Source organism: Chelonia mydas, chromosome 3 (assembly GCF_015237465.2).
Source record: "Chelonia mydas isolate rCheMyd1 chromosome 3, rCheMyd1.pri.v2, whole genome shotgun sequence".
NCBI lineage: Eukaryota > Metazoa > Chordata > Testudines > Cheloniidae > Chelonia > Chelonia mydas.
Window position 1 is genome coordinate 84,804,922 of NC_057851.1, and position 144,179 is coordinate 84,949,100.

Here is a 144,179-nt window from a genome sequence, read left to right on the forward strand (position 1 = left end):
ACCCCCAGAGTGGTGCTTTGTCTGCCTTCAGTTGGTTGCCAACATGAAAAAAAGAGCTTAAAATATTGGCTCTGTTTTGTAGTAGGCATAACAAAGCAGAGTACAATACAATCCATAGTGATAGAGAATCTTTTTGTCTACCAAGTAAGTCCCGGGGGACATTTTATAGAATCAAACATTGACAAAACCATCATCACATAAGAAAAAAAAAAGCCTTCAACGTAGATTTAAAATCAGAGAGCAATGCAGCATATGAATTATCCATGTAGAGATGGTTTGGTGACTATGACATGGAATTACTAGAAGCTTGCCCATAGCTTACTCACATTTTTTTTTTTTTGGCAGTGCAATCATGGACTGTTAAGCCTAGACTATTATTGATTCATATTTCCAAACTGGGGAATTACATTTTTATTGTTGCCCACTGTTGGCCAGCTCAGCTATCTAGTTCTGCCAGCACATCAATGTACAGTGAATAACATTTAAAAATATATAGCATTCCCTAGAGTTAAACTAAAAAATATGTCAAGTACTGCAGTAAATTTAAGTCCAGGTGGTAAATATCCAGTTTTTAATGGTGCCATCTGCACTTGTCTTCTCATCTGCACATACTATTAAGCCAATGTAATTAAGCAGGAGTGAAAATTAAGTAAAAAAACCCTTTATTATTATATTATTATTAGAAATGCTTTCCAGTAAAATACTGAAATTGTCATAGGAGGTTGTAACTGAATGCAGCCCTGTATTTACACCCTACATTCGATTGTAGTAATCTTAGTACAAAATATGCTTTGTGAAATATAATTTGAAAACTAATAACTCATTGGTCAATAATATGGTGAAATGTGTATAGCAACACTAGACATAAAGTTATGAACATGAGCAGAAATCATGACTGAGGCGTGTTTACCAGATAAGTCTGGGAAGTGGGTAAACCTGTTTGTCAAAGACAAAGGACAAGCTGACGTCTTTGCCCATCAGCTTTGATGACACCTGGCTAATCACTTGTCAAGTGGCCATTCTTTGGCAAGGAAGGGGGGCAGGAACAAACAGATCTGCATCTTAGCAAACAGCATGGAACCTCTTTCACCACAAGACATTTTGTTTCTGTCCTCATAGCAGGAATGAACTTTATCTCGGGGTAGTCCTCAGGAAAATGCATTTCAAAGGATGACTGAACTAAAAAAGTGAGGGGAAAATACATCCCAAGTTATCTCTCCCTATCCACCCCTCTCTCTCGTTCAATTCAGAAAACAAAAGAAAGAGCCTATGGACTTTGGGAGCAGACCCTGGCATGAGAATTTGGTCAGTAATGCTACTCGGAACACGTGACAAGGGATTTCACCTTGAACCAAATCTAGTTTGTTAAGTTTTAGTACAAGGAAATATTTTATCTTTATTTCTCTTGTAATGATTTCTGACTTTAACACCTTATATTGGTACTAACTTAAAACCTCTCTCTCTGAGGTTGAATATGCTTGTTTTATTCTCTAATCAAAACTAATCCAGAGTTGCGTTTAAACTGAATTGTGTGGGCTGTAGGCTGTGCTAATAGCATAGGGCCAGTAGAGCAAGTGCAGCCTAGGGTTTGTCAGTCAAGGTGTCCACTGGGTTACCTTTGCCAATCTGCACATATGTAGAAGGGACTCCTGGCCGGAGGAGCCCAGGTCTTCAGGTCCTGTTGTGAGTGTGACTCACGGAAAGGTTACTTGTCCTACTCTGCCTAGCACCAGTTTCTTACCTTACCCAGTAGCAGTTTCTGATTTGATAACCTGTTTCTCTGTATTGCTTGGTCAATTGATAATAGGAATATATTGTACACTGTTACCAGTTCTATGGCAAGCAGGCAGGCAATCTAGCTCAGGATGTGTGTGGGTGTTTGTCTTGCTGTAACTCTGCCTGACCAACGGAGCTCCCGGGCTTATGGTTTTACTTTCATTTCTTTAATAAAGTTTATTATTTAAAATACTCACTGAGGACTCTAGAATTTGGATATCAGACCAGGCCGGAAGCAGGAGGAACTCGCAAAGAGACACTATTGCCTTGACAGGGAAAGGCTTAGCAGTGTGTCCCAATATGAGTAACTCCATTTAAAGTAGCAAACTGTTGCATATTGATCCCCTTAGAGGGGCAATGGACCTAAAATCTCGGAACTGTCCAGGAGAGTGGTAGATAAGTGTGGAACACATGTTTTTGCAGAAAATTTGGGACAGGGAGTGTGTTGGGGTCACCCTGTAAGTGGTAACCCAGGCTGGTGGAAATTAGAATGTGATCAGAGTGTGCTGGCAGGCTGCAGCTGAACTATAAAAGTGGTGTGACTGCCGTGCTGTTTGTGAAGGGCCCAGGTTGGCACCTACAGTAGCAAAGCATTGTGAGACACTCCAAGTTGAAAGGCAGGTGGGGACACAGCCACTCACAGGTCTGGACTGCATCCCAGAACGTCACAGAGGGCATCAGTAGGCATCCCTAGCCCTAACTAGACTAGAGTTTTTGGCTGCATTGTAACTCAATATGATTGCCAGTTAACTCGAACTAACACACTTGTAAATGTAAATGTAGACAGTCTACAGATGTTTGTTTCAGCCAGGACCAGTAACAAACGTGTGTGTGTCTTGAAAGAAATGTTAGTGGAGTGTGTACATTTGCATTTACAATTGTCTTAATTAATTCAAGTCAAGGCAAACACTCGAATTATGATATGACCAAACATAGTCACAATTTATATTAAGGTTCTGTTTATACAGGATTAATAAATGGCTGATTTTTTAAAAAAACTAAATGGTTAATCAGTTATAATAAATTGTTATACAGTTCAACAGGTTACTTATAACTGTGGCTTATAACCATCAATAACACCTTTTACTGATGTGCTTATAGCCATCTGTAACACATATTACTCATCTTTGTAACATGCTTATAACAGCTCTTACCCATTTATGAACCCTTTAGAAACCATTTATAAATGTAAAGTTAGTATAAAGTGTGACTCCAAAAAACTAGACTAGATATGGCCCATTGGTGCAGATTCAAATATCCTATCGCTCTTTTCAAGCACTAACAATTATGAACCCAGATTTTAATATCTGTGCAAAAAAGCACTGGGGTTTGTCCATGTAAATTCTACCTGGTCTAAATTAGTTTTGGTGTTTACTAATTCTACTATGTGGTCATTAAAGTATTATAGTATCTATAGCATTCCAGTTTTTACAGATTTTTCACTGATAAATTACCAGGATTTTTTAATTAAAGGAGTTTGATAAACGAGGATTGACACTCGTTTATCAATCCACTCAAAATCTTTTTCAGGTACTTATTTTTGTTAAACATTAATGCTTTATGTGATTGTTGTGTCCGGCAGCTCTGAGACTGAAGCAGTTCCACAGTGTAAAACAAAGAACACACACATGGTGGAAATCAGAAAATGAAATAACATTAATGTCGCACTATGATTGGTCACAAGGAGATGCTGGCTGCCTATTTCTTTGAGTCCACTTAGTGCGGCACTGAATTTAAACAATCAATGCTCCACAGATAAAGATAAGGGAAAAAGGTAAAGAGAAATCTATGCCTGAATGCCAACAAGAAAATCAGTGCTTAGAAATTTTCAAGAAAAATAAAGACGGGAATGAAGAGGATGCATTGTGCTGCAAGTACTGCAGCATTGAGGTCAGGGCTCACGCTGACAGAATCAAAGAGCATGTTGAAAGCAAGCAACACAAGAAGCTTAAAGAGCAAAGTGAGCTGTGGGATAAACAGTCAGGAGCTTGCACCAGGGCTTTAATGAAAGAGAGGACACAACACGATTGTGCCAATGAATTTGTGGGTGCTCTTTGTTTTGCCAGACAACCGCTGTTCATTGCAGAGGGGTGTATTGGTGACTTTCTGCGACAATACTATCCAGCAGTAAAAACCCTTCCTAATGCAGACAACCTCACTCGTAAGCGTCTGGAAGAAAATGACAATGCTGCAGTATCTAAACTGATGGAATGAATTGAAGGAAATGTGGTGTCTAGTCTGACAAGTCTCCTGATGCTTTGGACCATCCAATTCTTGGCCTTTTGTTTTCATTTTTTTAATTTCAAAGTGAATAAACCCACATTGTTTTGTGCTGATGAGACATTCATCCCCTCTGCTGACACCCATTTTGTCAACACAGCAATGACTGACATGTTTGAGATCTACCAACTAATTTGGGAAAATGTGGCCACAACTAACACAGATTCTGTTTCCTACATAGCTAAGTGTGCACAGGAGATTAAACTCAGTCAGAAACCAGAGCTGCTATGTATTACCTGTCCTGCTCATCTGACTAACATTGTGTTGTCAGCAGAACAAATGGAAGATGTGAAATCTTGCATCATTGGATTTGGGGCCATTTTCAAGCATGCAAACAAGTTGAAGGCTTTGTTTTACACAGTGCACGATGAGTGCAGAGCTGACTGCTGATTATCTTCCCCTGTTGTGCCACATCGGTGGATGAGCTAGTACTTCACATGTGCTAATGTGTCTTTTAGATCAACTGGAGCTTGTTGGTTCTAAACCAGAAACTCTGAAGAGAATGACAAATAACCAAAATGACCACCAGATTCTGCAGACCAAAGTAATGTTCATTGTTGGAAACTTGGAATCATTGTATGACACACAGAAAACACTGGAGTTTTCTCTGACTACTGCCAACACATTTCCTAATACAGATGTTTCCTGACAGCCAAAATCTCAACTGAATTGAGCACAAAAGCTGCAGGAGAAACATCTGGCAAGAAAACCCAGATGTTTTTGGAAATTCTTCAAACCCCAGAAATTGAGAGAACCAAAAAAGCATTCAAAACCTTCAACACAATGCTCAGTGAGAAATGGAAGATGACCATGGTCTGTAATCTGAACCCTGAAGTGTTTGGTGCCAAAGATTCTTTTTGGAATATCATCCAGGTGTTGCACCCATTCCTCAAGGTGAATTTTTGCAACAGACTACAATCATTATGCCAGAGTGTTTCAAGCATTTGCCACTAATGATGACATTTCAAATCTGAAAGGGGAATTTACTACTTATATGAATATGACTAACGCTGACAATGTGAAACTGGATATGCTTGCTTTTTGGAACAGTCATCAAGACACACTTCCCAACTTTAGCAAAGTGGCACAATGACCTTCGAGTGTATCCCCTGGATCTACTGATGAAGAGCACTTATTTTCCAAGTTGGACTACCTCCAAGACAGCAAGAGGCTCAACATGACTGAGGATACATTGAAAAAATTATTCGAGTATATACAAACCAGTACTTCTGGAAAAAACTACTAGCTCTAAGAGAGACAAAAAAACATAAAAAAACTTTGTACATAAAAAAAAGTTTCAGTTATCCTGTAGTAAAATGTGTATATTATGAAAGTTTTATTGTTTTTCTTTTTTCCCAATTTTTCTATTTTTTTAACCAGCTTTCATCCTGTTTTTAATGTTTATTTTCCAAACACTGAAAAATTCCCAGAATTCTTTTTTTTTTTTTTTTTTTTTTAACAAATTAAAACGGAAAATGCAGAACACTATCTATCAACTAGCTATGAAGGTATTAGTGTCTAAAATGTATGTGCAGTGGTGCTTACATACACGCAAATGGAAGCCAGGTTGAAAATTTGGCCCTTAGTTTAGCAGGATTAACAATAAGACAGGTTCTGTATGCACATTAACAACACTGACAGTTTCATCAATTGTAAACAATAATGAAAGGAATAAAACTTCGTGCTTTTGGACACTTAAACTGTTCACCTGGAAAGGTGAGGAAGGAGTTTTTCTCCCTGTAACAAAGAATCATAAAAATGTAGGGCTGGAAAGGACAAGCAGCCCCCTGCACTGAGGCAGCACCGAGTAAACCTAGACCATTCCTGACAGGTGTTTGCCCAACCTGTTCAAATATCTCCAATGATGGGGCTTCCACAACCTACCTTGGAAGCCTATTCCAGAGCTTAAATATCTTTATAGTAAGAAAGATTTTCCTAATATCTAACCTAAATCTCCTTTGCCGCAGATTAACAGCATTACTTCTCGTCTTACCTTCAGTGGACATGGAGAACAATTGATTCCCATCTCTTTATAACAGGCCATAACATATTTGAAGACTGTTACCCATTGCCACCTCAGTCCCCTTTTCTCAAGACTAAACATTCCTCATAGGTCAGATTTTCTAAACCTTTTATCATTTTATTGCTCTCTTCTGGATGCTCTAGTTTGTCCATTTCTTTCCTAAAGCCACAATATTCCAGCTGAGGCCTCACCAGTGCCAAATAGAGTGGGACAATTACTTCCCATATCTTATATACAACACTCATGTTAATACATCCCAGAATGATATTAGCCTTTCTCACCACTGCATCAAACTGTTGACTTGTATTCAATTCGTAATCCACTGCATCCGATGAAGTGAGCTGTAGCTCACGAAAGCTTATGCTCAAATAAATTTGTTAGTCTCTAAGGTGCCACAAGTACTCCTTTTCTTTTTGTAACCCCCAGATCCTTTTCAGTAGTACTACCATCTAGCCAATTATTCCCCATTTTGTAGTTGTGCTTTTGATTTTTCCTTCCTAAGTGAAGCACTTTGTCCTTGTCTTTACTGAATTTCATCTCGTTGCTTTCAGGCCAATTCTCCAATTTTTCTAGGTCATTTTGAATTCTTATCCTGACCTCCAGAGTGCTAGCAACTGCTCCCAGCTTGGTGTCATCTACAAATTTTATAAGTATGCTCTCCACTCTATTCCCTAGACCAGCATTTCCCAAACTTTTCTGGCCACGGAACACCTGGTATATATTTACAGAACACTTATAATATTATTTTGTAGTAGTTTGGTTTTCAAATAAAAAATTGCGTTATTTATGTGCAAATATATTTTATTTTATAAAACAAAGCAAAAATAGAAATGTAAAATAACTCAAATTAACAATTTCTAACTGGAAAGCGTGTATAAAATAGTACAAAAATCAAGTGCAAGACCCTATTTTTTTTAATTACGATTTTTTCACGGAACACCTATTCACATCGTGTGGAACACCAGTGTTCCGTGGAACACAGTTTGGGAAACGCTGCCCTAGACATTCATGAAAATATTTACTAGTACTGGACCCACAGCTGATCCCTGCAGGACGCCACTAGACACATCCTCCAATTTGACAATGAACCATTAATAACTACTCTGAGTGTCTTTCAACCAGTTGTGTGCCCACCTTACAGCAATATCATTTAGACCACATTTCCCTAGTTTGCTTATGAGAATGTCCTGTGGGACTGCGTCAAGCATCTTACTAAAATCAAGATATATCACATCTACTGCTTGCCCCCTATCCATGAAGCCAGTAACCCTGTCAACGGAGGAAATTAGGTTGGTTTGTTCTTGACAAATCCATGTCGACTATTCCTTGTAATCCTATTATCCTCTGTGCTTACAAACTGATTGTTTAATACTTTGTTCCAGTATCTTTCTAGGCATCAAAGTTAGGCTGACAGACCTATAACTGCCCAGGTGCTCTTTGTTTCCCCTTTTAAAAACTAGGTACTGTGTTTGCCCTTCACTAATCCTCTGGACTTCCCCATCCTCCAAGAGTTCCCAAAGATAATTGCTAACTGTTCTGAGATTTCTTCAGTTAGTTCCTTAAATACCCTAGGATGAATTTCATCAGGCCCCACCAATCTGAATACATCTAAATATTTCTGTAACCTGTTCTTTCCCTATTTTGGTTTGCATTCCTTCCCCCTTGTTGTTAATATTAATTGTGTTGAGTATCTGATTACCATTAACCTTGTTAGTGAAAACTGAAGCAAATAGGCATTAAACACCTTAGGCTTTTTGACGTCATCAGTTATTAGCTCTCCTTCCCTACTAAGTAGAAGTCCTACACTTTCCTTCATCTTTTTCTTGCTCTTTATGTACTTAAAAGGCAATAAAGAGAGGTTCTTTATGTCCCTTTCTAGGTGTAACTCATTTTATGCCTTAACTGTTCTGATTTTGTCCCTATTTGCTTGTGCTATTCTTTTGTACTCCTCAACAATTTCTCCATGTTTAAACTTTTTGGAGGATACCTTTAAGATTTTCAGGTCATTGAAGCACTCCTCATGGAGCTATATTGGCCTCTTCTTATTTTTCCTATCTTTCCTTTGTATTGGGTAGTTTGCAGTTGTGCCTTTCATATTGTCTCTTTGGGAAACTGTCAGCTCTCCTGAACTACATTTTACCTTAAATTTTCTTTCCTTGGGACCTTACTTATCAGTTCTCTAGACTGTTAGTCTGCTTTTTTGAAATCCATTTTCCTTATTCTGCTTATAATCATGAAATGTATCATGTCATAATCACTTTCACCCAAATTGCCTGCCACTTTCATTACCAATTCCTGCCTCCCTTTTTTTCTGCCTGTCCTTCTTGAACAGGCTATACCCCTCTATGCCAATATTTCAGTCATGAGATTTATCACACCAAGTCTCTATGATGCCAATTAAGTAATAATGTAGCTTATGTACAAATACTTCCAGTTCTTCCTGTTTATAGTCCCCATACTCCTTGTCTTTATGTAGAGGCATTTAAGATGCTGTGCAGATTCCCACACAGATTTTCCTCTTGTTGCTTCTATGACCCTATTGCAATTTCCAGGTCTCCCCTCCCTCCTGCCCCTTCCTCTCCCCAAGCTCTAGCCCTCTATTAAGATCATCTTTTTTAATGCTTACCTCTGAGCTTTGGTCACCTGCCCCCTTTGAAACTAGTTTAAAACCCTCTTCACTAAGTTGGTGAGTCGGTGCATGAAGATGCCTTCCCCCTTCTTGGTCAGATGGAGCCCATCTCTTCCAAGCAGACCTTGTTCCTGGAACAGCATGCCATTGTCAGGGAAGCCAAAGCCCTCCCCTAAACACCATCTGTGCAGCCATGGATTAATTTCCAGGATGCATGTGTTCCTGGCTGGGCCCTTACGCTCAACTGGAAGGATGGATGAGAACACAACCTGCCCCCCACAAGCCTTTCACCCTCACTCCCAGAGCATTGTAGTCACTGGTGATCTGCTCAGGCAGTATCGTCAGTGCTCAAGTGGATGAACATCATGGAGTAGTCATCAAAGGGACTGATGAGCCTTGGCAACTTTTCTTTAACATCTCAGATGCAGGCTCCAGGAAGGCAGCATACCACCCGGAACATCATGTCAGGTCAGTAGATGGATGCCTTCATCCCCCTCAGAAGGGAGTCCTCGACCGCCACCACCCTTTGCCGCCTCCTCTTGGGTGCGGTGACTGGGAGCCTCCTAGCTTTAGGGGCAGGTGGCTCCTCGTTCTCACTTCCTGCAGCCAGTACACAGCCTGCTTGTTCTTCATCGCATGAACGGGTCACCTGGGTGGGGTGTACCACTGTCTACTGCCCGAAGTGGTTAGCAACCAATCTTCTCCCTGAAAAGCAGCCAGTTCTCCTCCCTCCTCTGGAACTGGCGCAGTCATCTGTAATCTAGCGTCCTCCTCCCAGATGTTGCCGTGTGTGTCCTGTTGATGACATCCGCATGCTACACAGATGAGCTGCCTCCACTTGCAGCTCTTACCTGGTTTCTAAGATATTCCACTAGCAGACACCTTTCATACTGGGTGGTTCCCCCTGTTTGGCTGTCATCGGTGGGGACATGCAGGCCGCATTTCCAGCAAGTCAAGACCAGTGCCTGAGTGGAAGCCTCCAGGGTCAGGGTGCCTGTCTGATGTGTGGCACTAAAGATGCAGGGAGCTAGCAGTGGGGTTGGCAATGGGCTGGTTTTCCTCCCGTTATGGGTTCCTCCTTGTAGAGTACCTGCAAGTTAAGTAAAGTTAAACATAAAAAACAACCCCCTGACCACAACCCGACCTCCATTGCACAATTAAGATGTTTTTGGTTTTGGTCTTCTACTAAAAAATCAGGTATTAGCTATCGCCAGAAGCAGAATACTGAACTTGATGGGCATTATTTCCCATGTACCATTTTAAATAATTGTTTTTCCTACTAGTGAAGTCGGACTTTTCTTCCTAAATGTGTGCTGTTCTCTCTTGGGCTTAAGTTAGGGTGACATATGGCAGCTAACGGGGAACTATTTAATTTGTCTGGTCATACAAAACAAATGTAAAGCAATGTAAATGCAAAGTATTAGCAAGAACACTGGATTCAATTGCTGTGTCATCAGCAGGATCTCTCTCTATATAAAAAAAGAATACATGCTAGAATTTCACCACTAAATAGAGCTGTAGCAGAAAACTGAACTTCAGAGGGTGTTCAGTTGTAGGATCTGCTGTTTACATCATAGAAATATTTTATATTTTACATGCATAATTTACTCTGTCCACACTAATGCCACAAAAAATCGTGTAGTGCTTTTTGCAAAACATTAATCATCCTCAGCTCCTATTAGAACTGAGGACAATCCTCACAATCAGACTCTCAAATCTTTACTAACAAAGTAGGGTTTAAAATGTGCCTTCTGAGTTGTAGCAGAGAAGCTAAGAGAGAAATCACCATAAGAGTTAGTGAAAGTATAACATCAGACAGATTAGTTGTACGGTTTTGTTGTTGTGTTTTTTTTTTTTAAGAAATTACGCTTTTGGGGTGATAACTGGTATTTTGTGTGAGAAAAAACAGTAATTATTTCTCAGACAGATAGAACTAAAAGCCAAATTGAGCAAATCATAAATTAGTCAATCTCTGAAAACTAAAGGGGTGCAGAAGTTTCCTTCTTCACTTAGGCATAAACATTAAGAATGAGGTTAAACCTTTGGGCAATGACTATATAGATGAGACAAGAGAAGCTAGCAAAGCACTAAAATGTATAGTTGCGCAAGCTACAGAAATCTGAGCAAGAGGCAACAGCTTTTAAAAGAAAATTCTTCAAGTTCAAAATGCTTGCAGAACTAGAGTAAAATTTCAAACAAATTCAGAAGCATTACAGAAGACAAACACAGGACACCATTTATTCCTTATATTTAATCTTTGAACAACTTTTCAGACATTAATCCGCACTAGATGAGTATGACTAACAGATGGGGACACTGAGGCAGAAAGATGAAGCAATTTGCTCTAGGCCACAAAAGAAGTCAGTCAGAGCCATGATTAGAATTCAGAATGTCTGGCTTTCACTCATGTGCGAGGATCACCAGACCATGCCTCTGAAGAGATGGGCCCAAGCCAAAAAGTTTGATTTTTTTTCTGTGACTGTGTTTGTGAAACCCATGCTGTCTACGAGTGGACCTTTTACAGGCTAGAAGGCAGAAGTTTGTACATCTGCTATAGAGCTGGTCGAAAGTCAAAATTTCCATTCTGCAGGAAATTCCAAAAAAATTAGTTCTTTTTTGGAACAACAATATAATTTCTGAAATTTCCCTAGGAAGGGAAATTTGAAAAAAAATGTTTCAAAATATTTCATTTCAAAAATGAAATTGAACCTGAGATCCACGCTCATCTGTGGTTCCCTGAGCTTCTAGGCTCCCTGCCAGATCGATGGAAGCCTTAGCAGTCCCCAGAGTTTCCACTCTCCTGGCTTCACAGGAAGCTTGGAAGTCCTGAGCCTAGTGTTGTGTTTGCTTCTTTGACTGCTACTGCCATTTCCTAACTGTGCTGTCTACAATGATAAAACGTTTCTCTCCAAGTGGGGACAGTTAATTTAGAACCCAGCAATATATGCAAATCATTCAAATTCTTCCATCTACTGTGTATTCTAATTGTATCTGTTCATATATTGCAACCATTTCACAAATTCAGCACATTTTTACTTCTGGGGTTTATGTGACCAGTATGTCTACAGTAGGAAGACTGAGTATAGTATCTGCATATATACAAGAATATACTGTTTAGATAGCAAACTCGCTCATGGCATGTTGAGGGTTGAGTGATCCTAATAGTATCTTTCAGTGCCAAATAGCTGCATTTTCATATGAGGGAGCTCTAATTGCTCATTTACTCAACATGGTTCTCCAGCAGATACAAGACAGATACATATTATACAGGTGAGCAAAAACTGATGTCCAGCACAAGACAGCCTATGCTCTCAGAAGAGCTATTTATACATTTATAGCTCCGGTGAACTGCTTCTCGTATCGGATTTCTATTTTTAATAAACTGCAGATGGAAGTATCTCCTTTACTCTCATCCCAAGGAAAAAATGAATAGCATTTGCTGACAATTAGCGAGTTGATCAACCTATTGCTGTCATTACTTCCATCAATTTCTGTTATACTCATGGGTATAAAAGACTGGACACACGAGGAACAAATATTCTTTATGCGTTGCAGGGTGCAAAGTTTATCATCTCACTCTTGGAGCAGCTTTGTGTCAGACTATTGTCAGCACAAGTCACTTCCTCTTGGCCAGCATAGCTCCTATCACTGGTGATATACAAAGTTGGATTTGACACACTTTGCAAAAGTAGAAGTAATGCTGGCCTAGGAGGTAGAATCTTAGATTTTTAATCACCGTCCCTGACTTTTTTGGCAATATTACCGAAGTTCACTATTTCTTCCACTGATTGATGTTCTACTTTTGTAGTTAAATGTCAGATTGAAATTTTACAGTAATTTTGGTTCCATTTTAATGGCTTTGCTGCCTGTATATTTTAGCAAATACAATTACATTGAACTTCCTCAGTTTTACTAAGTTTACCTGACGATAAACCTCAGGGGCCAGATCCTCAGCTGGTGTAACTTGTCTTAGCTCCATTTAAGTCAATGACTTGGGCTGTGACAAGTTCCATTAACTGAGGTTCTGGCCCCAGGTCTCTTTCAAATACAGTACTAGCAAGGGAAGAAATACTGGCAAAGAAAGGACTCTATAACAGTATTTGTTCCTCTGTCTCTAGGTTTCATACTGCCACTAATCTCCGTAGTATCTGAGAGCCCTTCATCTACAAGTCCTTAGTGTCTCTGGTGCTTCTACATTTCTGAGGTAGGTTTGGTTTTATTTATGCAGTGCAGTCATTTCAGGCAAACTGCTAACAGTTTGAGATCTACTTTTTGGCATGATAATCACAAAAATGATCTAAAGAATAACTTGTGTTCAGGATAGAGTAGGATCATCCTAAGCGGGAGGGACAGCCTTTCATCCCCACTAAGAATGCCCCAAAAACAGAAGACATTTTGAATAGAAATACAAAGCTCAGCATATTACTGTACTGGAGTCAAGAGAAAATATTGCACTAGCATAGACATTAAGCCCACTGCAAGTACACTGACAACAGAGGGGAAGCATCTGGAAGTCACCTAGCACAGTGGCTCAGCATGTGTGTTCTCCTTTCACACCAACTTGAAAGGCATCAGTGAAGCAATTTATGTACTTTATGCTTGCGTCACAGCTATGGAAGGAGAAACCTGTTGGGGAGCAGAGTAAAGAAACTGGAGAGACAGACCAGAAGAGAACACACCACTAAACCATCTGGGTGTTCCCGTTAAGTTAATTATAAACCTCCATCAGCAGTACTTACCACCATTAATTATGATGAGGGTTCATTTGGTGGATGAACTGCTGATTAAGTATCCAACCACACACCCATAAGCAGTAGTTTTATAAACGGAAGCAATGAAAGATAATCCCAGGTACTACACACATCAAAATAATTCCATGCTCAGCTATGCATAGGGCCCTACCAAATTCATGGCTGTGAACAGTGTGCCACAGACTGTAAAATTTGGTCTTCCGTATGAAATCTGCTGGGGATGGACAAGGCTGCCCATTCAGGACTTCTACCATGCGCCAAGCTCCAGCTGCTCATTCTGGCAGGGCTGGGGAGGGATGCGACATCCTCTTCTGCAGGGGCCATTCTGCACCCGTCCCACTTCCTGCCCCTTATGGGCTTAGTTTGAGGGGGAGCAGAGGGTGGCATAGCCCCCCCAAACTGCAAGCTTTGGTCAGGCACAGAGTGGCGCCGCCGAGAGGAGCTGTGCTTCATGGTAGGGGAGCTGAAAATGGTGATCAGCTCTGTGCATGTCCAAGGCTTGCAGTTTGGGGGGGAGGGGCAATAATGCCCCCCAAACTACACCTATGTTAAAAAGTGGGGAGGGGGACATGGCCACTGCCCCCAGATCCAGCAGCAGTAGCTCCCCCACTTCAACAAAGGTTCCGGCGTGCTTGCTCCCAGCCCTGCTCCTCCCCAGCTCTCATCCGAGTGCTCAGGGATTAAAGGGGCCTTGGGCGGGCTGGCTGGCTGTGTGTGTATGGGGGGAGGGGGGAGAATGGGGAAGGGGAGAAGAAACCACAGCACCCCCCTCACCCTGAGCTGTCACCCACCTGTATGGCCAGCCCTGCTTCCCCAAAAGTGATGACACCCCCCATACCATCTGACCTTTGACATCTGCGCTACCCACTGCTCTCCAGCTGCCCAGCTCTGAAAGCAGTGCCTCCCTCAGCAGCAGCGCAGAAGTAAGGGTGGCAATACCGTGACCCCTTACAATAGCCTTGACTCCTTTTTGGGTCAGGTCCCCCATGGTTATAATAGCCTGAAATTTCAGATGTAAGTATCTGAAATTGATGATTTTTAAAATCCTGACTCTGAAATTGACCGTGAATTTGGTAGGGTCCTAACTATGGATCAAGAATGGCCAGTACAGGTACAGTCCTCTCCACTACTCTCAGCTCCTAAACTAAGGAAAGAAACATGTTGTAGCTATAACAGAGGTGGACAAATTACAGCCTGCAGGACCGTCCTGCCCCTTAAAAAGCACTGTTTGGTAATTTAACTGTGGCAGTTACACTGTGTACAATCTCTGAGGAGAAAAGTTAAGCAGGCCATCTTAGGCAGCGTGCCTTTCCTAGGGAGATCATAATATAGATAGGGAGCTATGCAACCTGGAAACCTCCCCTGCAGGACAGAGAGATGCGGGTATCCACCCAAGAGAGGTGACAGCTGAGGAGCTGGGACCCTAGAATGGGTGCCCTTGATGGACTACAAAGGCGACAACCGGTGCACAGAACTTGGACAATAGGGTCCCTTTGAAAGCAAAGATGAGACCAAACCCATTATATTTATCCCAAGTTCGAAGTAAAACAGATTATAGGAACAAAGTATCAAGTTATCATTTAGAGATTAATTTGTCCACTTAATACAAGCATCTTGGTAACATTGTTATGGTATTTTTTTTAATCACAATAGGTCCAGAAGTTAGTAGAAAATAATTGACAAATATCTACAAATTCACCATCTTGTAGCTAAATGCAAGAAAGCATTTAAAAATACCAGTAAAAAAGACAAACCAGTTTCTGAGTTCTCTCATCTAAAGGCTCATCCTATTTGCAAAAAAAAGTTACTCACTTTCTCGTAACTGTTGTTCTTTGAGATGCGTTGTTCTTGTCCATTCCAAGCAGGTGTGCGCACGTCATGTGCACGCCAGCCGGAAGATTCTTCCCCCTAGCAGCATCCGCAGGGTCGGCCTGGGCACCCCCTGGAGTGGCACCTTCATGGCACCCAATATCGGGTCCTGCCGACCCTCCACCCCCTCAGTTCTTTCTTGCCGACCATTCCAACAGAGGGGTAGGAGGGTGGGTATTAGAATGGACATGAACAACACATCTCGAAGAATAGTTATGAGAAAGTGAGTAACCATTTTTTCTTTGAGTGATTGTTCATGTCCATTGAAAGCAGGTGATTCACAAGCTAGAGCTCAGGAGGTGGGGTCGGAGTTATCCACAGAAGAGAGCACGGCTCTCCCAAAAGCCGCATCATCTCTGGACTGATGTGTAATCGCATAGTGTGACGTAAATGTATGTATTGAGGACCACGTGGCTGCCCTGCAGATTTCCTGAATAGGGACTTGTGTCAGGAACGCCGCAGAGGAGGCCTGGGCCTTGGTAGAGTAAGCGGTTAGAGCAGGCTCCTTTGCCAGGGTATAGCACTCCCTAATACAGGATGTTATCCATGACAATATGCGTTGAGATGATACTGGAAGGCCCTTCATTCTGTCTGCCAAGGCTACGAAGAGTTGGACGGACTTCCGGAATGACTTAATTCTCTCTATGTAGAAGGCTAAGGCCCTACGCACGTCCAGTGAGTGCAGCCTGCACTCCCTATTGGAGGAGTGTGGCTTGGGATAAAACACTGGGAGGAAGATATCCTGGGTCATGTGAAAATGGGAGACCTTTGGGAGAAAAGCTGGATGAGGCCTAAGCTGAACCTTACCCTATGAAAAACTGTGTAAGGAGGCTCAGACGTGAGGGCCCTGAGCTCCGAGACCCGTCGGGCCGAGGTAATTGCCACGAGGAACGCAACCTTGAATGAGAGATATAGCAGGGAGCAGGTGGCCAGAGGTTCAAATGGCGGGTCTGTAAGCCGGGAGAGGACTAATTTGAGGTCCCAGGCAGGGACAGGTTGACGCGTGTGTGGGAAGAGCCTGTCCAAACCCTTGAGAAAACGACTGACCATACGGTTTGCGAAGACCGAGAGACCATCTGAACCCCAGGTGGAAGGGTCCTTATTGATGACTTGTCCCGGTCATCAATAAGGACCCTTACTGATGACCGGGACAAGTTCTGGTGCTTTAGGTGAAGGAGGTAGTCCAGTATAAATGGTATGGGGGTGAGGAGTGGCGGCTGATTACGTTGCTCCGCCCAGATGGAGAACCTTTTCCACTTAGCCAGGTAAGTAGCCCTGGTGGAGGGCTTTCTACTACCCAGGAGGACTTGTTTGACCTGGTCCGAACAAGAGAGCTCTGTGGCACTTAGCCATGGAGCATCCAGGCCGTAAGGTGGAGCAACTCCAGATTCAGGTGCCGGAGTCGGCCTTGGTCTCGTGTGATCAGGTCGGGAACCAGTGGGAAGGTGAGAGGAGCCGCTATGGACATTTTCAGGAGCAAGGTGAACCAGTGTTGACGTGGCCACGTCGGCGCTATTAGTATGACTCTAGCCCAGTCCCTGCGGATCTTGAGAAGCACCCTGTGGACTAGGGGGATGGGTGGGAAAGCATACAGCAGGCAGCCCCCCACGAGAGAAGGAAGGCATCCCCGATGGACCCCACACCATGGTTCCAGAGAGAACAGAATGTCTGACATTTCTTGAAAAAAGAAAAAGGAGTACTTGTGGCACCTTAGAGACTAACAAATTTATTTGAGCATAAGCTTTCGTGAGCTACAGCTCACTTCATCGGATGCATTCAGTGGAAAAACTGAATGCATCCGATGAAGTGAGCTGTAGCTCACGAAAGCTTATGCTCAAATAAATTTGTTAGTCTCTAAGGTGCCACAAGTACTCCTTTTCTTTTTGCGATTACAGACTAACACGGCTGCTACTCTGAAACCTGACATTTCTTGTTGTCCGGAGTGGGAAACAGGTCTATCTGGGGAGAGCCCCAAAACTGGAAGATTGAGCTCACCATGTCTGGCCGGTGGGACCACTTGTGGCCACTGAAGGTCCAGCTGAGGCTGTCCGCCAGTGTGTTTCGCACCCCTGGGAGGTATGAGGCCTGCAGGTGGATCGAGTGCTCTATGCAGAAATCCCACAGCGCAAGGGCTTCTCGACACAGAGAAGAGGAGCATGCACCTCCCTGTTCGTTGATATAAAACATTGCTGAGGTGTTGTCCATGAGGACTGAAACACATCTGCCCCTTAATGTGCGTTTTGAAAGTGTAGCAGGCCAGACGCACTGCCCTCAGCTCTTTGACACTGATGTGAAGAGCGAGGTCCACCGGAGACCAGAGGCCTTGGGTCTTGAGGTCCCCTAGGTGAGCCCCCCAACCCAGATCCGAGGCGTCTGACACCAAGGTGAGCAAAGGCTGACAAAAGGTACGCCTATGCAAACCATTTGAGGGTTTAGCCACCATAGGAGGGAGTCCAGTACCAGGCGGGGCAGGGTTACGACCCTGTCCAACGCATCTCGGGCTGGTCGGTACACTGACGCCAGCCAAGACTGGAGTGGGTGCAGCCTGAGCCTGGCATGCTGCACCACGTAAGTGCATGAGGCCATACGTCCCAGCAGCTTTAGACAGTTTCTTGCCGATGTCGTGGGGAACTGTCTGAGGCCTTGTATGATGTCCTGACATGAGCGAAACCTGGCCTCCGAGAGGTACGCTCTGGCTTGAGTAGAGTCCAGGACTGCGCCTATGAACTCTATCCTCTGCACTGGGGACAGAGTGGATTTCTCCTCGTTTAGGAGGAGACCTAAGTCAAGGAAGGTCCTCCTTATAAACTCGACCTGAGCTGCCACCTGGGCCCTCGAGCAACCCTTGATCAGCCAGTTGTCGAGGTATGGGAAAACCTGTATTTGGCGCTTGCACAGGAACGCCACAATGACTGCCATATATTTTGTGAATACTCACGGGGCAGTCGACAGTGTGAACTGGAGGACAGTGAACTGGTAGTGGCCTGTGTTCACCACGAATCTGAGGTAGCATCTGTGGGACTATTGCGATATGAAAATATGCGTCCTTCAAGTCGAGGGTGGCGTACCAGTCTCCTGGATCCAGTGAGGGGATAATGGAGGTTAGCGAAACCATGCAAAACTTGAGTTTCTTTATGTCCTTGAGTTGTTGCAGGTCCAGTATGGGTCTGAGGCCCCCCATGGACTTCGGTATTAGGAAGTACCGGGAGTAAAAACCCTTGCACATTAGCTCCTGAGGAACCTCCTCCACTGCCCCTACTGAGAGGAGGTACTGCACCTCTTGACACAGAAGTTGATTGTGAGAGGGGTCCCTGAAGAGGGACGTGGAAGGGGGCTGGGGGGGCGGGAGGGTACAGAATTGGATGGAATATCTCCTTTCTACCGTGCGGAGCACCCAGCGGTCCAAAGTAATTTGAGACCAGGCACGGTAGAAAGGGGATAGATGGGGGGAGAAAGTAAGACTGGAAGGATCCAAAGGTCGAATTGGCAAGCGGTCCTTGACCGTACCCTCAAAAGGGTGGTCTAGAGCCCTGTGGGGTCCTAGGCTGGCCCGAGTTTTGCCCAGAGGGAGGACGTTGCCTCCTCAGAGTGCTCCTGTTCCGCATACGCGGAGCGTCCTGGCGGTTCTGGGGTTGATAAGGACGAGGAGCAGGTTGAGGCTTAAACTGTCTGCGCTGAGTAGCAGGCGTCTGAAGCCCCAGCGAATGAAGAGTAGCCCTCGAGTCCTTCAAGCTGTGAAGTCTCTTAGTTGTCTTCTTGGAGAAGAGAGCAACACCTTTGAAGGGAAGATCTTGAATGGTCTGTTGGACCTCGTGGGGAAGACCAGAGACCTTTAGCCAGGAGCCTCTCCTCATAAGCACCCCTGTGGCCAAAGTGCGAGAGGCTGCATCCGCCGTGTCCAGGGCCGCTTGTAAAAACGCTCGGGAGACCAACTTCTTCTCCTCCACGAGTGCAGAGAACTCCCCCCAAGCTTCCTGGGGCAGAAGCTCTGTAAATTTTGCCATGGATGAGAAGGTGTTACGTCCGTAGCAGCTTACTGTGGCCTGTTGGCTATATGAAGCTGTAGACCTGCTGTGGATTAGACCTTCCGGCCAAACAGGTCCAGTTTCTCGGCATCCCTCTTTTTAGGGGTGGAGCCTTGAAATCCCTGAGGTTCTCTCTGATTGGCCGCGTCGACCACCAAGGAACCCAGAGGAGGGTGGGTATAAAGGTGTTCATTCCCTTTAGAGGGAACAAAGTAGCGGCGCTCAGATTTCTTGGCTGTAGGTGCCACAAGTTCTTAGACCTTTGAGTTATTGACTTGATAAATGGCAACGCAACCCTGGATGGGCCGGAAGGAGCCAGGATGTCTATGACCGGGTTTAAGTCTTCTTCTACCTCCTCTGCCTGAATCCCCAGGCTTTGGGTGGCCTGCCTCAAAAGCTGTTGAAGAACCTGGTTGTCCTACAAGGTTGGGGCCGTCGAAGTCCCCACGACCGCTTCGTCAGGTGAAGATGAGGAAAAAAGAGAACCAGAGGTGGACCCAGTTCACTGTCTTCAGCCCCCCCCCGGGGTCCCTTGGCATGCGGTACTCGGTTTGTGGAACGGCGCCAATGAAGAACTCTGCATCGCAGCTGGTGCCGGGGCAGGTAAAATCGGTGGGACCGAGACTGTCGAGGTTGGTAGGGACGGAGCTGAGGCTTCCACCGGTGCCGTCAGTTGGGGAGCCGGTGCCGCGGCTGGCTGAGGCATTGGTTCCGAAACCATGTGAGTAGGCGGGGCCACTCCAGTCGAGGGCGGCGCCGTCATCGGCAGTGCCAGCACTGACTGTGGCACAAACGACGTCGAGGACACAGACATTGTTCTGGAGCGCGGACGATGGACTTGACCCTGACTCTGATGGTACGCCCAGGGTGTCCAGAAGGGCCATTGAGCAGGTGGTTGTCACTGTTGTTCCCATGGTGCCGGGTACGGTTGGTGACTGCGCCGGGACCGGGATCTTCTGTTGTGCGATCTGCTCGATCGAGCTGAGTTTACCTCCAACTCTGAGGTCTCCGAATAAGACGACCATGGAGGAGCAATCCCCTGTGTCGCCAACAAATGTCGACTCGACTCCGGGGAGCGGCGTGCTTCCTGTGTCTGTGCGGGCGGTGCCGGAGATGGAGACCGACGAGCCATTATGGTTGGCTTGCCCCTGGAGTGAAACAGGGGCCATGCGGTCGCCAGAGACTTGTCTCTCCTTTGGGGGGAGGACGGCACCGGGAGGCGCATCAGGTCCGTTGCCGCCTCGAACGCCTCCGGCATCGATGGTGGTTGTATGTCCACCAGATGGTCCGGGGACTGAGGAGGGTTCGGTCTCGACTGGATCCCAGCCGAGACAGGAGTCGACGAGACCCTGGGTGGAAGCGAGGTGGACGTGGTCTGTCCCGAGCCACTCGCAGACGACATCGGCCCCTTAGGCTTCGGGGGGGGGGTGATCGATCCCTTGCAGGCCTCTTCTTTACCGGCACCGGAAATGGAGAACTGATGCCGACGCCCTATGTCCCGAATAGTGGCGGTGCCAGTGGGCTTTAGAGTCCTTAGTCTGGCCAGTTTCGCGCGCCATTGGTGCCGGAGCGCTGCGCACCGAAGAGGACCTGCTCGGTGCCAGGTCGTTGGGTCCTGGGTCGGATTGCGGTCTCAGAGCCGCCTCCATGAGCAGGAGTTTCAGTTTCTGCTCTCTGTCCTTAAGGGTTCTTGGGCGGAAACCCTTGCAAATGCGGCACTTGTCCTTCTGGTGAGTCTCGCCAAGACACAGCAGGCAGGACGAGTGAGGATCACTCTTGGGCATAAACTTGCCACAGGACTCACAGAGTTTAAACCCAGGAGACCCGGGCATACCCCCAGAGGGGAAACTAACTATCTACCAAACACTACTAACTATGTGATAAGTACAACTATAGAGAAAAACTATTTACACTAAGAACAAAGACACTGCTAAGGCACTTGCTGCAAGAGCGAGCAAAGTTCCAGACAGCCGTCACAGGCGGTAAGAAGGAACTGAGGGGGTAGGGGGTTGGTGGGGCCAGATATTGGGCGCCATGAAGTCACCACCCCAGGGGGCGCCTAGGCCGACCCTAAGGATGCTGCTAGGGGGAAAAAATTTTCCGACTGGCGTGCACGCACCGCACACACACCTGCTTGGAATGAACAATCACTTGAAGAAGAACTGTACTTACACATTGTATAGTTGAAAAAAAAAATCAGAACCTTTTTTCTGCAGTCTGCAGCAATGTAAGTTTAATCTCCATGTCATTAGGTTAAATTTTGGCCCACCATGTCCAAATGCTCAAAGTGGAATTACTAAACACAGTAGCAAGCTGAAGAGTTTGTTAGGAAAATATGGATTAATGAGTCCTTTTATTATAGTACTCCAGTCTTGGAGACAGACTGCTTCAACCCTTTTCTCCTCAAACCTTCAAAAATTCTCAGCTTTCTCCTTAGTGACAAGGAAAGGATGTAAATTACTTGGTCATGTTATCTTTACTATAAACCTTCTAAAGATGCCATGAATGCATAATAATTCTTATTAGTGGAAATCCTTGAACTATGAAGCAACAGGAAAGAGACTACACTTAACTGCACTTTTTTTGGGTACAGGAGAGGGAAGAAATGGGAAAAAGGAAAGGGAAAGAAAAGAACACTAATAATGAATATTTCCTTGCAAGAAAGGATAACGCTACTCTTAGTGAATAAAGTGTCCATACAGTTTCCCCATATTTCTCTCTAGTGTGAAGCAAGCTGGCTGGTATGGAGATTATTAATCTAGAATGAGGAACCTATATAACAGGATCACAAATTCAGGTGCCAGGGTTGACTGACTAATTGTTCAAAAGGAAAAAAAGGGAAACGAACAAACAAACAAAAAAGGGATATGGTTCTTTGCAGCTTGAAGTTCTAAGGGTCAGAAGGGATTCTGCAGTACACCCAATCCAGGACTTAATTGCTGGTTATCAAATTAATCCATAACAAGACAAACAGCAGAGTATACTGCTGCTAGAGTATAAGGCATTTGTCCTGTTATACAATCCAACCAGGAGGTTCAGAGTTTTAACCTTCTGCTTCCAAATGTTATGCTCATACATCCAGGCACAATATCCCTGTACCTACTTTTCCACTATTTACTGTAAGTATAATAGGTACATCAGTCACTGTTTCACAGTCCATGTACTATGAGTCATTACAACGTGCACAGATCAGTGTACGTACATACAGACTGTCCTCTTAAATCCCCCAGGAACTGACTGTTTATCTTTACTGTATATGGAAATGCTTTCTATATAATGCAATGATGGACAAAAGAGAAACAAGTACAATTTTTTTTAATAAAGATATAATTACAAAAAGGTAAAATCAGCTCAGGAAAGGCAAATTACTTTAATAGATCAGTTTAGACATTTAACATAATAACTCACATCCATTTTAAATACTATTACATAAAGCATGGTGAAGAAAGGAATTTCTGCTTCATAATTAGAAAACTCACAATACAACTTGCCAAAAACCAAAACAAAGCCAAATGAAAATAAATACAGTCCATGCCAAATAGTACAAAATGAAATCAGCAGTCTCTCTCAACATGAAAAAACTCTTCTTCTTTTAGTATTTTCCCACTCTAGTATTGTGTTCTGTAATTGGTGTGAGGCTATCTTTAATTCAAGGATTGCTGAGCAGTTCTGATTTCGCTCTGTTCAAAGGCAAAAGATATAGAACTATTAAACAGGGCATAATTTCATTTTGAGAGTGTCTTTTAGACTAGCTGTTGATAAAGATGCAATTAGAGCTCCCCATCACACATTTTAAAGTATTTTAGTAACTCCTGACACTAATTTATAACCTCACATTGATATATAGCCATCTGTACAGAAGATATGTTAACTGTGGAAAAGCACTGAAAGTTAATGAATGTTCTCTAGAGCACAAATATTTTACAGTTTAATACTGAGGGATTTACCCTTTGGTGTCTGTCTTTTCACCGCTACTGTCCTTGGATTTATCTTCCTCCTTAACATCTAAAAACAATTGAGAAAGAAAAACAGTGTCACACTTGAAAGGACTCCAGAAACACGATCTAAAATAATTTTCTTAAGACTGAGGGAAAAAACCTTCAGGAACCTAGGCTGCTTATTTGCAAATTACATCTTATTAAATAAACAACATATCATAGCTTAGGCCATCAGCTACACAGAACCTTTTTTCATTCACACTTCATTAGAGCTATACAAATTACTGGCTTCAGGATTTGAAACCACAGTGGCAAAGATTTGCATTTAGAACAACACTCCTGGACTGTAAGTACTGTTTTGGTACCTATACAAGCATACATTTTAGATTTTATTAGATTTTTTCTTCAGTATGACTGGAAAGAAAAAATGGTTGCCTACCTTTCCTAACTGTTGTTCTTCGAGATGTGTCGCTCGTGTCCATTCCATTCTAGGCGGTACACATGCCCACGTGCATGGCTGGAGATTTTTGCCTTAGCGGTATTCATAGGGCCAGCTGTGGCGCCCTCTGGAGTGTCCCTTTCAGGCTGCAGCATATCAGGCACGGCCGGCCCTATGCCCTCTCAGTTCCTTCTTGCCGACAACTTCAGAGAGGCAGGAGGGTGGGTAATGGAATGGACACGAGCAACACATCTTGAAGAACAACAGTTATGAAAGGTAGGTAACAGTTTTTCTTCGAGTACTTGCTCATGTCAATTTCATTCTAGGTGACTCACCAGCAGAATCAAGGGAGGTGGGCGTGGAGTTCACAGTCTTGGAGCTTGCAGCACTGCTCTGACAAAGCCAGCATCGTCTTGAGCCTGCTGGATCAGCACGTAGTGAGATGCGAACGTGTGGACGGACGACCAGGTGGAAGCCTGATAGATCTCTTGGATCGGCACCTGCGCCAGGAAGGCGGCTGATGACATCTGTGCCCTAGTCGAATGACCCGTCACGATCACCGGCAAGGGCACCTTTGCAAGCTCATAGCAGTAGTGAATGCAGCCTGTGATCCAAGACGAAATTCTCTGGGCTGACACTGGGCAACCTTTCATCCTGTCTGCGACAGCAACAAACAACTGCGTTGACTTATGGAATGGCTTTGTTCTATCAATGTAGAAGGCCAGAGCCTGTCTGACATCCATGGTATGCAGCCTGCATTCAGGACCGTATAGGGCGGCTACGACGTGAGTGCCCTGATCTCAGACACCCTACGAGCCGAAGTTACAGCGACCAAGAAGGAAACCTTCCAGGAGAGCAGCAGGAGGGAGCAGGAAGCCAAGAATTCGAAGTGGGGACCCATGAGCCTTGACAGCACAAGATTCAGCACAAGATCCCCAAAGGGGAACCGGATCCTGGACATGCAGGTAAAGGCATTCCAGGCCTTTCAGGAACCATGCCATCATGGGATCGGCGAAGACCAACCGGCCTTGAAACAGAGGGTGGAATGCCGAAACGGCCGCCAGGTGTACCTTGACTGAAGATAGCAACAGGTCTTGGAGCTTAAGGTGCAGTAAATAGTCCAGGATGTCCTGCAGTGGGGCCTCTTCTGCACGAATGTGTCGGTCCAAGGACCAACACGTGAACCGCTTCCACTTTGCCAAAAAGGTAGTCCTGGTGGAAGGTTTCCTGCTGGACACTAGTGGAGCACTCCTGTTCGTCCATACTCAGCCATGCAGCAGCCAAGCTGTCAAGTGCAACGACGCCAGCTTCGGGTGCAGCAGGTTGCCATGGTTCTGGGACAGCAGATCCGTCCTAAGAGGCAGCTGCAATGGGGTAGCTGCCGAAAGACTCAGGAGCATTCCGAATCAGCGTTGATGAGGCCACACTTGGGCTATGAGGATAACCGATGCTCTGTCTTGCTTCACCTTTAGAAGTATCTTGTGGATCAATGGTACCGGCGGGAAGGCGTACGTCAGCGCTCCTGACCACAGAATCAGGAAGGCATCTGACAGGGAGCCCTTGTCCCTGCCCTGAAGAGAACAGAACACGTGGCACTTTCTGTTCTGCCTAGACGCAAACAGGTCCACCTGGGGAGTCCCCCATCTGTGGGAGATTAGGCTGACCACCTCCGGATGAAGCGACCATCTGTGGTGAGACGAGGAGGCCCTGCTGAGGTGATCTGCCAGGACGATCCTGGTTCCAGGCAGGTGGGCGGCTACCAGATGAATGGCATACCACACACAAAAGTCCCAGAGGCTGACTGCCTCCTGACAAAGGGCCGAAGATCTGACGCCACCCTGTCTGTTGATGTAATACATCGTGGCTGTATTGTCAGTCAAAACCTACACCACCTTTCAGGTGGGGAAAGAAGCCTGGCCACGCCAGACGAACCGCTCTGAGCTTCTGGACGTTGATAAGGAGGGCTAGATCGTTTGGTAGCTAGCGGCCCTGGGTGTTGAGCTTGCCCAAGTGGGCTCCCCAGGCCAGGTCTGACGCGTCCGAGACCAGGGTGGGAGACGGGGTCACAAAGGGAACCCCCTCCAGCACCGACTCCGGGTCCAGCCACCAGTCCAAGGACGAGAGGACGTGGCTTGGTACCATGACCACTCAGTTCAGGGCATGCCTGCTGGGGCTATAGACTGAGGTCAGCCGCGCCTGCAGAGGCCGCAGATGAAGTCGGGCATGACTGACCAGGTATATGCATGTAGCCATGTGGCCCATCAGTCGCAGGCATGTGTGAGCCGTGGTGAGTGGATGGCTCTTTATGTGGGCGATCAAGTCCGACATGGCCTAAAAACACACTTCTGGAAGGAAGGCCCTGGTCTGCGTGGAGTCGAGAACTGCTCCAATAAACTCTATGCACTGAACTGGCGTTAACGTGCACTTCTGTTTATTAACAGGCCCAGATAGTTGCAGATGGACTGCATCAGATCGAGGCTCCATTGCACCTGCTCTGGAGACCTGCCCCTGATGAGCCAATCGTTGAAATACAAGAAGATCTGGACCCCTCGACGTCTCAGGTAAGCTGCTATGGTGCCACACATTTCGTGAATGTCCTGGGGGCTGAGGACAGGCCAAAGGGTATCGCCGTGAACTGGAAGTGGTGCCTGGCTACTATGAAACACAGGAAACGCCTGTGCTCTGTGAACACGGAGACATGAAAGTAAGTGTCCTTTAAGTTGAGAGTGGCGTACCAGTCCCCTGGATCCAGGGAAGGAATGATGGAGGCCAGGGAGACCATGTGGAACTTCAACTTCTTGAGAGACTTGTTGAGGCGATTCAGGTCCAGGATGGGTCTGAGGCCCCTTTTGGCCTTCGGGATTAGGAAGTAATGGAAGTAGAATCTTCTTCCTTCCATGTCCCGAGCAACTTCCTCTACAGCCCCCAAGCCCAGGAGCTTCTCAACCTCCTGAATGAGGAGTTGCTTGTGAGAAGCGTCCCCAAAGAGGGACAGGAAAGTGGGGGGACGGGAAGGAGGGGCGACCAAGAATCGTAAGGTCTAGCCCCGAGCTACTACATCCAGTGGTCCGAGGTAAACTGCGACCAGGCCAAGCTGTAGGGAGAGAGGTGGTTGAGGAAAAGGTGGGTAGGATCTGGTTGACTGACTAGGGTGTCGCTCTCGGGCGCACCCTCAAAAATATCGCTTCTGGCCCCCTGGGTGTTTGGTGGGGCCAGGCTGGGCTGGTGAGCAGGAGAAAGAAGGGTGACGACAACTAAAACTTACAGCCCTTCTCCTTGTAGATCCCTGGTGGGTCTTCCAGAGTCTTGGAGCTGGTGGTGGCCGGAAGGGCTTCCTGGCTGATTGCGGCATGTGCATGTCCAACGAGCGAAGGGTAGCCCTAGTGTCTTTCAACATGTGCAGTCTGGGGCCTGTTTGACTGGAGAACGGACTAACTCCATCAAAAGGGAGGTCCTGGGTCGAGGCCTGCATCTCCTGGGAGATTCCCGCCATTTGGAGCCAGGAGCTTCGTCACACGACCACCGCCAATGCGACCACCCTTGCCGCCGAGTCCCATGTGTTAAGAAAAGTTAGCACATGTGACTCCATTTTGGTTTGGGGCCCACCATTGTCTAAATGCCAGCACATCATACACCAGGAGGAGTAATCCTTAGATACCGAATCCGTGTGAAAATCCTCCTCCTTGTCTCCAGCCTGCCTTGATTTGCAGTATCTGGTTTTTGTCAGCCTCTGACTCCCTGTCTCTTGGCCTTGATGTGAGGCCTCCCATCCTGATAATAAAAGTTACTGATGCATGGCTTTAGGACCATGCTGTATAATTAACATACTGGTATAGCACGAGGAATGCACCAAGCAGGGATAGGTGGTAGATAAGACAAGGGTTTGTTTATTGGCTAAGGTTTCCGATGCACGAGGGCAACATGCTTTGCTAAAAAGTATATAACCTTTGTATAATCTGTATTCAGGGTCCCCTCCTGGCTAGCAGGGGGGCACCACGCTCGAGCGTAATAAACTTAGTGCCTTTTGGGAACTCTGCAGTTGTGGACTTTGTTTCTGTGCCTCAGCCTAGATTCGAACTGTGCGTGTCCTATCAGGTATAATTCGCAGCACTTGTGTGCGTGTCCTAACAAGGTGTAATTCGTAGCACTTGTGTGCGTGTCCTAACAAGGTGTAATTCGTAGCACTTGTGTGCGTGTCCTATCAGGTGTAATTCGTAGCACATGTGTGCGTGTCCTACCAGGTGTAATTCGTAGCACATGTGTGCGTGTCCTACCGGGTGTAATTCGTAGCACATGTGTGCGTGTCCTACCAGGTGTAATTCGTAACAGTTTTGGCGACCACGAAGGGACTCTAGGCTCGCCCCAACAAGCGAGACTACACTCCTCCTCTCGGACAGCTCCAGCCGGCACAGGGTGAGTTCACCTTTGAGTACTCCGAGGAGGGGGGGGTGTGAGCCGTCGCTTAGGCGATAAGGTGGCACATTTTGTGTTCTTTTGGTAGCCCACTATGGGTTCTGGGCAGAGTATAAGTAAGGGGACCCCTTTGGCTGAAATTCTCGAGAATTGGGGAAATATTTCTGGCACCCATGGGTTAGGAAGGAAAAAAGCTGTTATTTTGTGTAAGGTTGAGTGGCCAGCACTAACAACTCAGACATCTGTTGAATGGCCACCGGATGGGTCTTTTGCTGGGGATACATTAACGGCGCTTAGAAGGAGGCTGGAGGACAAAGCTCCAGCCCAGATGGATTATTGGTATGTATGGGACAACTGGGCTTATGCGCGTGCGAAAGGACGTCCTCTTTCCTCCTCCTATTCCTATCTATCTCAGGGGTCTTCAGCCCCACTCTGTGCTATGCCTGTTTCTTCTCCTCCCCGGCCTGCTTCTGCCCCTCCCCCGGCTTACCCCCAGCTTTCTGATTTATGCCTATCATCTCCCTGCTCGCCACCCCCCTGCCCGTGCGGGCCCACCATTGACCCACCGGTTACTTTGCAAGCTCCCCTCATTCAGCAACCCCTTGTTACTCATGGCACGGACGGGAGCGAACGGTTTGCTTTCCCCTATGTTCACCGCCCTTTTGGCCCAGGCGATTTAGTAACATGGCAACAGCAGATGCCTCGCCTGCGTGACGATCCAGAGAAGGTTCTGCAAACCATTCGGTCTGTATTTACCGCATTTAACCCTACATGGGGAGATGTCCAGGTAATCCTGGACACACTTTTTACCCCTGATGAGAAATATTCCATTCTGGATGCTAATAGGCGCTGGGCAGGGGAGGACAGTACCCGGGCTTCTTGGCCCCTGACTGATCCCAATTGGAATCCTAATATAACCCCTCAGATGGGCCTTTTAAAGGCGGGTAGAGACGGCCTTTTAGAAGCTGTACGTAAAGCTGGTAGTAAAACGGCTAACTGGTCTAAAATTCGTGAATGTCAGCAAGAGCTCACTGAGCACCCCTCCGCCTTTTTGGCCCGGTTGTCCAAACAAGTTCGTGTATACGGGGGCGGCATAAACCCTGAGGCGGAGGAAAACCGTCCTATGATGGTCTCCTTTTATGTTGATCAGGCAGCATCAGATATAAAAAAATACTTTTCTAAGCATGTGCCCGATTGGCCAGGAAAACCCCTCCAGGAGGTTGTCCGCCTGGCCACCTTTGTGTTTAATGGCAGGGATGAGGAAAAAGCACGGGAAAAACGTAAACAGAAGAAGGAGGAGGTAAGTATGTTAGCTGCTGCCTTGCAGGCTCCTTCGGGAAACCAGCATTGGCAAGGGCGCGGAGAGATGAGGGGAAGGGGGCATGGACGGGGGACAGGAGGAGGGGGAGGTTGGAATAAAATGAGGGAAGGGAATTGTAATTATTGTAAACAATCAGGGCACTGGAGGAGGGAGTGTCCCCTAATTCCCCGAGGGGCTCCTTGGAAGAGCCAGGTAGAGGCTAATCCTTCTTTTCCCCCTAGCTCCCCCCAGAACCTTGTTAACCCCCAGTGACTAGAGGCGGAGGTTTTGGGGGTTTTGGGAGAGCTGGAATGGGACTTGGGATTACAGTCACAAATTTATTTAAAAGTTGGGGGACACCTTGTGCCTTTTCTAGTAGATACTGGGGCCACCCTCTCCACTTTAACTTTTGTTCCGGGCTCTCTGTCCGATACCAGGGTTTGGGTGCAGGGTATAGAAGGCAATCCCTGCCCGGCTCCGTTATCCTACCCTGTCCCTATCGAGCTTGGTTCTTTAAAGCTATCACATAGGTTTGTTGTAATGCCGGAGGGCCCCGCGAACCTCCTCGGGCGGGATGTGCTGGGCAAATTGGGGGCACACATATATTGTGCCCCCGAGGGGCTCCGCATGTCCGTCCCGGATTCGTCGGTTGCTTCTCTTATGGCATCGGTTACCCCTATTCCTGGTGTGCCCTCTGAATTGTCCAGTGTTCCCCACACTTTGTGGAGCACAAATCCTACTGATGTGGGTCTTCTTAAATCAGCAGTTCCAGTGAGTCTGGAAACAGGGGGCGGACTGCCTCCCTCCGTAAAACAATACCCCTTGCCGAAGGAGGCGGAGGAAGGCATCTCACTCCTTATTGACAGCTATTTGACTCAGGGAGTTTTAGTCCCCTGCAGTTCACCCTGTAATACTCCCATTCTTCCAGTAAGGAAGCCTAAACCGGGACCAGACGGGCGTCCAGTCTATCGATTTGTTCAGGATCTACGGGCTATAAATGGTTATGTTATAGCCCCCCACCCAGTTGTCCCTGATCCGAGCACTATTTTAACGCTAATTCCTCAGTCAGCCACTTGCTTTACTGTCATAGATTTGTGTGCAGCATTTTTCAGTATCCCTTTGCACCCTGATTCTCAATATTTATTTGCATTTACCTGGAAGGGTCAGCAGCTAACATGGACGCGTCTTCCCCAGGGGTTCTCAGGATCCCCTACTATTTTTTCCCAGATTCTCACCGAGGATTTAAAAGACATTGTTTTGCCTAGTTCGTCTGTCCTGGTTCAGTATGTGGATGATTTGCTAATTGCTGCCTCAGATTATAACGCATGTTTAATTGACTCTGTTGTTTTGTTAACTGCATTAGCTAATAAGGGTCATCGTGCATCTCCATCCAAGTTGCAGCTGTGCCTAGATCAGGTAATTTATTTGGGCTTTGTAATTAGGCCTGGGGAGCGTTTACTATCCCCTGATAGGGTGCGGGCAATCCAGGATTACCCGCGTCCGACTACAAAAAGGCAGTTACGGGCTTTCCTAGGGGCTGCGGGGTTCTGCCGACCCTGGGTTGTGGCTTTTGGGGAATTGGTAAAACCATTAGTTCAAGCTACTACAACACTGAACCTCGATCCTGTCTCCTGGACCCCGGAAATGGAAAATGCTTTTAAATCCATCAAGAAGGCTCTGATCTCTGCGCCCGCCTTGGGATTCCCGGATTACGGTAAACCATTTTCTCTTTTTACTCACGAACGGCAGGGAGTGGCTAGCGGCGTCCTTTTGCAATACCTGGGGGGTCGCCCACGCCCCGTAGCCTATTATTCAGTACAACTGGACCCTGTAATTAAGGGCTCTGTCTCCTGTGTACGGTCTGTTGCTGCTGCTGCTGTCATGGTTGAACGGTCACGACCTATTGTTTTGGGGCACCCTCTGACTGTTTGGGTCCCTCATGAGGTTGAAATTCTTTTAAAACAGCATTCTACACAGGCATTGTCTCCACAGCGGGCTCACAAATATGAACTAATCCTGTTGGCTGCTGACAACGTTACTTTACGCCGCTGTAACGTCCTCAATCCAGCCACAATGCTACCCCTCCCGGAGGACGGTACCCCTCACCATGTATGCATGGATGTCGTCGCGCAAGATGGTAAGCCCCGCCCGGATTTAGTGGACTCCCCTTTAGTTAAGCCCGATTTACTTCTTTTCACAGATGGGTCCTCGTACTATTTAGATGGCCACCGGGTCTCGGGCTATTCGGTTACCTCTCAGGCAGACGTTATCGAGGCTGCCCCCCTACCACCTTCCTTCAGCGCCCAGGGTGCAGAGTTACACGCGCTTACCAGGGCCTGCTTATTGTCTTCAGGAAAAACTGTTACCATTTATACGGACTCTAAGTATGCTTTTGGGGTTTGTCATGCTACAGGCCAGCTCTGGAAGCAACGAGGATTTTTAACCTCCTCAGGCACGAAAATCGCTAATGGCCCTCTCATTTCTGCCCTTTTGGAAGCTATTCAGGCCCCTCGCCAGGTGGCGGTGGTTCATTGTTATGCGCACAGGCAGTCTAACAGTGTTGTGTCTCAGGGCAATGCATTAGCTGATTCAGCTGCAAAGGCTGCAGCTCTACAGCCCCTTCTGGTTTCGGCTTCCCTCCCCCTGGATGTGTCCTTCCCACCTGCTGACTGGACACTGCTGTATGCTGACATATCCTTGGAGGAGCTGCACGACTGGAAACGCTGGGAGGGATCTAAGGGCTCTGATAAGGTTTGGCGAATCGGAAACAAACCTATTCTCCCCCGTCGTTATCTACTCGCAGCTGCTCATTATTTTCATTCCCTGGGTCACGCTGGTATTCAGGGCACAGTGGCTGCTATACTAAAGTTCTGGGCAGCACCGCATGTTTATCCTGCGGTAAAGCGAGTTCTTGGCTCCTGCCCTACTTGCCTGGCCTTCTCTGCTAAGACTCGGCTCGATGCCAACTCAAAAGGGGGGAGACCCTGGGCAAACTTCCCGTTTCAGCGCTTGCAGATGGACTACGCAGAAATGCCTAAATGCGCAGGGTTTCACCACCTTCTTGTTATAGTGGACCAACTTTCCGGATGGCCTGAAGCAATACCAACCAGAAAGGCAGATGCAAGATCTGTGGTCAAGTTCTTAATGAAAGACATTGTACCCAGGTTTGGTGTCCCTGAAGTCATTGATTCAGATCGGGGCTCACACTTTACTGCAAAGATTTTGGAGGAACTGTACCGGTGCTTGGGGATCACTCGACAGTTACACACCCCGTACCACCCCCAGTCTGCAGGCCAGGTGGAACGCATGAACCGAACAATAAAGACTATGGTAGCAAAGTTTTGTAAGGAAACCGGACTTAAGTGGCCAGAGGCCTTGCCTATAGTTTTATGGCATATAAGACGGACGCCACGCATGCCCCTAGGCCTGTCCCCATTTGAGGTGCTGTTTGGGAGGCCAGCTTTAGTCCCGGGAACTTATGTTCCTGTACATGCTAGCCTCTTGGATGGAGATGAAACTTTGGCCAGATATGTTGCTAGACTGCAAAAGGAGCTGACTGACAACCAGTCTGAAGCTCAGTTGTTTCAAACCGCACCCTTAGGGTTACAGGTTCATTCCTTTAAGCCAGGGGATTGGGTAATGGTAAAAAAGATCCCCCGCACCGACCCCCTGGAACCCCGGTGGGAGGGGCCGTACCAGGTTCTGTTATGTACTTATTCTGCTTTAAAAGTTGCAGGTAAAGGTTCCTGGATTCACCATAGCTACGTCAAGTTGGCAGCAGAACCCCCACCTGACCCTGGCGAGCCAGCAGACGAGCCACTTCACGAATGAACACTACAACCAACCCATGGACTGAGCTTTCCAGCTACTGGGACCTTCACAGCCCACCAGGACTTTTTGTGTTCCTGTCTATTGGACTTACATTAGGGGTAGTGTTTTTTGTATGGTACAGGGGAGGATGTCGACATTGGTATGGTTTGCCTGGGGGGCCCTCTCCCTATTCCCAAGTCCAGTACAAGGATGGGAGGGCAATAGCTTCTTAAATTTAACCCGTGCTATCAAACAGGGTGTAAATCGAACGCAGTGTTGGATTTGTATTCATACCCCCACATATTTAGGTCAGGGAGTCCCGTTGGTAGGGGTACCAATCCCCCTTAATCGAACACTTCAAACTAAGCTATGGGCAAACACTACATTTAATTGGAATGTTACAATCCAAATATGGTCTATTGATATGGTGGCCCAGGGTAATTATGCTTTATGTGTGTCACGACGTAAGGGCATAGAAAATACAGTTTTTGTAGGGAATTTTGTGGGGTGCAAGGACACCACCCAAATTAGCTCTGGGGCAGGAGGCCCCTCTACCTACTCCAGAGCCCCGTGGCCAGTCCCCGAGGGGTCTGGCTGGTATTGGTTATGCAATCATACAGCCTATAAGGTTCTCCCAGCAGGATGGTGTGGTACATGTACCTTAGGGGCTGTAGTACCCGCCGTGACAGTACACCAGAACCTGACCCGGGGAGAGATCCGCAATCTAGTATGGAGGGACCGACGAAGTACTCCTTTAAACCCCCTTTCTCAACGGCCCAAAGGCTTTCACTCCTTTGTGCGTTGGTTTCTGCCATGGTTGGGAGTAAGCGAACTGGAAAAAGCTATAGTTAATATTTCAGCTGCTTTGGAATTAATGGCAAATGCTACTGCAGATGCTCTGTCGGCCCTTCAAATTGAAGTCACTCAGCTATCCCAAACTACATTGCAAAACCGCCTAGCCCTGGATTATCTCCTTGCAAATCAGGGGGGGGTTTGTGCTCTGGTCAACTCAAGCTGTTGTGTATTTGTAAATCAGCACCATAGGGTGGAAACTGACATCCACATCCTCAAGCAACAGGCAGCCCTATTCCACCGCATCAGCCTCGACACTACCAGCGCCGGATTCCAGGAGGTCTGGGACTGGCTCACCGCATGGCTCCCGGATGTGGGGACTTGGGGACGGCGTATTTTGTATTTACTTTTTTTGACTGTTATTGTTTTTGTGTTATTTTTTGTATGCCTGCAATGCTGCAGTATGTGCTGTCGGCAGTTGCTAACCCTGCAGCGCGGTTACTCAGCCCCGATATAGCTTACTGACGTACAAAAGAAAGGGAGGACTGTTAAGAAAAGTTAGCACATGTGACTCCATTTTGGTTTGGGGCCCACCATTGTCTAAATGCCAGCACATCATACACCAGGAGGAGTAATCCTTAGATACCGAATCCGTGTGAAAATCCTCCTCCTTGTCTCCAGCCTGCCTTGATTTGCAGTATCTGGTTTTTGTCAGCCTCTGACTCCCTGTCTCTTGGCCTTGATGTGAGGCCTCCCATCCTGATAATAAAAGTTACTGATGCATGGCTTTAGGACCATGCTGTATAATTAACATACTGGTATAGCACGAGGAATGCACCAAGCAGGGATAGGTGGTAGATAAGACAAGGGTTTGTTTATTGGCTAAGGTTTCCGATGCACGAGGGCAACATGCTTTGCTAAAAAGTATATAACCTTTGTATAATCTGTATTCAGGGTCCCCTCCTGGCTAGCAGGGGGGCACCACGCTCGAGCGTAATAAACTTAGTGCCTTTTGGGAACTCTGCAGTTGTGGACTTTGTTTCTGTGCCTCAGCCTAGATTCGAACTGTGCGTGTCCTATCAGGTATAATTCGCAGCACTTGTGTGCGTGTCCTAACAAGGTGTAATTCGTAGCACTTGTGTGCGTGTCCTAACAAGGTGTAATTCGTAGCACTTGTGTGCGTGTCCTATCAGGTGTAATTCGTAGCACATGTGTGCGTGTCCTACCAGGTGTAATTCGTAGCACATGTGTGCGTGTCCTACCGGGTGTAATTCGTAGCACATGTGTGCGTGTCCTACCAGGTGTAATTCGTAACACATGCCATCTGCAGGGAACATCTGGCCACCACAGTACCTTCCTCCACTAGGATGCCAAACTCTTGGGGGAACCTGCTTGTCCTTCTCTTTGGCCGCAGACACAACCAGCGAGCCTGGGGGTGGGTGGGTGGGTGAATATAAAAGGTATTCAAAATCTTTGGCCGGCACAAGGTACTTTTTCTCTGCCCTTTTCGAGGTGGGAGGGATGGAGGAGTGGGTCTGTCACAGGGTCTTGGCTATTTTGAGGACTGCATCGTGTATGAGCAAGGTGACCGGGGTTGGCGTAGAGGCTGAGAGGACGCTGAAGAGGGTGTCCTCCTGCTCTGCCATCTCCTGCACCTTGAGCCCCAAGCTCTCAGCCATGCACCAGAGAAGAGAAGGTTATTCACCTTGTACAGTAACTGAGGTTTTTCGAGATGTGTGTCCATGTGGGTGCTCCATTGTAGGTGTTTGTGCGCCCCTGCGCTCGTAGTCGGAGACTTTTGGTAGCAGTGCCTGGTTGGGTCACACATGCATGGTCCCTGCCTCGCGCTGCTGCTGGCAGTTAACCGACGCTATGATACCAACCCCCACTCAGTTCCTTCTCTACTGTAGAGACTAATAAGGAAACTGACGTAGAGGGGAGGAGGGAGGGTAATGGAGCACCCACAGGGACACATCTCGAAGAACCTCAATTACTGCACAAGGTGAGTAACCGTCTCTTCTTCTTCGAGTGCTGTCCCTCTGGGTGCTCCACTTTAGGTGACTTCAGAGCAGTGCCCTCCGATGGAAGGAGGGGCTTCGGCGTTGAAGTCGTAACCTTCGATAGTACAGAGCATGCGAAGGAGGTATCAGATGTTGCCTGTTGTTCTAAGACATAGTGCTGTCTAAACGTATGGGCTGAGGTGCTGGATCATATTAAAGAAGTTCTGTATTAAAATCACAAATGAGTTTGATTCCCCATAGTTTAAATTCCAGGGTATTACTAATTAAGAGGTCTCTTGGTTTTTGGTATTGTTTCTCTCCCTCTCTGTGTGAAACCTGCAAGCTACTAATTGTGTTAGTACATTCTAAGACAGAGTCTGTTCTCAAAGCAATTCTTTGTAACAACAACTACTCACAGAGAGAGAGACTCAAAGCAATACTTTGTAACAACAGAAACAGCACCCAGAGACTCCCCGCCCTTTTGTTGTATTCATCTTGCTTTGTTAACAATTGTGATTAAAATAGAGACAGAGGATGTATGTGGATGGATGCTTGGTGTGGATAATAACTGAATGATCAGGGAGGTGCCAGCCTAAGAATGCAGTTCCATCGGCTGAAGAAGGCGTCAAGTGGAAATAACCAGAGGACCCCCCGAGGGCAGCCTGGAATCCACCCAACAGCCCAAGAATGGGAGAACCAAAGAACAAGATAACATCTAGCAGCACGGAGCCATCAGGAATGTGCCATCTGCTAATTGATTCAGCAACAGCACGATGAAGCAATTCCCATAGATTGGCATAGGAAGAAATTCCTATAAAAATGGACTCTAGAAAGTGAGAACTTTGGGGGGGTCTGATTCTGCAAACCAACTTCCAGGAGCATCAGATGAGCATCTGACAAGGCCCTGCTCCCTCCTCATGTCCAGGCCACCTGGCCAGTGGCTTGGCATGAGCAACTCTAAGGCTGGTAACTATGATAACAGCCTTGCAGAACCCCTCTCTCTCTCTCTCTCTCTCTCTCTCTCTGTGTGTGTGTGTGTGTGTGTGTGTGTGTAAATATGAGATTGAATGGAATGTTATAACTATAACTGCTTACTATAATTCTTTCTGTATTCACAATAAATGTGGTATTTTGCCTTTTTCCCTTTAATAAGATCCTGCTGGTTTTTAATTTATTTGTACAACAGAGGCCCATGTAGCAACTCTACAAATGTTCGTGATAGGTACATTGTGCAGGGAAGCCGTGGGAGTCTGATAAGGCTCTAGTGGGATGTGAGTGAATCCCCATGAGGGACTGGCTGGCGCACCGATGACAGAGTTTTGTGCGATTATGGATCTACTTGAGAAGTCTTTGTTTAGAGATGGTGCTCCTTTTGGAGCATTCAGTGATGGATAGAAACAGTACGGGTGATTTATGGGATGGTTTAGTCCTGTCTATGTTAACAATGAAACTAAGTAACTGCAAAGTAGCGAGGCGCTGCTGATTGCTCCTACTCATAGCCAAGGGCAGTAGAGAAAGAACTGAGAGGAGGTTGGTCGCACAGCATCAGTTAACTGCCTGCAGCAGTGCGAGGCAGGGACCACACATGTGCGACCCAACTGGGAACTGCTACCAAAAGTCTCCAACTATGAGCACAAATACACAAACGCGCACCCACAGGGACAGCACTCGAAGAAGAAAGGCTGATGCTCCTGAAAGTCATCCAGCAGGCTAGCTCTGGAAGGTCCTGCGACCGCATTGTCCAGGGATGACAAGGAAGACTGGACTGCTGGTGGAAATGCTGGGGTCTTGACCATCGTCGGAGAAGGAGGCTTAGGATTGGGCACAGGTTCCTCCGTCCCGATCTCGGAATGTGCGTCCAGTACCGGGCCCGATGCTGCTGCTGACTGATGCTCCGATGTGGCCACCAAGAAGTGCTGTGAAGGGGGCATCATCACAACCGGAATGCCCCACGTTCTCGAATACGGCCACTGTGTTGGCCACTGGCCATGCTGCGACTGCGGTGCCGCAGATGAGGGAGCAGGCTTGTGCCCAATGACGCCAATGGGACCTGGGTGATGGGCTGAACTGGCCCTCTGTACCGGACGTACCACCTTCCACAGACCAGGGAGGTGCCATCGACAGCTGTATTTGCTTACAGGTCGTGGCTACCAGTGATCGTTGACCATGCATAACTGACTGGTAACCATACCAGGAAGAGCGATACCGGTGCCAGAGAGACCGGCAAGAGAGTGAGCAGTGCCCAGGAATAATAGGGGGAGTGACAACCCTGTGCGGGTGAGTAGCACCGAGGGGATCTGGATGCCAGCCTGGGCGACAGACGATGTGACTGGGACTTGCCCTTGGATTCTCGACACGACGACAAAGATCAGTGTTTTCTGTCTGGCAACCGGCAGTGTTCCCCTGTCCATTGACAGGTCTTAATGGCGGGCTTGCCCTTCTGGGGAGTCTTAGCTAGGTCCTGCGGCACCAAGGTCATCATTGGAGCAGGTGGAGACCTATGCTCTCTCTGCGCCTGGGGAGCCTGGGATGACGACAATGCAGGCATGGGTGTGGATCCCATACACTCCTTGGAGTGGGTGGTGGACCTTTAAGGGGGCTGGGAGCCCCAACCAGGCAGGCACATTCGCATTGCTCCAGAGTAGCCTGGCGGGCAGGCCCGGGTCCTTTGATAGATGATTCCTGGGCCTTCTTGCTTGGTGCCAGGGAGTGCTTCTTTGCCTTCTTCTTCGGAACCAGCAAACGGTGCTGGAAGGAGCCAGGTGCTGGTGGTGCGCTGCGCACAGAGACCGTGGCCCTCGGTGTGACCTGCCTAGAAGGCTCGGAAGCTGGGCAGAGGGAAGACTCCATCTGGAGAGCCCTGAGGCAGACATCCCTCTCTTTTTGGTTTGCAGATCCGGCACCGCTCCTTAACATGTGACTCCCCCAAGCACTTAAGGGTCACTCACAGATATAGGCCTGTTGCAATCCGAGCAGGACTTAACCCCGTGAGACTGGGGCAAAGTCCCCGCTGGGACCCTAAACACTTAACGACTACTTAACACTACTATATGCAAACTATGTACAAAGGCCCTAAGTCCAAGGAAGAGAAACTGCTAGCTCTTGCTAAGCAATAAAGGTACTCTGACGACCACAGGCAGTAAGATGGAACTGAGGGGGCATAGGGGCAGAGCATGATTTAGAGGGCGCCGCAGCCGGCCCTACGGGTACCGCTAAGGCAAAAATCTCTGACAGCCGTGCCCACACCTAGAATGGAATCGACATGAGGAAACACTCGAAGGAGAATGAACGTTTCAACAGCACATTAACTCTTTGTGCTAGGGGTTGTAGGGTATCTTACTGTTAACAAAATTCACTTTTAAGAAAGGTGCAATCCTATAATGCAGTGTTTCCAAAACTTGGGACGCTGCTTGTTCAGGGAAAGCTCCTGGCCGCGGTCCGCCACTGCAGGCCAATGGGGGCTGCGGGATGCGGCGCGGGCGCGGGCTGAGAGATGTACCGGCCGCCGCTTCCCACGGCCCCCATTGGCCTGGAGCAGCGAACCGCAGCCAGTGGGAGCTGCAATCGGCCGAACCTGCAGACGCAACAGGTAAACAAACCAGCCCGGCCCGCCAGGGGCTTTCCCTGAACAAGCCGTGTCCCAAGTTTGGGAAACACTGCTATAATGGGTTGGAAGGGAGAACACAATAATAAACAGCATTATGCTCTTACCAGTTTTTTTGTCCTCAGTCTCTTTCTTGTCTTCTTCTATTCTGGCTTTCTTTGCTCCTTTCTTATGATCTGCAACGTTTCGTCGTCCACCCTCCCCTTCATCCTCAGAATCAGAGAATTCTTCATCACAGGCTATCCGCTTATCAGACGCTCGAACTAGTATTTAAAATTAAAAAGAAAGATTAAAGGAACTCAGAGCAAGCAGAAGGAGAAAGTTTTACTACAACAGATCTTTCAAAAAGGAATTCCTGTGAAACTGGTTTTCAGCAACTGGTTAGGAGACCAGCAGCAATTTGTCCTCTAATCAAAGGAAAAGAGAACTATGGCCAAAATATTTGAGGATACCCTGGGGTTACCTCTTAAAACATAATTATAAAGAAATGTTACAAAAACAAGTGCAAATCCATTTATTTGGTATTGCTTAGTAAATACTGAACAAATTCAGAAGCAAGATGATTAACTGCAGCAGGGAAAAGTGTTCTGATTACAACAGTTAGGCAACAAATGAAGATGACAAGAAGCAGCTATGAAACTACCACTACTGATATCATGGAAGGTTAAATGAAGCAGTTGTCTCTTAGGTATGGCTTAGAAATAATAAATATCAATCCTTACAATCATATGATCCATACAACTTAAACCTTATAATAAAAAACAAGTTAAACCTGCTGTGATTAATTCAGAAAGTGCTCTGACCACCCATCTCATATCTACCAAGTATCCAAGAATTCTTTTTAGATTTTTGAAAAATTCTCTCTCATTTCATTACAGGAGTTATATTGATTCACTTAATAATACGGGTGTCAGAGTAGCAGCCGTGTTAGTCTGTATGCGCAAAAAGAAAAGGAGTACTTGTGGCACCTTAGAGACAGTCTCTAAGGTGCCACAAGTACTCCTTTTCTTTTTACTTAATACTGTTTCTGAAGGTACATGACATTCAAAATTTTAAGAGGCTGTAACCCATGTTCCCTTTGGGTTTGCTGTTGTTCTGGGCCAGATTTCCCAGCCTGGCCAAACTGCTCTTGTGGCAAATTTAGAATGAAAGGGAGCTTCCTCGATGCTCCAGATTGTTGATCCAGCTAGAAGCCAGGTTAGACTAGACTCTGGCATATATCAGAACAGTCTATTGAGCTCAACTTGTAACCAGGTACCTACAGGCCCAAAGGGTCATCTGGGGAGTGCCAAACAATATAAACACGCTGTCCTGGCCATGTCCTCCCCATTCAGCTACTGGAAGGAAGTCTCTATGATCAGGATCTTTCAACTGGAGTGGCAGAAAACAGATAACCAGAGGTGAGGATCTGGCCCATTATGTTTAAAGTGGCCTTACTCCGGGGGCATATTCTAACAGGACACCCAAAGGTAACATTTCCTACTAGAAATGCGTTTGTCTGGATCTTCTCCATCCTCATCTCCACTGTCTTCATGAACAGCATCCTCGGGAATGGCTTGCATCTGTACTCCAGGTGCATGAGGCAACATACGCAAGTTCTCAAATAAGCGCTGTCTGCAAGTGAAGTAGCCGATCGAAAAGTTGTTAAATATAGGGAGAGATGTAGCCTTTCCTGCAGTTTCTGGATATTTAATCATAAATGTAACAATTTTAAAGTTGACATTTTTCTATAGTTCTTCTGTTTAAACCACTTCTATTGTGGAAAGAGTGAGATTTCTCTTTTAAGAGGGGAGCAAGGCTCCACTTATTACAGGCTGGCAAGAAAAGTGGTAAATTCATACCATGCTGTTTACTAATGGCAACAAAGGATGTTATTTTACACAAAAGTTTAATGCTTAAAACTACAGTCATGACCAGACAGATTTCAGATGTTAACATTCTGCTACATCACAACTAAACATTATAACCACCTGCTCCGTGGAGTGGTCATAAGAAACATGTTCTCATTCCCACACTTGTTAGTTGGTCCCAACAATGTACACAAAAAGTTTAGCTCAACTATATTTCAAGAAGGAAATCAACACTTACTGATTTCTTATACAGAATGGAAGTGACACTTTCATTCTTACAGCTATTTAAATTGTTTTGCCACAATTGTTGATTTAAGAACAAAACATTAATGATACTCATAAGTCCTTACACATAACATGAATTATTTGAATGACACAAAAAGATACTTCTGCAGGTTTGTTACTCAGAATAAAATGCTGGATGTTTCCTATGAATATAAACATAAGCCTTTAGCAGTGACCTACGGTGCTTTACAACTACTTTTAACATCCCAAATGATTTGCAGAACGTGGCGAGACTTAAAATTACAAATACATTTTAGGATAATATTTGAAAATATTTCTCTTCCTATTCTGTGACTAATTCAGTTTTCTGGGTTTCCTCTGCTAGAATGGACATTACAAATTCATAAAGCAGTTCTACTTTACTCTGCTTAGAGGTGTTTGACGTCACAGAAAGAGAACCCTGAAAATCAGGTCATGGCGGATAAGCTTTTCCTACATTTTTAAACCTTTCATAGCAAATCTTCCCTCTATGTTCAAGCATGAAAGGCCTCATGTTAATGGAAAGAAGACAGCTCTGCACCAGAAGAAGAGGGCAATAGCATCTGAAGGCAGTTCACAGGAGTGTCTGCAACCTGTGTTTTGTGCTGGCACAAGTCTTGTCAAAAACAATCAAGACTAATGGTGCTTACTTTTAAAAATATCACTATCTTATTGGTAAAGACTACTCACACTACTTTATGACTTTAAACTGAATCTATGCTTCAAAAAGAAGGCAAATCAAATCTATTTCCCCCTAAGTCATTAAAACCACCATCACTGCGATCCTAAAGCAATACACTATATAAATAAAAGTTGATAAAGATGAGGTTTGATTAGGTAGGAAATTTATGAAGTATTTCCACCAACAAAAGACTATGATTTTCAGACTTTCCATTCTCAAAGTAGGGAACATCTACTTACTTGATCTTTTCCATATACTCTGGCGTGTTCTGGTTTGTCATATTTGATGGACTAATATGCAGTTTGAAGTCTGGTCCGAAATACTCAAAGTAGTCATTGTATGGCAACTCTTAAAAAAAAAAAAAGAAAAAAGAAAAAAAAAAAAAAAAGATTTCAGCCACCTAAAAAGCTCGTTTTTTAGGCAGCTTTTTATACAACTCATAGGCTGCATAACAGGACTTTAAATAACATACTGGCAAACTTCAGATATTGGATGAATATACAACTACAACTTATAACGCTTTTAAGTATAGTAGAAAACCACTATATGGTGTTTTCCCTTCAAGTTGCTCAACAAAGATGAAGGATGAACTAAAGCTTGCCGGTAGAGAATCCCTGAGATTCAATCTGGATCCCAGGCATAAGAAACATTGAAATCTGGGAAATGAGACTCAGCAGAGAATGATTTCAATCCCAGTGAATGCAATATAGGAAATCTCAATGGACAAAATGAGATTTGATTTCTTTAGCCATAAAATAGGAAACAAATACTGGAACATTGCAACATGAGGTAATATTTTACAGACAAAATGCCTAAGATTCCCATTGCTGGGAGGAAAAAGGTGATTAACTGAGGACAACTTGCCATTTGCCATCTTCACTATAGTTGAAGTCAAACCTGAAAGGCTTATATCAGAGAGTGCTCTCAACCAAGCACATACCAGAGATTTTTCTGCTCATAAGATCACAACTTGATTAACCTGGGTATCAACCCACAGCATCAGTAACAGGGAATGGTTTACTATGAAAACTAAAATGTCTCCTGATAGGTAATTTAATTCATATTCTTGAGAATATATTGCCCAATGCACCTCTGTAGAAGCAGGTGAAGTCTTGAATACCAAGGAAGTATGATGCATTCTATTTGCTATATACAAGGGTCACATTTTCTTATATAAACTATGGTAAGTACATAAGAGACCTCTTTAGGGATGAAGCAGTGTGCTATCTCCCAATGCCCTTGATTGCTTCATGAGAATCAAATCCTAGAAACAGACTCTTGGAAGAAAGCTTTGGGTAAAGAACCCCTCAGATGGATTCCAGATATCAGGCTGGCAGCAGGAGCTACTGAAATAAGTGGAAAAGCAGATTTAGCCACAAGGCTCAGAAGGGGGGCAGAGGAGGGAAGATATCTGCTCTTTGGGGGGCTGGGTCCAGTGTAAACATGTCTACAGCAGAGGTCAACTGCTTTACACAACTGTTGCAGGTTAACTTCATTGTTACAGAAGTTGGGGGCTTCTGGTAGAGATCGTCTCAGTCACCCAGCACAGGTTCAGGTTTGGGATACAGAAGATAATCAGACAGTGCACACCCCATACAATGCGGTAGGAGTCATTAATGTGGGGGAGTGGGGGCATGCAAAATACAACCTCCTCCCAACCTCCCGACAGGGAATGCGAATTCATCGTCTAGGAACAGCATCCAGAGGTATCCAGGTGGCCTCAGGACATTGAGGATTCCACAGTAGTTAGCCCAGAGTATGATTATGCAGGAGTGTTGGACCTCATGAAAGTTAATCTCTGCATTACTAAAGAAAAGATACTGAGGGATGACTATACTGACACATCATCACTGCTGAACAGAGAAGCTCTGACAGAAAGTAAGCTGGAACAGGACAAGAATGGCAATGAGAAATCTGAATGACCAAGGGACAGCTAGTACCTGGGAAAATTGGGAAGTCGCTTTTTTAATCTATGCAGATGTTATTTTGGAGACATATCTGGAAAAAGCCCAGTGTTGTTCAAATATATGGACTTAATCTGAAAGGCATTTAATACATTTGGAGGTATAGCTTGTTTTAACTGGGATGAGGATCTTGGACTGAGGGCTGCAATGCAGACAGGAATCTGGTTGGACATACCACATCATACACTGTGGTTAGAGGGGATGACACCACAGAGGACAGGTGTTCAAACTGACAGTGGCCTATTTAGTCCTCTGAAAGCCCAACAGAGACCCCAGCCTCCATTTGCTAGGCACTTAATGAAAACAGTTGTTTTTGGAACATCTGCAAATGTAGATGTGCTTGCAAGATGTGCTTCAGAGCCCCCAAGGCCTGCAACAGGTACAAGTTACAAGGAAATCCCCAGTATGGCAAAAGACTGGGGGTAAATCCGGCTCGCCTTACATACCTCCGGGTCCAGGAACAGAGGGCAGAGGTGGTGGACCAGGAAAAAAGAGCAGAGCAGCTGGCAGTGGGGTGATGGAAAAAGCTTTGTTTCCAGTTAAGCTTAAAGCATTAAGGGTACTCTCCTTGGGGACTACCCTAACAGGACAGACGGAAGAGTATTTTCTGTTTAACATTCCATATATATGGGCTAAGAAGTCATGTAACGTCCAAAAATTTGAAGTCAACAAATAAGTTGGGTCACATTGTAAAGAAAAAGACCACAAAGGAAATAAGTTTAAGAGTTGCAGGGCCATTCATTCATTTATCTGAGAAACCCTTAAGGTCTTCCCCTGGGCTTGGTTCCCAAGAAGGTACCCAGAGAATATCACTTGTTTCATCACCTGTCACATCCATCGGGCAATTCAGTTAATGAAGTGACAGATTAAGTTTAGTACACTATTTCCCTATGATGAGGCTGTGCACATGGTTAGGACTTGTGGCCCAGGTGTTGCTGTCAGCAAACTGACATGAAGTCGTCTTTTCTATTGCTACTAGTTCCAAAGGGAAAGATGCACCTTTTGTGTTTTGTTCTGAAAGTAAGTTTTATTTTGGGAAGTAGCTCCCCATGGGATGTTCCATGCTTGGCATTTGAAAAATTTCAGCACAATGTTGGAATCGGTGATTGGACGGGAGCCTGATTTACAGCATGTAATACACTACTTAGATAACTTTTTGTTTGCAGGCAGGTCAAATTCTGAGGAGTGTGCTAGCCTGCTGGCCACATTCTAGACCCTGGCTGATAAACCAGGGGCACCTCTGGAGCTGAAAAAAGAGGGACCCCTCTACTAAGTTGACCCACCTTAGGCCTGAGTTAGATGTGTGGACTATGGTATATGCAGACTCGCCTAAGATAAGTGGGGGAACTTCTGGGATTGATTGTCAAGGCAAGAGTAGCTAGGAAGGTTACACTGTGGGAGCTGCAATCTATTAATGGGCATCTTAACTTTGCATGCTGAGCAGTGGCCCCAGGGCAGGCATTTTGCATCTGTTAGCGGCCACCATAATAATACCAAAAGCCAACTGTTTAATAAGAGTTAATAAAATGACTGAGTATTTAGGAGTGTGGGAACAGCTTGAGTAATTTTAACAGAGTATCTCTTTGGAGGGAGGAACAGATAATAGGGGCAGATTTAAAGGTTCACTCAGATGGATTGGGAGGAAAAGATTTCAGGATATTTTACCAAGGCAGGTGCTGTGCCCATAAACAGCCCCCCAATTGGACACAAACTGGAATAGTAAAGGATATAACATTCCTTGAATTCTTTCCTATTTCAGTGGCAGTGCTCTTTGGGGAATGGATTTTACAAACTGTTTCTCCAAAAGTGGAGTGGCAACATGGCAGAGGTACATATCAATCACCAGTCCCCTACATTGCCCAGGGTTATGAGGCTAAAGGTTTATACTAGTGTTTAAACTTTAACATGCTGAAAAACATGTACCTGAGATTGAAAATGGTGTTGCAGATTCACTGTCCTCACTTTCAGACCTGCCACTGGGAGCCCACAAGGAACCCACACAGATGCTCATAGCACTCTGGTATTGTGGTGTATGATAGCTCTTGGGGCTGTACGAAGATCGGTAGTACCACAAACATTTAGGGCTTCATGACAGGTATTTTAGCAGTTTTGTGCAATTTCAGAGGGGGGAGGGCCTGTCTATGATATGGCACATTCCAGAGGACCAGATACTTCAGGTACATGGGGTCATTGGCAACCTGTAATCTGGCATCATCTACCATTTCCAGTCACCCCTCAGGCCTTACATTTGCCAGTAGGATTAGGGAATACCCAAATCTTTGTGATTGAGTCTTATTTCAAGACGTCACTGTTCAGACACTTAAGGGGCAAGTTCTCAACAAAATATGCAAAAGTGGACAGGAGGTGGCCTTGTTCAAGGCTGCATTCCTAGTGGTGGGTTGTAGTTTTCTGAGCTTTTAGAGTCAGAAAATTAGTGCCTGAGTCAGTGAGAGATACTCCAGGAAGGGCTCTGAATGGAAGGATTTACAGTGGGAGGTATGAAAGGTCATCCAAACCTTGAGGATCTCAAAAACAGATCTAGGCAGGAAAGGAGAGGTCATGATGCTACAGGAGAGTAGTGAGGCAAGGATTTGCTTAGTAGAAGCACTGAAGGAATTATATAGCAATGAGACCAGCTGGAGACAGGCTCCTCTTTATTCATGGGCCCATCATAACATACCAATTTGTTATAGTTTTAAGAAAGGGGCTTATGAAGTTGAATTCCCACCCATTCTGGATGGGGGCTGTGACAGCTGTGGCTCAGTTAGGGTTAGAGTGATTCAGGCAACTGGACAATGGCATTCATATGTGTACAGGACATATGTGAGACCCAAAGCAGAGAATTGGAGCTAGTTTTCCTGTGTTTCAATTTCAGAATCATGCAAACAGACCAAGTGAGATCTGCAGGCACAGTATTGTACACTAGGAGCATAGTCAGGGCTTCTGAGTCATCTGGAGGATCACAGCTGGGTCTAGGTAGCGAGTCAATCCTGAGCTGGCATGGAAAGGAGGGGCATGCTCGGGACCAGCCAATGGCCCTTGCACACTCTTTGGCAGCCCAGGAGCAGGAACCAGATGTAATTTTTGTTCACCTCTGTGAAAACGATTCAGGGTGGTATAAGGCGGTTGACTTGATAAACAGAATAAAGAGGGGCTTCGGGCAGACAAAGGATTTTTCCCCCAGGGGTGATGATTATTTGGTCTGACGTATTGGGTGCAGGGCATAATAGGGAGCAGTGAAGCCTCCAAGGGTGAATAAGACCAGGAGGAGTGTAAACAGGAAGGTGGCTAAATTCATACATAAACACGCCCCCTTGGTTATTCCACATCTGGACATATCTTACTGGTCACCCATGTTATTCAGGGAGGATGGGGTACACCTATCCAATTGGGAGGCAGATTTATTTTTGTCCAATATTAAGGAAGGAATCAGTGAATATCTAGGAACCTGCCAGAGGTTGGGGGAGGTAGCCAAGCATAACTTGCACATGTCCAGTGCAGGAACTTGTTATGGAAGGGGTACAATCTTTGTATAAAAGGGAGTGGAAAAGGATGTAAAGGAAAGCATCCCTTAAGGGAGCTAAGGTCAGGGCTGGAGTTCCTACATGTTACAGCAAGGACCAAATCCCCCCTCCTGCTCTGGCCCCTTTAATCCTCTGACAAGGGAGGGCAGCTGGGACCAGGCTGAGGCTTATGCAGAAATGATTAAGAAAATTATTATGACCTGCACTGTACAGCTTATTTTTCGGTACTCCCAGATATTTTAAGTGAATAAAGTTGCAGCCTAATTAAACCACATCCCTTGCCTTCTGTTTTTCTTCCAGCATGGCCAGACAATGAATCTACAACCCCACAGCCTAAGAATCACTGTTGTCTGGGCAACGAGAGTCAGCAGAGAATGAAACACAGAACACTTAAGAATGAAAAGCATTGAAATCAATTGTTTCTGTTTGCGTAGAAAGGGGACAGAGGGGCATGAGGGGCATGTTTGGGAAGCTTGAGGGGAGAAAGCAAGTCTTTTTAAGGATAAGATTGAAGGAGATCGTGGATAGGATGCATTTTAGACTTGTTAGCCTCTTAGAATCTGTGAAAGGGACCTCAGAGCTGAGTGTACATGGATCATTCCTTTAACTCTTCTGATAGTGTGGGTAAGGTTGCATATATCTTCTGTAGTGGTACTACCTTTTTTTTTACTGAAAGGAAAAAGATTCACTATTACAGCGTTTAGAAAAGCATTATTCTGCATAGAAAAATCTGAGGTGAAAAGAACCTGAGGACTACAAATACCAACAAAAAAAGCTAAGAGCAATGTGAAGGAAGAATGCATTGCCTATACTGGCTGAATGGGATCACTTCACACGCCAAGACAATACAACAAAAAAATCTCAAAAGGTAGAAAACAGTAATCACTCTGTTCCTTCAATTGCTTTTGAGTTACAGAGGATGACGCAGAGGAAGAGTAGGATGTAAAGTGTGTTTCCTGGAGGCTTCAGAAGATACAGGACAGAATCTTCTTTCAGGAATAACTAAGTCAAGAGTAATTCTACTGAAGTCAGTGAACAGAGATGAGAGAATCTAGCATAAAATGTCTAGTAAGAAAAATGCTGGAATTAGCAAAACTTTCCAAAAACAGAGGAAAAAGGCAAACGACCAAGCCAACAAATAATTTTGAAATTTTACTATTAGCCATTCCAAATGTGGTCTGAAAGATACACTGGCCCAAGTAAAGACGGTTGAAACTTCTGGGGTGTCTATCTCAGGGTTTTATACAGCTGCCCATCACCATAGTATCGGAGTGCCTTCCATGAAAAATCAATACCAACAGTAAAGTCCCTAATATGGGTACAATGGAAGAGTTGCAATCAAGACATTTATGGTTTAAGGTCAAAGGTAGCTTCATTTAACAAAAGTGAAAAACAGCATATTTGTTTACACCAGTGGCTCTCAACCTTTCCAGATTACTGTACCCCTTTTAGGAGTCTGATTTGTCTTGGGTACCCCCAAATTTCACTTAAAAACCATTTGCTTACAAAATCAGACATAAAAATACAAGTGTCACAGCATGCTATTATTGAAAAATTGCTTACTTTCTCATTTCATAAACTGGGAACGCATCACTTGGAAGTAACAGAGGAGGAGAAGGACCTCGGAGTATTGGTTGATCACAGGATGACTATGAGCCGCCAATGATATGGCCATGAAAAAAGCTAATGTGGTCTTGGGATGCATCAGGTGAGGTATTTCCAGTAGAGATAAGGAGGTGTTAGTACCGTTACACAAGGCACTGGTGAGACCTCATCTGGAATATTATGTGCAGTTCTGGTTTCCCATGTTTAAGAAAGATGAATTCAAACCAGAACAGGTAGAGAGAAGGGCTTAGGAAGATCTAAGAAATGGAAAACCTGTCTTATGAAAGTAGACTCAAGGAGCTTGGCTTGTTTAGCCTAACCAAAAGAAGGCTGAGGGAAGATATGATTGCTCTCTATAAATATATCAGAGGGATAAATACAACAGAGGGAGAAGAATTATTTAAGCTCAGTACCAATGTGGACACACGAAGAAATGGATATAAACTGGCCATCAGGAAGTTTAGACTTGAAATTAGACAAAGGTTTTTAACCATCAGAGGAGTGAAGTTCTGGAACAGCCTTCCAAGGGAACCAGTGGGGGCAAAAGACATATCTGGCTTCAAGACTAAGCTTGATAAGTTTATGGAAGGGATGATACGATGGGATAGCCCAATTTTGGCAATTAATTGCTGTTCAACTATTAGCAGTAGATATGCCCAATGGCCTGTGACCGGATTTCAGATCGGGTGGGATCTGAGTTACTACAGAGTGTAACTCTGATGTCTGGCTGGTGAGTCTTGCCCACACGCCCAGGGTTTAGCTGATCGCCATATTTGGGGTCGTGAAGGAATTTTTCTCCAGGGCACGCTGGCAGAGGTCCTGGGGGGTTTTTGCCTTCCTCTGCAGCATGGGGCACGGGTCACTTGCTGGAGGATTCTCTGCACCTCAGAGTCTTTAAGCCATGATTGGAGGACTTCAATAATTCAGACAGAGGTTAGAGGTTTGTTACAGGAGTGGGTGGGTGAGATTCTGTGGCCTGCGTTGTGCAGGAGGTCAGACTAGACGATCACAATAGTCCTTCTGACCTTAAAATCTATGAGTCTATTATTTTTACCATATCATTATTAATCAATTGAATATAAATATAGTACTTACATTTCAGTGTACAGTATATAGAGCAGTATAAACAACTCATAGTCTGTATGAAATTTTAGTTTGTACTGACTTCACTTGTGATTTTCATGTAGCCTGTTGTAAAACTAGGCAGATATCTAGATGAGTTGACATACTCCCTGGAAGATCTCTGCATACCCCCAGGGGTATGCATACCCTCTGTTGACAAAGTATCAGACTCAAGGTCTAAGAGATTAAAACAAAGTTGCACATACCAGAACTACATTAAGTTCCTAAGGGATGCTGGATTTTAGGTGATGAAAAATTTATTTGCTACCCATCCACAATGAACTGGACTAATAAGTTTAAGAGTAAGTTTGGTTCCGATAATATGTGATAGAAAGCAACTTCACAATTCTTATGAGAGTTTAGACAGAAGAATATATTTCAGAATTAATATTTACCATTAGGAATTTCACAGTCTAAGGCAACAGCAGTCTCATATGTCCAACATCGAGCAACATTACGAATAGTATATCCTCCTCCTCCTAGCATCAGCAGTGGCAAGTTAAAAGTTTTTACAACCTCCACACATTTAGCATGACCTACCAAAAAGATTAAAGAGCAAATTAAAAAAAAATAAATAACTATTAATTTCTAGTCAAAAAATCAGATGAACCTAATTAAAATGAAAGGGTGCTAGAATTAAAACTTCAGTACAGCACTTTTAGCTCTCAGCTGAATTAATCTCATTTGAACAAAAACAGTGTCAGAATTGGTAAATGAGAAATGGACAGAACCTGTGGCACAATATTTCCATCTTAACATTTTCTCCTACTTCACATTAATACCTTCACAATTCTCTCTTTTCCAAAAAGTTGTCTTTTTTATAAAACTCATATAGGCATGCAAGGACAAATCTAGGGCCAGATTCTTGGATCAGCACAGAGCAGCAGCCAGAAAGGAGCAGGCTGCACCTATGTGATCCTCCCTGGTTCCATATTGACCCCAGCACACTTCAGAGCAGCCATTGAATGGCTCTGGAGTATACTAGCCGATTAGATTCCCAACGAGCCATATGGCAGTGAGAGAACATCAGTTATAGGGACAAAATCTCCATCTAGGGAGAAACAGCTACTTTCTAGATCTTTAGTGCTGCTAGAATGTCACAGAATGGAGCACATCACAGTTCAGGATCTGTCCTTCACTCAGTGATTACTTTGAGGATAGTCTTCTGGTTAGGATATTGGACTGGGAATTGGGAGATGTGGGCTCAATTTCCAGCTCTCCTAAAAACTTCATGTGTGAACTTAGATAAGTCAGTTGGGGTGGGATTTTCAAAAGCATCTAAGACAATGGTTCTCAATCAGGGGTCTGCTGCAGAGCTTTTTTTTTTTTTTTTTTTGGGGGGGGGGGGGGGGAGGGAGGGAGGTGCCCAGTGCCCTCCATAGGGCTAAAGCCCTGAGCCCTGGCGCCCTCATAGGGCTGAAGCTAGGAGCTGAATCTTGGAGCCCAAAGATCCAGTGCCACCATGGAGCTCGAACCTCGGTGCTCCCCACGGGGCTAAAGCCAGGAGCTGCAGGGCTGAAGCCCCAGTGCTCCCGTGGGGCAGAAGCCCCAAACCCAATGGGCGGAGTTGGGAGGGCAATGCCCCTCCCTGCAAACTACAGTACCTTACCCAGAGAGAGCCAGTTCCAGGGGCAGCTCCATCCCCCACCCACCTTCTCTCCACCAAACCCCTGGCCAGGTCAGAGGTTGGAAACTGGAGCTGGGCAGTGCAGGGCATCTGCTGCTCTGGCGGGTGCCTGGAGTGGGCAGCCATGGCTGTCCCCTGTCTCCTGGGGTTGTAGCTGCTCCTCAGCTCCCTTTGACTGCTCGTGCAGCCAATAATAGCCACCCAGGCAGGGGGACTCAGCTCCAAGGCTGACAGAGTCCTCATGGAGCAGCGACTACAAGTGTGGGGACCCTGCCAGCACACAGCCCCTAGCAACCCCCCTGCCTGCACACACTCCCAACTACCCCTCTCCCTGCACCCTGAGCTACCTCCTGCCAGCACCCTCAGCTACCCCCTGAACACAGCCCCTAGCTACCTTCTGCCAGCACCCTGAGCAGTTTTCAAACTCTTTGAGCTGCGCTCCCCCAGTTTGAGTTATAACTTTTGGTTGCTCTCCCCCCACTCCAAAAAGCCCCAATAGGCGGGGTGGCCTGCTGAGGTGAGTCAGGGGTTGGAGGTGCTATTCCCTACCCGGGATCTGCCCCACCCCACCAAAAGAAGTCAAACTATGCCTATGCCCGAGGCCCCCCCCCCCCCCCCCCGACCCACCCCCGAGTTCCCCCATGCTCCGCTGGGCCTTGGAGTTTTTATAGCATGTTGGGGGGCCTCAGAAAGAAAAGGCTGAGAACCCCAAATCTAAGAGACTTACATCTTTCAAGGGAGCTTGTGTTCCTAAGTATGTATCTAGCTAAACCTTTAAGAATTGTCACCTTAAAGAAAATTGAGATGATTCAAATAAGTTTGAAGTATGTAACAGTAGTCACTAACATAATGAAACAGTTGTCAATATAACTTTTCTTCTCTCGTTAGAAAAGCATACCGACAGAATTCAGTAAGTATCAAAAGGACATTACTTCTCCTCCCCATTTTGCTAATACTAACATATAATTTTAGTTGTAGAGATTGAGGAAGCTTTTTTCTTAATTATTAAAATCAAGGGAGTTCTGGGAAATTTAATAATGTGGACAAATGTTCAAGTAAGGCACAGCACATCTTAGTTTACTAGCAAAATTCAGCGCTGCAACTAATATTCTCAATTCAAGAAGATAGCTAATTTGGCATACCTGATAAAGTATTCACAGTTAAATACAGCTAGTCACATCACAAAGTGACCCCACAGTTGTAGACTATGTACATTACAGAAATTTAAATTCAGCATAAGATTGCAGAAATCATCCATTTGGTGTATTACCCCACAATCTAAAACTGAGCTGCACAGCTATGGAAAAAAGAGGGAAGCCCAACGAGTTCCAAACCAAAAGGAACTAAAGAGACAATAGCAAAACAAAAAGGGAGGAAGAAATGAGACTAGGAAGAATAAGATAATGCACAAAATCTAAAGAAGAAATGGTTATGAAAAGGTGGAAATGCAAGTTGCTTAATTTTAGTAAATGGATGTGGGTGGGAGAGAAAAACAATCGTGTCTCTCTCTTTGGCTACCAGTCTCATTTATGACGACAGGCAGTGAATTGGACTGGTGGCCAGAAGAGAACTAATATCCACCAACTTAACTTGCCAACTTCACTATCTAATAATATGTTTGAGGGAGAGAGGTTGATCTGGAGAATGAAAACTCCCTTCTCCTAAATAAAAGTTAATCAAACCCATGTATTCTACCTAACAGGCATTATTGTGAATCTGTGAGCATTTTCTCTATTGTTTACCTTTGACAGTAAGATTAAAACACCCCAACCTGTCACCAGATAATGAATCTGCTCCACACTGCAATACCACGGCACTGGGCTGGTACATCTCCATCACTTTGGATATGATCTATAAACAAACAATATAAAATAGCAAATCTTAAATTCAACCTGACAACAACCAGTCAGCTTTTCAAATAGGGTTTACACAATACTCACTGGCTTGAATATCTGCCCATATGATTCATCATCTATACCATCTCTCATTGGAAAATTAACTGCATAGTATTTGCCTTTCCCAGCTCCAATGTCCTACAAAGGAAGTTAACAAATATACTATTACTAAAGAAGACAATGTTTACCAAATCACAGTAAATTACGTGTCTTAAAATATGTGCTATTATTCAGAACAAAAAAATCAGCTTGCTTAATTCCCTATTCTTCTAGAAAATCATTCTGAAGCATAAAATGTATATGCCAAAATTAAAATGGAGAAAGTGTACCATCCCCAATATATTGATTTTTTCAAAATGTAATGATTAAGAGAGCAAAAGTACCTTTATATGTTCCTCCATAAAAATGGAAGCTTTTAAAACAGAAGAGAAACTGTACTTGCACATTGGAAGGGAGTAACCAGCCACATGATCAATAATCCCCCACCCCTCTGGTTGGCTGATGCATGGAGTAACAATGAGACCTTTAAAAATAAGGCATACATTCACAGAGATATAAAATGTGCCATAACAGTCTATTAAGTGACTGATATGAGAAACAAGAAATAGATGTTTCCTTTCCCCTAAACAAATGCTTCCAATTATTTAAGGAGGTAAAAAGCTTCCAGAATAAAAGGGAGTTTACAAATAGGTCTGAAAATCATAATAAGCCAGAGGATATTTGTAACTGGCTTAACATTGGTCAATTACTGGAGAGCAGAATACTGCAATCAGTTGTTATTTTAAGTATGTTGACCCAGGTCCAAATTTTACTGGGTTAATTGGAAAACACTGTTGCTGCACATAGGGCAAATTTTACAGTGAGCCAATTTGAGTATTTTCCAGTTTTTTGGAATTGAGCAGTTTTATTGGTAGTACAATAGCAATCTGTCACCTGTGGAAACTGCCTATTTTTTAGAAAGAGCCACAAACTACGAGGTGAACTCAGAATTCTAAGTGGTAAATGATTCTCAACCCCTCCCCCACTCTCTTTCACCAGCAGCATGGATTTCCCTTTTGATTTCCCCAAGCCTAAATTACAATATTAAGCTTGAAGTGATAATCATGCACGTCAGATGCTCACTTAAGTCACAAGAACAAATCCTCTAAAAAAGCAGGTTAAAAAAGTCTGAAAAAATAATCAATAGTTCAATTACTTCTATAAATAGTTATGAGGATACAGGCATCTAGACAATATTGTCCATGGCACCCAAGACACACATTTTCATTTTGGTGACTGTCAGACTAACATTTTCATAGGCCTATGCTGGTTTCCATTGAAAATACTAAAAGCTACCATTTTTTTCAGCTGCATCAGCCTAGGTCACAAATGTGTGCATCTGTATATGCAGCACTAGGTAGATCCTCAACTGATTTATCAAGGCACACTGTGAAACAAGAGTGTCTATGCAGGCATCCTCCAAGTTGAAAAGAAGCTCAAGTAGTTGCCAAAGCTTAACCCCAAGGGAACTGATGTGGCTGAAATAGAAGCCTCAGGAATTCAAAAAGCTGGAGAACAGAGCAGGGAGCAGTTTTCTGCACACAAAGTTTATTCATCAAAACATCTGGGGTCAATCCGAACAGGAGGTAGTGCTATTCCTCCCTCGTCCCCCCCCTTTTACCTAACAGCCAAGTGTTTAGAGAATTCACCCAAGCTATTGGGAGACCAGTTCAAATCCCCGCTTTGCCTGATGTGGAACTTGAGTCTTTCCACACTGCAGGTAAATTCCCCAACCACTGAGCTATAGCTAGGGCCCTTCGTTTTCAGTTTTCATATTATTTAGTTTTTCCCCAGGAATTTATCAGTGTTTATTACCACAATAACAAAAACGGGTGAAAATCAGTGCAAAAAAACCTTAACTTTTCTGGGTAAATGTCACAGTTTATGGAAAGACGGGGGGGAAAAAGCATTCAGTAGATTAATGCTTTGAATTTCATTCAATGTGGTTTGCTGCAGAATTAAAACAGAACTCAAAACACAATGCCACCTTTGAGTTTAAGAAACAATACATCTCCAATCCCCAAATAAAACTTTTCATTTGAATAAACGGTTTGCTGTTGTAGACTCAGAACTATTAGCTTATAAATATTTAAATTTAATAATAGGCCACAACGCATACACTCAACTTCATCCTTTTCTCCTGTTTTTGTTTTTTTAAACTTTCAAATACTTCATGTTCTGAAACATATGCTGATACAAATTTTCATTTTTTTTCCCATTTTAGCGTATCAAATCTTTAAACCGTTATCTGCTAACAGCTTGAAAGGTGTATGTGATGGGCATCAGATTCATCAGTACGTTCAGATGCGCATGCACTTCAGAGCTTGCGTGGGTGTCTAAATGGGCCATCTTGATTATCATTCCAAAGGTTTTTTTTTTCCTCCTGCTGATAATAGCTCATCTTAACTAATTAGCCTCTCACAATTTGTATGGTAACTTCCAACTTATCTGTATGTATGTGTACATCTTACTATATGGTCCATTCCATGCATCCGATGAAGTGAGCTGTAGCTCACGAAAGCTTATGCTCTAATAAATTTGTTAGTCTCTAAGGTGCCACAAGTACTCCTGTTCTTTTTGTTTATTGTATCTTTTAGACCGGGGGTGGGCAAACTTTTTGGCCTGAGGGCCACATCGGGTTTCCAAAATTGTATGGAGCGCCGGTTAGGGGAGGCTGTGTCTCCCCAAACAGCCTGGCGTGGCCCAGCCCCCGCCTCCTATCCGACCCCCCCCGCCACTTCTTGCCCCCTGACAGCTCCCCCGGGACTCCTACCCCATCCACCACCCCCTGCTCCCTGTCCCCTGACCACCCCCGGACCCCCCACCCCTGACTGCCCCCTGCCGCTCCATCCAACCCCCCCTCTCCTTCCTGACTGCTCCCCCCGGGACCCCTGCCCCATCCAACCCACCTGTTCCCCGCTCTCTGACCGCCCCGCCCCCCTCCCCCAACTCCCCTGCCCCCTTACCATGCTGCCTGGAGCACCGGTGGCTGCCGGTGCTACAGCCGCGCCATCCAGAGCACTGGGTCAGGCTGCGGCTCTGCAACTGTGCTTCCCAGCTGCCCAGAGCGTTGCGCCAGTGGGACAGGGGCGAGACTCCTGGGCCAGAAGTTCAGGGACCGGGCAGGATGGTCACACGGGCTCGATGTGGCCCGCAGGCCACAATTTGCCCACCTCTGTTCTGGACTAATACATAGCCTTACTTCAACAGACAGCTATGCATACAGACTAATGTATTATCGTAATCTCTCTCTCTCTCTACACAGATAGATACAGATTTAACTCATGCAATGTATTGTATTTTCCTAATAAAACACGTTATTTTTTATATATTTGAATGATACAAAAGTAGGGTGAAAACTGGAGGAAAAAAACACTTTTTGTAAAACCCGGGAATTTTTCAGTAAAAATCAATTTAAACTGAAAACAAAGGGGCTTAGTTATAGGATATTCTGGGATGAGTCTCCCTCACTCTCCCCTTAAAGCTGTTCAACTAGTGGTTAGAGCACTCACTTGGGAGGTTAGAGACCTGGGTTCGCGTCTCTGTCACACACCAGGCAGAGCAGGGATTGGAACCTGTGCCTCTCACATCCTGGGTAAGTGCCCTAACTACTGAGTATTAAGGGGGCAACACCTCCTTCAGTGGTTTTGTGGATGGCATTTTCAAGTTTCCTTTGCTTTTAATAAAAAAGCAGTTAAAAATTTCAGTTTACTCAACTGAACAAAAAACTAGAAAAAAATATTTCAGGTTGACAAATACTTTGTTTAACACAAAATATTTCATTTTGATTGCTGGCATTTTTGTTTTGGATGAACCAAATTTCTCTTCAATTTTTTTGTTCAGCTATCAGACAAAAACAAAAAAATCAATTATTTGCACAGCTCTGTAGAGAGGGCATCTAAAGTAGAAAGATGTTCTTTCTGGTGGACACAAGACTTCTTCTATGTTTCATGGAGACACCACCTCAATTTTGGAAATTAACTAGAGAGGATATGTCAGAGGAAATTAAAACCTGACTAGAGCCCACTGACATTGACAAACAGAAGCTGACTGTTTTGATGCAGCCTGTGGGGGCTAAGAGAAATATACTAGGCAGCCAATTCCAGCACAGAATCCTGACTCAAGGGGTGTCATAAATATAAAGGGAAGGGTAACCACCTTTCTGTATACAGAACTATAAAATCCCTCCTGGCCAGAGGCAAAACCCTTTCACCTGTAAAGAGTTAAGAAGCTAAGATAACCTCGCTGGCACCTGACCAAAATGACCAATGAGGAGACAAGATACTTTCAAAGCTGGAGCAGGGGGAACAAAGGGTCTGTCTGTCTGTGTGATGCTTTTGCCGGGAACAGAACAGGAATGGAGCATTAGAACTTGTTAGTAAGTAATCTAGCTAGAAATGCATTAGATTTCCTTTTGTTTAATGGCTGGTAAATAAGTTGTGCTGAATGGAATGTATATTCCTGTTTGCGCGGTTTATTGTAACTTAAGGGTTTGCCTAGAGGGATGCTCTATGTTTTGAATCTGATTACCCTGTAAGGTATTTACCACCCTGATTTTTACAGAGGTGATTCTTCTACTTTCTCTTTAATTAAAATTCTTCTTTTAAGATCCTGATTGCTTTTTCATTGTTCTATAAGATCCAAGGGTTTGGGTCTGCGTTCACCTATGCAAATTGGTGAGGATTTTTATCAAGCCTTCCCCAGGAACGGGGATGTAGGGCTTGGCGGGATATTTTGGGGGCAAGACGTCTCCAAGTGGGCTCTTTCCCTGGTCTTTGTTTAACATGCTTGGTGGTGGCAGCATAGGGTTCAAGGACAAGGCAAAGTTTGTACCTTGAGGAAGTTTTTAACCTAAGCTGGTAAGAATAAGCTTAGGGGGTCTTTCATCTTCAGGTCCTCTAGAGTTCAGAGTGGGGAAGGAACCTTGACAGGGGTAAATGTTTGTTAATTCTTACTTTAAAGGGCTTCCTTAAGCCTCCCTTCTCTTTTATACTTATACGCTCTTTTAAGAGAAAAAGTGAAATCCAGACATTCTTTTCTAATTGGGATCTGACAGCTAGAGGAGAACTCTTAAGAAAACATCTGCATCCATATACATTACAGTTCATTCCAAAAAACTATTTACAAGCAGTGATTATGACGGTGTGGGATGGAGGTCTATCACAGTTGAAGTATCATTTGTCATTCTGAAGGTCCACCATAAAAATACTAAGAACAGAGAAGATACTTTTCTGTTTGTTTTATTTTATTTCAGCCATCTAAAGCATTTAAATCCTCTTGTCTTCAAGGTGGCTAGCTAAAGAATCCATGAAACTTCATGAGAAGTGGCTTCTCACCGACAACTGCAAACTACCCAAGCTTTCAGAAGCAATCTGGCTTTGTTAAATAATGATAGCATTTTGCCATTACAATAATCCTGTTTTAGCTGCTTTTTGTTTAAATCAACAGTACCACCTTGTGGCCAGTCAAGTTAAGTCACAAAAATATGCACCTCTGATTTCTATAACAAGTGATATAGAAGGAATTTAACAAAACCAAGCAACTCTAGAACTGCGTAATTGCTGCCAACAGCCAGACTGAGATGGACATTCAGCGCATTAGTGACTTAACATTTAACTATCAGTCTCCACAATATCCACTGTGAATCACCAACTCTTACTCCCAGCTCCACCCTGGGAATACTGGTGATGTTGCATCACATAACAAGATCTCCTGGAGGCATCGTAAAGGTGGCAAGAAAATAATGGTGCCTACCTACCTTTCACAACAACATTTTGTGTAGTTCTGAAAACTTTTAAGAACTATTTTATGCCCTTTTGAAAGTTACAATTAACCCCTCAAACAAAGCTGATGTCAGTGACAGCACACACTGGGGTGTGAGAGCAAGAATCTGATCCATAATGAACCTGCATATTAAAAACTTTACAGCCAATAATATACTATAGTCTTACTACTGGAGGTATTCAGCATACATTTCTAGAGTTAAAATGGGACACCTTTTCAGATCACACACAATTGTAGAAACCACCTCTGCAAATGGGAGGGATTCTCCCATTAGCATAGGTAATCCTACCTCCCCGAGAGGTTGTAGCTAGGTCAACAGAAGAGTTAATGCTTGCATCTTTACAGTACATACTTTACATTAGAAACAAGACAGAAATTCTTCCGTCGACCTAGCGCTGTCTACATGGGGACGTTGGTCGACTTAACTATACTACTCAAGGGTGTGGATTTTTCACACCCCTGACAGTTAAACAGACCTAATTTTCTAGATTAGAACAAGCCTAGGGGGAAAAAATTAATCTATTCTAAGTAAGCGAACATGCAGAGCCAGGAGATCAGGTTCCTAATTCCAGATGTGCAATAGACTCTGTGACCTCTTGGGCAATATACAATCTCTGTGCCTGTGTTCTCTATCTGTATTTACCAACCTCACAGGAGTTGCAAGGCTTAATATGTTAATATATATGAAGAGTTTTGGTATCCTTAGATGAAGAGCACTATAAAAATGCAAAGCATTAACACTAAGCAACATGAGAAATATCTTCCAACACAGTTGGCATTTTTCAGATACACACAGTACTGTATTGTAAATATCCAAATTTTGATTGTTTGTGACAGATGAACCTTTTCCACATAAAAGAACATTATCTGCACAGAGCACCTATTTTTCCTACTGTATGTACATGGTTGAAAATGCAGAGGCCATCATCAAATACACATCTTTTTCCTAAAGAAGTCCCAAAGTCTAGTTTCAAATATAACTGACTTAAATCATCTCAACTATTTAGTAAGCAGCTTGTCCATTTCCATGTGGGCTGAGTTAATTTGCTAAAAAAGATTTCCCAGGCGAATTCTGAAAATTTGTCAGGGAGCTGAGTACTCCACAGAATATGGCATTTCCCCCCCAAAATTTAATTATTGTGAGAAGAAATGATCACCAAACACTAAAATGAACATTTGCAAGAAAAGGAGAAGTAAAAGCTAGTTTAATCAAGTCATAAATTCATGTTTGACCTTACCCTTAAGTCCCCTGTGCCAGGAAAATATTCACCATATTTATGGAATGATACTGTCATGACACGGTCCGTTGTGTAAAATGCTTCTTCAACACCATCACCATGATGGATATCAATGTCAATGTACAACACTCTTTGGTGATATCTGGAAAAACCATACATATACATGTGAAAAAAGGATGTATGAGAAAGTGGCGTGATTTGAGTTGCCAGTGCTATGACATTCAACAGTCAGAATGTAAATATAGTTAAGATTTTATTTCCTGTGCTATCTAAGCAAAAACATGATAATAACTGAAGCTATCATATCCGTTCAAAGAAAATAAACGTAAAAACAAAGATCACTTGATTCATTTCTTCAACACCAAAAGCATTCTACATTTAAACCTCATTCTGTCACCCAGTAAGAATCTACATTTTGCAAGCCAATTCTCTTCCCACGTTCCCCCCCCACCTAATCACCACCAATTTTGTGATAACTGGGCCTACAAATTTACCCAAATTGTGAGCTCAACTGTAAAGAGAGAATAAGTGTCACAATAACTGATAACAAATGTTGATGGGAAAAGGTGCAAAAGCAAGATAGAAAGACTGAATTAGTACAAACAAAAAAAAGCTTATTGATATAACTCAAGTATTGGTAGGCAAGAAAAGTGTGGAATCAGAAATCAGTGAACAAAAATTGGTATCTTGGAAACTAGGCTTAGCTGGTGAACAAAATAATGAGAGAACGCCCACTACTCTCTTCTGGAGTCCTCAAAAAGAGACTTTGGCTGGGGCAGGCTTTGAAGCATACTATTGTGACACTAACTGAAAAACGAGAGGCGAAGGACCAAGTTCCACCGTCATGGTTGCCTCCCCCACAATCTCCTGAGACCCTGGATCTCCTTTGGCATAATCCTGAGAAATGTCATGATAACACTGCGATTGAGACAGGGACCCAGAGGACATCATTACCTCCTACTGAATCCCGACCACCACCTGGGATGGGAGACTGTCTCCTGCATGCTGTCCCTCCAGGTCCTTTTCCTTTCCCACCTTATTTCTTTTCTTTCTTATCCCACTAATAAAAGTCTAGATTAGCTGGGCAAGATTATAATGTTGCAACACCATTGTAAACTTGTGACCAGAAAAAGGCAAATAAATGCAAAGCCCAAAAAAACTTGATGCTAGCACAAATTTGCCAGGGCTTGGAGTGGCTGATAAGATAGTGTGCCATGCCTGTGTTTTTCTAGCAGTGAGGTTGTACATAAAAATCAACAACAGAGACAAAAACTGCATTTCCTTCTTTCCTGTCCCCCCCCCCCTCCCCTTTTGTATGCCCTTGTCTTGGTTTGTCTTCTTTGGAAATGGGATTGGGCTTTAGCAGCAGCAACATCTTTAATACCATCTAAGAGACTGTCAGACAAAAGTTTTTTCTTTCTAAAAACTCTCCTGCTAAAAGGAAAGGGAACAAGGGATGTTGCTAAAATGAAAGTATGATGCTCTGTACCTCGGGGAAACACCTAGCACCCCCATGTTCATCCTTGTAAAATGATTGTGTGGCATCCAATGCAAAGTCTGTCATGTCGGGTGTCTTCGGAAGGCTCGTGATGTATTGAGCATTGTTGTTATAGTGATGTTATAGGTTATAATTTCAAGTATATAGCTGAAAATGTATCCTCATGGCTTAAAGCAAGCCCGGACAAAAACTCTCCAGAAGCAGAGGGGCAGTTCACACTTCATCAGGCCGTGGATGGGACAAACCCAGTCCAGCCCCACAGGAACAAAGGGCGCTGGCCTAGGCAGCAACAAAAGAATCTGTTAGACTCTCGAGGGAGTCACCCCCTTCCTTTGGTCAGTTTGGAACTGTGATGTGGTAATGCTCACCTGACTCTGAAGTGTGTGGGGGATGGAGGGGGGGCCCAAAGCCAAGAGGGAAGAAAGGACATGATAAAAGAGACACACATTTGCCATGCTCTTCCTCTCTCTTCCACCTACAGACACCACCACCACTAAGTGACTTAAGAGCTGATCAAAGGGGAGAGCCTGGCTGAAGAACAACCAGCCAGCCTGTGGTGAGAAACATCTAAGTTTGTAAGGGCACTGGAAGTGTTAAGATCAGCTCAGAATGAGTTTTGCTTGTATTTCATTTGACCACATCTGACCGGTTATGTTTTGACTTATAATCACTTAAAATCTATCTTTACAGTTCATAAATTTCTTTGTTTATTCTACCTGAAGCAGCGTGTTTGGTTTGAAGTGTGTCAGAGCCTCCCCTGGGGATAACAAGCCTGGTACATATCAATTTCTTTGTTAAACTGAAAAACTCATATAAGCTTGCACCGTCCAGCGGGCATAACTGGACACTGTAAGACGTAGGTTCCTAGGGTTGTGTCTGGGACCGGAGATATTGGCTAGTGTCATTCAATCCAAGGAGCAGCTTACATGCCAGAGGCTGTGCGTGAACAGCCCAGGAGTGGGGGTTCTCACAGCAGAGCCAGGTAAGGCTGGCTCCCAGAGTCAAGGATTGGAGTGACCTAACAGATCACCGGTCCAGATAACACCAGAGGGGAACGTCACAGAAAGCCTTACTTAATGTTTTACATTTCAAATGCTTTAACTTTTTCCTTCTTTTCTGTATTTTTAATAGAAGGTTAAAATGATGTTTAATGGTGTATTTGCCATGATACTAAGCAGGCTGAATCTCTGTATACCAAACTCTGAACCTTGCTTAACGCTGTTTAATGTTGGACAGTGACAGGGTCATATGGGTCATGTTAACATCTTGACTCTTTGGGCCCATATATTCCATCTAAATTAATACACTCATTTCCCCTTTTCCCTTACTTTTTTCTTTTTCTCCTCTGACCAAGCTCCAGCCCCTCCCTTTCCTTTTCATGGTCATAATCTGTTTTGTTCGCTCTGTCAACTTCAGACATTTTCTTTCAGTCTCATTTTCCTTCAATAAGCATGGATTTTACAACAGAAAGCATCCCTCTTATGGTGCATGTGCTAAAGGAATTTTCCAAGAACACTGTGCCAGTAAAAGTAGAGAATTACTTTAGTTCAAAAAATACAGTTCCTGTGAACTCCTAATCTTGTAGTTTGTCTCCCTTTCCCCACATCCTCAAATATGAAGTGTTTATGCTTCCAAATGCATTTAACTTAATACATACAATATTACACAACTGGAAACCTGTTTAAAACTACTCATGAAGTTTCAAATAATCTAATATTTCTCAACCCTTGGGGACAATTTTTTATAATATTGTTGTGGAATAATGTAAAATAGCGAGGTCTGAGAAGCTATATACTGAAGCTTCCTATGAATAAGCACAATGAAAAGTTTCCTTTCCTTATGGGTATAACGAACAAGACTACTTTGCTCAGTCACGAGCTGATGATTGGAGCCCTGGTTATTGCTGAGGCAGGAATGCAGGGCTCATGTCCTGGGTGTATGTGAAGGATTCAGTAGAGTGGGAGGTTTGGATATTGACAGATTCTTCTCTTTGCATTCTCTTTAATTTTTTTTAAATACTCTTTTACTGTGTTCTCACAGATTACGGCTTTCCCTTTCCATCTCAATTTGATGTGCCTGGCAGATTTTCTCTTTCTTCAACTCAGATGGCCCCAATCAAATACCTAGATGTTAACTTTCCTAAAAGATGTTGTTTACATTTTAATTAAAGGGACAGAGTCAACTTAAAAATATATCTACATACTTCCATCTGAAAATTCTGCACTTAGTGTTGTTACAAATAACCCCAAATGCTACTGGTAATCGAAAGGTAATTTTATCTGTTTTTCCTTTTTTTCCAGTCTATTTGTATGTCGAACAGCACTCTGCGTAGTCACTTTCACTGTTTTGCTAATGGTCACTTAATCCCCTACAACAGTACAGGAGTAATGTAACTGTGTGATCTTCTCCAAGAGAGTGCCCACCAATAACAGCAGCAGCAAAGCTGGAACCAAAGAGGAAGCAGACAGGCACGCAGAGAGAGAGAAAAATCAAGGATGGGGGGGGGGGGGGGCGGGCGGCGAGGGGCCTGATTATGTGTAGTGGTGTTTCCCTCATGCTCCTACAAGAGACCCCTATTTTAAAAAGGAGCATGGAAGAAGAACCTCATATTTTTAAAGATTTTTTTTTTTAAATCTCAGGAAATATGTTCGAGTAGGAAAATTATATTTTTTAAAATATGGTCAACTTCAAACTGAGAAAGTCACTTTACAGGAGAAGGTAGGTGCCCCTGTAAGCTTAGTACCTCTAAATTAAGCCCTGCTTAAACTTTTAATTTTCCTTGCTTGTATGTGATTTAGTATGGATTTCTTGTTGTAACTCTAAATGGGGACAGATTTTTTATTCATATTGTGGTGGTTCAACGTATGTGACGAAAATTCAAGCCACCTTGATTATTGTGCATTTCTTAGTCACCTTTAAACATTTTAACACCCAGGTTTTCTGACGTCTTTAGATCACAAGGGTAAACTTACTTCAGCAGCTCTAGGATAGCAAGCACAATATCATTGACGTAACAGAAACCAGATGCCTCTGACTTCTTAGCATGATGGAGTCCTCCAGCCCAATTAACAGCCATGTCAGTCTGTTGTCTATTTAATTTTACTGCCCCAGCTAAAATCATTAAGAAAAAAAGTTAAATGTCTTTGAAAGTATTGGAAGAAAAACTGATAACATTTCTTGTAACAAGATTACCTCTTTATGTCACTTTTTTTCAAGTCTATCTTGGACTAGCAGTTTTTAAAAACTTTAAAATATTACCATATTTGGTATTAAACAATCTGTGTGACTGACAGATTTGATGCTTCACACAAAGCCACACAGCACACATTACTACGATCAAGCGCTCGAAAGCTTGTCTCTCTCATCAACAGGCTATGGTCCAATAAAATATATTACTTCACCCACCTGGTCTTGCTACTATCCTGGAACCGACATGGCTAGAACAATGCTGCTTATGACTAGTAAAGCATTGTACTGATTGGTTTTAATTGCTACTGTCATATTAATATCTTTAAAAAAAATTAAGTCCACCATATACCTACCAACAGAGCCTCCTGTTGACAGCTGGCAGAACTCAAACAGTCCATCAAACACAGGACAATCTTCTCCAACATTAACTGTGTAAGAAAAAGTGTTGTTAGTTTTCAAGTGCATAGTCCTAATATGTGCACAGGTATTACAAATATATATTACTCAAAACACTCAAATGTAACCAGTAGTATGGTTATAGTTCAAGTTCAGTTGACATTTTCATTGCATTCCATGTTTTTAGCAATTTAGTGATTCAACTGTTCAAAGTTACATTGTACTGAAACTTGACATTTTCAGCGTATAGATATACGTTTAGGGACCAGAAGTGCTTGTAGAATAATGAACCTGAACTGTTGCTTAAGGTATTTAAAATTTTCCACACAAGTCAGATGGAGTAATCTTTTTTAGGTCTAGGAAGAGCTTTGACTAAATATATGTATAATTACAACAGTTTTGCAATCCGATGTAATATACCCTCCTTGCACAGAATCATAAATGACACCTTCAAGTATTGTAGTTTATTTATTGAACAATTTTATATGCACTTATGTAATGTGCCTATGATTTCCCTCAAATTAATTCTTAATCTTAGCTAACTTCCCTCCAGCTAATAAAAGCCAATTCTAATATTCAGCTCACTCTTCTTTTCACCCAGTACTTTTTACTTTTCCCACTCATTTCTGTAATGCTTCTTCAAAGGTAGGGGAAGTAACACTTCTCTAGTCCAGTGGTTCTCAAACTTTTTTTCCCCCCACAGACCACTTGAAAATTGCTGAGGGTCTTGGTGGACCACTTAATGATCTTTCCAAATGTTGTTTGTACTATTAGCTTACTATTGTAAAACACTTTGGATAAAAGCGCTATATATTAAAAAAACCCTTAATAATAAACTAGGTTTTTTTGTTCTACAAATAAAAAGCACACAACTCATATTTTAATATCACTAGTCTTACCTTTGTTGCGATGGATGTTCCCTCTCTCCCCGGCCATGGCAGCCCCTGAGCTGGGGCTGGGAAGGAGGGGGATCTCTCCCTCTCTCCCCTGCCACAGCAGCCACAGAGCTGAGGCTGGGAAAGCAGTCCATCTCTCCCCTGCAGCCACAGCCCTGAAGCTGGGGAAAGTCGCCTCTTTCTCTGGCCGCCGCAGCCCTGCATGTCCCATATTCCCCCCACCCCCTCTTCTCACCCCACTGCCCCCTTCCACCTAATCCCCCCAAGGCCACCACCTCACCCTACATGTGCATCTTCTCCAGTGTCTAGGCACCTAATTAGTGGAGCCACACCTGCGCGACTCCACTAATTAGATAGGCGGCCCTTCATTCTCTTGTGTGCAGCCACCCAGGTGTGCACCTTAGAGGCAACTATCCACAGGCTACCTGAATGGAGCTCGTGGACCACCGTTTGAGAACCTCTACTCTATTCATAAAGCTCTTATCTTAGAATGTGTTTTAATTTTTACAAGCAACTAAGAACCGACAACTGTTAGAAGTGAAATTTGACCAAGTACAATGGACCTACACATAGCACTTACCTCCCACTTAAGTTCTCAGAATGGGGTGTATTGTATTGGGGAGAATTTGACCCCATACTAATAACTGTATACTCGAAGAGCATTTGGTGTTCCGAGTAGTCTTGAGACAAAAACTAGAAGCTCTCTATAGATTGACGTAAAGGAGAAACAATGCCATGAACTCATTGTTAAATATTTAGACAATCAATGCATGTTCACACTTTATATATATGAAATACTTAACAATCCAGTACATGAATAAATAATGTAGACTTAGTCCAATTTGGAGACTTACATCTCTGCATCTGCTTGCTATATTCAGACATATTGTCTGGCCTTATTGATCGAAGAAATTTGATGTATTCGTCACTGTGGTACTTGGTCATTTCTTCAGCTGTAGCTTTATGGGGTCGCTGTAAACAAGAAAGTAAAATTAATTTTACTCTAACAAAAAATAATGTTGCAACAAATGTCAGTTTTTAACAAATCAGATTAAATCAGAGACAAAATTCATGCAACCAATCTGAACTACCTTAAAGGTATTATAAACAGACATTGGAAAAACTCTGTACTCTAAGCATATTTGGATAGAGAGTAAAAGTAGCTACAACTCCATTAATAAAATTTAACATGCAAAATATTTTTAGTGCAGCCTCCATTATGTTTTGCCAATTGTGCTGACATAATTAATGATGGCAGAAATATTATATATTACCCTGAAACAAAAATGTTAAAAAAACAAAAACAAAAACAAAAAAACTACCCACCCTCCCCACACGGGCCCAACCCTGCTTTTCTGCCACATATGGGTAGCAAGCAGTGGCTCCTGTGTAAGTTGAAAAGTTCTGCTTCATTTTAAGTTGTCAAAGACTGGGGGGAAAGAATGAAGACTAATTAATGTTTCCCAAATAGAAGAGGAAAATATCAGCTTCTAGAAATAATTCCTCACATGTAATGGAGGGGAAAAAATGGTTTAAAACTGCTGTCTCTTTTCAAAGTAATTTAAACATTTTCAGTGTCCAGACTGCTGCTTATACTCACATAAATTTCCATTTTTCTGTACAAGCCATAATTTAGCAACAAGTTGTGAGTCATACGGATCCTATGGGGTTTCATGGGATGGCCCTGCCCATAATAATAGTTTCCAATATCACCTATAAATGATAAACAATTATATTTAATATTATAAGATATAACTTTCCACAGCATTCCCATCCCCCATATTTATTTGTTAATTATTTCTTCTAGTTGCAGACCTGCATACAGGGATAGACATAAAAGGGTTAATTTTTAAAATTTCTCCAGTGAGGTTTGGGAGGAGTCACTGTTTATGAGGTGTGATCAGGATCTTCAATTATCTTGTCAAAACTATTGTTTAACACAGAGGTTTCACAGCATGACATGCAGAAGAGCTGGGCAGCCACATGATGTTACTGGGTCCACCGGGGGGCACCGGAAAATGGATATGGAGCTTTCATCGGGGCACTGTTCCATAAAAGGGTCTGCCTCCTCTCAGAAGCAGCCACTCCCAAAGCAACTGCCAAGGAAACCCATCAGAGGCAGCTGCCACTTGAGAGACCCACCACCTCTCCAAATAGGCTTCTATGGTGGCAACTATCTAGTAGCTACTCGTGCTGTCAAAGAAACTGCTAGTGAAGAGTGAAGAGACCACCACCAATACTGCCAAGGCCAACAGCCAGAGGAACCCTCAGAGAACCCGCCATTGGAGGCAGTCAAAGGCAACCAGGTAGATAAAAATCAGATTTGTGTTTTTTTTTTGTTTTTTTTTTTTTGGGGGGGGGGGGGGGGAGGGACGACGACATTTTTTATTCTGTTTAAATTATTTTAAGTTTTTCTTTAAAAAATAAGCCTGCTTAAATTTAAATCTGAATTTAATACAAAATATATTAAGGCTTTATCATATAATCTCTTAAACCATCTAAATAAAAAAATAAACATACCAAATCCACAAGCCTATCAAAAACTTTTGAGTTAAAGGTTGCTTTTCTATATAAAGGAGGAATCAGGGGAAACTAACTTTTGAGCTCAAGCTTTATAAATATGGCATAATAGGCCATGTACTGTATTAAGGGCTTGTTTTGTTTAATAACATTTCTGTGTTGTTTTGTGTGTTTAACTGAATTCCAGTTAACATCCAATGCAGCTTGACACAAATTATGAGCAAAAATTATTTCATAAACAAGCAATACATCATTCACCATGTTCTAACATACTAAAATGTACAATTAATATGAATTTGAAAATATTAAAGATATATAATTGCTTAAATAAATGTATATTGCAGTAGTGTACCCTCCTGGGTAGCACAAAGATGTACCAAATCTAGTGTAAAGGCTCTATTTAGCTGTAAATTAACATGTTTTAATGGTCATACCAATCAATAAGAACATACAATACTGAAATACAAATAGAAAAGTTGATTAAAATCAATTACTTAAACCTAGGATTTCTACTTGGTGATTTAAATCAATCCACCCCAAAAAGAACCAAGGAAACTACTTCAGAAGCAGAAGGAGAAAGGAAGCTGGAGCCAGAAACCCTCAAGTGACAGAGGTGTATCGGGAGAGAAGGTGGCTACAGCTGGGGACTGAAGCAGAATGGGAAGAAACTAACAGGCCTAAACGGAGGAATAAGATAACTGGAGACAGAAAACCTTGAAGAGGACTAAGAAGTGGACTCCACTGGTGATTTAGTCTTCCTATTATGTTACTGTCTGAAACAAGAAGGGAGTTGGATCTAAAAGGCACCTTTTTAATTGCCAGATGACTCGCAGTTCCTGAGAACTCCAAATTTAAGCTTTGTTAAAGTTGTTTTCTTTTCTTTGTAACCAAGCTTCTTGCTAGCAGAAGGCAATAAACCTGATAGTTCTGCAGTAATTAATTTTCTGTATAACCTATTTTTGTTTCATGTTTTCTAGAATATTTTTGCCCTGTCCGTTGTGTAAAATAAATGCTATGCCTATAACCTTGGATTCCATTTTATTTTGAGGCTTTTGATTCTCAGTGACAGAAGATAGAACAAATGTTACAAATGTTATAAACTAGTTTTGATCTAATTTATTCAGTCCTAATGTCTAGGGAGTCCCTTTGGCAAATATTTAAGAAAACCTTAAGTGAATAGCCTTAGGGTGCCAATTAGAAGTTTGAGTGCATCCTAAAAATCATTCTTGAAAAGACAAGAGAGAGGTATTTGAGAAAAAAAGTTGGTCACAAAGTGCCCATTAGGATGCATATTTTACATATGGTTTGTTTCATTCATTCCCCTGCACATTGCTCATTTTTTCAGAAGCTTATTTCTTTAAAAAAAAAAAAAAGTAAAATGAATGTTTTTATTCTAATTAATGTCTTATTTCATCTTCAGAATCAAGCTTCCTTTAGACTTCTCAGCTGTACAAACTTTCGCCTTAATATTAGCAGCTAACTGACTAGATAAGACTACCCTTTGTGTTACCACCTTCCTTTATTTCAATACACAGATCAGCTTTTGACAATATAAGCATACTATTTCTACTCAGGCAACTAGGGCATTACATAAAATTAATAGAGTTTTTACTCAAGTTTAGTGGATAAAGAAAAGTTACGTAATCTCTTTAGTCCTTAAGAGAATTATCTATCTAGATTGTTATATGAAGTTCACCACCTTCATTCTGACAGCATATCAGACTAACACTGGACAGAGGTTAAGATTAGTAATTTGCCCCACTTTCATATTTCACAGGCCACTTTGTAAGAAAGAACCCCATGGACCTGTCTCCCCTCTCAAAACTTTCTGTACTGTGGACCATCGATTCGTCAACCATTTTTAGACCACTGACTAATGATAATTCAAATGTAATGGTTATTAGTAGGCACTCTATTACGTGTATTTTTAGTTCTCATATTTTGGCATTTAGCACAAAAAAAGGTATGCCACTTCATTATCAGGGACAAGAAAACTGATGGTCCACAGGCATTTTTTTTTTTGGCAAGGGTAGGTGAAGACTGGGTGGAAAACTATTCACACTTAACCTGAAAAAGTGTTGGCTTGTCTCTTGTGAAACTGTTGTCAGTTGTGAACCTTAGAAAGTAGCCAGTAGGAGCAACTGCAAAAGCAATAACAATCCACAGTGGAGAATAGCTTGCTTCCAATGGCAGTTTGAGCACTTGCAGACTACAGAACATGGCGGGGCATAGAGAAAATTCTAATCTTGGACATAACTGCATTATAAACCATATATTGCGTACCAGGTGACAGCCAAGACTTTGAATTTTTACCAAAGAAGAGCCACTGCAACTATGGAGTACCAAAATAACAAGCTCTGACTATCCCACTAAGGCACGTTCTGTGCCAGGTCAGTGCTCCAGTGGCTCCCAGCCAGCCCCCAGGTAAAGAACACCCCCACAGTTGATAGGTTATAAACTCAGATATTATTGTGGCTAGGTCTGTATTAGAGACAGGAATAGTTTTCAGGAAATTGGCATTCACCAAACTGGCATTACTTGCTTGGCGTCCATGAGCAAAGATGAATAGAGTAAAAACCTCAGATTAAACTAACTTGAGCAGACGCATTTTAATGAGCCAAATTTATCTACTCTGAAAAAAGTGCATCATTTCGGTTTTATTCTGATATAGCTTGACCCAGGTTGTTTTTGCTCAAGTCCTAACATTCTAATATTAAAGACCCAACCCAACACTCTGAAATCAATAGAAAGACTCACTGACTTCTGCTGGAGTTGGCTCAACCCATAAGGGTACATTCTACATCTACAATAAAAGACTGGCAGAATGGCCATGGCTATCCTGGGTCAGCTGACTTGGGCTCATGGGCTTTGACTACAGGGCCATAAAACTGCAGTGTAGATGTTCAGGCTTAGGCTGGAGCCTGGGGTCTGAGATCTTGAAAGAGGGAAGGGTCCCAGAGCCCAGGCTCCAGTCTGAGTGTGACCATCTACACAGCAATTTTATAGTCCCATGAGCCTGAATCAACTGACCCCGGCTCTGAGACTCCATGCTACAGGTTTTTGATTGCAATGTAGGCATACATTAAGTGAACAAGAATCTATTCTGTCTGGGCCTGATGAAGACGGCACTCTAACCTTGTCTACACTTGCGGTGGTGTGTAGGATACACATGTTTACACGTGGCAGTGAAAGGCTCCAGCAGCTTGGAGGCAGCAGGGAAAGACACTGGCAGCTCAATGAATAAGGAAAGGCTCTGGCAGGGGGAGGCAGCGGAACACTACACTATTAAAAATAGCAGTGTAGACACTATTTGTGCACGTAGAGAGTCGTGTAGGACATATACCCTAGGGTTCAAGCATGTAGAGCACTCTACTTGATTAAGTCATGTCTCATTGTCTACACTGATATTTATACATGAACTGAGCGTGCACTGTCTGTACTCTACATGCCACTGTATGTGTTGATGTACATACAGACAAGTACGCAGATATTGGGATGGCTAGGTGAACTGCCTAAGTGTGTTACTACCATATTGATGACACAACCATGTACCATAGGATTACGCTAGCAAGAGCCCCCAGGGAAAACAAAGAGTTGCACATCACAACCCTATAGGTCGGGGATCGGCAAACTTTGGCACACGGCCCGTCAGGGAAATCCTCTGGCGGGCCATGAGGGTTTGCTTACCTGCAGCGTCCGGCGGTTCGGCCGATCGCAGCTCCCACTGGCCGCGGTTCACTGTTCCAGGCCAATGGGGGCTGTGAGAAGCAGCGTGGGCTGAGGGATGTGCTGGCCACCGCTTGCCGCAGCCCCCACTGGTCTGGAACGGTGAACCGCGGCCAGTGGGAGCTGTAATCGGCCGAACCTGCAGACGCTGCAGGTAAACAAAGCGCCCCGGCCCGCCAGTGTATTTCCCTGAGGGGCCGCATGCCAAAGGTTGCCGATCCCTGCTATAGGTTGTCCGAGAAGACTGAACACAATCACCTTAAAGTAAACCATTCCACTTATACTAGGTCCTACAACTAAGCAGCATATCATAATTAGTGTCAAAGTCTACCAATAACAATGCAATATGATTTTAATAAAAAGTTAGTAACTATAATTATTCCAATGGTAAGAGATCAACCACTGCAATGATATCCAGGCCTGAAGCTTGACTGGGTTATAAGATACTTTAGACAGTAATATGTTGCCGGAGTTGGCTAACACACCTTACCAAATGTTACCATATTTGGTAATTAGGCAAGCGTGCTCCAGAGCAATATATGCTGTCGAAAGTATAGGTGGAAGACACACGCTGGTAAGCACTTAGTTTTATGAAACTACTGCTGAACCACTAAATCATAAGGCTTTGTGCCAGGAATACAGTCTGGCACTTAAGGAGCCAAATAATTGCACAATAAAGCCTTTGAATAGTATATTTTCTCCAGGTGTTAAAAGAAATGCATTTTGGAATGTTATTTATGCTTAATAAAAAGAGTTTACATTTCCTACCAATCTTCTAACTTAACATCATAATTTCAGAGATTAGTAGGGTAGTGTTTAAAATAGATACCGAATTACTGATTTTTCTCCTCAAAAGGTTAATGGATAAAGAGACAAACAGAATTAAAAGCATTCCATGTCATTGAGTAAAATTAAGTATTTTTACTCAGTCCACCTAATTTTTTTTAAAAGCCTCTGTAACAAACAACTTTTAAATATATTTTCAGTGTTCAAGTCCTTCTGAGAAGGATGTGTTTAAGAAAGCTGAGATATTTCAGAAATGCACAACACCACGGCAAGCAGAAATACCTTTTTGATCACACATCTCCCTTCATGAAACGTAGGGCTTGGCTACACTTGCGAGTTAAAGTGCATTAAAGCGGTCCCAGGCGCCCTAACTCATAACGCATCCACACTGGCAAGGCACATAGAGAGCCTGGACTCCGCAGCTGGAGTGCTCCTCGTAATCCACCTTGATGAGAAGCATAACACTTGATGTGCCCTGGCTGGAGCGCCGCGGCGCCAGTGTGGACGCCCTGCTCTGTTAATGCTCTCTGATCAGCCTCCAGAAGTGTCCGACAATGCCTGTTGTAGCAACTCTGGTCATCACTTTGAACTCTACTGCCCTGCCCTCAGGTGATCAACTGTCAGACCCACCCTTTAAATTCTCTGGAAATTTTCAAAATCCACTTCCTGTTTTCTCAGCCAGGCATGGAGTGCTCTCAGCAAATCTTTCCAGGTGACCATGCCTCCACGCGCCAGGCGATCCTCAATATGGAGCAATGGCGAGATGCTTGACCTCAGTGTTAGTGGAGAGGAAGTTGTCCAGTCCCAGCTGTGCTCCAGCCGTAGGAATTACGATACCTTTGGGCAGATATCAAGGGACATGACGGAAAGGAGCCATGACCCGGACGCACTGCAATGCAGGGTTAAAGTGAAGGAGCTGCGGAATGCCTACCACAAAGCCCACACGGCAAACTGCTGCTCCAGTGCTGCTCCCGCAACCTGCCGTTTCTACAGAGCTGGAGGCAATACTTGGGGGCGACCCCACCTCCACTCTGAGTACCACCATGGACACGTCAGAGCCCAGTTCAACAAGGCAGGAGAAGGACGAAGGTTGAGGAGGAGGGTGTTGAGGAGGAGGGCGACAGCCTGACATATCTAGATGCATGTAGCCAGGAGCTGTACTCAAGCTAGGAGGAAGGTAGCTAGTCGCAGCAGCTGGTGCTTCGGGGAGAATTAACACCGGAGGAGGTGCCCGGTAAGCGGCTTTTATTTTGGGAAGGAAGTTGTTCGGTGTAGGCTCTTGAGGTGAGGAGGGTTAGGGCTGCATGCATGCCTAGATGCGGAATAGGGCATTGATGTGCTCTCTCACATGACGGTAATCGGCCTCAGTGATCTCTTCAAATGTCTCATGCAGAAGCTGTGCAATCTGCTTGCGCAGGTTTCTTGGCAGAGCTACTGTGCTCCTTTTCCTTGTAAGGCTAACATGTCTGTGCCACTGTGCCACGAGGCAGTGGGACCACTGCTGCACACAGGCAAGCTACATATGAACCAGGGCGGAAGCCGCATTGTAGTAGAAGACCCTCCCTTCCTTCCCAGGACACCCTCAGCAGCGAGATATCTTCCAGGACAAACTCCTGTGGAAAACGTGGGGACAGTGTTCAGTATAGGGGCCCCCTGCAGCTGTTGGCTCTCCCCAAGGCACAGAACCCCAGAGGACAGTACGGCCGTAAAACAATTAGTCCCCCTTGCTCCTGTGCTTACTCACCATTTTGGGGCTCCTGTGGATTATGTGCGCTTGCTTTGGGACGGGCAAATTCTGCTATTGTGTAGACTGTGCTTGTCTACTTTAAGTACGGCTGAATCATTGCTCTGTCTAGTGTGAACAATGCTGCCTCTGTTAAGTGTTGCATTTTGTCTTTACAGATGCAAACTTGAGATCTCAGCCATCCTTGTTATCACCGGTCGAAAGACTCCAAAGAATTAGGAAGCAGCCACATAGAAGCAAACAGGACATGCTGCATGAAGTAATGCAGCAGTCCCTTAATGAAAATCAAAAAGCGCAGGAGTGGCAGGAGAGTGAAAGGAGGGTCCGCCAGCAGAATGCAGATCGCCAGCACCAAAGCACGGAGAGGCTGCTAAGCATTATGGAGCGCCAAGCGGACTCGATACAGGCGCTCGTAGCAATGCAGGTGGAGCACTACGGTGCCCCCCCCACAGCCCTTGTCCCAAAACTCTTTCCCTTGTGCCTCCATGTCATCTCTAACCCACTTTCCTCAACATCCGGGTTCTTATCACCACCAGCTGCCAACACCTGTGGCTTCACCACCCAGCCCTGCAAACTACGATCCTTACCCACTGCACTCAATCCCCATCACCATGCATTTTAGCTAGCCAGAAGTGTAGCACTTATTGCACAGCACTCCAGACAGGAAGGCTGAGTATGATAACAGGACATATGCAAATCTGTAATTGTACTGTTCCCCACCCCACCCCCTTGCCCTTCTGTTTCCAAAGCAGTTGTGTTTCTTTACAATAAATGGATTTTTTGGCTTTGAAAACATTCTTTATTATTGCATTAAGTAAAAGATACCTCAGCCCAGGAAAGAAACAGACACTGCATGTCAGTGTAGCAAACACAGATTCCTACTAACATTGAACCACTGCACTTCACTCCCGTGCAGGGCACCATGCATTATTGGTGGCTTTCGGCCTCAAATTGCTCCCACAAGGCATCCCTAATCCTTGCAGCACCGCACTGGGCCCATCTAAGAGCCTTGCTCTCTGGCTGTTCAAATTCATCCTCCAGGTATTCAACCTCAGAGGTCCACGCCTGAGTCAATCTTTCACCCTTCCGTTCACAAATGTTACGGAGGGTACAGCACGCGGCTATAAGTGTGGGTATGTTGTCACTGGCTAGCTCCAGCTTCCCCTACAGATAGCGCCAGCAGCCCTTTCAATGGCCAAAAGCACACTCCACAGTCATTGTGCACTGACTCAGCCTGTTGCTGAACCACTCCTTGCTGCTGTCAAGGCTCCCTGTGTAGGGTTTCATGAGCCATGGCATTAAAGGGTATGCAGGGTCTTCAAGGATCACAACGGGCATTTCGACTTTCCCCATGGTGATCTTCTGGTCTGGGAAGAAAGACCCAATTTACAGCTTCCTGAACAGGCCTGTGTTCCAAAAGATGTGTGCGTCATGCATCTTTCTGGACCAGCCTGCATCAGTGAAACGCCCATGGTGATCCACAAGCGCCTGGAGACCACAGAGAAATAGCCCTTCTGATTAACGTTCTCGGAGGCCTGGTGGGCTGGTGCCAGAATTGGAATATGCGTCCCATCTATCGCCCCTCCACAGTTAGAGAAACTTATTTGTGCCAAGCCAGCCACAATGTCATGCACGTTACCCAGAGTCACAGTTCTTCTGAGAAGGATGCGATTAATGGCCCTGCAAACTTGCATCAACACGATTCCAACGGTAAACTTTCCCACTCCAAACTGGCTAGTGACCAATCGGTAGCTGTCTGGAGTTGCCAGCTTCCAGACTGCAATAGCCACCCACTTCTCCACCGGCAGGGCATCTCTCAATCTTGTGTCCTTGCGCCGCAGAGTGGTGGCGAGCTCATCACAGTCCCATGAAAGTGGCTTTTCTCATCCGAAAGTTCTGCAGCCACTGCTCGTCATCCCAGACTTGCATGATGATGTGATCCCACCACTCAGTGCTTGTTTCCCGAGCCCAAAAGTGGCGTTCCACGGTGGTGAGCATGTCCGTGAATGCCACAAGCAAACTCGTGTCATATGCGTTATGCGAGTTGACATCATCGTCGGACTCGTCTCTGTCTGTTTATAACTTAAGAAGTAACTCGACTGCCATTTGTGACATGTTGGTGACACCCATCAGCATATTCCTCAGCAGTTCGGGATCCATTCCCGCAGACTGAAAGGGAAGACAGAGCGCGCAGTAGAAAAAATACTGAAAAATGGCGCCAAATCCAGACTGAAGTACAGGGATTGCTGGATGCGAAGCAGTGCAACACGGAGCGTTGGGACAGGACCCAGAATGCCCCGCACCCCCTGTCCCCTTCCCACAAGCCACAGAGCCAGAACGGGAAGAGGTGCTCTGTGGGATAGCTGTCCATAATGCACCGTTCCCAATGCCGCTGCAAGTGCTGAAAATGTGGCCACGCCAGTGCGCTTGCAGCTGACAGTGTGAACACACCGTAGTGCTTTCCCAGAGTTGGTTTAACTCACAGCGCTCTACATCTGCAAGTGTTGCCAAACCCTTTGTCCAGATAAGTATATAAGTTTTAATTTTAAAAGCTTGTCCTGGTATCCTCCATAGATGTATTCATCACATCTATCAACCTTTACTTTAATTTGTAAGGAAGTCTTCCTTTCCAGGGAACTATTTATAATAAATTTTATAAAGTCAGTTTAAGCGCCTATATGTGAAATGGAAGCAGTCTGCATGTTTGGCTAATAGGAATAGAATGGCATTGTCCTTTTAGAGGTAAAAGAACATCAGAAACTATAAGAGGACAAATACCTGAGGCCTTGTCTTCATTTACCATGGCATCTAGAACACAGGCATTACATGTATAGCTCCATGCCTGCAGTAAAAGCCAGCTGCATGTACACATTTCAGTGACAAGCGTGGCTACATGTGGCAGCAATGTGGGAGGCAGTGTGGAAAGGCTCCAGAGCAGCGAGGAACTGCTCTGGCAGGGGCAGGCAGCAGGACGCTATGCCGCTGAAAATAGCAGTGTAGAAATGGGAGCCACTGCTTAGGTGCGTAGAGAGAGTGTAAGGTATTTAAAGTGCCCTGCATGTCTAAAGGCTAAGGTACTCACCTAAGGCAGGCCACACAATCTTCATTGCTATTTATATCCATGATAGCTGGGCGTGAAGTGTCTGTACGCTACATGCTGCTGTAAATGTACACATACCTTGATGACTACCCTAAGACTGCATATTCTATCACAGCTACTCTGGTGAATTATGAACATTTGATTTTTGCCAGTGTAGCTGAGTCTCTGGTAATATGGAGAAAACTACAGAGGCGAAGGAAAGAGAGTAAGAAAATCAAGAGGAGAAAAAAAGATAAGTGAAAAAAAATTACGGAGACAGTAAAATGAGAGAATAGACAAAAAATAAGATAGCAATTTCTGGGACAAGGCATAAGTGGCTCAAGGGGAAAATCTACCAGTTTGTCACAAGAGGGTTTCAGCAAAGAAAGACTGGAAGCAATTGCTCTGTAGTCTGTCCAATATCAATTATGTGGTTGTCAGGCACTAATAACTGCACCAACTCTGAGACACTGTTGTGCACAAGAGTTCTTCTAAGCATAAACTGTGACAAACCAAATAGAAATTCAAAATTAAGGTTTGTTTTCTGCCCCTGAATTGTGCTTATGTTATGCTATAAAAATGGAATACAAGTGGAGATCAGATGTCCTAGCAATGTTTGGGGTTTTTTTGGCTTCTCCCACTTTATCTCCCGGCATTAACTGAAATTAAAATATTTCAAACTTACAAAGTTACTATATGTATATTGCCACATTCTGATCTCTGAAGTATTTACTTGAAACTGCATATTATACTCGTCTACTACAATGTTCTCTTTGCAGTAGAGATGGTCCTGAATTTAAAAGAACAGTTAGCAAGAACTAACAGGTGTGCACAGGTTTTGGAGGCTTTTTTAGATTAGCACTTACAGCGAAAGAAAGGATTAAATACCCATAGCTCCCCATTAAATTCAATGGGATCTACTATTGTTAACTATAAAAAAAATAAGCTTTAAAAAATGTAGCTTGCGTATTCAGTAGCTACAAGCAAGCTTACAAAGCAGCCAAATGCCTGTAGAAGCACTTCAACAGGCTGCATCTTTAGTAAGCATTTTTACAAAAGTAGCATAAAGTTTCTCAAGTCAGTTCAGTAACAAGTACAATTAAGAGGTCAGTCTTACACTAGTAGGATCAGAGCCAAAGAGTATACCACATTTTGTAAATTAAGCTATATATAAAAAAAGTTATGCATGCACATGACAGCTTGGCCACCACATTACTATAACATACTTCAAAAGCTTTACACTTGAAGTAACTGTGTATCTATTTCTAGTCTGTTTTTTCCAAGTGATAATTTACTCCCACACATTCAATTCTATGTGAAAATTCTATGCTTTCTAGTAAAGTCATTACAAATATATCTACAAAGCAGTGGATAAATTCATGATGCACAATGTTTGGAAAGGTAGTCAGCCAATCGTAGGATCACAGAATCATAGAATATCAGAGTTGGAAGGGACCTCAGGAGGTCATCTCGTCCAACCCCCTGCTCAAAGCAGGGCCAATCCCCAATTTTTGCCCCCGATCCCTAAATGGCCCCCTCAAGGATTAAACTCTCAACCCTGGGTTTAGCAGGCCAATGCTCAAACCACTGAGCTACCGCTGCCCCCTGCACATTCACTTCAGTTTTTTCTATTAGTTGTGTCTCCAAAGATTTTTCTTAGCTTGTCTTAAGCTTGCCAATATAGCCACAACTACAATCGAAGACCAGCCTAACACCATTACAGGAACACAGCATGGAGGCTGATGTATGGGGTTTCCAGACTATTAGGCACAGGGCTTGGAAACAGGTATGAAATAGTTTTCAGTTTTAGAATACTTTACATATACACATAACATGCTGAACTGTGGCTGATTTATATTACAAATCTTACCGTATTTAAACAGCATTTGAGCACAGTAGTGCCCTGCCCATAATTCAAACGGGTTTAGTCTTGCCTACATGGAACATGTTCCTGCCTAGATCTCTACAATATCAGTGCAGAAGGGACCTTTTAAACATCCATATTAAACTGTGCAAGATACATATAAGAAAATCTAAAAATACTTGCAATATGTTTGCCTACAATATATCAATGACCTGTAAGAAGACAAAATCATCTCTGATAAAGTTTGAAGCTGACACAAGAATTGAGGGGGTGGTAAATAGTAAAGAGGACAGGTCACTGACAGAGACATCAGATTGGGAGGCAAGCCAACAATGTATGTTTTAATATGGATAAATGTAAATCTAAGTATAGCATATATTCCTTGTTCCTGAGCGTATACAAGATGGGCGACTCTATTTTGGGAAGCAGTGACTCTGAACATTTTGTGGGAATACTCAGCTGAATGTGCACTTCTAGTGCAACTCTATGGCCAAAAGGGCTAACACAAGTAGGATTAGAGAGGTTATTTTACTCTTATATTTGGCACTGGTGTGACAGCTGGAGTACTGCATTCAGTTCTGATATCTACATTTCAGGAAGGATGTTAATAAATTGGAGAGGGTTCAGAGAAGAGCCATCATTATAGGATTAGAAAACATACCATACCTACAGTAAGAGACTCAGTTAGCTCAATTTATCTAGGTTAACAAAGAGAAGGTTAAAGGTTGACTTCATTATAGTCTATAGGTACCTACATGGGGAACAAATATGCTAAAGGACTCTTCAATCTAGCAAAGATATAACAAAATCCAAGGGCTGGAAGTTGAAGCTAGATAAATTAAAAAAAAAAAAAAAAAGTAATGTGAATTTTTAACAGCAAGGGTAATTAACCATTCAAGAAATATATGTCTGCTGATGATGTTTTAAAGAAAGTCACACCAGTGAACTGGTGGAAGTCACTTAAGCACTTGGATTCAGAGACTGTTGAAGTGATAATCTCACTTTTAACAGCAGTAGCTTCTTCTGCCAGGGTAGAAACAATATTTTCTTCCTTTGGACTAATTCATGCCAAACTGAGAAATCGTTTGGGACCTGAAAAAGCAGGAAAGCTGGTTTTTCTTTTCCAGATTATGAACAAACAGGAAAATGAAGGTGAAGACGACTGAGTTAGCTGCAGAAGCCAATATTTTAAGTTTCTCATGTTGACCTGACTGACATAGTGGATTTAATTTTTGTTTTGCTTTCTAAATATTTCATTTAACTATTTTAGTTAAAAACAAAATAAAAATCAGGTTTGATTTTAAAAATGTTGAATCTTTAACTAAATTCAAAAATTCATATGCTTTGTTGTATTATATGTTTACTGTTGAAGAAAGAAATCCAGAATACATAATGTTTAGTTAAATAAAACAATTTAAATGTCTGTCTGGTGATGATCTCCTCCTAATACAGCATGGCAAGAAAATCCTCCAAATATTAATGATTAACCTGTTGAATTTGAGATATTTATGAAGTCATTGGGAGGTGAACTATCTGCTTCAATTACCTTTGAAATAAATAAGTAAATAAAATTACCAATCATTCATTTTCTGATAGGGCTGTAAAAGTAATCTGAAAAGTTTTCAAAATAAATCACTTCAAAAATGTATAGTGTGTACCTTCTAAAAATGAAACCTATATCTATCTCTGAGTTATGAAGAATATAACGTATTAAGGTTATAAAAACCAACAAGAATACACTTCTATGTAGAAATCCATGATTAAATTGAGTCTTCCTGACTAGTGATTTAAATCAAATTCACGCTGATCAAGACTGGATGTTTTTCTAAACTATTCTCTAGGAATTATTTTGGGGAAGTTCTGTGACCTGGATTATTCAGGTCAGACAGCATGATCACCATGGTCCCTTCTTACCTTGTCGTCTATGAATCTACTCATCAGCTGCAACTGTGCTAGTTACAGTATTGTTCAAAAGCTGTACAGTATGGTTCTACAAAACTGTGCTTAACCACTTTAATAGCTCATTGTATCTAAGCACTATTCTAGTCAACGTTAACAAGGAAGGACCTAAGAGACATTTGTAAAACAAAATACTATTTTAATATACTATATGTCTACATCACACACTAAGCCCAGGCTCTGACTCAGGTTTGAGCCCTACACCTCCCTTCCCTCCACACACAAATCAGTCTGACTCAGGTCACCAAGCACTCAGGACCATGCTGGGGTGAGTCAGAGCCCAAGTGTCACCGTGTTTTCAGTGTGGATGCAGCTGAAGCCTCAGAACCAAGTCTTAAGGTCTGCATAGGGCAGTATGGACACGTTAGCATGGCTGTGAGATTCAGGTCCAGCAACTGTCAGTTCAGGTTTACAATATAATGGATATGCTTAAACACAGGCTTGGGAACACTGAACAAGAACAAGTCCCACAGACCTGAGTTTACAATGCAGCGCGAACATACCCTTAAAGCCGACACATACCAATTCTGAAGGCTGGCAATAGAATGCATTTAATCTAAAAATAACCTCATGGGTTCATGTGTTTATCTCAACATTTCTATATCATACTTGCTCAGTTCAAGTAAAATAATGCTCCCTTCACTGCAGTTAGCCTATGATTTGAAAGTGAAGCTAGGGTTCTTTCTAGCTCAACACATCACCACCAGCAATAAAAATTCTGCAACATGGACTTCATTAACAACTCTGTTACAAGCATAAGCATGAGTAAAATCAAGCTAGTTCTCCCATTGCTGAGTTTTGTAGTACTAACAAGACCTAAAGGTACCAAAACAGTCAATAAGACAAGCAGATGTTAATCTCAATACATGCGGTAAGCAGATGTGCAAAGTGAAATGCTGATTTGATAGAGTAACTTCTCTCTGCCAATAACCATACTAAAATTACTACAAAGCAGGGAAAGTACTAAATTACATCTTAAAACACGCTACATTGAATTAGTGTGCCTCTTTTACACTTTTACAATTGTCAGTGTACACTTCTTGACTTCTACATATTTCCAAAGAAACAAAGTGAAAATTCGAATCAAAACTTGAATGAAGGAGTCATGTTTCTATACAAAAGTCTTTGACACAACAAACGGCAAAGAAATCTTTAATAAACTCCAGCTTGATATCATCAGCTACGTGTAAGTTTGCATCCACCCACAGATGTACTTCCATATCTGTTGTAGTATTTTCATATTACAACTTTCATATCATTTAAGGTCGTGAGCCCTTTTCCCTTTACATACAGTAGGAGGAACATTTACAAACCTCTGTGGGTACAACACAGCATAGAAATTAGAAGAAATGCTGAATGAACTGTAAATGGATTAGGAACTTTTCCCAGCGGTATCAGAATTAGTTTTGAAATTTTCTCTGATCTGCTTTGCTAATTTCTAAGTATGCAGTTTTGATCTATTACATTTGGAAAGAATGTAAAATAATCATTGACTTTGGCACTTCATTCAATGCTGGTTTCAGGTTTTAAAAAAAAGTCTTCTGAAACATTCTAACCCAGATGAATACTAGGAATATTGATGAACACAGCAGACAATGGGAAAGATGCTCTCACACAGCAGGACAAATGTTAAATAATTAGGAGTCTGAACAGTCATGGAGGAAAATACTGAGTCTCCAACTGACCATAAGAACATCCATTTTCAAGGAAATCTGAGGTGGCTGAGACCAATTTGATCACTAGTTCACCACCCTGCCAACACAGAACTGTTCCTTAACCCAGTGCTTTTTTCGTCCTCCTCCCCCACGCAGTTTTTCAGCTGTGTAGGGATCCAAGCAACGGTGCTTACAATTCTTAGGCTACTATTAAAATGCCAGAGTATTGCACTCTAGTGAAATGGTATACTAACCAAGCAGATTTTACTTTTTCTGATACACTGCACAACCGTATACCTACATTTTTAGTTGCAAGACAGGCAAATATAAACAGAAATATCAGTGCAATCTTCCCTTCAACAAGACTAACAGTGCCTACTCTTCTTCCAGAGAAAAGTCAGATCCCAGTTTCAGCAAAATTCTTCTTAACAGGGGCCTCTTTTCCCCCTTATGCTGAACAAAGAAGCAGAGTGAAGGACAAAGAGAAGGGGGCGGCAACCACACAACTCTGCCTGTCTTGGCAGCATGTTAGAAACCCTGACTAGGCCCCAACAAATCTGCCATTTTTTTGAGTAGACAAGGTAGGTGAGGAAATGTCTTTTACTGGACCAACTTCTACTAATGAGAGAGAGCTTTTGAGCCACACAGAGCTCTTCTTCAGGTATGGGATTTCTGATCAGCCCATCTACCATAGCAGCAGCACCTCTGGCATCATCCTAGGCTGGAGACTCTGCTCTCCATATCTCAAATTATGACAATACATGTAATAGGGACTGCAAAGCAGTCTCATCACCTTTCTTCACTACCTCTAATAGCAAAATCCCCCATCCATGCCACCCATTCTCAACTGTCAAGAGTAAGACTTATCCCATGCATCTTTATTTATGCAGAAACTTAACCTCAAGCAAGTAATCTGACCAATAACTTTAGCCTCACGCTGTGAGCGGAAAGTCAGCGAGCAAAGGGAACTTTCCTGCTTTGTGTAGAGTGGTTTTTGGGGGGCGGGATGGGAGACGGGGAAGTTTCCACCTTACGGTGTGCTGCAAATACATGAAGCGCAATGCAAAGCAACCCAAATTTCAAACATGGCTTAGCTACGTGGTATTGGTCAGATAAGTCACAAGACATAGTTTGCGGATTTGAGGAGCATCCCCGAGCCAAGATGCGCAGACACGGCCAGCAAACTGTCGTGCGCGCCAGTGTGCGTTGCCCCGGCCAGGAGGCTGCCAAAACACAAGGGGCAGCCGCGGCGGCTCAGCGCCCTCGGCCACCCGCTTCTCCGCCAGAGACACGGAGGCTCCCCAGCTGCTACGCCAGGCGCTAAGAGCGTCGCCTTGATAACGGGGGCTGCGATCGGCCCCAGCAGCCCGCCGCCGCCCTTAGGCGGAGCCGCCACCAGCCGTCCAGCCCCAGCCTTGCCTGGAACCAGACACCCCGCTGCCGGGGACGGTGGGGCGCCGGGACCGGTGGGGGGCCGGGGCGGCGGCGCCGGAGAGCTCCCAGGGGCTGCGATCGAGACGCAGAAGCCCGGGCGCGCGGAACCGGGGAACTCGGGTTCCGCGTCCCTCAGCTCGTGGCCCCGCCGCTCCCCCCCCGTCCCGCCGCTCACCGTCATAGTAATAACAGACTTTCTTCTTGCCGCCGCCCTGACTGTACGCCATGGGGCCGCCGGGAGGCTGAGGCCGAGCCGGGCGTGAGGGAGCTGAGCGAGCGTGAACTCGCGACGCTGGGGGCAGCGGCGGCAGCCACGCAACGACCCGACCATCAACAGCGGGGAAGGGGGACGCGCCCACTCTGCGGCCGAGCCGGGGGGAGGGGGCGACGTACGCGTCCCTCAGCCCCGCGTCCCTCGCACCGTTCGCCCGCCGCCCTTCAGCGCTGGACGCGGAGCCGCGCGGAGAGACACCCCCCCACTCTGGCCCGAGCGGGAGGCGGTGGAAGGCGCCCCCGTGACAAAGGAAATGGGTGTGGGGCCCAACCCTCAGCGTTACACAGTGGTACCGCCGGCCCGCCTGCGCGAGGTAGGGGGTGGTGCGCGCTCTCCCCCTCCCCACAATGAGGACAGCCTCTGCTCCGGCGCATGCGCGGAGCCTCTCGCCCATCGGGCTGTATCGCGTCGCGTGCTCCATGGAGGAGGCGGCGGACAGGGGCTGCGCATCCGCCGCCAGCTCCCCTGTCCCGCGGGAAGACGCCAGCCAGCTGCCGCCGCGCTCAGAGCTCCGCAGCCAGTGGCCCTTGAGGGCTGGGCCCCAGCCACCCCCCGGGGTGCAGGTGGCCCCGCGAGACAGAGCTGCTGGAACAATGTGCTACACGGGCTGTGGTCCAGCTCCCTGCCTACCCCGCGCTGGCCGCCCCTTGAGGTCTGGGCTGGCAGCAAAACACAGTCCCGGGACGGGTGTGTCAAGGCCAAACGCCAAAGATTTCAGCCCTGGGCAGGGGGGCCTGTACCTTGAGCTCCACCTCCCAGAGCTGAAGTCTTCGGGCATCGTCTTTGGACCTGGGTGGTGGGGCCTGGGCTTCAGGCCTAGGCCCCAGCAAGTCTAATGCCAACCTGGTGACCCCATTTGAATGGGGTCACCAGGTTGGCATGATCCACTGTGGGGTCCTAAGCCACAGTTTGAGAACTGCTGCACTAGGGATACCCAACACTTGCTATCTCCAAAACAGCTGTACATGCACCACTGCAGTTACTTCAGAGTGATGTGTTGTACAGATTGGTCATTAAGTCTGGCAAAAGGTTTACAGCTGTGCCACAGGCACCGACTTTCCAATGTGTTTGGGGGTGCTCGACCCCCACCTCTTCCCACCCCCAGCTCCACCCCACCCCTTCTCCCCAGCCCCCCCCCTCTTTCTACCCCCAAGCACACCACATCCTCGCTCCTCCCCCTTTTCCCCCCAGAGCCTCCTGCATGCCACAGAACAGCAGACTGCGGCCTGTGAGACTGGGAAGCACTGATCAGTGGGAAGAGGCGAGCTGATAACGGGGGTTCCCCGTGGGTGCTGCAGGGCTGGAGCATGCACAGAGTTGGCACCTATGATCTATGCTCAACTTTACTCACATTGCCTTAGTGTGTAACATCAGCCATCAATAGACATATATATATATATATACACAAGTGGCAAAGGATAGGGAATTAACAAAAATAAAATAAAAATCTCAGTGTAGGTTTTACTTCAGTGACTGTCGCAAGCAGTATCTGCAGTGTCCTTTTCCAAAAGCCATGAGTGGTTCTTTTCATGAATTCAGAATAACAGTATAGTTCAAAGAAAAGGAGTACTTGTGGCACCTTAAAGACTAACCAATTTATTTGAGCATAAGCTTTCGTGCTCACAAAAGCTTATGCTCAAATAAATTGGTTAGTCTCTAAGGTGCCACAAGTACTCCTCTTCTTTTTGCGAATACAGACTAACGCGGCTGCTACTCTGAAACCTGTCAGTATAGTTCAAAACACTTCAATTTCAACGTGAATATTTTTCATTTTCATGCATGTCACTATTTTACATGTTTTCCAGCAAGAATAATTACTCATGAGGGTGCCGTACTTATACCATGCTGCATGAAATTACATGTGATGATTTTACATAAGAAAGTATTAAGGCGTTCTTTCATTCAGAGTAGTGTATTAGCTAACATTTTTCCAGGTATGCTAACTGCACGTAGGCAGAGGGGTTCTTTATGCTTTTCCATTCAGAGTGCATTTAACACTATCACAAAGGCTGTATGATATGATAATTATAATTTTTGACACTGCTGTTATTCCCATGTAAGAACATATAAATGTCTCTTATACCTAGGAAAAACACAATGCCTACTTGTCGTATGCACAGTAGGCATGATTTTACAAAGTAAAACGTTGCACAGCCAAGATCGAAACAGGGCCACATTTTCCATTTCTGGAACTTTGTGATCAACTTGCCCCAATCCTCCAGTGACAGGACACACAGTAGGGTGGCCATAGAGGTCCAGAAGCGGGTTGCTGTAGCCATCTAGAAGCTTACCACTCCTAAGTGCTACAGGTCTGTTGCTAACCAGCTTGGTGTTGGCAAGTTGAGGGTGGGGGCTGTGGTGGTGGAGGTTTCTGAGGTGTTCAGGCATGTGATTTACCCAAAGGTGGTGAGTATAGACAATGTCCCTGAAATAACTGATGGTTTTGAGTGAATGGAGTTTCTTACGTGTACCAGGGCCATGGATATAGGACTCATTTCCTGGACTGAGAGTTAAGCAGAGTGTACAGCCTTCACACATAATGCTAAGATAAAATTTACAAGTGATATTACTTAAAAATTGCAGACCATTTTAGCTTGGGGGGATCCAATTGCTGTGGTTTACTATCCATGGTTTCTCAGTCTTTTCAGGCATTCCACATTCTGGAGGACATAACAATCCTGGAGGTTCCTGACTGCAAAGGGACATGGGGAACCCACCCGTGTATACCAAAGATGTTTTCAAGCTTATGGTAACTGAACAACACATCTGCAATGGTAATGGGCTGGCGACTTACAGATGGAGGCCCGGAAGATATGCCTTTCCCCGAAATGTTACTACCCATCTGGAATGCCTACTCTGGGAAAAGGTTTGCAGCTATCAGAACCCAGCATTGGGTCAAAATTCATGGGGGGATTAACAGGGTGTTGTGCTAGCATCCACATGGCTTACTGCCTCCCTGTAAGCGGCTGAAGACTCTCTGCGTTCATGCAGTTACCCGGGTGCAGCTATGGCTTATGACAATGGTCTCCAAACTTTTTGGCTTGCGCACCCCACGGTGAAGACTGTAAGACCCGCCACAGACGCGCCGCCGACAGAAGAAGACTGGAAGACCAGCCGCAGGTGCGCCACCAACAGAAGAAGAATGGAAGACTTACAGCAGGCAGGCCGCCAGAGGGGAACACCAGCTGTGGACGTGCAGAGCTGCTGCCGAAGAAAAAAAACGGCAGAGTGCTGTCCGGCGGCTCTCCTGGTGCTGCGCATCCCCTGGGATCATCTCGCACACCCCCTAGGGGGTGCACACCCCAGTTTGGAGACCACTAGCTTATGATACCACCTGCTCAGACTATATCTACCTATGGACCACAAACAAACACACAGGACAATACAGACTCTCAGAGAACTGTACAGCCACCACCGCCTCCTTCCCCCTTTGCCAGCACATTTCTGGACTGCATACAACCTGCCCCTGCCATATTTCAGACAGCGATTTCCCCCTCCCCCATACGGTTTACAGGTAGCTAGTTATGCTGTAGCCTAATCAATTTGTACAGTGCAGCTTACTATAAGAGAAAGCAATATAAAAATCATTACTTAACAGCAAAGCACATCTTTATAAGAATGTGAGAGTATCTAATAAAAATTTCATTGTATTTGCTTGTTTAACTGCTGCTTGTGCTTCCCAGTTTCTATTTTGAATTCTACATGGTGTTGGGGTGGGTGGGAGATGCCAAGGTGCTAGCATGCATTCTGCCATGAGTGGCTACACGCTGCTATGGTGGCATGTAAACAAAATTGCATTGAGTCATAAACAGGAAATCCCTCCTATTCGTGTATTAATAAAAGTGGCCACGGAGCCAGAAACTTATCAGACTCCAGGACTACTTCTGATTCTTCTGTTTCTCGTGCTGGTTCTGTGGTGGGCTTCTTTTCAGGAGGGGGATAGTCATCAAACAGCTCCTCCATGTATGGACCCAGGATGTGGTGCAACTGCTCTAGTGGTAAAGCCTCTTTGGTCACTGGCATCAGCACCAGACACTTTGCTAGCCTGATCCAGTAGCTGATGGCTCATGGTGGTGTATTAGATTTGTGGGTTAGAAGGTCACCATCCTGGTTGATCAGGCTATTGTGAACTGCTGTTGGCTCACTACTCAGTGCAGTACCCAGCACCCGGGCAAAGTCCAAGTAAAAGAGGCACAATGACAGGGAGTTCCAAGAGGTGCAGTTCTCATCCCTGGCTTTCCGATTATCACTCTTGAGCCATGTGACAGGGTGCTAAGCAGAAAACTGCTTAGCCAACCCTCTATCACTCCAGCTCCAATTAATGGTGGATGAGGACCTATAAGGACGAGGACCCTGGGAGAAAATCCAGGGAATCCCTGACTGGGAAGCGTCCGGAGAAAAAGCGGGAGACCAGCTGGGGAGCTCCCACTGGGACCAGGCAACTCATCTGCTGGCAACTCATCTGCATGGCGAGTGGGACATAAAAAGCACGTCTGCCTGGATATGGACTGCGGCTTTGCAGAATTTTGCGGGTGGACCAACTCTGGAGGGCAGGGGAAGGGACGGAAACTGTCCACCATTCCTGTGAGGGTGGGGAGGAGACTCCAGCGGGATCTGGTGGACTCAGCCTTGGCCTTCTCTCTTGTAAGGAGGGGACTGGTGAAGCTGCAGTGGATAATCCCTGGGACCAAAATAAATCTGGAATGTATCCATGGGGATGAGAGGCAGTGCCCAATGGCCCAGGTACCCCTTGAGGTTCGGGGCCCGTTCCATTGGAAATGGGTCGGGGTGGTAAATGGCCTGCCATACCCCGTGGTGGTGAGCACCAACTGGGACCCCTGCCCAAGAAGGAAAGGAGATTGGGCAAGGAGGCTCAAGGTGAGAGGAGGGAGAGACCCGTTGAGGAAGGGGGAAGAGCCTGAGTCAGGAAGGACGGGAGAAGGGAAAGGAGAAAGAAGTTGGGGGGAAGAGGGGGAGTATCTGCCCTATGGCTCTCAGCAGAGCCAGTGGACCCAACAGATCTCTGTAGGCAGACCCCTGGAAGACGAGGCCCGAATCCTGCTTGATGGGTCTGGGGAATTGGAGGTCCTAGTTGCCCAGGAGGAAGCTGGGACCAATCCCGAATCCCTGACAGAGGTGAAGGGGGGGAAAGGGGGGGCACACCCAGGGGTGTGATTGGTGTGATGACCTCTGGACGGAAGCAGCGCTATGGGGTGGCCCACCCCCTACGCAATGTGGTTTCTGAGGGTGGAGGATGGCTGAACCCTGCAAGGAAGCCCCAGCAGGTTACCCAAAAGAGGAAGAACTCCCCAGTAGGACCCCCACCCATTAGAGGGAGGAGGGGACCTGTACAGTTGAACCAGGTGGTTCGGGGAGGCATGTGACAGGGTGCTAAGCAGAAAACTGCTAAGCCAACCCTCTGACACTCCAGCTCCAATTAAGGGAGGTAAATTGGAGCTGGGTAGACTACCTGACCCTGATTGGGGAAGCTTGAACAGCTGCTGCCTCATCAGGCTGGGGCTGGATAAGAGCCCCAGGGGAAGGAAGCTGGAAAGAGGAAAGCTGCAATAGAGGAAAAGCAGTGAGGGGAGGCAGAGAGAGATAGCTTGGCCCCCTCTCTCCTGCCAGTGGACTGTAAGAAGGGGACTACTTGTATGATGGAAAGGTGGTGGGAGCACAGCCTGTAAATAAAAGCACCAGGTGGGCACTGCACCTAAAGGTCTCTGTGAGACTTTCTCAGCCCAGTAGGGCAGGAGCCAAGGGGGGGCTGTGCAGGGATGCTGTTGCAAGCCACATAATTTGCTCCCTGCACTGATCACCAGTCCATTTAATCCCCAAGGCTGCTAGCTTGTTGGCTATTTCTTGTTACACAGGTAATTTCTGCTACTCTTACTGAAGTTGGACATCTTGTTCGCCTCAGACTAAAGATTTACTGGTATCTGACTGGTCCCATGACCAGCTAGCAGCACTCTTCGCAAAGAACTTCTTCTTGTCTGTGGACATAGCCAACTCAGGAGTAGGTTAACTCTGCTTGTACTTCAGTGGTCAGAATAAAACGGAAGGGTTACACACTGAGCAGCTGAACTTGAACCAGGGGGTTGCTTCCATTTCCTGGGAGTCGATTGGCCAGTATTGGGATAGAAATAGCAAGGAACACTGGCTCCTCGGAATAGCATTGGCAGACTCTTAGGACACAAGTCTGGGGACCTAGGCCCGAGCTACATCCACACTGTAAAATGGAGTTTGGCAGTGTCCCAGTGGGATTTGTGCTCAGATCCTCTCCCCAGTGGGTCCTGAGGGCATATTGGCATGAGTCTGACAGACTTGTGTGTACATGGAAGGGGGATTTGGGCTTGAGCCTGGGATGACGTTGCAATGTAGGCATACCCTTAGGAGCCTATCTCCAGGAGCGGGACTGGATTTAAGATACTCTACTTTGTGGATCACAGTGATTCACAAAGCCTGAATTAGGCGCCCAGGCTTCCTATACAATGAATGGGGAGAGATAGGTGCCTAAGAATGAGAGCCATAAAAGCCATTTTCTGCCTAAGCCCATAGAAGATAATAACAAGGCATGTCTTAAGCCCTGTCCCTCTCTCAGAGATCGGCTCCTAAAGGTTTATCTATACTGTAATGTAAGCCAGACTCAGGCTCAAGCCCAAATCCCTCTTCTAGATACCTAAAAGTTAGGTGTTGTGACACTGAGTCCCTTTGTGGATCTGAGGATTGGTGACTAAATTTAAGAATCCAAACTTAAGAGTTCATATTAGTCACCAAAATGAGGAGCCTGAATTTCAGTAGTGCTGAACACCCACTGATGTCAATAGGAGCTGCTGAGTGTTCAGTGCTTTTGAAAATTTGGCCATAGATCTTGAGCCTAAATAAGGATTTAAGATCCTAAATTTAGGTATCCAGTTTTAAAGTTATTTTTCAGGGTTTCTTGATTTATTTATTAGACACAGAACAGGTACCAGAAATATTCTGTAATCCAAATGAACACAATGTAATTCTCAGAGGCCAACAGTACCTTAAAAGGCACCTGCATGGATAGTTAGATGATACATATCACCCACCAAAACAGATAGCTTTTCAAATAGAAATAAGGTCTTAGTGTTACCCTAGTTAAATCTCATTTATCCATACAGAGGCCTAGTTAGGTCTTGTTCACTAGAAGACAGCTGTCCACCATGTATGTGAACCAGATTCAACATAAAAATATTATGAACCACCAGCCATGTTATATAAACAGCATTTTCTAACAAAAGTCCCTCACTGTAGATATATGTCAAATATAAACCTAAGGCACGCTGGAGTGGGGCCTGGATTTTTTTACTTCATGCTGTAGAAAAAGGAAACACAATGTGTCACTCCATGGTCAAATGTTGTATGCTACATATTTGCCATATAAACAATGCATGGCCCTATATCTATTTAAATGTGGTCTGGGTAGAGAATACTCTTACAGATTTTCCTCATGCACGGTTGTTAGCCGATGGCCAGGGATGTTTGGTGAGGTGCCAGCTATGCCCGTTTATACCATCCGTGACTTTAACCGCTAGGACGCACTGTCCCTTCGCGGCGGGCAGCCCGGGCTAGGCTGACGGATGCCCCAAGGTCCTAACCACCCGTGACTTTAACTGCTAGAGCTCAGAGCTCCTTCGCAGCGGGCAGTCAACACTGACTGACAGGTGCCCCAATGGCAGCACTAAGAGCCTCTCCACACCCGTGACTTTAACTGCTAGAGCTCAGAGCTCCTTCGCAGCGGGCAGCCAGGATTGACTGACAGGTGCCCCAAGAGTTTGCCCCGTGGAGGCGGCACAACTCAACGCTAGGCTCTTAGTACTCTCACCTAATGGCCAGGCTTTATAGCCAAAACGGCTGAGGTTCTTTAATTGTGTTGGCTGCTTTACAGTAAACCAGAGAACCAAGTCAGGCTTATGCACAATGGTTACCAAAATTTATTAAACTAGATTCTAATCATGTGGTTACAAAATTGCTAGTGCCTACTTATTTAAATGTAGAGATGTTACACACACAAACAAGTTACAAAACTGAAGCCACAATCCCAAAGAAAGAAAACAAAGTATAGAGCTCTATTTCAAAATATGTGTACACTAAAGATAGGAGATCAGGTGTGGGTGCTTCTTACCCTCCTTGCATCTCTCGATTCCAGCGGTGCCAAGCCAGGATCGGTCACTCAATTCCGCGGAAAGACGAATAAGGGACAAGGCTTAGGGACCCTCTTAGCTGCAGAAGCCTTGGGAGGCTGTCACTTATCTGACCAGCAGATAGATAGTGAAAAGCACTCAAAAATCATGGTGCTGTAGGTCCCATACTTATACCTCTGTACTCCTTTATTCTCTTTCTCCTTTCTTATGCCAAATTGGGGCTGGTCTGTCTGGGCGACGCCAGCTCTCGCAAGAGTAGTTCACACTTGCAAGGGAGAAACAATAAGTTTCGACTACTGGACACTTCTTTTATCAGGGTAAATATTTTCCCACCTAGGATGTTGGGGTGTGTGCATCACGCTATTTAGTAGGGGCTAAGAGCCATGTCTGTCACAGCTTCTCTGTCTGCTGTGAGCCTAATCGTTGTATATGTTCCCAGAGGCACATTGTCACAGCACACCTGTGCTTCTCACAGCTTCAAAGGCTGTGCTGGAATTTATGTTGAGTGCCCTGTTATTTTGGTTCCCGTGTGTTTCCAGCAATGCTGGTCTGAGGGGGGGGGCTGGCTGTCTGGCTACATTCCACCCCCTGATGCACCACACTACATCCCAGATTGCAAGGTGGCGGTGATGCCAGCACCTCTTGCCCTCCTTGGGGAAATCTAGAAATACCCAACAACCAAATTAGAGGATGAGGGTTCGCGGAATTGGTTAGGATCCCTTTTTAGCTCTAGGTATCTGATTTGTGTGGAGGAAAGAGCAGTTTGAATCAAACGCTTCATAATACATAAAGTTACACAAAAAACAATTACAATAATTAAAATGGTTAAAACAGTATTTACAACTGAATGTAAAAACGGGGAGAGGGAAAATCCCAAGTGTATCCCGTTACATATTCCACAGGCCGTTCCCAAACAGTGCGATGCCATTGTCCCACCTCCCCCAAGTCAATGCGAGGGTGGTTGGTGTACCATGCTGCTCCCCACTGAAAGATGTCGCTTTTGTTCCACCAATCATTTAGGCTGAGTGGTACAAATTCAATTCCCAGTCCATTGGTTGAATTTAGCAAGGTGCACATCCAGCAATTTGTAGCACCAGCAGCTGAGGCGATGGTTTGGATTGCTCCCCGAAGAGGATGTTCTGGTATTGCCAAGGTGACTGGAGCCAACAGAAGGATCATGAGGGCTTGCAGGAACATATCTCGGGTGGGTCGTGTTCTAGCTAAAAAACTTATTTTAAAACCAAACGCCAAAATTACACCTGCTATTATAAGTAATGGCAAATATATCAACAGTCCATAGTAGTCTCTAGTGATCAAACAGATCTGCTGCATGGTCCATTTTGCTGACAGGTTAGCTGGCAGGTTGCTCGGAACCATGGGACCATTCCTGCAATAAATCACATGGTCAGCCGGTCTTGGATGCGATCCAAGCCTCTGTAATGGTTATTAGCCTTTTATCAGCATTTAAGGCACTCCATACACCTTTCTCTTTATAGGCGTGCAAAACGCAGGTAAAGGTTCCCAGGGCTGGGTGTTTAATCACAACAGTGTCCCCGGGAGCATACTTGGAACTGTGCAGTGGTGTTCTGGCAGGGGAGATAGCTTTCCCTGTAGGGAAGAATCCCCTGCTGATTGGACTTCCTGTAGGAGTCTGTCTGTTGTTTAATCTCTGCACCACTTCGTCCAGTCGATCTCCCCATGTGCCATCAGTAGGCTTCAAGTGATTCTTTAGCAACCCATTCCAGCGCTCGACCATGCCATTAGATTGAGGTCGATATGGAAGGTGGAAGGTCCATTGGACTCCATGGTTAAGGGTCCATTCCCTTATAAGTTTATTCTTAAAATGCGAACCATTATCTGATTGGATTTCTTGAGGCATTGGGACAATTGCTGTTAAGCGGTTTAGTCCCATAATTGTGGACAACCCTGTTGCCAATCGGGTTGGATATGCAAAACCAATCCCTGAAACAATTTCTACCCCAGTCAAGATGTATTTCCACCTCTGCCTTGTAGTGGGCAGTGGTCCGACATAATCGACCTGCCAGGTTGCCCATAGTGTTTTTCCATCTCTTAGCCTGGCAAACCTTTGTCCTTCTGCTATATGTTTTCTAGTCTCAGCACAAATAGCGCAGGCTTGCACCAGGTCTCTAGCCTGTCTGTGGGTGATAGGCCACCCCCTGATATGTGCTTGCCGCACTAACTCATCACTTCCTGTGTGTCCTAAATTATCATGTAACCATGAATATAAGCGTTCCCATTCTACTTGTGTGGTAAAGAGCTGGGCAGCTGCATCGGCTAAATTGTTTAACTGTGCAGCTGGGGTATTATTCCTCTGATGAGCTGAGACATGTCCTATAGACAGGGGTTGTTGCAGGGCATGCTGATATAACCACTTCCAGTATTCCAGTCCCCATACTGGTTTACCTCCTATTTCCCAGTGGTTATTTTTCCAGTTAGTGATCCACTGAGTGGCACCTGCCCATACCGCATAGGAGTCCGTATATACTGCGGTGGCTCCTGCTTCACAGGCCAGTTTAATTGCAGCCAATTCTGCAAGTTGTGCTGACCCATCAATTTCAGCAGTTAGGGGTGCTGCAGAGGTGTCTGCAGGCACTGCTGCAGCTTTTCCCTTCCATTTTCCTTTAACCAGCCTGGCACTGCCATCAGTGAACCATACTCCCTCAGGCTTAGAAGGGTCAAATGGGGCAGCATCCTTAATGGGAGATTGCTGTGGAGGTAGGCTGTATTCATCAGGCATTCCTACTTTCCATAGGGATTCCTGAATCATAGTGGGGTTTTGTGCAGTGTCTGCACTACCTACCCTGTGGTGTATGTAAAGTGCCCATCTTTGGACAGTCATTTTTTGTGCTACACCAGGTGGTAACTCTTTCCCTTCCAATATAGGTTTAATGATTGGAAGAGGAGTGTGAATTGTGATGTCCTTATCCTGAGTTAATTCCTCAGTTTCTCTCAAGGCTGTGTAAGCTGCCAGAAGCACCTTCTCATAAGGCGTGTAGTTAGCCTGTGACCCTTGCCATGACTTGGAACCAAACTGAATTGGTCGTCTGGGAGCAGTGTCACTTTCTTGCCAGAGAGCATAAGACATTCCAGTGGCTCCCACAGTTAGGTACAAATGGAATGGGGCTTCAGGATGTATGGGACCCAGAGCCTGATAGGTGTGTATCTCCCCTATCAGTTGCCTGAGGGCTTCCTCATGGGCAGGAGCCCATTCCCAGGCAGCACTTTTCTTTAACAAATTGTACAATGGTCTGGCTATAATGGCAAAGCCAGGTACATGTTTTCTCCAAAACCCCAGGGTTCCCAAAATCTGTCTCAATTGATCTTTACTTTCAGGGGAGGGTGCCTGATTTAGCTCTTGCACAGTGTCATTAGGCACAGACCTCCTACCTCCCATCCATACAGTACCTAAGAATTTTATCTCTTGGGAGGGACCTTGGCATTTCTCAGCTGGTAACTCTAAATTAAGGGCTTCTAGTGCTTCTTTGATTTGATTCATAGCCTCCTGTACCTCTTCTGAGGTTTTCCCACCTATTAAGATGTCATCAATGTATTGCACAGTTTGTATATTGGGTGGCAGTATAAGGTCATCTAGGACCTTTGCCAGTGCCCCATGGCAAATAGTGGGTGAGTGTTTAAACCCTTGTGGCATTCGGGTAAAAGTGTATTGTACACCTTTCCAAGTAAAAGCAAATCTTTCCTGGTCAGCTGGTTGCAAAGGGACCATGAAGAACATGTCCTTTACATCTAATACTGCTAGCCAGGGTTTATCCCAGGTTTGTATGGTGTTTACAATATCTGTTATGCTAGGGACTGCTGCAGTTAATGGTCCAGTGTTACTGTTTAGCTTCCTATAGTCTATAGTGAGTCTCCATTTGCCATTTGGTTTCTTGATGGGCCACACAGGAGAATTAAAGTGAGAGTGGGTACGAATTAAAATTCCTCGCTGTTCCAAATCTTTGATCAGGTCAGTAACAGGGCTTATGGCCTCAGCTGGAACATTATACTGCTTTATGTTTGTTACTGTTGAGGGCGGGAGAGCAGGCGCGCTGCTAAGTAAGTTTACAGAATAGTGGGGAGGGCTTTCCTCTTCCAGGTGGGTGGCAGAACTGACTCCAAAAGCCCATCTTTCCCCATTAATCCTTCCCTTCTTTCCTCTTAAAACGTCCATGCCCAGTATGTTGGCATTGCCCAAAATCACCTCATATTTTCGGGGCTGATGGTGGGGTTGCAATGGGATATCCAGTTTTATCTTAACTAATGGGTAAGTTATGGTACTGCCATTTACTCCCGTAACAAGTACCTGCTTTCGGCCAGTAGGTGGCGAGCCCTGAAAACTTTCTCGCTTAATCATGGACATTTGAGCCCCTGTGTCCATTAAGAAAGGAACAATGTGTTTGTCATTTACAGTTACATATATCCGGGGGTCTTTTGCTGTTGTTTTCTCCTCTTTGGATTTAAGCTGGTTTATTGGGAGAGGAGAGTGACCCCCGCAAGCTAGTTTCCCTGTTCTGGTAACTCTTGCAGTTGCTGCAGCAATGGAGTATACAGGGTGTTTGCAGCTGGGGAAGGAGGAGAGAGCTGCAGAAGTGCACTGGGAGTAGCATTAGTTGTCTCCCAGTCAGCTCTTTTAAAGGTGGTGAATAATTTTAGCCGCTCTGTGGGCAGTCCATTTATCACATCTCTGGGATACCCTAAAGCCAGACATTGTCTCCACAACTTGGCTCTAAGCTCCTTTTCCTCCTGGGTTGGCTCTCGCTTGTTTTTATGTCCTTTAGATGGTGCCCCCTTGTTTCCCTGAAGGGAACGCATCTTAGCTTTGCCTGTCAGTGCTCTGATGTCTCCGAATTCTCTAAAGTATGACACCAGAAGGTTTAGCAGTGCCCGAAAGGTACTGTTATGTGCTGCAGCTTCTGATCTAAGGGACAGTGCCATAGCCCTATGGTTACTCGGAGCTCCCTTAAGCAGGGGTCTGAGATAATCTACCTTTACCTGACCCTCCCATGGACTTTCATAGGCTAACTCTTGAGGGTTTTGGCCAAGCATGCTGATGACAGCCACAGTTAATAGAGCTGCTTTTACCTCATCTATGTTGGTCCAGTGCATTACTGAGGGTTCATCTCGGTCTGCTGGGTAAATTCCTCTTGCCCATCGACAAGCCAGAGACCAAAGTGTTTTAGGGGTGTTCCCCTCTGAATGTTCCAGGAATATTCCTGCACCTAAGTTAAGGCGCTCAGTTTCTTGGGCTGTCAGGCGTATATATCCACCCCCAGTGTCCCAGAGGCGGACCAGCCACTCTATTATACCTTCCTCAGGCTTTTTAGCAAAATTTCCCTGGATTGTTTTTAACTCCATGGGAGTATATTGGCGGGTGGTAATTTTGGTAAAGTGTGTTGGAGCTTTACTCCCTTTTCCCTTTTTACCTCCCCTTTTTGTTTTTGAAGAGGTGGATGGATCATTATCATCCCCTTCTTCATCCAGCTCTGCCCCACTCAAATTTCCCTCATGTTCTTCTGATTTGTGATGTGTGATAGCTGGTCTTAATTTTACAGAGGGACCTTCCTCTTCAGAGGAGGGGGACTCATCTGCTGAATCCCAAATGTCTCCATCCCATTCCTCAGGGTCTAGCCAGAGAGCAGTCTCAACCTTAGCCCGGTTGATTCTGCGTGTTTTAGTCTCCAGCTTTTCCCTTCGTTCTATCCCTTCTTTCTCAATTAAGGGAAGTAATCTTTTCTGAAGATGTTCCATATCCCTATTCAGTGTTCTTACTCTGGTATCTAAATTCTGGCATTCCTTGCGCAGCGTGTCCCTTTCCTGTTGTAGCCTATTAAATTCTGTTGCCAGACTATGATAATCTTTACAGGCAGCTTGCCAAATGTTAGTAAGCAGCCATATACAAGCACCTTTTCCTTTCCCTTTCTTCACCTTGCAGGCAGTTCTCCAGTTACAGAAATGCTGCCAGATCTCTGCTGGTTTTCCCCAATATTTCTCCAGCAGTTCTTTGCTCCACAGAGGATTTCCCCATCCCTCTTGGGTCAAACTTTTCTCTAGCTCAGGGAATTCTGTGGTGTTTATCATGACTGGTTTCATTGTGTTACTGTAGTGCAGCCTATATCACAATCCTGTTCGTGACGCCAAATCTGTTAGCCGATGGCCAGGGATGTTTGGTGAGGTGCCAGCTATGCCCGTTTATACCATCCGTGACTTTAACCGCTAGGACGCACTGTCCCTTCGCGGCGGGCAGCCCGGGCTAGGCTGACGGATGCCCCAAGGTCCTAACCACCCGTGACTTTAACTGCTAGAGCTCAGAGCTCCTTCGCAGCGGGCAGTCAACACTGACTGACAGGTGCCCCAATGGCAGCACTAAGAGCCTCTCCACACCCGTGACTTTAACTGCTAGAGCTCAGAGCTCCTTCGCAGCGGGCAGCCAGGATTGACTGACAGGTGCCCCAAGAGTTTGCCCCGTGGAGGCGGCACAACTCAACGCTAGGCTCTTAGTACTCTCACCTAATGGCCAGGCTTTATAGCCAAAACGGCTGAGGTTCTTTAATTGTGTTGGCTGCTTTACAGTAAACCAGAGAACCAAGTCAGGCTTATGCACAATGGTTACCAAAATTTATTAAACTAGATTCTAATCATGTGGTTACAAAATTGCTAGTGCCTACTTATTTAAATGTAGAGATGTTACACACACAAACAAGTTACAAAACTGAAGCCACAATCCCAAAGAAAGAAAACAAAGTATAGAGCTCTATTTCAAAATATGTGTACACTAAAGATAGGAGATCAGGTGTGGGTGCTTCTTACCTTCCTTGCATCTCTCGATTCCAGCGGTGCCAAGCCAGGATCGGTCACTCAATTCCGCGGAAAGACGAATAAGGGACAAGGCTTAGGGACCCTCTTAGCTGCAGAAGCCTTGGGAGGCTGTCACTTATCTGACCAGCAGATAGATAGTGAAAAGCACTCAAAAATCATGGTGCTGTAGGTCCCATACTTATACCTCTGTACTCCTTTATTCTCTTTCTCCTTTCTTATGCCAAATTGGGGCTGGTCTGTCTGGGCGACGCCAGCTCTCGCAAGAGTAGTTCACACTTGCAAGGGAGAAACAATAAGTTTCGACTACTGGACACTTCTTTTATCAGGGTAAATATTTTCCCACCTAGGATGTTGGGGTGTGTGCATCACGCTATTTAGTAGGGGCTAAGAGCCATGTCTGTCACAGCTTCTCTGTCTGCTGTGAGCCTAATCGTTGTATATGTTCCCAGAGGCACATTGTCACAGCACACCTGTGCTTCTCACAGCTTCAAAGGCTGTGCTGGAATTTATGTTGAGTGCCCTGTTATTTTGGTTCCCGTGTGTTTCCAGCAATGCTGGTCTGAGGGGGGGGGCTGGCTGTCTGGCTACAACGGTGTGAAGGAAGTAAAATTGGGAATCACTGTAATGGAAGATAATTGTTTCAGCCACTTCACAGGTATTGCAGTGGTGCCATGTTGTAAAATGACAATGAGAAACTGAAGCCTGTGATCATTTGTAATTCCCACTGCTCTGCTTCTCTCATTCCAGTTTACGGTCCATTCATACCAGCACAAGCCATTAGGGAATAGTCCTGGATGCCTATGTGGACGGACTGTGCCTCGTGTCACCTAAAAACACAGCACAGACCACATTATTAACATGCATTTGTTCACAGATCCCTTTAAAGTCCCATGTCAGAAGCATATGTGAATGAGTCTTGGAGACAATTATTTGGTTCAATAATTGCCTGATATACACACTGTGTTTCTATCAACAATCATGAACATAACAATAGTGCACAGTAGCTGACTGTTGCTGAATCAATGGTTTGTTGTAAGAAGTACTTTTACCTCCACTATGTGGGGCATTCTGGTACACCCCCAGCTGTATGCAGTCAAAACAGGCTTAGCTACACAGACCAATGTAATTCCCTGTGTGGGCACTCTTCCTCCATAACAAGAGTGGCCTCTTTTGATTTAGTTGTAACCCCCTTCCAAAGTGACATAAGAGTGTCCACATTGAGAGTTATAGTTTAAATTCACACTGTACCTTACACCACTATATTCCCATATACACAAGCCCTCAGATAGAATGAGTCTCCCTGTTTCACGGCAATACCTCTTTGGGCCCAATTTTTTGTTGCTTTGCAACCTGCATAGGTTATTTACATCTTAGAAAAGTGAGTGAGTGTTGGTATAAAATGTTACTCTTCTGCTTTAATAGAATTTTAATACATCTGTATCTCTGTAGTGGCTTCCCGTTGACTTTTTGCTCATTAATTATTCTACTTTATAGAAAGGACAGCCTTGGTGCTGGATATTATCTTCATTTCAGCCAGGTCTGAAATATTAAGATTTGGGGAATCATTTGGTAAAATTTACCTACTTTTGAGACATCATACCTTCTTCTCCTGAAGCTTTTGTCCCAACATGTTATGTTATGTGTAGTGAAGCTGCCATAAAGTCAAACTGATTACATGAAAGATGGAGAAGGGTCCCCCTTTTCCCCCCGTTAGAAACACAGACCAGTCACAGTTTCAGCTGTGGTATCTGAGATCCACTATGCAATTCTAACAGGAAAATTGTACTCTGTGCAATTAAGTGGGTAAGGTGGCCATTCTGTTATGTCAGTATGTGATTATATGTGGATACAATAGCATACAGTAGGTTTTAATTTTATGCTCTAACACTAGTCTACTACCTGTTAACTGGTTAGCAGTTATTATGAACAAAGTCTCTTACGTTTTACTCATTTCATCATATTTTTGTATTAACACTATAAATGTTTCCAGAGTGTTTCATTGTGCTAGGATGTTTATTGTAACAGATTTTACATTAGTTTTAAACCTATATTTATTGGCAAAAATAAATGTATTCCTGGCTTCCAGCTTCATGCTGCTTCTAGTCAGTTTCACAACGGGGAGTGCTGGAGTGACATGAAATGTTTCACCTAAGGCACACTGATCATGAATGCTCCAAGTAAACCGGAAAAAAAACCTTCCAGAAACACTGGGCTTTTCAAGCTTTTCCTTTCTTTGATGAGAAACAAATTCTGATTTTGTTCAAACAAAAATAATCAGAGGTCAGCCCTGACAATAACCAGAAGTAGAACATTGAAAACATTGTGGATAAATTGTTGGATTTAGGCCCAATTACATCAGAGAAGAATGCAAAGAATATATGCCACAAAGTCAGACTTCATGTATATGCTATAGGCAGATCTTCTTCTTCCACTCAACCTATTACAGTAATGGAAAAACATCCAGAAAGCCAGCCATTAGTTAGCCAACCCTTTACTTAAATGATGCAAACCCCTAGATAGACACCTAAATCTGTTTACAGCTGCTTTAAATCAATGTAGCTGAATTCAGTAGCTGACCAAATTAAGCTAAATCAATATAACACCCTCCCGCACCTGTAAATAGAGCTGCCCACTGTAGCTGTTAAGGATAACAATTCACAAACCAGCAGGAGCCAGAGTGAGCTTGTTGACCTATTCCCAGGCCATAGTGGAATTACTTTTAAAATAGAACTAATCCATAATCAAACTCCAAACCTCTTCCCTGATTTGCCCACCAAACTTCCCCTATTATATAGAAACCATTTTATCTACATCTGCTACACGCTGGCTGTTTTGGGGGAGTGTGGTAGGGGGAATGGTTTTAAAGGGTCCCTAAATGCCTCTTACCTCCTCCACTAATCCTAGCTTTTCCCACAGATCCCCTTTGTAGTGGGGGTGGATATCACCTCTCTTAGGTGCTACCTAACAGGCTCACTCACACCCACATACTGTAAACACCGAAAACAAAGGAAGTTAAAGAAAGAGTACTGAAATGACCCCCTTAGGCCTGGTCTACAGCAGGTAGGTCAATGTAAGCCACCTTGTGTCAGCTTAGTTCTGCATGTGTCTACAGTTAAATTTGTCTCCCACAAATGTAAGTACCCTGTTAAAGTGACGCAGTAACACCACCTTCCCAAGCACCATTCAGACATGCTTAATGTACTGATGTCGACACAGCAGGACTACAGACACTGTGTTACCTATATTGACCCTAATACCTGACACTGACCACGCTGGTCATAATTGTCACCTTGACATTCCAGGGGCCCCATGAGTTTTTGAAATGCCTTTTCCTGATTGCCCAGCTTGGCAAGCCTAGCAACTCTCCATCATTGTGTTCAACTGCCCAGTTTACCATTCTGGCTACATGCTTCACATGCACTCTGGCTTGGAATAGACAGAAGGTATTGGATGTCCTGAGCCTTCTCTGGGGAGAAGAGGCTTTGCAAGCACAGCTACTGACCAGTCATAGAAATGTGGACATCTACGAACAGATTCCACAGGGGATGCAGAAAAAGGGGTATAATGGGGACCGGTAGCAGAGCTGAGTGAAATTGAAGGACTATGTCAGACATACCAGAAGACCAGACAGACCAACGGTTGATCCAGTGCCCCTTTTAAAAGAACTGCATGTATACCTGGTGGAGACCTCACTGTGATGGTTCGCCCTGGGGTGCCACCTGGAACTTGGGTACCACTGAGCCCTTTGACCCACCAGCCTGGGCTCCTTCTCACACTGTGCTGCTGTGACAAGTTGCAAAGCCCTCCAAGTTTGCACTTTCACCAGCATTCACACAGGTAGGGACACACCCAGCCGCAGTCACATGCAGGGTCTCTAACCACTAACCTCCCAGCCTAGGAGCCCAGAGCAATACCATTCTGCCCTGGTCTGCCTCTCCCTCAATGTGAAGAGGACCATGCACACTTGTGGTAACCAAGCTGAGATTTTCCCTAGACCCCTTAGTCAAACACACACTGATTGGGATTAAAACATAAAATAAGTTTATTAACTACAGAAGGATAGATTATAAAGTGATTATAAGTGATAGCAAACAGATCAAAGCAGATTACTTAGTAAATAAACAAAACCGCAAACTGAGTTTAACACACTAGATAGGTAGGATATGAATTAGAAAATTCTCACACTGAGTGATAAACAGGCTGGCAGATTCTTAACACACAAGCTGCCTTACAAGGTCCCTAGTCCCCTAGCCTGGGACTATCACTTCCCCCCTGTTCAGTCTTTATTCCTCAGGTGTTTCCAGGTGTGTTGTTGTAGGGAGAGTAAGGTCCCATCAGGATGTCATTTTCCCCCTTTTATATCTTCTTTCCACTTGCTTGAAAGCTCTTTTGCTGTGACCTGGGTGAGATGGAGATGCACCAGAACATAATGTGACTTTTCCAGCAGCCAACAGATGCTACAGACTCTTGTGGACCTAGTGGTTGAACAATCCAGGATTCAACTCCCTCTGCAGTCCATGGAGAACTCTCTTGCGGGACCTCCCTACATTCCTGCTCAACATTCCACATGGCATCAGGGGCCACTGAACTACCCTTACAACCCAGGGGACATTAAAGACAACCACAGCTTCACAGACATCAACCATGGTTTTCACATGTTAGTGTATGTGTAGCTAAAATGGACATGAATGTCCTTTTCCTTTCATAAGTTCTGTTCTATTAATTTATTGAATTTGTAAATTATTAGCTTTAAAATTACATGAATTTTTCTTTTCACTGATTTTGTTACAGAATAAAATTCTATTATTTGGAACATAATTCATCTTTATTAGTTCACAACATATGCTGTAGAGGGCCTAGCCATTCTGAAAGCACCCACTTTACTTGTTACTGTACAGTGTGACAACTCATTGGATCAGTGATAGTAATAATCATAAATGTACAGCAAGCTCCACAAAATTAATAGCTGCATTGACAGTGTTATAGTCATACATGTACACCAAACATTACACAGTTCCTAACAGGCCTCAAAACAGCAGGTCTAGACAGAGCACAGTACACCATGATGTGTTACTGTGACTGTTAAAGTGTTCTTTCAAAGCTTCCCTGAGCTGTATTGCTCCATGTTGAGCTCTTGTATCTGGCTGTTCAAACTCAGACCACCTCTCCACCTCCATCCTGGCAGCAACTTTTCTCCCTTTGTTTCACAGATATTATGCAGGATACAGCAGGCAGCTATAACAGTTGGAATATTTTTCTCACTGAGATCCAGTCTTGTGAGTGAACAATTTCAGCACCCCTTCAAATCACAAAAAGCATGTTAAATGGTCATTCTTCACCTGCTGAGTTGGCAGATGAATCTCTCCTTGGTGCTGTCAAGGTGTCTGGCTTCAAGAGCAATGGGAGCAAGGGGTAGGCTGGGTCCCCCAGGATCACTACTGGCATTTCAATATTCCCAGTGGTAATCTACCAGTCAGGAAAGAAACTCTCTACTTGTAGCTTTCTGAAAAGTCCTGTATTCCTAATGATGTGAGCATCATTCATCTTCCCTGACCAGCTCACATTGAGATCGGTGAAGCATCCCCAGTGATCCACCAATACTTGCTAACCACAGAAAAATAGCCCTTTTTGTTGACATACTCTGTGGCAAGGTGGTCTGGTGCCAAAATAGGAATGTATGTGCCATCTATTGCTTCTCCACAGTTCAGGAACCCTACTGCTGAAAGTCCATCCATTATGTCCTGCACATTGCTGAGAGTCACAGTCCTGTGTAGCAGAAGACAATTAAGAGCCCTGCATACTTGCATGACAACAGTACCCACAGTGGATTTTCAAACTCCAAAATGATTTTCCACTGACCAGTAGCAATCTGGTGTTGCACCTTTCCACAGTGCGATCACCACTCGCTTCTCCACTGTAAGTGCAGCTCTGATTTTGATGTCCCTGCACTGGAGAGCTGGGGTGAGCTCAATGCACAAATCCAGGAATGTGGCCTTGCACACCTGGACGTTCTGCAGCAACTGCTCATCATCCTAAGCCTGCATTATGATGCAATCCCACCAGTCAGTACTCCTTCCTTGGGACCAGAATTAGTGCTCCACCATCTGCAGCTGCTCTGTGAAAGCCACCTTGAATTGGTACTTGCTATGTTCCACAGCATTCCGTCTTCCAAGAAATCATGTTCCCTTGCTGATTCGGTTCTTCTTGCAGCTCTGCAAATACCAGAGGATCGTGCATCCTGTGCTTGCAACACTTATGACAAATAGTGCAGAGTTCTGCAGGTGCCACACTTCTATCAGAGGAGGGCAGCGAGGAGGGCCACATGGGTTTGTGGGATTTTGAAAAAAAGGTGCAAAAAATTATGTGCTAGAGATGACGTTATGGGATGGAGATTGTTGCACACTGGGAAGATGACCCCTTGCTCCCAGTTATCCCTGCTTGATTCATTTTGGCCCCACCATTCACTATCAAAGCTTCCCAAAAAGACAGTGCACTGGATGGTGGCAGGTTGCACACTGGAATATCTACCCATCATGAACTGCACTGTGCATTGATACATGCACTCCTGGTGAGTATGTGCACCGCCAACACCAGAAGCTAAGTATGCTCATGCACAAGTGATATACTAACTGCAGCAGTTTTATGCAGATGCCGCTTGCATGGAACAAAGTTTGTAGTGTAGACAGGGCCTGAGACCACAGTGTTGGCAACCTTCTCCCAGGGCAGGGGACAGACTGCAGCAAAGGAAATGGGAAGTAACAATGAGTAGACTGGACTGTAGGAGAGCACTGGAAAACAAAATGGCCCTCTCTTAATAGGACTATGGGGCCAGTGATAACAGAAACTGGTCCCGTGAAGAGGAAGTGAGGCCTTCATTGTACAGCTATTTCCCCAATGAACTCTTTACATATTGAATATCAAAAGTCAGAGGAACAGTCATTAGAAAAATTATAAAGGATAAAGTCCTGCATGTTAATTTTGTCTTTTCTGTAAATACAGTACTTTCTACCATTCTTTACTGGATTAATAAGGGACTAGTCTGTTGGGCCTTAAACCTTAGTCACAATCTGAAAGTATGTCTTATGTTATTTTAATACTGTAACAATATCTTAGTGCAAATGCAGGCGCTAACAGAACAAATAATTCTTGTGTCAATGGTGAGGATTTCAATTATTTCTCTTTGAGGGTAGGCTAATATATTCCCTTACATATCTAATATTTCCTGGTGGTTCTTGCTTATGTATGGCAACATGATACATCAACAGTATATTTTGCTAGGGGCCACAATATTTGCCCCTTGAGTTGCTCCTGTAATTTCCCGAAGCCAGTTCCCTGTATATTTGTGTGTCTGGCAGCCTGATGGCCTAGAAAAGTCTGTGTGCAGTGTACAGCACAGTTCAGAGATTGTGTTTATGCAGAGCAGTGAAATAATTTGCAAAAGCCCTGATGCATCTTTTTTTTGCTTTTTCGGCATAAGTGTTTTTAAAAGTATAATGATCACTAATAAATACCATTTTTAAATTGATATTAAAGGGAATAGACAAGAGCTCCAACAGGTAGGTGGGATTTGAAAAACCAAGATGGTAAAGTTACAATATAATAACGATCAAGGTATTGTAATTTGTCTCCTCAAATGACTTTAGAAAACTTCAGCAGTCCATTAGGAAATGGGGCACATTCACCTTCATAAGGACTTATATGGGTCTTGCTGGCTTTTGGAGTTGAAAATAACTATCTGAGTGTCCCATATTTTTAATCTTCCAAGATGGTTTATTTGATTGCAAAAGAAGATAGCTATAAATTATGCCGGCGTTCAACAAGATGAATGGATGATATTATGTCTGACGATGCCTCAGGGAAAAAGTAGGCATGTTTTTAAATTAGAAAGCCTTGCAGATGGGTGTGATATGAAAGATCTACAAAGAGTAACTATCCATCAGATAACATCTCTTTCCCAGAGCCTGAGATAATGTAAAGCTTGTTATATTTTCTATTATTTCTGTTTTCGCTTTGTTTTATCCATTCTCAAGCTATATTTGGGGGAAAATAGACTGAGGCACATGAACTTGTGGGAAAATGGCCAGACTGATCATCTCAATGTAAAAAACAAATTTCTAAAAACCCACTACCTGACAATCACTAGTGTTAGAAGATAGCTGGCTGCTCAGTAAACTAACTTTCTGAAAGAGGTTGAAAGGCAGGCAAGTAAGACTAGATATTGGAAGTTTTGATGGGAGGAAATGTTTTGAATCATTAACTATCTCCATCCAGTTTGTCTGGATTTGTATTTGGAGTTCCTGTTTCTAACTAAATGGAGTCAGATTTGGCCCTAAGAAAAGACATACAAGATCAACTCCTTACTAACAACAATCATGAAGGACAGAAGTCCATTGTGAGCAGACAATACTTTTATTGCTTTCCACGCTGCCTTCTAAATCCCACCGGATTTATGAACACAAAGACAGAACCTTGGCGTCTGCTCTGACCGCAATACAAAGAGGCCACAATACTGCCCTAACAAGGCAGCTGGGGATATGTCAGCTCTACAGCCCCTGTTCTCAGCACCACAGTGAAAGAGGCTTGTAACTGGTTGGAGCACCTTGTGCTTCAGGAATCTCCAGTTGATTAGCAGCCCCAAGGGGTCATTACAGCTGGTAAAAGTTAGAGCAGCCCTTAGGCTGCTGAACTTGTACTAGCAGATGAACCAACCTTCAGGATTGGGGGAATATAAAGGTGGCCCTAAGACCTTGGGTGCTGTGCCATGTATGGCTTTGCTGAACCCAAGCTCTGGCCCATGGACTAAAATTCTGTCCAGTTATTTCCCTCTCATTTTAGGTGTTATTACTGAGGCCTGGTCTACACAGTTAGGTTGACATAAACTGCCTTACATTGACCTAATAATGAATGTGTCTACACTACTATGTCCATCCACCAACATAACTCACCTGCTATGTTGAATGAGTTACTTCACCCCCACGAGAGGCATAGTGCTTAATTCGATGTTGTTAGGTCAACATAGAGGCAGCATAGACACTACATTGATTACTTCAACTTTACTGGCCTCCATGAGATATTCCACAATGCTTCACTGTGACTGTTTGGGTAAATGTTTTCAACTCTGCTGCACAGCAGCCAGATACACAAGAAACAGCCCCTCCCCTGTTAAAGGACCATGAACTTTTGAATTTCCATTTCCTGATTTTTCATCATGGAGAGCTTGCCTGCCCAGTTGATCATGGCGGCTCCATGCTCCAAATGTGCTCCAACCTGGAGTACACAGGAGGTGGTGAATCTCATTGGTCTGTGGGGAGAAGAGGCTGGGCAGGCACAGCTCCAATCCAGCTGTAGAAACAGACATCTACACCAGGGACATGCAGCAGTGCTGCGTGAAAATTCAAGGAACTTCGGCAGCTGTACCAGAAGGCAAGGGAGGCGAACAGCCCTATAAGGAGTTGCATGCAATTCTCAGTGGCGACCCCACCACAATCCCCAACAGCAGTGTAGATACCTCTGAGGATTAGGAGTCCTGGACTAGAGCAAGCAATGCTGAGGAGGTGGTCTTGGACAAGGAAGAGGAGAAGGAGAATGGGAGACAGGTGAGCGGGGGATCCATTGTTCCACAGAACCAGGAGCTGTTTGTAACCCTGGAGCAGTCACCCAGTTGCAGAACAGCCACACGGCTGAGCATGATTCTGAGGAAGGAACATCTTGTGAGTATGCAATTCCAAGTAATATTTTGGGGTCACATGTTCTTATATTCTATTTTTAAATTAAATTAACAGGGTCAGGTGGTGTGGCTATTTGCTTCACAGTGGCCACACCAGCTAGGCAGAGGGTGCCCCATGAAAAAGAGTGTTTATGTACACAGGGATGGCCCAGGAATTGTCCAGAGAGATCTTCAGGAAACGTTCCTGGAGGTACTCTGGAATCTATTGCAGAGGGTTTCTGGGGAGGGTTGTCTTATTTCTTCCACCATGGTAGGACACTTTCCCATGCCACTCCCATATTAATTCGGCTGGCATCATTGCAGTACACAGCATAACAACTTGGTCTGTACCTGGATTCTCGCAGCATCTGTTCCCTTGCCCCCTCTGTTACCCTCAGGAGAGTGATATCAGTTAGGGTCACCTAGGGGAGACGATGGTAGTTTTCATTTCAACTGCTCAGATCTCAAACAATAGTGCCATTGTGATTTTCTGCCCCTTCACCCATGGTTTCCAAAATATGGCTGTAGTTTGTGTGGGAGGGGGTCATCATTGACCTTTGTAACTGCAAGCCTCAGGTGACAGCTAGCAGCAGTGGCACTGGGGTCGGGGGGGGAGAAGGAAATTTTGTGGTGCCCTCTTGCAGCTGCAAGCAACCCCACCTCTCCGGTGCAGCCTCTGCCAAGGCTTGCAGTTTGGGAGGGTCAACGCTGGTCCCTGACCTCCAGACAATGTCCACGTTACAAAGGGGAAGTGGCAGGGCCCCTGCCCACCTCTGGTCCCGCCATGGGTTGCCCACCCAATGTTGCTGATGATCTGGCACCCATCATCCAGGGCCATTCTTACCGGGCCTGGTACAGCAAACCAGTTCAATGAGTATCTTGTGTAAATTAAAATGTTCTGCCTTGTACTTCCGTGAAACAAGGGAACTGATTTTTATATAGCAACTCTGCCCCAGACCCTGGGTCTGCACTGACAATGGTTGCTTTGTGATTTCTATGGCTTACAGCTGAAAGTGTGGCCTTCAGCTCTTCCTCCTCACCAGAGGAGAGGCTGTCCTAGATTAAAAGAAAGTGAGAGAGAGCATATCAAGATAAATTTAGTGAGATTATGAACAACTCTGGGGCAGTGGACATTGAGCAAACAGCATGGAGGACTTCTCTGCTGAAAAACTGGTTATGGACATTGTGAGAAGGAGAGCAGCCCAGGAGCATGAGTCTGGCACGCAGCAGGGCATTCTAAAGTCAAAAACAGACATATTGAGGTGGATGGTTGACCTTCAGGAGAAACATCTTTAGGCTTGGCTCCCTCTGCAGCCCCTGCAGAACAGCATTCCAACATTGCTGTATTCCCCCTCTCCCAAACGTTCCAGGAGGTGAGGTGTGGGAGGGTGAATGCAATGTCTCTTTCACTCAACCCCAGGGGAGGGTCCGAAGAATAAAAGCCACACCTATGATGATGTGTGACAGGCAAGGCCACTGTGCTTTTAAAGACAAGATGAATGCGCTGGAATGAATTTTTCCACTCCCAATGTTATTCCACCATGTCCAAGGTTAAATTTTATGTGTGCTTTTTAAATTTCAGTATGTTTGTGTGATAAAAATCCATTTTCTTGAGAATTAAATCTTTATTAATTTAAAATGAGAGCAGAGATGGGAGAGGAGGGACATGGAAACTGAGGCAACAAAGGGGATGTGCTGGAGACTAAAACCTAGTGGGCACAGCAAGGTGCACAGGATGGGAAGGAATAATACAAAGAAGCAGCACACTTTACTATGGGTCATTACTAAAACAGGTTTTCAAAGCCTCCCTGAGATGCACTGCTCCGTGCTGAGCTCTTATAATAGCCATTGTATCTCGTTGCTCAAAATTAGCAGACAGCCTATCCGCCTCCATGCCCCACCCCAGTGGAAACGTCTCTCCTTTTCCCTCACAGATATTATGGAGCACAGAGAGGCAGTGATAACAATGGGGATGTTGCTTTCACTAGGGTCTAACATAGTGAGCAAACTGCGCCAGCGACCATTCAAATGGCCAAAAGGACATTTAACCACTCTTCTCCACTTGTTGAGCCTATTGTTGAACTGCTCCTTGCTGCTGTCCAGGCAGCTGGTGTATGGCTTCATGAGCCATGGGAGTAAGGGGTAGGCTGAGTCTCCCAGGATCACTACTGGCATTTCAACATCACCAATAGTTATTTTGCATTCTGGAAAGAAAGTCCCCACTTGAAGCTTTCTGAACAGACCTGTGTTCTTAAAGATGCAGGTGTCATGCACCTTCCTGGGTCATCCCACACTGATGTCAGTAAAACAGCCCCGGTGATCCACCAGCGCTTGCAACACCATTGAAAACCATCCTTTTCTGTACTCTTTGGCAAGGTGGTCTGGTGCCAAGATAGATAGCATGTATATCCCTATCTTCCCACCACAATTAGGGAATCCCATTTTGGCAAAACCATCCACTATGTCCCTCAGCTTGCCCAGAGTGACAGCCCTTCTTAGTGAAAGCCAATTAATGGCCCTGCATACTTGTATCACAGCAGCCCCCATGGTGGATTTACCAACTCCAAATTGATCCCATACTGACTGGTAGAAGTCTGGCATTGCAAGCTTCCACAGAGCGATCGCCACTCGCTTCTCCACTGTCAAAGCAGGTCTCATTTTAGTGTCACTGTGCTGCAGGGCTGGGGAGAGCTCCGCACACAGTTCCTGGAAAGTGGCCTTGCATATCTGGAAGTTCTGCAACCGCTGATTGTCATCCCATACCTGAATAAAGATGTGATCCCAGCAGTTGGTGCTTGTTTCTTGGGACCAGAAATGGCACTCCACAGTGTTCAGCTGCTGCACGACTGCCAGCAGCAACCAGAAATTGTTTCATTCTATGCCTTCCAGCAGTGCTGTCTGAAGGACACTGACATGTTACGCATGGCAGCTCCTTTCGTGGCTCTGGAAATACTGCCAGATAAGGTGTGTGGTGTTTGTAATGCTCACACCAATAATGCACAGCTTAGCAGGGTTCATGCTTCTCAGGGTATGGCATATGTGCAGCTATGCCAGCCTTTTGAAAAAAGGCCCAAAAGATTATGGGTTGCAGCAGCTGAAAGCAGGAAAGGGAGGGAGAAAACTGCATCATGGGATGTTGAAGTCATGTTCCTATTCCCCCCTGCGAGAATGTTTTGGTTCCACGAGGCATTGCAAGCCCTTCCCAAAACCCCCTGGAGTGAGTTACACTGTGGCATATCTACCCATGGTTCACTACTGTCTTCATCAATGCAAGTGTTGCTAGTGAGGACACGCTCCACCGACAGGAAGAGTGTGCTGTGGACATGACTTACCAACTTAATTACTTCAGCGGCTGAATATTGACTTAACTGAAGTCTACTTAAGTTTGTAGTGTAGACATACCCATAGATGTAAAAGCCCAGGAATTAGAAATAACCTGATTTTAAACCACTATGAGACTGAGGACCAGATTCTCTCCCCAGATCAGACCCCTTTACGCAAAGCTGCTAGACACTGGCTGTATCTGTCCAGCGCAGCGGTTCTCAAACTGTGGGGCGTACCTCCCAAGGGAGGTTCAGGAATGTGTCCAGGGGAGGCATGAGCTGTGTGCTGTCAGTCCTGGTGGCTGGGACTCATGCACACCTGCAAGGCAGGCATAAAGGGGACAGCTGGAGCCCTGCTTCACCAGGGCTGAAAACCAGAGCCCCACCACTCATGCTTTCCTCTCCCTGCCCCAATGCCTCTCCAGGAGGCAGCCCAGGCTTGGGCTATCTTTTCCCCCCTCCAATCCTTCACCTGGAGGTGACAGGGTTCTGGCTGTCAGCCTTGGGGTGGCAGCACCAGCACAGAAGTAAGGGTGGCAATGGGGCACTAAGTCTGCTGTGAAAAGTGATATTGGCAAATATCACTTTTCACATTGCCACCCTTACTTCTGCGCTGCTGCTGGCACGGTGCTGCCTTCAGAGCTGGGCATCTGGCCAGTATCTTCTGCTCTCCACTTTGCCTTCAGAGCTGGGTGGTGGTATATGTACTTGGGTGGAGGGGGGATAGATGACTACAGACACAAAGCAGTGGGGGGGGGCACTCAATTTTGAGAACCACTGTTGTAGCAGGTAACTTTCCCAGTGGCAGAAAGCAGCCAGTAGGCATAAAGCTAGTGTATTTGTTCCCATGCCCCACACACTCCAGGCTCCTGTGTAAGGGCCATGCCAGGGATATGAGGGGAGAATAGCCAGAATACCACTCTCCAGCAATTCTCAGCTGGAGGATAGTCCTTTGGGGAACATTGCCAGTGGTAACAGCTGCTCTAAACTTTATAAGGGCTGGGACTAACAGATGAGCCCGGAGGATCGGGTAGCCGTAACTAGCATCCGTATGGCCTGCCCTCTGCTCTTGCACTGAGCAAATCTCAGCACAGACAACACTATGGGCCTGACTCTGTGTTTGACTGGCTGCATGATCTTAAGAAAGCCACTTTTCCTCCTCATTCCTGATCAACTGTTGGTTCCTTGACCAATCAACAATGGGTTAAATGTAAAATTAAATAAAATCAGAAACTCATTGGCCATTGGTGTGCTCAAATACCAAGTATATTTTTTGAAAAGCTGGCCTTTCATGCACGTCATTATTAAAATAAGGCCTTTTCTACACAAGGAAGTTGCAAGTTTAACTTATCAGTTTTTAAATCAATGTAATTAACTTGGTGCAAACCCCAGTGTGGACACTTATTTCCATTTAAGAGCGTGTGACCAGAATCCCAGGGGGGCCACACTGAGATTGCTCAATCAGGACAAACTGCAAAGAATGGCGCAGACAATCCCCCAAACTGGTGGTTATTCTAATATTTAGATTCACCAATACAGCAACAAAACAGCATCTACAATACCTTACTGGTTACTCAGAAAAACCAAAACACAGCTTCCTTAAAGCAACCCAGCCTTGAGTCCCACGCAGACAGCCAAGTCAAATATGATGAGGATTACTGAAAATCTTGTTCGTCATATAAAGCGTTCTACCAATCCCAAAGGATCAGACACATTACCCACCAGGTTAATGAATATTTTAGATCTTACCCAAATACACCCTTACAGTCAATTCTTATTAACCAAACTAAAATGTATTAAAAAAGAAAAAAGTATTGGTTAAAAGATCATTATACAAACAGATATGAATAAAGTTCTTAGGTCAGTTTCACAGTAGTGATGGTGAGCGTCAGAGTTGCAGAGTCCTTTCAGAATTAGTCCATTAGGTTATAGTCCAATGTCCAATATCCAATATCAGGGCGATCCAGAATGGAACTGGACTTGTGACTCAAACTTCCCCTGATGAAGCGTAAGCAGATCTAAGGTAACAGGATCAGGGCCCAAGAGTTTCTTTTATAGATCACTGGCAGGCTCTGATAGCCTCTTGACAGCAGGTATTCCTTGGGTGAAGAATAGTGGCTTTGAAGTAGAATTACGTATTTCCTATGTATACACAGGTAACTAGTTGCATTCATTAGCATAAGAAGTTCATAGAGAGTTTACTACAATCTTCAAAGAGAAATATAAACAATGATACTATTACACCCAAGTTTAATCTACATGTTAATATTCCCTTTTGATCTCTGAATCAATAGATATAGACAGGAACCATCTGGTTACATTGTTAATTTCTAACAAACTATAGGTAAACACAGAGCAATACAATCACTGCCTTATTCCAATTCTCTAACAATACAAGTTTACATTTCAAAGCTCTAGCCTATCTAACATGAAATTGCCCTAACTACCATTTCCTAACATGTCTCTAAAGATTGAATTTGGGTCATTTAGCCTGCTAGTTGCTTAACCCTTTCTGGCTTAATGTCAGAAAGTGGCATATTTAGCTTTAATTTGAACAGATTCTCAAGTGACAAGCTAAACTGAAATAAGAGACTGTCCACAAAGTCATTTGCATCAATTGTAAAACTGGTTTAAATTAAACTGATTCAGCTCACTCATATAGCCAATTTAAGTATATCAGTTCAAATTTCCTGTGATTCAGTAAATTGCCACTACAAGGTAAATTAAAATATGTGAATCCCTTGAGTCTGTAGGCAGTGCATAGTGGGGAGGGCAAGACTGCTGCCCTCTAATTTAATTGTATTAGAGCAAGGTAAAAGAGGAGAGTGGGCAGAGAACGGATGTGTCCCAGGAGAGGTACAGCATGCAAATGAGATGCCTAACTAACCTCTTTGGCCTTCTGAGCTGAGCAGCTGCGGGTAATAATTTATGAACACTGTATCTTGATTGGGTTATTGTATTGTGTACCATTTGCAGATACTGTGATGATTTATTACCAATATTGTAAGTATACGTACTCCATGAGAAGGAGGTGAACCCTGATTTGCTCCTCTCCCCCAACACTTGAAGCAGAATGCTGGAGCCATGGGTTGTGAGGTGCTGCCTAGACCTTCTTTTGGACTTGCTAAATAGGTTTCTCCAGGAACATCTCAGCCTTGTGAAGGGGGAAGGGAGAGGAAGAGCAAAGCCCCAGAAGGGTTTGAAGACAGAGGCACTCTTTCAAGGAGGCCAGGAGAAGATGGAGGCAGAGAATGTTGGGGATAATCTGACTCCCAGACTGACAGTTGGGACCCTGGGGTAAGATAGGCATAGCTAAGCCTTCAGGTCAGATGGATACACATATGGACTGTTTAGTGCTTTTAGAACTCCTTTTCTCTGATGCTGTGCTGTGTTTCTACTGTTATGATTAAACAATACTTTGTTTTAGAAAGGCTGTTGAAGGGTCACAGCTTCTGAACTGAAGAACTGCATGTAGCCAAGCCCTGTCAGACCTAATGATGTGGTGTACTGAAAACTGTTAAAATTACAGGCTATCACTTTAAGTGGCAACAGGTTTCCTGGTCTTGCTTGGGGGCTCTATAGGGAAGTGATCTGGGTCCTTCAGTAGTCAGTCTGCAAAAGACGGAGTCTGGAGCAAGGGGGGGTGGAGTTCGTGTTTGTTTGTTTGTTTGTTTTTCTCCCTCTCTCTCTCCCCCATCCTTCTCCCTCCCCCCCCCCCCCCCCCCCCGATCTTAAATATAGGTGTGTTATGTTGCAATCTTAGAAAGAGTGCATGGGTGTGGGTATATACTTTCTAAGGGTATGTCTACACTACGAAATTAGGTCGAATTTATAGAAGTCGGTTTTTTAGAAATTGTTTTTATATAATTGATTGTGTGTGTCCCCACACAAAATGCTCTAAGTGCATTAAGTGCATTAACCTGGCGGAGTGCTTCCACAGTACCGAGGCTAGCGTCGACTTCCGGAGTGCACTGTAGGCAGCTATCCCACAGTTCCCGCAGTCTCCATTGCCCATTGGAATTCTGGGTTGAGATCCCAATGCCTGATAGGGCAAAAAACATTGTCGTGGGTGGTTCTGGGTACATGTCATCAGGTCCTCCCTCCTTCCCTCCGTGAAAGCAATGGCAGACAATCATTTCGCGCCTTTTTTCCTGAGTTACCTGTGCAGACGCCATACCACGGCAAGCATGCAGCCCGCTCAGCTCACTGTCACCGTATGTCTCCTGAGTGCTGGCAGACGCGGTACTGCATTGCTACACTGCAGCAGCAACCCATTGCCTTTTGGCAGCAGATGGTGCAATAGGCCTGATAACCATCGTCATCATGTCCTAAGTGCTCTTGGCTGCCTCAGTAAGGTAGGTCAGGAGCGCCTGGGCAGATATGGGCACAAGGACTAAATTAAGAGTGACTTGACCAGGTCATTCTCTTTAGTCCTGCAGGCAGTCCTATTGTACCATCTTATGGTGAGCAGGCAGGAGACGAAGATGGCTAGCAGTCCTATTGCACCGTCTGCTGCCAGCCAAAGATGTAAAATATAGATGGAGTGGATCAAAACAAGAAATAGACCAGACTTGTTTTGTATTCATTTGCTCCCCCCTCCCTCCCTCCCTCTGTGAAATCAACGGCCAACAATCGTTTTGGAGAGGTCTGTCAGGGGCACCTTGAAAACGTTAATGGGGATTCAGTCCTGTTTGAAATACCAGAGGGAGGGATATCTTAGTGGGTTGAGCATTGGCCTGCTAAACCCAGGGTTTTGAGTTCAATCCTTAAGGGGGCCGTTCTGTGTGACAGTTGTTTTTGTTTCTCCTTGACGTAAAGCCACTCCCTTTGTTGATTTTAATTCCCTGTAAGCCAGCCCTGTAAGCCATGTTGTCAGTCGCCCCTCCCTCCGTCAGAGCAACAGCAGACAATCATTCTGCACCTTTTTTCTGTGCAGATGCCATACCACAGCAAGCATGGAGCCCGCTCAGCTCACTTTGGCAATTAGGAGCACATTAAACACCACACGCATTATCCAGCAGTATATGCAGCACCAGAACCTGGCAAAGCAAAACCGGGCAAGTAGGCAACATCAGCGCGGTGATGAGAGTGATTAAGACATGGACATAGACTTCTCTCAAAGCATGAGCCCTGGCAATGCAGGAATCATGGTGCTAATGGGGCAGGTTCATGCGGAGGAACGCCAATTCTGGGCCCGGGAAACAAGCACAGACTGGTGGGACTGCATAGTGTTGCAGGTCTGGGACGATTCCCAGTGGCTGCGAAACTTTTGCATGCGTAAGGGCACTTTCATGGAACTTTGTGACTTGCTTTCCCCTGCCCTGAAACGCACGAATACCAAGATGAGAGCAGCCCTCACAGTTGAGAAGCAAGTAGCAATAGCCCTGTGGAAGCTTGCAACGCCAGACAGCTACCGGTCAGTCGGGAATCAATTTGGAGTGGGCAAATCTACTGTGGAGGCTGCTGTGATGCAAGTAGCCAACGCAATCAAAGATCTGCTGATATCAAGGGTAGTGACCCTGGGAAATGTGCAGGTCATAGTGGATGGCTTTGCTGCAATGGGATTCCCTAACTGTGGTGGGGCCGTAGACGGAACCCATATTCCTATCTTGGCACCGGAGCACCAAGCAAGCGAGTACATAAACCGCAAGGGGTACTCTTCAATAGTGCTGCAAGCACTGGTGGATCATAAGGGATGTTTCACCAACATCAACGTGGGATGGCCGGGAAAGGTACATGACGCTCGCATCTTCAGGAATTCTGGTCTGTTTCAAAAGCTGCAGGAAGGGACTTTCTTCCCAGACCAGAAAATAACCATTGGGGATGTTGAAATGCCTATAGTTATCCTTGGGGACCCAGCCTACCCCTTAATGCCATGGCTCATGAAGCCGTACACAGGCAGCCTGGACAGTAGTCAGGAGCTGTTCAACTACAAGTTGAGCAAGTGCAGAATGGTGGTAGAATGTGCATTTGGATGTTTAAAAGCGCGCTGGCGCAGTTTACTAACTTGATTAGACCTCAGCAAAACCAATATTTCCACTGTTATTACTGCTTGCTGTGCTCTCCACAATATCTGTGAGAGTAAGAGGGAGACGTTTATGGCGGGGTGGGAGGCTGAGGCAAATCGCCTGGCCGCTGGTTATGCGCAGCCAGACACCAGGGCAGTTAAAAGAGCACAGGAGGGTGCAGTGCGCATCAGAGAAGCTTTGAAAACCAGTTTCATGACTGGCCAGGCTACACTGTGAAAGTTCTGTTTGTTTCTCCTTGATGAAACTCCCCCGCCCCTTGGTTCTCTCTACTTCCCTGTAAGCTAACCACCCTCCCCTTCTCCCTTCGATCACCGCTTGCAGAGGGAATAAAGTCATTGTTGCTTCACATTCATGCATTCTTTATTAATTCAATCACACAAATAGGGAGATAACTGCCAAGGTAGCCCGGGAGGGGTGGTGGAGGAGAGAAGCAGTGGGAGGGGAGGTGGCGGAGGGAAGAACAAGGCCACATAGCACTTTAAAAGTTTAAAACTTTAAAACTTATTGAATGCCAGCCTTCTGTTGCTTGGGCAATCCTCCGGGGTGGAGTGGCTGGAGGGCCCCCATCCCCACCGCGTTCTTGGGCATCTGGGTGAGGAGGCTATGGAACTTGGGGAGGAGGGCGGTTGGTTACACAGGGGCTGTAGCGGCAGTCTGTGCTCCAGCTGCCTTTCCTGCAGCTCAGCCATATGCTGGAGCATATTAGTTTGATCCTCCAGCAGCCTCAGCATTGAATCCTGTCTCCTCTCATCATCCTGCCGCCACCTTTCAGCTTCAGTCCTCTCTTCAGCCTGCCACTTACTCTCCTCAGCCCGTCACCTCTCCTCCCAGTCATTTTGTGCTTTCCTGCATTCTGACATTGTCTTCCTCCACGCATTTGTCTGTGCTCTGTCAGTTTGGGAGGACAGCATTAGCTCAGAGAACATTTCATCTCGAGTGCGTTTTTTTCGCCTTCTAATCTTCACTAGCCTCTGGGAAGGAGAAGATCCTGTGATCCTTGAAACACATGCAGCTGGTGGAGAAAAAAAAGGGACAGTGGTATTTAAAAAGACACATTTTATAGAACAATGGGTACACTCTTTCACGGTAAACCTTGCTGTTAACATTACATACATAGCACATGTGCTTTCGTTCCAAGGTCGTATTTTGCCTCCCCCCACCACGTGGATATCCTTTCCTCCCTCCCCCTCCCCGTGGCTAACAGCAGGGAACATTTCTGTTCAGCCACAGGCAAACAGCCCAGCAGGAACGGGCACCTCTGACTGTCCCCTTAAGAAAAGCACCCTATTTTAACCAGATGACCATGAATGATATCACTCTCCTGAGGATAACACAGAGAGATAAAGAACGGATGTTGTTTCTAATGCCGGCAAACATACACTGCAATGCTTTGTTCTACAATGATTCCTGAGTACGTGCTACTGGCCTGGAGTGGTAAAGTGTCCTACCATGGTGGACGGAGTAAGGCTGCCCTCCCCAGAAACCTTTTGCAAAGACTTTGGGAGTACATCTAGGAGAGCCGCAAATGCCAGGGCAAATTAATCATTAAACATGCTTTTAAACCATGTATACTATTTTAAAAGGTACACTCACCAGAGGTCCCTTCTCCCCCTGGCGGGTCCAGGAGGCAGCCTTGGGTGGGTTCAGGGGGTACTGGCTCCAGGTCCAACGTGAGAAACAGTTTCTGGCTGTCGGGAAAACCGGTTTCTTCACTTGCTTGCTGTGAGTTATCTACAACTTCATCATCATCATCTTCCTTGTCCCCAAAACCTGCTTCCGTGTTGCCTCCATCTCCATTGAAGGAGTGAAACAACACGGCTGGGGTAGTGGTGGCTGAACACCCTAAAATGGCATGCAGCTCATCATAGAAGCGGCATGTTTGGGGATCTGACCCGGAACGGCCATTTGCCTCTCTGGTTTTCTGGTAGGCTTGCCTCAGCTTCTTAAGTTTCACGCGGCACTGCTTCGGGTCCCTGTTATGGCCTCTGTCCTTCATGCCTGGGAGATTTTGACAAATATTTTGGCATTTTGAAAACTGGAACGTATTTCTGATAGCATGGATTCCTCCCCCCACACAGCGATCAGATCCTGTGCCTCCCGTTTGGTCCATGCTGGAGCTCTTTTGCGATTCTGGGACTCCATCATGGTCACCTCTGCTGACGAGCTCTGCACTCACCTGCAGCTTGCCACGCTGGCCAAACAGGAAATTGAAATTCAAAAGTTCACGGGCTTTTTCCTGTCTACCTGGCCAGTGCATCTGAGTCGAGAGTGCTATCCAGAGTGGTCACAATGGAGCACTCTGGGATAGCTCCCGGAGGCCAATACCATCTAATTGCATCCACAGTACCCCAAATTCGACCTAGCAAGGCCGATTTCAACGCTAATCCCCTTGTCGGGGGTGGAGTAAGGAAATCGATTTTAAGAGCCCTTTAAGTCGAAAAAAAGGGCTTTGTCGTGTGGATGGGTGCAGGGTTAAATTGATTTAACGCTGCTAAATTCGACTTCAACTCCTAGTGTAGACCAGGGCTAACTCTCTATATATGCCGTGAACCTAATGGCTGAGAAATCACAGTTGCTACACAAGGTACTGTAGCCCTTGTCTAAAAGTGGGAGAATCCTGGGATTGTAACTTAGAGGGGTGACAGCTTAAAGCCTACGACCTGAAGGAGGTCCACTTAGAAAAGGAGACAGAGGTACACGCAGCCCTGAACTGTGACAGAATTAGTCGCAAATCTGGTTGAGTGCCTCCTCTCTACCACTCACCGGATTACTGTGGGAGGTCCCAGCTTCTGGATTTCCAGGTGTTTTAAGCTTGTAGAATCTATACAGTCCAGCCACTGTGAGCTGTAGCTCATGAAAGCTTATGCTCAAATAAATTTGTTAGTCTCTAAGGTGCCACAAGTACTCCTTTCCTTTTTGCAGATACAGACTAACACGGCTGCTACTCTGAAACCTGCCCCATCTTGGAGTCCCTAGGCATTTTCCCATGACACACCCACACTCTAGCACAAATCTCCCTCCCTCCAGCCCCGAAAGCTGGAACCCACAGTCCAATTTCTTATCCTTTCCTCAGACTGACCCATAGCTTAAGCACACTCTCTCCCACATTCCTCCCACCAAGCATGAGCCTTCTGAGTTACACTTTAACTCTCTCAGGAGGCACTTGGTAAGTGTGGCATACAACACACAGAGAGACACTTTGCTCAGAAGACTAATACCATTGCTCTCTTACTTAAGACATAAAGCACAAAAAGAATAGACCATTTAGAAAACAACAAACAGCCTAATGCAATGCAATGCAATGCCCCTCACTTGCTCCTTCACTTGGGGTTCCATTTGTGTTCAGGGAGACAAGGCCCCCTACATGCAGCTCTTTTCAGCTTGAGCTGGTGAAAAACGACCAAAGAAAGGAGAGCAAATGGATCAGGTTCTGTCCTTTTAAAGCCATCCAGTTCCTCTTTCCAGTGACCTCCTGATCAGAATCCTTAGTTGACCAAAGAAAGACCCCCTATCATGTCTTAATTGATGTCTCAGAAAATCTCAGCAAGTTTGCGGATGACACTAAGCTGGGGCGAGAGGTAGATAAGCTGTAGAGTAGGGATAGGGTCCAGAGTGACCTAACACATTGGAGGATTGGGCCAAAAGAAATCTGATGAGGTTCAACAAGTCCAGAGTCCTGCATTTAGGACGGAAGAATCCCATGCACTGCTACAAGCTGGGGACTGACTGGCTAAATGGCAGTTCTGCAGAAAAGGATCTGGGGATTATAGTGGATGAGAAGCTGGATATGAGCCCTCGTTGCCAAGAAGGCTAGCGGCATATTGGGCTGCATTAGTACGAGTATTGCCAGCAGACCGAGGGAAGTGATTATTCCCCTCGGTTTGGCACTGGTGAGAACACATCTGGAGTATTGTGTCCAATTTTGGGTCCCCCCTACAGAAAGGATGTGGACAAATTGGAGAGAGTCTAGCAGAGGGCAACGAAAATGATTAGGGGGCTAGGGCACATGACATATGAGGAGAGGCTGAGGGAACTGGGCTTGTTTAGTCTGCAGAAAAGAGTGAGGGGGGATTTGATAGCAGCCTTCAACTACCTGAAGGGGGGTTCCAAAGAGGATGGTGCTAGGCTGTTCTCAGTGGTGGCAGATGACAGACCAAGAAGCAATGGTCTCAAGTTGCAGTGGGGAAAGTCTAGGTTGGATATTAGGAAAAACTATTTCACTAGGAGGGGGGTGAAGCACTAGTATGGGTTACCTAGGGTGGTGGTGGAATCTCTATCCTTAGAGGTTTTTAAGGCCCAACTTGACAAGGCCCTGGCTGGGACTGTTTAGTTGGGGACTGGTCCTGCTTTGAGCAGGGGATGGGACTAGATGACCTCCTGAGGTCTCTTCTACGATTCTATGACCAGTCAATCGCGATGGACGGGTTGGTGACCACTGTTCAAGAGATTACCAGTCTCTTCCATTTTTTTGTTTTTGGAGTGGAGTGGAGGTTAAAAAACAAACAAACATAAATCTGTAAGGGGGAAGACTCTTACCCACAGAATTGCACCTGCTCTGGCTAGCCCGCAACAGAGAGAAGTAGTACTGGTGCACAGGCCTTTTAAAGGCCTAGTTTTGAGAAATTCTACTCCTTAACCTGGGGTTGCCAACCCGAAGAGTCTCTCTGTTCCCAAATAATAATAGACATTTAGGATCAGATCCTCAGCTGAGTTAGCACCCAAGCCAAGTTACACCAGCCAAAGATCTGTCCCAGTAACATTACATCAGATTCCCAGACCAGTTTTAGCTAACTCCACTTTGGTTTTCTCCCAAATTCCAAACAGGTATAGCGATTCAGTGAGTATCCTCCGAGTGCCTGCTTCCACTATTGCATACAAATCCAAAGTTTTAACAATTCTAAATACCACATCACTTCCAACTCAAGCCTGTGCCTTAAAAACACAAGGGAAGTTGATGGTGAGTGTCATTGGTACCTCCTCCCGGCCTCTTTGAGGATTAGCTCGCAAGATTGACACCCTTTCCCACAGTTGCATACCATCTCTCTGCCTTTCTGTCTGGGTCTGCAGCCCCTCTCACTCCATGAGCTGCAGCTACCTCTTCATGACTCAGCCCTCCAGCCAGGTCACCACATGCATTTCCCCTTTCTGGGATACCAAAGGGTTTCTCCAGCAATCTTGGGCAGTGTTCCCATTCATTGCCAGATGGTGACACTCCCTTTGTGGCTGGCAGGGGAACCCAGGCCTGCTCTCTTCTCCAGGTTCCAGCTCAGGGACCCTCTAGCCAGCAGTCAAGATCTGTTCCCTTCTGGACCTCACCACCTTTCCCTGAGCTCCATCCTACCTTCCTGGTTTCCTTCTGGATTTGCCAATCCAAACACACCTTCCTTCTCCCAGGAAGTGATGCAGATTTTCCCAGCAGCCCCATTTCTGCTGCCAATTTCCTATTTGTAGTCCCAGGCCAGTTTGTTCCTCCTCAGCTGGGTTTCCTCATTCTTAGTCTTCATTGACCCTTCCATGGCAAGTGGGGGGTGAACACCTCATCATAATAACCCATCACAAAGACTTTACCTTTGACCTAAACTGTAAACACCAAAAATTGTCTCATATCTATTTTCAACATTACCACTAAACACTTTCTTGATGACAACATAACTAACTCTCTTTTTATTCCATCATACATAGCCAGAGGGCCAAAATCTGCACTGATTTACACGCTATGTAGTCCCAGTCAGAGCAGAATTTGACATACACTGCTTATTGTGTAATGTGATAATGCTACATCCCAGTGTGGTAATACTATGAGTTCACATCACAAAAGGACCCATTTTTGAACCAGAGAAGACAAACATTTGATGGAGCAATTCTGGCCACTCCTCATGACACAGGTGGGGGATAAATACCAATGGATTTGTTTGATAAGTGGCTAATGACAAAATCTGTAGGAAAAGAAATATTTTCAAATTGCTAACTTATCTTATATTATTATAGAGAACAAAGAGTTAATTTAACAGATATGTATAGCAAATGGCACATCTGTGCCACTCTAAACAGTGTGCAGCTTCTCTACATCATCCAACTTTTGATGGTTGACAGAGATGGGCAGAGCCTTTTACCAGAATGTTGTTTTACCTTTTGTGAAAGAAGAGAGAAAAACAGCAAAGCACCTTTCCTTGAAGGGTTTTTAGAGAAAATTCCATTTCTTTCACATTCATTTGGTACATAAAGACAAAGTCAGTATTGTTTCAAGCAGCTATTCTAAGCTTTGAAGTGACCCTCCATGTGGAATGTTTTCTACATCAAGTGGATAGAGACAATGGAAATTTAAATAATGAACAGGATGGGGGTTTTTTGTTTTTGTTTTGTTTTAAGCCCCATTTTAGTATACAGACTGTATTCTGGACTACAGGAAGAACTCTGTGTACATCTGTCCCTGATAAAATACAAAGCAGAAACACTTCAGAAGTGTCAGAGGAACAAAGACAATTAGCTGATTCACCTTCTTAAGTACAGAACATAAAGACAACATTCAGCATGTTGACTGGTTGAAGCTCCTCATTGAGCCCAGTAGTGCAATCCTTATTCAGGGTCCCTGTCTCATCCCTGACTGCTGTCTCATCCCCTGCTGTCTCATCCCTCCCCTGTCTCCCAACCCTTTAGAAACCATTCCTGGAGACTCCAAAAGTTGCAGTATCACACAGTTGTAGGAAATGGCAGGCCACCACAAACCCTTGGGGGATATCAATTTTCCCATCTGTACTTTTGTCCAATATGGACAACCTTTTGGGGGTTGTCCATACTGGAAAATATCATTCTGTTAGAATGCAACCAACAATAAGACACCTAAGACCCAGTTCTAATTTACACTAAGGCCCTGGCTTACTGGTCTGGATGTAAAGAGCTCTTAATGTGGATGTAAAATAGTAGGTGCAAATTACACTTCACTTGCTTTATATCATGTCTTCTGGTCATGGTTAAACTATGATCAGATACAATGTTAAATAAACCAAGTGTTAAGTCATGTTTATCATTGTATTAGTCACAAGGACTCCTCAGGATCATGTTCCAATGCAGCATGACTTGTTAGTGTAGACAAGGCCTTGGTGGTGAGAGGGCAGGGTTCTGGGGTAAGCTGTGTGTCAGGGAATCGCTACACAGTTCCTGCAGTTGCCATGCTGTTCAAGGAGAGGCAGGCAGAACAGAGGCAACATGTATTTGTGTGGACAGCTTCTGCAGGTCCTGAGAGAATCTGCAAGTTAATTGGATGGAACCCCTGGCTTCTTCTGAGGGAGAGGAGTGCCGAACTACAGATCCTAAGGAAGAATTCTAAAGAAATTCTGTGTTTCTTCTCCCTTCAACAGCAATGAGGCTCAGTTATACCTGTGCAACCCTAGTGACTTCAGTGAGGTTGGATGGGTGTAAATGAAAGCAGAATTTTTCCCTGGGAGTTTTGTTTGCATAGAACCTGGAGGATTGGTCCTTAAGTGAGTAAAAGTTGTTGTAATAGTTGGTGGAAGTGGGCAACTAGAGCAAAAATAGCATTCATGAACATTTGTTAGCTTTTTAAATATCTGTTTGGTTTGATCTTTCTCTTACTGAGCGGCGAGGTTGGACAAAAGAAAGGTGGTGATAGTCCTTTAAATTCCACCCATGTGAGATGCTACTCCCAGTAGATTGTGCATAGGATCATGCACGCTCTTGTGGGTCAATTCGCCAACAAGGAAGTCTGAATACACATATATATGGTATTGTCAGCCCTAAATATTAAAAAAATCATGAGTAAGGTCCCCAAAAACCTATGAGATTGGCTTAACATTCATGAGATTTAAAAAATAAAAACATAAATGTTGGGTTCTTTTCATTTATCTGCTGGTTTTTATGTCTTTAGGATGCACTCAGGTCAAATTTCCAAACTTTTCTCTGCTACAATCAGGACAAGAAACTTACTTTTTATTAAAAAATGAAAGCTGAGATTATCACATAACCACTTGTCTCCAGGAACTGGGGCTTCAAATAAAACATCTAATATTGTGAGACTCTCAATAACATTTAGAAGGTTGGTGAGGTTGTATGCTTTGAGCCATTGGCCACGCTCCAATATGACCTTCTCTTCGGAGTGTGGAAGTCACCATACAGCTCCGCCTTCCCATTAAATAATGATGTGTGGAACTCCACTATTCAAGCTTTCTGCTTCCTATGTTGACACACACAAACACTACCTTATGTGGTCACTACAGGACCAATTTTTACAGTAGAACCTACTCCACTTTGGGCATTCTGTGATAACACAGGATAGTTTAGGATTTGGCTCTAACAGAACAAAATCCAAACAAAGGTCCTCAGTCTTAGTTTATCTTCTTCTAACTCCTTTTGTCTGGGGAACAGCTGAGCCATAATTGTATTCATTTTCAGCCTTACACATAATATCATAAGCTTTTTTGCTGCCTTGACAATGTAATTAGACAAAGAGATACAATGCTATAGTTCTGGTGCTTCTGAAAGTGGGAATGTCTTGATGCAAGACCACATATTATTAGGGTTTCTGAAAGCCATTTTAAGAAGAAAATTCTAACGTTTTCTTGCCTTCCTTTTCATCTGGAGCAAGAAAAACTACTCCATTATTTTTTATTCTCGTTGTTGTCCTTAACGTCAAATCTGACTCTAAAAGTTTAGTTTTCTATGAGACTTCTGTGACAGTCTTTCCCTGGGCAGTCAGCTTTTTCTGTATATCACAAACCTTTTCTTATAACCCACTAAGCCCTGTTCCAAAATGTTCCCTTTCCCCCCCTTTTCTTTTGGAATTCAGGGTAATGAAGACAATCTGAACTGAACTGAGTCTGTTGTAGACTTTGGAATGATGCCAGGGGTAGTGATGCCACTGAAACAGCTGGCAAAGTTGATTGTTTTAAAGCTTCAGCATTTGTTTTAGGCATTTTTGAGCATGATAATAAAAGGATTTCAGAGGATGTATTATTGGTCCAATTAGGAAACTACCTTACAATGTATTATAAAAAAATAAATATCCTATGACTTTGATAGATGGTGTCATAGGGACAATGGTGTCTTCAAAAGAGTGGTCAAATTACTAAAGCACCAAATTTTGCTCCCACTTAGACCAGTCTAAATCTGTAGTAATTTAATTGACATCAGTGGAGTTACTCTGTATTTTGTCTGGTATAATTGGAAGCCGAATTTGGCACTAAATGAAAAAGCCCAATAATGCAGACCAAGAGCCTAATTCTTTTTTATGTATACCAGTTTTACACCAGATTAATCCCTATGAATTTGCACCTGATATTAGTGAGAGAAGAATCAGACCCAAGCCTTTAGCAAAATAAAGGCAGAGGATCGGATTTGCCACTACGTCACTCCAGTTCTATGCCAGTGTAACTCTACTGTCATGAATGTAATTACAGCAGCATTAAATTGGCATAATGGTGGTGAATCTGGTCCAGATTCTCTTCCATTATCACACTATATAATGGAGCAACCACTATAAACCCGACAGAATTCTACAGTAATTACCCAACGCATTCTGGGACAAATCTTTCCATTCTGTTCTGCTCCACTGTGAGTTTTACCCAGATGAGGAAGGAGTAAGGAATGTATGATGGAACCTAAGACTATAGTAAGTTGTAGCATTTAAGATAATTGCCAAAGAATATTGTAATATATGTTTTTGTAAGGGTAACCATAGGAAACATTTCCACTTCTTATCAATGCTTTTTCAGTGGTGCAGTCCATCCTGTTTGCTCATGCACAATCTTTCACTAGACATTTCCAAGAACATGAACACAAAATACTATTTCAGTTTATATTTCATACTTAATGAAAGCATGATAGACTATGCATTTGAAAATTTGGTAGTTTACCCCTAGTGTAACACCCTTGATTCCTTATGCCAGAGATGAATTTGGCCCTGCGAATCAGCAAACCCTTAACCAACAGAATAAGTTACTGAATGTTTATTAGTAGAGGCACAGCCTACTCAGTATCAGAAGTTAGAATGTGATCAGTTGTCAATGAACCTACCTTTGTTTTTACCTTTATTTAAGTCCCTTTTTCAGGCAAAATGTACAGAGGGAACATGCTTGAGCATTCCAGCGCTGCTGTTTTACTGTTATATTTCTATCATTGCATAGCCACCAGCTCTTTTTCTTTCTGTCTTTGACCCCAAATGATTCCCTCTTACTTTCGATTTTCCTTTATTCTCACATGGTAAAACAAGTGTTTGATTTACAGTAGCTGAAGCAGCAATCATAGCATAATTTTTTTTCTTCTGACTGAGTAACCCTGTACTTGCACTCACATTTCTAAGTAAAAAAAAAAAAAAAACCCAAAAAGCAAAAACACCGCCCCTACAGACAGCAAGATAACATAAAGGTAGCATTTTTTCCCTCACCTGGGAGAAGGGCAGCATGTACTATTTTCTTGGCTTTGTCCTTCCTCATTGTTCATCTATTTAAGAGCTTTTTGCCTGTCGTCTTTCATGGGATGTGAGCTTGGCAGGATCCAAATGCCACATGCTACTATTTTTACCAGCAGAACTCCTTGGCTTCTGTATGGCTTTCTAGAGAAACCGCTGTTTGTGATCTTGGTTTGTAATGCTCGGCTAGCTTTAAAGCAGGGGCCTGTTAGAATTGTTTGGAGAGTCTGTAATGAGGCAGGGCAGAGAATAGCAGTTGGCTACTTCACCCTTCCGGATGGCACATAGGATAGCTAGGAATACACATGTCTGTTAAATGTCTCAAAGTATCATTCAGCGGGTAGAATTCTCTCTCTAACAGTAAACGAGTGCAAACATGCTTCAGATCTTAAAATGTACAGTTTCTTAATTCATTTACTTTCTCCACCAATGTTTTTTTCTTGCAACTCCTTCAAACATTGTTCACTGCCGCATACTGAATCCCCAAATTGGATTTAATAGAGTATGTATTTCTGTCTGATGTGTATGAGTGCTGGGCTGGTAGGTAGATGGGTCTGGTGGTGATTGTGGACACAGGTCTCCCTGCTGTACCACACCACAGCTGCTTGAGGTGAACTGAGTATCCCTCCACAGTGCTGCTGGAGTTGCCCAAATGAATTGTTTTGGATGATTTCTGTGTCCATATAGTTGATGACTCATTTTGGTTAGTTCAGGATTTCCAAGCCGCCATTGCAACCATGACTTCCTAGCTGGTTTATGGATTGGAGCATAAAGGTGGCTACATTCCAAATTTTGGGGCAAATTCTCAGCAGGTATAAACTGGCATGGCTCCGTCAGCTTCAACAGAGGTATGCTAATGCACTCTAGTCCCTTGCTTTTTGGCTGAAATTGGACATACTGGGGTGGAGTGGAGATTACACCCTTGTTTTGGACTGACCACTGCCTTCAAGTCACATGCGGCTTCTGCTTTTGTAAATTGCCAAACTGCTCACAAGTAAGCCACAATCACGTGTCACTATAACCACAGGATTTCAGCTGCCTCCCTTGCTCCAGTTTGCTTTTAAGTCCAGTTTAGAGAGTAATTTGTTGAGCACAGGGCCGGCCCTCAACATTTTGGCACCTGAGGCGGGGAGCTCAAGTGACATCCCCCATACCCCCTCGCTTGGGCCAAAACTTTGAAAGGTCTCAGTTCTGCCTTCTTCTTGTTCTACTCCTCTCATGGTACTGCTCTGCTACCTACCCCAATAAAGAACTTAAAATGCCTTGTTCAAAAATTTTAAGTAACACTTATGTAAGCAGAGTCAGGATGGGCTCCACCCTGACATCTGGTGGTGAGGTGTGGCAAGTAGTGGAAAAGAACTTCAGGGGCTGATCTCAATTTGCATAGGCACACCCACCCCGCCTAGAATGAGGCCATAACTGCCCAAATGGTCACTTTGGCTGTTGTGGGATCCCCAGTGTCTTTGTTATTGGGGCGGGAAGAGTAAATTGTTATTACCCTGATTATGGGAACTGTGCTTGGAACTGTACTTGGCCTTTTGTTATGATGGAGGGACTCACCATCAACTGAGTAGCGCTTGCTAGGCAAGGGACATGGGTTCCAAAACTCTGTGAATTGAGAGAGACTTGAGACAGGTATTAGTACCTGGTGGTGTGGGCCCATTTGTGAGGGCCTGAAGCACCAATTGCACCTCTGTCTCTCTCCACTGTGGAATGTCAGAGCTAATTTTGGGTCTATTAAGAGTCTTGCTGCAGGCACTGTGCTGCATTCACTTTGGCCTTATGGTGCACCAGCACTAAGGCCCCCACTACTATGAGCTGAAATCACTGAGAGCTGAAATCACTAAGAGCTGAAATCACTAAGAGCACTGTGTCAAGTAGTGGGGAGCCAGAAGATCTAGAGTGCAGTGGTGCTGTTCGTGAGACAGCGGCGTGTTCGTGAGACGGCGAGCTGAGCAGAGCTGTTCGTGAGACGGCGAGCTGAGCTGAGCAGAGCTGTTCGTGAGACGGTGAGCGGAGCTGAGCAGAGCTGTTCGTGAGACGGCGAGCTGAGCTGAGCTGAGCAGAGCTGTTCGTGAGACGGCGAGCGGAGCTGAGCTGAGCAGAGCTGTTCGTGAGACGGCGAGCGGAGCTGAGCTGAGCAGAGCTGTTCGTGAGACGGCGAGCGGAGCTGAGCGGAGCTGTTCGTGAGACGGCGAGCTGAGCAGAGCGGAGCTGTTCGTGAGACGGCGAGCTGTGCAGAGCGGAGCTGTTCGTGAGACGGCGAGCTGTGCAGAGCGGAGCTGTTCGTGAGACGGCGAGCTGAGCTGAGCGGAGCTGTTCGTGAGACGGCGAGCTGAGCAGAGCGGAGCTGGTCGTGGTGGAGTGGAGCCGTTCGTGAGACAGCGGTGTGTTCGTGAGACGGCGAGCTGAGCAGAGCTGTTCGTGAGACGGCGAGCTGTGCAGAGCGGAGCCGGTCGTGGTGGAGCAGAGCCGTTCGTGAGACAGCGTAGCAGAGCAGAGCCCTGTGGGGCAGTCAGCTTCAGGACACGTAAGGTACCCCTTACCTCTTTCCCCCACACACAGGCATATTTTAGCCAGACTGGGGAGTAACACTCTGCAGATGAACTTTTGAACTCTGGGGCTGGACTTTTTGGATTTTGGGTGATTTGAGGATTGCTGGACTCAAGAGACGTTTGGGTTCTGGGACTCAAGAACCTGAGGGAAAGGATGTGGCCCAATTTTCTGGGGTGGGTCTTTGCTCATGGTTTGGTTAATGAACACTAGTTGTGGTGTTTCCCCAATTTAACGCTGATGTCGTTTACCTCATGTTATTAAAGATTCTCTACTACACCGAGACTCTGTGCTTGCGAGAGGGGAAGTATTGCCTCATTGAGGCGCCCAGGGGGTGTGTAAGATTTTCCCAGGTCACTGGGTGGGGGCTCGAGCCAGTTTTGTATTTACTTTGATGAGAGGGAACCCCTGTGTACTGAACCCGGCCCTTGCTGCTATCAACTTGGCCTGGCAGAAGGGTTACACTTAATTTTCAAACGCCTGAACAGCAAATGTAACTTTTCTTGTCTGCATAGTAAACACTGACATTTTTATCTGTTTGATTATTCAAAGTGGTGGTTTCCGTGCCTTCTTGGCTGCAAAGATTTGAACGGCTTCCTGAAGGTCCACAATCTAGGCCAGCTCATGCTCTATTGAGATGGTTGCAAGGCTGACCAGCCTCTCCTGTGTCATTGTGGAGCATAGCTGTGTTTTTATTAACTTCAGCTTGGAGAAGCTGCGTTCTCCACTGGCAACTGTTACAGGAAGTGTTAGAAGTATGCGCACAGCAACAAAAGCATTTGAAAAGAGGGTGGTCATCTTATTTGTGCACATATATTCCAGAACAGCCTTTGGAGTTGATCCTGCTGAAATGTATCTTGAAAGGGCTTTCAGTTTATCACCTAAATCAGTCGCATCAATATCGCTCATGTCATCATGTGTCAACACTGTCTCTAGTGCCCTGAATTGCTGGTATAGGTCTTCTTGAGGTATACTAAGGAGTTTTGGAATATCATACAACATCCCAAATATATTGCTGTGTTCCCTGAGCTGCATGAAACGTTCTTCAGCTGACTGTATTGCACAATCTAGCACCTGGTTAAAGAATTCAACTTTGAATTGTTGTTGGGGTCTCTTACGGGATTATCCTGTGCCTCGTAATCAAAATATTTTCTTCTTCGGTGACTCTTGTATTCTTGAATGGGTGGGGAAATAACTTCAGTGTGAAGTTCTTCTGCCAACTTCTGTGCACTCTTCAGAATGTTTTGAAATCCCTCATCTGACAGGTAAGACTGTAGGTATGACTTTGCTTTGTCCAGTTGTTCCATTGCTCCAGATATATCAAGGTCAACACCTTGGAGTCTCTTGCTTACAACATTTATTTCAAACAATATGTCATGCCACAACACTAAGCCACACAGAAATTTGAAGTTCTGTTTCTGGTGATCCCATTTCCCTCTCCCAATATTCTCCCACGAACAGTTCCTGTCATAGCATTCTCCTCCATAATGGCAACTATGGTATCACCAATTCCTGGACACTATGGTGTAAATAAGCGATGATCACATAAACATCACCCTAAACCGGAAACCTACTGACCGCTATGCTTACCTACATGCCTCCAGCTTTCATCCAGACCACACCACACGTTGTCTACAGCCAAGCTCTACCATACAATCGCATTTGCTCCAACCCCTCAGACAGAGACAAACACCTACAAGATCTCTATCAAGTGTTCTTACAACTACAATATCCACCAGCTGAAGTGAAGAAACAGATTGACAGAGCCAGAAGAGTACCCAGAAGTTACCTACTACAGGACAGGCCCAACAAAGAAAAGAACAGAACACCACTAGCCATCACCTTCAGCCCCAACTAAAACCTCTCCAACGCATCATCAAGGATCTACAACTTATCCTGAAGGACGACCCATCACTCTCACAGATCTTGGGAGACAGGCCAGTCCTTGCTTACAGACAGCCCCCCAGACTGAAGCAAATACTCACCAGCAACCACACACCACACAACAAAAACACTAACCTAGGAACCTATCCTTGCAACAAAGCCCGTTGCCAACTGTGTTCACATATCTATTCAGGGGACACTATCACAGGGCCTAATCACATCAGCCACACTATCAGAGGCTCGTTCACCTGCACATCCACCAATGTGATATATGCCATCATGTGCCAGCAATGCCCCTCTACCATGTACATTGGCCAAACTGGACAGTCTCTACGTAAAAGAATAAATGCACACAAATCAGATGTCAAGAATTATAACATTCAAAAACCAGTTGGAGAACACTTCAGTCTCTTTGGTCACTTGATTACAGACCTAAAAGCGGCAATTCTTCAACAAAAAAACTTCGAAAACAGACTCCAACGAGAGACTGCTGAATTGGAATTAATTTGCAAACTGGATACAATTAACTTAGGCTTGAATAAAGACTGGGAGTGGATGTGTCATTACACAAAGTAAAACTATTTCCCCATGTTTATTTCTTCCCACTCCCCCCCTGCACTGTTCCTCGCACGTTCTTGTCAACTGCTGGAAATGGCGCACCTTGATTATCACTACAAAACGTTCCCCCTCCCCCACTCTCCTGCTGGTAATAGCTCACCTTACCTGATCACTCTTGTTACAGTCTGTATGGTAACACCCATTGTTTCATTTTCTCTGTGTATATAAAATCTCCCCACTGTATTTTCCACTACATGCATCTGACGACGTGAGCTGTAGCTCACGAAACCTTATGCTCAAATAAATTTGTTAGTCTCTAAGGTGCCACAAGTACTCCTTTTCTTTTTATGGCATCATCTATCTTCCCAATTTGGTGTTTGATAGGCTTTATCGCCTCCACTTGACTTTCCCATTGTGTGGCACTCAGTGGTTTCAGTGTCAAAGAGGATATTCCCAGGTTTTGCTTCAAAATTTGCTATTGATGAGTTGATGCAGAGAAAAATACATAGATGCTTTGAATTACTTTAAATTCAGCAGCCTCACTAGAAGCTGATGCTGCATCACTGACCACCAAGTTCAATGAATGAGAACTGCAAGGGACAAAAAAGCTTGAGGGTTTAACTTTCGGATCCGTGTCTGCACTCCTTTGTTCTTTCCTCTCATGTTGGCAGCATTATCGCAGCCCTGACTCTCATGTCAACTATCGCAATTCCCGTATCTTCCATTTTTTTAGGAAGCACATTTGTCATACCAGCTCCTGTAGTATCATCAATGTCAATAAATTCTAGAAAATGCTCTCTGACAGTAATTGCAGGGACATTTTCACTAGGTTCTGTTGTTGTTACAAAATGCATCATTAAAGTCATTTGTTCCATATGGCTGATGTCAGGTGTGCAGTCCAGAATAACAGAGTAATATCTTGCTGACTTCAGATAAGTCAGACAGAAGATTGTGGCATTTGTTGCCAATAGCTGTGTGATCTCATTTTGAATTGTTTTTCCAAAGTAGTGATTTGTGTACATTTCTTGGGTGGTGACTTAGATGCTCCTGGAGTACAGCATCAAACTCGGCCATTAGCTCCACAATTTTAAGGACGTTTCCATTGTTCGGCACATACAGCTGATCTGAAGTGCCATGCAGTGCTAGGTTTTGGGTAACAAGCATTCTCACAATGGCAATGAGCCTTTTCGGAACATTTTCCCAGTAAAGAGACTCTGATGCAATCTTTTCTTGATGCTGATCATCTATGGTGGCTTTTAACCTTAGTCTCATCTCAAGCTCTTTCCATCTATGGAATGCTCTCTGGTGATTTGCTGCCTTCTCATGGCATGCCAGATTTCTAGCCAGATTTTTCCAGTCCTTTGTTCCTGTAGAACCCAATGAGGCTGGAACATTAGACTGGAAGAGTTTGCAACAAAAACAGTTTGCAGCATTCTGGGTTTTTGAATACATAAGCCATGGCTTTTCCACTTTGTCACCATTGGGGATTTCACACCAGTAATGTGTTGGGTGGAAATTTCTATTTTCATTGTCTTTGGAGAACATGAAGTTTTTCACTTGCTATGGCCCATGCAGTACAAGGAAGTCCCTCAGGCAACTGCTCAAGTGGGTCCACAGTCCTGGACCATCTAGACTTAAGGAACTAAACTCAGCAGCAGCTGTTTCTTGCGCCTCCACCACACTCTTCTCTGATCTACACTTTTCTTTAGGAATGTGCATGGTTACATTGAGATGGAGATATGGATGCTGCAGTAGCTGCCAGGTCACCTGCACTCTGATTAACTGGAAGATCAGGCATCTCCTTACCACTCACATCCTCACTGGGGCCGGAAGGCTCACCATGAACATTTGTGTCTATGTATCTCAGGAGAGCTCCTTCCTGCTTAGATGGAAAAGCTTCCTTTGCTTTCTTTCTTTCTTTTTCTGAATGCTGCCCCAGAGGGGCGTTTTCTTCTTTCACTCATGACTGCTGTTCTGTGCCAGCTGTAGTGGCTCTCAACACTCAATTGAAGGGGACAAACAAACAGACTGTTAGCAGGGCCTGAGTGAGGGAAGATATCAGTGCCTTAAGGGCCTAACTGGCTCCTACTACTTCAGTTGACTGACTGTTCTCCTCAAGTGGGTTCAGGGAAGCAGCAGGCAACAGGAAGCTCCCTGAGAAGCTGGTGTTGATCATTTCAGGCTCCTGGGGGTGCTAGAGAGGTAAATAAGAGGCTCCTCCTCCTCTCTCTCCCTGCAGCTTTCTGTTATTCCCTTTCACCTTTTCTCCTGCCTGCCTGTTATGTCTCTTGTGCCCTCCTTCCTCCAGCACAGCACTCCACCATCTCTGTGCATCTAGAGCAGAGAGAATATATATGCACCAGCAACAGACACAATTTTCTGCACTCTGGGTCCTAGTGGCGCCCACAGTCTGGCACCTGAGGTGGCTGCCTCTGTTCGCCTCATGGTGAGGACAGCCCTGGTTGAGCCGAGTGAAATGCTTATTTATTTGAAAACTAAAAATTCAGTAATTGGAAAAAAACCTGACAAATGAAAATGGTAGCTTTTTGCTACCACCTCACAGACAAAACTAAAAGAAGGTGAAGAACATTTCAAATACAGAATAAAACATCATGTCCATTGGCCTCCATATTGGCAGTTCAGCTGACAGACCAGGCATTGAATCAGCATGGAAAATTACTAGGGTGACCAGATGTCCTGTTTTTAAAGGGACAGTCCTGTTTTTGGAGGACTTTTTCTTATATAGGCGCCTATTACCTCCCACCCTCTGTCCCATTTTTTCCACAGTTGCTATCTGGTCACCCTAAAAATGACCCACTCTCTCCTATAGAGAGATGGTCAGTCTAGGTCAGGTTCAAGGGATTTTGTCACAGCAATATAGAGAGCGCATCTATGTTATGTTGTACTGTAGCAAATGGTAGCAAACTGTTATGTTATACTGTAGCAAAACAATTCAAAACAACTTTATGGCAAGGAAAGTGCTTGGTAACATGTTGATGTGGATCGGCAAAGCGAAGTACTATGCCATACTAATGGACTGCACTTCCAACATTAGTAACAGTGAAAAGGTGCCATTTACAGTAAGATTTGTTGACAAGGATGGCTGTATCCAAGCAAAGGAATACTTTACCTGTTTCCTATCTGCGAACAACTCTTCTAGAAAAGGCCTAAAATAACTGTTTATGAATGTTTTGAATGAGTAAAAAATAAAGCTTCAGGACTGCTGCGACCAAGGCTACGACAATGGTGCGAACATGAAGGGAAGAAACAGTGACGTCCAGGCAAGGATCCTTGTACTAAATCCAAGAGCTTTCTTCATACCTTGTGGCTGTCATTCCCTCAACCTCATTGTCAGATGCCGAGTCATCTTCTTTAGATTCAGTATCTGTCTTCGGAGTACTGCAGAGGATATATGCCAGGTTTTCAGCATCAACTATCAAGTGAAAGATCCTCATGGACAATGTTACAAATCTGACCATGAAGCCACTAAGTGACATTCGCTGGGAGAGCTGGATTGACAGCATAAAGCAGTGGGGTACCAAGTGACTGAGTTTACAAGCCCTGATGGAATGGGTTAAGTTATTCTTAAAATTTAAAAAGTAAGCTTAGAGAAACAAATTTTTATTTGCTTATCTATGGCCTGAATAAATACAGATTTAAAGATCCTAGCATGCACATTTGTCATCTTATATGGCAGGGATAAATCATGCATGAAAATCAGGCATCAAAGTTGTGAAATGAGCTACAAATGCAATAAAAAATAAGGTATTAAAAAGTTTAACAAATGGAGGTGGGGGAGCAGATGCCGAAGATACTTTTCGCCTGGGGCACCATTTGGTCTAGGGCCGGCCGTGCAGTCCTTACCATATTTAAAGATTGTTGTCGGGTGCCTCCTCAGTCTTCTTTTCTCAAGACTAAACACTCTCAGTTTTTTAACCTTTCCTCATAGGTCAGGTTTTCTGAACTTTTTATAATTTTTATTGCTTTCCTCTGGACTCTCTCCAATTTGTCCACATCTTTCTTTAAAATGTGGGGCCCAAAACTGGACACTCTACTCCAATTGAGGCCTCATCAGTACCAACTAGACCAGGACAATTACCTCCAATGTCTTACGTACAACACTGCTGTAAATGCATCCCTGAATGGTATTAGTCTTGTTCACAACTGCATCACATTGTAGGCTCATATTCAATTTGTGATTCACTATAACCCCCAGATCCTTTTCAGAAGTACTACCATGTAGTCAGTTATTTCCTATTTTTCCTTCCTAAATGTCTTTATTTGCACTGGTCTTTATTAAATTTCATCTTGTTGATTTCAAACCAATTCTTTAATTTGTCAAGGTCATTTTGAATTCTAATCCTGTCCTTGAAAGTGCTTGCAGTCCTCCCAGATTGGGGTCATCTGCAAATTTTATAAGCACACTCTTCACTCTATTATCCATTAATTAAAAATATTGACTAGTACTAGACCAAAGACACACCCAAGCAGGACCCCACTAGATATGTCTCTCCAGTTAACTTAATTATGCATGTGCTTACATGCTGTCCTTAAGACTAATATGGATGCCTTCCTGAATTGACCCTAAATGCTGCAGCCTTTTAAAGGATGGAGTACAAAGCTTGCAGGAGCTTCTGCTCGGCTCATGCACCCGGCTCAGTCCCCCTTGTGGCCTCCTCCATCCATAAATAATGCTTTATACTTTATCATATAGTAAAATATAGGAAAAGATGTTCTTTGGGTATTTACAATCCCCTTGGTCAGCCACCATGCCAGAGCCATAACTACTTTCTTTATTGTTTGCTAGCTTTAATTGATTATCCTTTTTATTACTAGCTGCACTTGAAACCCTTCAGAAAATAGAACAAAAATTACTAATTGTATTAAAAATTTCTTCAATCTTCATTAATGTTTGCTCTCTTTAGTGTTGTTTATTGAATGATTAAATTACCATTAGCAGATAGTAATTGAAGTATATAAAATGCAAATGCCTGCAATATCAAACAATCATATTTTACTGACAAAATTTAATTTAAATGCATGTAGTGATTGCTCTTTTTTGTGCATAGAATGGAGGATAATAGGGATGCATAATGTGTCCCACTTAGATTAATTAATCTATTTATTCAACAAATCAAAATGATGTCAGTAGTTTAGTTACCAATATGGAAAGATAGGTGATAGCTGAGCATATGGTCTACAGCTAAAATAAGCTATTCTGTTGTCTGTAGATTGTCTCTCTGTTGTTTGTTAGTTTACAATACACCAGCAGCAGCTTTTGGGATGTTAGAGAAAAGATTATGAATTGTTTTTAACAGAATAGATTATCCTGTTTCTAGAACTGACTCACAAACATAAGACAAAACATAAGGCTTAAAAAATAAAATGAACACTGTGTTCTGTGTCCCTTTTTTCTTGCAGTGAGTTTGACCTTGCACCCAAAATTTCCTTTTATTACTTGCATAACTCCCACTGAAGTACAGTTTCAGAACAGTTTTCTTTATGATCTCCAACATAAAGGTAACCAGAATCATATGGAATATCTCCCTTGCCCTATTTATGGATTCAGGAGAATTCATCCATCCCTCATCAGAATGGTGACCCTAGCCTCTGTTTGCCAGAAGCTGGGATTGGGTGACAGGGCATGGATCACTTGGTAATAACCTGTCTGTTCTTTCCCTTTGGGGCACCTGCCATTGGCCACTGTCAGAGGACAGGATACTGGGCTTGATGGACCTTTGGTCTGACCCAGTATAGCTGTTCTTATGTTCTTAGGAGAGAGGTGAAAGCTTTAATCACCATTCAGGGACCCTCCCTTGCACATATTCCCCCAGAATCCTCACTGTAATTACAAAGACAAATGAAAAGTGCTTATTTCAGCTGGGGGCAATTGTGGCAGAAGTACACATTGTGTTCATTCTTCCTTTTCTAAACAGTCCATGATAACAAAATCACTTTCCTAAACCACACAGCTAATTGAATTGTAGTATGCACAGTACATACCATGATCCGTCTAGTCATGAATAGGAATTCCAGGTGAAGATCAGTATTACATGTTTACATTGGTTTAGTCATTGCATTGTTAGTGACCAATCAAATGGAGGCAATCAGCAATGAGAAAGTGGTGGCAGCGGTGTCAAGATAATGAAACAAAAGTGTTTGAAAATTCTGTAGATTACATATCCCCAGACACTAAATCTATAGTTGAGACAGGAGAAAGTTTTCACTTTGCCAACAGGGAGAAAGGAGAAAAATAAACATCAATTTTTTTGTTGCAAATGTTAAGAAAAAAAAAGTTTTTAAAGTGTTGGTATGTGTTGGCTATGCTACTGTATTAAGGCTAGATTCTGATACCCTTTTGCTGGGGAGTACTTTACATAATAAAAAGTCCTATTGCAGAGTAAAGTACTTCTCAATATGAGTAAAGGTGAATTTGGCCATGTAGCAGCAGATCACAGACTCACCGCCGCAGCGCCTCCTGCTGGTTGCCTTGGGAATTAGCTCAACTCCCGCTCTTGGAGAGCCTCTGCTAGCGGGTGTCTCACCTTCCTCAGGCACCAGTGTCCCTCCCAGAACCCGGTGCCCTTTAACTCAGGGTTCTATCCCAGAAGTAGCCCCACACTCTGGGTCTCCCCTCCCAGGGGAACCAAGAATCCTCTATACTCCCCTTGCCTCACTGGCTACTGCCAGTCAGCATCTAGCCCCTGTTCTCAAGGGGCAGACTGCAGTTTGTAATGGCCACTCATCACTGTCAAGGGGGTTGGACCAGCTGCCTCTGCCTATCCCTGGGCTGCCCCTCTGCAGCCCCAGTACCTGCTTAGGCCTTAACCAAGGCCTCAGACTGGGGAGTTGCCAGATTGGAGCTCCCCAGCTTCTCTTGCCTTTTGCCAGCACTGCTCTGCTGTGCTGTGCTGTGCTGTGCTCTGCTTGAGGTACCCAGGCAGTTAGGCCCTTCCCACTCCAAGGCTGTAGAGAGTCTGACCCAGCTCCTCTCTTAGCCCTTAAATCAGGGTCAGCTGTGGCCTGATTGGGTGTGGCCACCTCCCTAATCAGCCTACCTTTCCCCCCAGGAGTGGGGTAACTGACCTGCTACAGGCCCGTAGGGTATGTCTTCACTTCACTCAGGTCTGAGAACCCGGGTTGGCCTAGTTCAGGCATGAGCAGCCACCCTCCAATGCCATACTTAAGTTACTGCACCACCACTAGTGCTGTACTTACCCATGTGAGGTGCTAGAACTTTTGAAATCATATCCCAGGGATCTTAACACAGCAACTTTTCCCCTGAATTGTGGGAGAACCTGTCGGTCCTTCGGGGCACCTGCGGGGAATTGTGTGAAGGCATTTTGAGATTATCAGCGCTCAAGTGGTTTATCCTACATCCACACTGCAATGTGAGTAGGTTAACAGCCTGAGTGTCTGTGGCAGTCTGACTTTAGCCTATAGGCCAAGGGTGGCCAACCTGTGGCTCCGGAGCCACATGTGGCTCTTCAGAAGTTGATATGCAGCTCCTTGTATAGGCACCCTCAACTGCTCAACCCCTAGCTCTACCATGAGCCCTGCCCCCACTCCACCCCTTTCCACCCCCTCTGCTGAGCCTGGAGTGCCCTCACTCCTCCCCGCAGAGCCTCCGGCACGCCACAAAACAGCTGATTGGGAGGTGCAGGGAGGGAGGGGGAGGCGCTGATTGGCAGGGCTGCTTGTGGGTGGGAGGCACTGGGAGCGGGGGGGCGGGGGCTGCTGACGTACTACTGTGGCTCTTTGGCAATGTACATTGGTAAATTCTGTCTCCTTCTCAGGCTCAGGTTGGCCATCCCTGCTATAGGCCAGCTAGACTGGTTGTAAAGCTCCAGCACATGCAGGCCAGAGGGTTTTGTGTTTGGATGAGGGCCAGGTTAGAGGCAACACCCGAGTAAGAGTGGCTCGTTCTTCTAGTATCTTCTAATGAGGAGACTGGTTTCAATATAAACCCATTTTTATGAACAGAAACAATGTACAGACTAAAGTAGCAAAACTTTCCACTATTCTGTGTAACTTAAGTCTGTGCCTGCCCTGCCCTGGGCTGCTTTGTTTCTCTCCCCCAGCAGGAAGTGTGTCCAAGGAAACCAAAGACTGTATCTAGAGGGTACTGGAAGTGTGGCATCTTTACACTTTTTGGAGAACTTTGTAGCACTGTTGTTTCTCTCATCTTCTACCCAGGAAGAGAATTGTGTATGCCGTGTAGCATTTTATTGTGATGGGGCATTGTTTTCTTTTGTTTTATTTTTTAAATGTACCCACAGCAGGTCAAAGAAATGTGCCTTGCATTTGAAGCGGAAAGTGGTGAGGTTTTTGACGGGCCTTAGATCCTGTGGGAGTTCATTCCACAGTTGTGGAATAACTTCTATGAAAGTCTCTTGCTCAGAGAAGGAAGAATGCCAGTTCACCAAAGGAGGGAAGAT

General features: G+C 44.7%; 1 protein-coding gene across 1 annotated transcript; it reads right to left on the bottom strand.

Annotated features, from left to right (window-relative positions):
* Positions 1-22,651: 22,651 nt before the first annotated feature.
* Positions 22,652-86,695, bottom strand: HDAC2 (histone deacetylase 2). Its single transcript, XM_037894661.2, has 14 exons — positions 86,165-86,695; positions 68,823-68,935; positions 68,077-68,194; positions 66,284-66,358; positions 65,714-65,852; positions 61,244-61,385; positions 54,228-54,320; positions 54,030-54,138; positions 51,056-51,196; positions 42,685-42,793; positions 41,133-41,263; positions 39,757-39,912; positions 23,301-23,358; positions 22,652-23,033 (listed from the first exon to the last, which is right to left on the bottom strand). Exons 1-14 carry the CDS (start codon positions 86,682-86,684, stop codon positions 23,003-23,005), a joined length of 1,935 nt encoding a protein of 644 aa, XP_037750589.2. The 5' UTR covers positions 86,685-86,695; the 3' UTR covers positions 22,652-23,002.
* Positions 86,696-144,179: the final 57,484 nt, after the last annotated feature.

Bases quoted from the DNA above. Each gene is read 5' to 3' on its own strand.
- HDAC2 (XM_037894661.2), bottom strand. From the start codon at position 86,684: ATGGAGCACGCGACGCGATACAGCCCGATGGGCGAGAGGCTCCGCGCA. The intron at 68,936-86,164 runs GTGAGCGGCGGG...TATCATTTATAG, and splicing joins AGTCTGTTATTACTATGACG to GTGATATTGGAAACTATTAT. The intron at 42,794-51,055 runs GTAAATATTAAT...TTTTTTTTTAAG, and splicing joins AGACTGTGAAATTCCTAATG to AGTTGCCATACAATGACTAC.